Source organism: Prosopis cineraria, unplaced genomic scaffold (genome assembly GCF_029017545.1).
Source record: "Prosopis cineraria cultivar Desert tree isolate PC_DT_omini unplaced genomic scaffold, ASM2901754v1 PC2, whole genome shotgun sequence".
Lineage (NCBI taxonomy): Eukaryota > Viridiplantae > Streptophyta > Magnoliopsida > Fabales > Fabaceae > Prosopis > Prosopis cineraria.
In genome coordinates, this window is record NW_026555333.1 from 47,480,744 (window position 1) to 47,607,505 (window position 126,762).

Genomic DNA, 126,762 nt, shown 5'->3' on the forward strand with positions numbered 1-126,762 from the left:
TGCTTATAAGATTTTTTAAAAATAAATTATAAATATTGATATATAAATAAAAATATAAATTACAAGTTAAGAGTTATATTTAAAATTTAATATTTTATTTATAATTAAAATTTTTAAATATATATTTAAATTAATATTTTAAATTAATTTTTATTAATTTTATTGAAGAGCTAACAGTTATATATTTATTGTTTTGTGATTTTAAAGTCATTTTTTCTATAATCAAACTTTTTAAAATATAATAACTCCCAGCCTTGTTTTTCTTTTATTATGGCTGCCAGGCTGCTTGATGACAGAGAAAGACTGAGAAAGTGTCTTTCTCTCACTTCACATCAGTTGTGGGTCCTACATGTTAAAAAAATATAATAAAACCTGTTCGTGTTCTGGTTGGATTCTACTTGTTACAGTTTTGAAATCCAAATCGAATATCAAACTGAAAAGAGTAATGGGTTATAATTTTTAAAGTCTAGCCTGTTCAATGCCGGTCGAACTGATGCCATGAAAATTAAATAAAAAAATAATATTTATATGTATAATTATATAAATAAAACATTAATTTATCAATGATAATTAGAATCTCAACTCTAAAAGCTAGATGCTTAAACCGTTAGAGTTAAAGGTAGAGATATGTCAGTATAAGCTTGTGATTTTGAAGGAAATGCTGGAGTTGGAGGCATGCAATCATGTCATGACTCACAAACTTTCAATCTCGATGTCAAAGACTGGATCTCTAGAGCTGGAGGCAGAGGTTAGAGGAGAAGCTAGAGATTGAGCTTGGGCCATGAAAGAGAGATTAAAGATTAAAGAGGAGAAGAAAAGAGAGAATTAGTGATTAGAGAAGAGAAATTATGAATCTAAACAACTTAGCCTAAATTTCTTTTTTTTTTAATTTTCTAGCTTTGAATTGGGTTGACCTAGGTTGACCCAACTTTGATTTTCGGGTCAAAGCTGATTCTTTTAAAATCGACCGGTTCAATTCGGGTCAACTCGGATCAAATACCAGATTAGTTTAATTGGTTGAACCAAACCATTTTGTTCAGCAGGTGGCAGTTGGACTGGTCAGACCACCGGTTCGGTCTAGTTTCAACAACACTCACTGTTGACTAAAGTAATTAACATACGTTTGTTCAACCCGGCTCTCCCCATTTTTCCTCCTCTTCATTTTTTTCCTACTTTCTATTTCAATCATTAAATTTATTTTTCAATGATTAAAATTTAATATCTTAAAAAATGTAAATTTTTATAAAAAATAAATATAATAATGAAATGTGAAATATCAAGTCTCAATTATTTAAAAATCTCAATCACTTAAAAATAAATTCAATAGTTGAGATGAGAAGTAAAGAGGAAATGAAAAGGGAAGGAAATGAAGAAGCCAAAGTCCGTTTTGGCATTGTCAAAAAAAAAATGTTTAGATTATTAAAGTATTATAGGTTTTTGATACACACAATTTTTAATGCACTCATTAATATTAAGGACAATATAATTATATGATACTCTACTTTAAAATATAAGGCACTTTATGAAGAGTTAGATATTCAAAATATAAAAAGCTTTTTAGTATTTTAAGGTGTAATCATTATCTTTTTTAAAAGTGCCCCTATTGATGAATAACTTCATATTTATTGTAGGATATTTAATAAAAGTAAATATAAAAAGATAGGGTTAGTTTGAAAGTAGGTAATTACTTTATTGAGAGTGAAATTTAAGTAGAGGGAGTATCGTAATAACACTGTGGTTGAGTATGACTTGTTGAGCTTTATATATAAAATTGATCTAATAATTAGAGGGTGACTGAACTTTTTATAAATTCAGAGGCATCAAAATTTGAACAAAATAAGTTAATTTTTATTTCAAATTTTTTAATATTACTTAACATTTTAATTCTATTTTGTCCTTTAACTAGTATGAGCCAGCTTAATCATTTAATATTAATAATATTTTTGGATCACTATATCCAGCTCAACAATAGCAATTCGTCATATTCTTGGACGATAATGCTTTGAACTTTGAAATGAAAAACAATCTTGTCCCATTTTTCTCAATAAGAAATGGATAAATTAGTGGTGTCAAAATCGATTTCTCTATGAGAGAGAACTTATCCTTTTTTTTTTTTCCCTCCCCCTTCTGTTCTCACGTTGAGATGCCTCCTCATGTCCAGAAGAGTCCTAAATAAGACAGCCGGCCAAATGGGTTATTTAAGAGAAATAATACGGCCAATTGTATGTTAATAACAACAAAATTAAAAACGTATTAAATTTTTATAAAATAATTTATAAATATGATTGGACAGACTATATATCTGAAAGAATCACATGTGAGAACTTGTAAAGAAAGTTATTGATAGACAAAATAATAATAAATTTTATTTGAAAAATATAAGTTCATATTTTCATTTTAATAATAACAATTCATTTTCTATTGATCTTTGTTTATATTTTTTACTTTGTCAATTTTTTATTTTTTTCAGATATTATATGATTATATGCAATTGATTTTCTATTAAAAATTTTTAGCCTCCCTTGACGTTCACGTTGGTTCTGGCCAGCACTTCCAAAACTTAAGTTAACAATAATGTTTGTAAATGATAATTCAACTTTTTTTTTATATACTTAAAAAAGATAAAGGCAATGAATTAAAATGTTATGAATGATTGATGATAACTATGACGAGGAGTATTAATTTCTAAGTTTATCATCGTAAACTTTGAATATCCTCTATTGTAAAATGTTTATTGTTGCATTATTCCTCTTTACGTATCATTATTTTGTGTCGGCTTTCGTTGTCCTTCGGATATATTTTCACTACAAAATTAATATTCAAACGCTGCCATTCAACTAGTGACCAAATTGAAGGTGGGTCTGCTTGGCATGGGCCATATATATTATTGCAGACTTCTCCATATATATATATATATATATTTGTGTGTGTATGTGTGTCTGCGTTTCTGGGAGTCAATAATGATTGAAACAATGTGAAGAGGCACATGCATTTAACAAATTTCACTACTAAAAAAACTGTATTTAGGGAGGGACCAATTCCTCATTAAATGTCATATATCTCTTACTAATTACATTTTAACAAGAGATTATGATCATCACTAATGATGTGCTTGACTAGTGGAGAAAAATAAAAAGAGAAAATGGAAGAAGAGAAAAATGAGAAGGATGCAATTTTCTCTCATTATCCTTGACTGAATGAGAGAAAGTTAAGGTCCCATTTAGTATATTAAAATTTTGGCTTTGGAATTGAAAATAGAAATGGAATTCAACAAATTATTAGTTTGGTATGTTAGAATCTAATTCCATGTGAAATCTCAATTCCACCAAAATTGGTGGAATTGACTTCCATCAACAAAACTTCAAATTTTAAATTTTACATTATTTTTTTCATTTTTCACCCCTTCCTTTCTCCTCTCTCGTTCAGTCCTCTCACCCTTCCTAGTGTTGATGACCTCAACAATGAGCACTAGCTGTAACAGCCCTCTGGGTCACCACTGCCTCTCCAGGGTCTTTTCCCCCAGCACTGGACAACACACATGTCACCACATGATTGCCGGCTTTCCCACTGGTGGACAGTGGTTATTCCTCACCCCACCCTCACGGGGGTCTTTTGGAACCTCCCCAGACTCGAACCTCCAACCTCTACCACCTTAACGAAGTTGAGGCGAAGTCTGGTACCAAATTGTAACGGGTGTCCTAAATTAGGACTTAATCATCATACTAACCATGGTTAATCAAGGACTAACCCAAATGGATTATACAATACGAGATTAACCTAAATAAATTCTTAATATGTATTTTTTTTTTCAAACTATTTAATATAAAGGAATCCTAAGTCTTTAAATATTTTAAGAATTCATATCATTCGATTAAACATATGCGGAAGCATGATAATAACTATTTTTACTTGCACAAATATTTTGACCCATTAATATAATACAAGCATCAAAACACAATCTCAAGAGCCCAAAATACCTTTCCATCCTACACAAAACCCATAGTGCAAATGGATCAAGAATATATTATCCTAATTGGCAATATCATAAACTAAATACACATATCAACATAAAAGGAGAGAGGCCTATAGAAGTGATTATTATCACTTGGCCTAATGCTCCTTTCCTCTGTTCTTCTCAGATGAGCTAGTTTCTGCAATATGTTAAAAGAGAGGGGTGAGTACAACCACTCAGTAACCAAAGTATATCTAAGTTATACAAATACATGATAATTAATCATGAATGCAAGTGACCAATAAATTTTATCAAGATGACCATTCAAACAATCACATTAATAACAGTTAATCACATTAACATTGAACTCATATGATAATTTCAAGAATAAAGTCAAGTATAAAATTTGCACAAATAGCCACATATACATTATTCGCATAATTACTACATTTCTCATTTCTACAATTATAATCATATTCTCAACATAGCCATCACTCAAATGGCATGATAATAATAATATGGCATGATCATCTCTTCCTTATACCCCCACCCCCCCTATTTCCTCTGACATGAAATCCGTGGGCCAACAACCGGAAGGGATCATCCATGTGGTGAGACTACCCAAAGCCTAATCATATCATGAGGGGCTACCGGGCCAGGGTTACCTTACTCACTTATGAACACGTTTCCTCCAAATCACACACTATGGGGTGTCATACCCAAAACTAGCTCTACCCAAAACTCCAGGTAGCCAGTAGGGTCAAGTCCCTTAATAGGAACAATGCTACAGTACCTTACAAGGTAAGTAGCGGCTATAACCCTAGGATTATTGGTTAATAGCCAAATACCATATGAATTTTGTGTAATTGCTAATTCCTTCACTAAGGCGAACGCCCGCCATATTCATACTAATAAAAAATATATTTTAAAAACTCATATATATAATTCATAATTTATAGTCAAGATTGTGCACATCATCATCAACATCAATCTCATTATTTATACCAGTCACAATTAACTTGGTCACAAATCATAAGGTCTCAACAAAACCACATGCATTAAAACAACGATTTCAAATTTAAATATATATATATATATATATATTCTTTTGTTTCACACCAACATAATTAATTAATTAACATACAAATGCATAAAGATAGATTTCCCCCGGTTACCTCAACCTTTGAGAGGTCAAAGGTTACCCCTCAAGTTACAACACTTCCAAAGCTTTCCAAAGCTTGAATGGTGTCAAGAAAATTAATCTACAATTGATCATATCCCAATATGTCAATATATTATTAACACAATTTTCACTCATACGCTAACACCTAAGTATTTTTTTAAAAATTAGTCTTAGTCTCTTGAATTCTAAAATTTAATTTCAATGTATTTGAACGTATCTACTTGGTTTAATAGTCTCCTTCACAATATTTCATTCAAATATTTTTCTAATATCAAAATTTCTATTTTTATTCCAAAAATTCGCACATAAAATACCAAAAAATTGCAAACTTAATTTCAAGCCTAGAATCATTATTCTATAGCCATAATAATTTATTTCTCATCTCAAATAATCATCTAAATATCAACAAATCAATTTAATATTTTAGATTTAACTAAAAATCTACCCATAGAAAGCTAGGGATAAACTCAAATGCCTCAAATTCCAATTCTATCAACAAAATAATACTCTAGAATATTTATTACACTACTAACAACCTCAAAACCATATTTAATTCAACATAAAATTCATCCCTCTTCCAATCTTAAATTTTCTACCACCACCAAAAAATCAGAAACCAAAGAGAAATATGACTAAGAAAAATGTTTAAACACTTACCCTAGTTTTAGAATACTTAAAATCTCATATGAAGTATCCCATTATGGAGCTTCACCTTCTAAATCAGTCAGCCTCTCCATCAATGTCGCGCGCTCTCTCGCTCTCGCTCGCTCTCTGCCTCAGCTCACGCAGGGATGAAATGAAGAAATGAAGGAAGGAGGGTGATTTATAAAAAAAATACCGCGGGTCCCACATATTTTTTTGTCTCCTCGTTCCTCTCTCTTCTTTTTTTTTATATTATTATATATATATTGTCATGATTGCGTGGGAGAGCACCGAAAGCAATTTCTCTTCTCCCTTCTTCTTCTTTCTTTCTTTAGACATGTTCTCTTTTGTTTAATAATAATAATAATAATAATTTAATATTTTTTTTAATTAATTAATTAATTATTTTTTTAATTTTAATTTATATATCTGGATTAGATTTAAAACATCATCTCCTTTCTAATTTACTTACCTCTAAATATTTTTTTTAAAAAAAATTTCTATTAACCCAAATTAACTATTAAAATTTAAATTGGGATGTTACACTAGCGACCCTCCGCAGCCAGCGCCGATGACCTTTAACAACTAGCATCGATGACTTATAAAACTAGAACATTCTTGTGATGACTCCAAGACTATCTCAGATGACAAGTTTATCATCAATGAGTTGGCAACAACCTTCATCATGGACAATGGCGAGTCGGCGAGAGCCTCCGCCGTTAATAGTGGTGAGTCGGAGAGTTCCTCAATGCTGACAATCTCCTCTGTCTCCTTTAATCTCTGTGGCAAGGTTCGACCTTCCTCATTATCACTGACGACAAGATCGACAAATCCTTGAAGGTGCAGGTAATGGTTTGATCTTCTCTCTCTCTTCCATGTCCTAAATCTGGATCTGATTTCAAGAAGGCACAGGTAGTTGTTCAAAGTTGATTTCATCTAGGTTTTGTTTCTTATTTAGTTTTGATTACTTGCGATTCATGGAAGGTTGATTGTTTTGATAATAAAGTTAGTTGGAGATTGTTGTTTTGATTTCTACGTACTAATGGAAGGTTGCTGGCTAGAGATTTTGAACATTGTTGTTTCGATTTCTTTGGTTCAACTTACATGGTCAAGCTTCAATTAACTAGGCAAAAGCAATTTTTTTTTTGGGACGAGGACATTTTATTCATTCTATATTTTAAATACCAACATTAAATAAAAATAATTTTTAAATTTTATGAACATACCAAATATTTTTTTAAACTTCATTTTCATATCCATTTCTATTTCTCATTCATTTCTAATTTTATCAAAATCATTTCCATATAACAAACGGGGCATATGAGAAAAGAAAAGTTGTTAATTTTACATGGACAATAAGAACCTTATTATTTATAAAAATATTTATATAAATATATTTTTATAATATTATTGATTGAACAAAAATATAATTAAAAATTATTTTATCCAATATTGACAACAAATTGTTTTATCTAATTTAAAATTTTATTTATTAATTATTAAATATATAATAATTTTAAAAATTGAAACTACAACTAAATAGATAGCATTTAAAAAATTAAAAATACATAAATACATACATTTATATTGTATGTGTTCATGTTTGCGTTCCTAGGAGTCAATAATGGCCCTTACTAATGCTACTATTGACATTTTAATAATAACAAGAAATTATAGCTCCCGTTAAATTTATAGCTAAAAGTAGTTTGCTAAATTTAGTAACAAACTCATACTTCCTTACTATTTAACAAGAGATTTAACAACAACTATAGTGCATCGCTAGTTTTAACAAGGAATTTGATCACTTGCTAAACATATTTATATTTAAAAATGGTTATTTAATGTCATGTCACTACATCATCTCATATATTGTCACCTGCCACGTGTCTTTTGTGTTGGCTCATGTCATATTACCCATCACATGTCCAATAAATAATGTCATGTCACCCCTTTGCGATTATGTCACATGTTTATTATCTTTATAAAAGGTCAAGACTTAAACTTTAGACTTCTAACTTTTTAAAGCTTATATTCTCCTTATTTGTTAGTTGAATTGAAATACATCTAGTCATTATATAAAGAATTAAACATACGCTATTTAACTACACACATATAACAAATAACATATCATTAAAAATACACACACATATATATTATATTTTATTTTTAATTATTAATATAATAAAATGACTTATATTTATATGGATCTTTATACTATATTTTTTAAATAAAATATCATTTTTATTAAGAAAATGAATTCAAAATCAAACAAATATTTAATATTAATAATTACATTATAAATATGTTAGTTAATTTTTAATTTTAAATGAAAATAAATAATTATATAATTAAAATTCATTATCAAAATTTTTTTTTGTAGTGATTAGATAGGGATAACATTTCTTGCTAAATTTCTCACTAATTATTTATTTTTAAAGAGGTATAAAAATGAATCGTTAATTTTCTTGCAAATTATTTCATTTTAAATAGAAATAAAAAATTCCTTGCTAATTAATTTTGTCATTCTATAGAGGTATCGAAATGTCTTGATATTTTTTTTACTACTTATTTTATTTTAAAGAAGAATTGATAGTCTTTAACTATTTTTTTCATTAATTTTAAGTTATATATGAAATTAATATTCTTTATTAATTTTTTTATTAATTTAGTATTTTGAAAAGGGATAAATGATACATTGCTACTTTGCATTTGTCTAGTGGTGTGTATAGAAAGTCATTCATAACTGTAAAAAGTTTGACTGATCATTAAAAGTTTTTATCGATTTTTTTTCAGAACAAGTTTTCATCGGTTCTTTAAGTTGGGGAGGAGGAAATCTAAAAGCTCTTTAGGTCAGTTTGCCAGCTCTAATATATGCCTCTTTCATTTTTGTTTTCTTTTTTCTGTTTTTATGAAACTAATTGAAGCTGATGAAAAAATCGACATGCTGGGGACATCCTAGAACCACCCATTCCTACAACGGGTAATTTTGAAATTTTAAAAGTGTTAACTAATTTGATCTAAATTATTTAATTTATGTTGTTAATATCTTCCTAATAATAAAGATCATAGAAATATGTTTTATTTATAGTTTTGTTTCAACCCTTTTACCTGTCTTTAACATAATATATATAATAATGTATTACGGTGACAGTTTACTTTGCGTAATTGTATTTTTTTAAAAAATATTTTTTATAATTTATTCTTTATTTATAACCCTGTATATAAAATTTTGTTTGGATTGAAGGTTATTTAAATGACCCCACTAAAAAAGGTACTCAATTTCTTTCATTTTATATATTTATATAATACAAAATACAATAAATTTCATTATATCAACAAAGAAGAGAGTTATTTTAACATTAACATACATATGCTTTTCGTTTAAAAATGTAAGATATTTTTAACCGAATCTCACCCCAATAAAGTAATTACTTGCCTTTAAACTAATCTCATCTTTTCATATTTATCCTTATTTAATAGGGTATTTTATCATAAAATAAACATAAAGTAATTTATTTAATAAAGATATTTTTGAAAAAATAATAATTACACCTTAAAAGACTAAAAATATCTTATCTTTCTAAACATTCAATCTCTCAAAAAATGCTTTATATTTTTTAACGGAGGGAATAATTATTTTCCTATTTTCAAACTTAAAAAAACATTGATAGGATTCTCAAAATTATAATCAACAACACACAAAAAGACTTCATAAGAAGGTTAATACTCAATCAAAATTTTTAAAAATATTTTTAGTTTTGAAATTTGGGAAAATGAGTATTGAATTTAATATCTTAAGTTATAATAGGATCTTGATTTGATATTCACTTGTTTATGAAGCTTTTGGTATCTTCTCCCAACTTCTTTCTCATGGTTCTTAATATGGGACTTTTTGTTTAAACAATTAATTTTTTCCCTAAATATATTAAGGTATGTTTGATTGAAAGGGAGGGGAGATTATAATTACTTTGATTTAAAAGTCAAAAGTTGGGTTAGAAAATTTTAATCAAATTTCCTACCTCTCATAATTTACATCTTGTTTTTTTAAGAAAAAAATTTCATAACCTCATTTATCCATTTTTTTTAATAAATGAATTCATTAAAAACTCATCTTCAATATCCTCCTCACCAAACCCTCCAACTAAACAGGGATTTAGGCTTAGATATTCTTTAACTAATTACAACCTCCTAGTTAATTAACTGGACAAACATATTCTAATTATTCCAGAGGGTAATTTTTAATTTTTAAAAGAAATAACTAATAAGTATCGGAAGGAGAATTTCAATGAGATAAATACACGCATAAGTTTAATTTGTCTTAGTTATTTTGTTTTGTTATAATTAATTTCTCATTTCGTCTCGCTGCATATGGATTGTATTAGTGTACTGTGGAAAGGAATCATAGGACACACATTTTGAATGGGATTAGTCAGACAATTAACACCTTTAATTTATATATAATTAAACTTTAATTTTGTTTGTTGGTGGATGTCATTTCTCATTGCTGTTAAAGTTTTCAGCATGTTAGTTATCAACTTACATATAGTGTCCGTTGGATACGTCTTTAATTGATTTTACTTTCAAAAAAATCGATTATTTGGTTTATTAGCCAAACACCTGAAAAAGCAAAAAATTGATTTCAACCCTTAAAATCGATTTTTTTTAAAAGCTAATATTGTGAGCTTTTCCAGGAACGCTGATAAAAAAATACTGGAGAAATTACATAAAAAGGTTCAAAAAAATTATAAAAAAGCACAAAATTTTATTAAAAAAATCAAACTCCCTTCTCTTCTCTTTTTTTTTTCTTAGTAAAATTCAAATTTTAAATCTTTAAAAAAGTTACTAACATATATTAAGTTAAAATCAATTTAAAAAACAATATCCAAATAAATTACATTATAACATAATCAATTATGATTAAAATCTACCATTTAATCAATTATTTTTATAATCTATTATACCCAACTGAAATCCAAACGGATCCATAGTTGTTCAAAGCTAATGCAATAAATTTTTGGATTTTAAAGCTAAACCAGTTTAACCTTTTTTATTTATTCCGGAAATCTGGGGTTGTTGCGTGCGTAAACAGAAAAATAATGAGAGTCAATATTGTTTGGCACTAACAAATAGTTATATACTTATTTAAATACTGTATTATTAAAATATTCTTCAAATCATGACAATATAAAAGTGAAAGAAAAAAGTCACCTTCACGATAATGTTAATTTGTGATGAGTATCTATCTAATCTAGCTATATCTATAGCTTGTCCAGAAGTTAAACCCTTTTATATGTTTTATTGTTTAATGTTTAATGTTTAGAGTAAATTATACACCTTAAAAAATAAAACAAGTAGAGTTTAAAGTAATTTAGAAACCGTAGGCGGGGACTCTCAAGTCTAGCATGTTAGATTTCATTAATTTTTTTTTTTTGGGGTGAAAAATTCCCAGAAAAACGATTCACTTAAGTGAAATTAAGAAGAAAATGTCACATTAATCGAGCTGTCTCATCATACGACAGTCCTTAATTTTTATGTTAGTATATATAATTAAAAAAATGATAAACATAATTTTAAAATAATAAATTTGTGATAGTTAAGTTCCTCACAATTTTTTTTTTAAAAATTATAAATATTAATCTAAATAATTGTAAATAAAAATTTAAATTACAATTTAATAGTTATATTTAAAATTTAAATATTTTATTTATAATTAAAATTTTTAAATTTATATATATTTAAAATAATATTTATAATTTAATTTTTTATAAATTTTATTGAGGAGCTAATAGTTGTATATTTATTGTTTTGTGATTTTAAAGTCATTCTCCCTGCAATCAAACTTTTTAAAATATAACAACTCCAGTCTTTTTTTTTTTTTTTTCCTTTAATTATGGCTGCCAGGCGGCTTGACGACAGAGAAAGACTGAGAAAGTGTCTTTCTCTTACTTCACATCAGTTGTGGGTCCTACATGTTAAAAATATATAATAAAACCTCTTCGCGTTCTTCTTGGACTGTACATGTTGACTAAAGTAATTAACATATGTTTGGCCAAAAAAAACAATAATACTCCCTCTAATAATATATTTTTAATCAAATTTTATTTTAATAAAATAATTATTTACTTTTAAATTAATTTTATTTTTTTATATTTACTTTTATTAAATATTTTATAATAAATATAAAGTTATTATCAATAAAAGCATTTTAAAAAAAGTAATAATTACATCTCAAAAAATTAAAAATATTTTATATTTTTGAACATTCAATTCTTTAAAAAATGTCTTATATTTTTAAATAGAGAGAGTAATTAACATATTTTTGTTGGATCCGCTTCCTCTCCATTTTTTCTCTATTTCCCATTTCAATCATTAGATTTATTCATCAGTGGTTAAAATTTAATGTTTCAAAAAATTATTATTAAAATATAAAATTTTATAAAAAATAAATATAATAATAATTTTGTAAAATATTAAATTCTAACTATTTAAAAATAGATTCAACAATTAAGATGAAAAGTGAAGATGAAATAGAAAGGAAAGGAAATGGAAAGATTAGTAAAGTATTATAGGTTTTTGATACGCACAATTTTTAATGCACTCGTTAATATTAGGGACAATATAATTATATGATATCATAATAAGCTAGGTAACAACACTGGTTGAGCGTGAGTTGTTAAGCTTTATATATAAAATTGATCAAATAAATCAGAGGGTGACTGAACTTTTTATAGATTCAGAGGCATCAAAATTTGAAATAAAATAAGTTAATTTTTATTTCAATTTTTTAATATTACTTAACATTTTAATTCTCTTGGATTCAACTTATGTAATTTCTCTTTTTAAAAAAAATTAGAAAGAAAAGAGAAGAAGGAAAAGAAAGAATGCAATATATACTCTGCTTCAATTCTTGTTAATTATTATAACACATTTTCAATCGTTTTATATATTTTAAAAAAATTATATATTTTTCTTAAGAAAAATTATGTTAAGAAATCTTAACATCATAAACTAATGAAATATATTTTTGTTTTTATTTTTAACTTTAAACAATGATACAACTATCTTAAATATATTCATGTTAAAAAAAGGTAAAATTTAAAAAAAGTGATTTAATTATTATAAAATATTTTATATTTTGGATGATGTTTTTTATAAATAGGACAGGGAGAGTATTATTTTTCTCTAAGTACTTCTGCAAATTGCATAGTTCATTTGACCAGATAAATTTAATATTAACTACAATACAAAAAAAAAGATGTATTATATATAAATGTGAGTCTGTGGTTTAATTTTTGTAGACCATATGTGTACATTGAAAAAATGGAATGAAATGACCACTCATAAAAAGAAATTACTCTAAATATTAGTTTATTATATTTATAATAAACTAATTCATGATTTATTAATAACATTAATTAAAATTTTAAATTTTTAAAAATATTTTTTTATTTATACACTTATAAAAGCCTTAATAATAATAATTAATATTTTAATGTATGATTTTTTTAAAAAATAATAAATAAAATAAAAGTATAATTGAAAAAATGGCTAATACCCTATATTTTAAATTAGATGATATTTTTTAAAAAATATCTTATATATCTTAGATTAAATAATATTTTTAAAAACTGTCTTATATTATAATAAATAGAAAGTAATATTAAATTCCAAAGGCCACCAACCTAGTTACGATGAAACAGAAAATAACAACTTTTCAAACCAGGACAGTATTTCACAACACGCGACGATCGCAAGAGCCCAACTATAAAAAGGACATGCATGAACTCTCTCACCCACACTACTCACCAGAAGCATAAAGCTTACTAGCGAGCCATAGCTTACCTTCAAATTTCTGCCATCTTCATAAAACTTTTAGGGTTTAGCAGCTAAGTATGGCAGTTTCTGAGATTCCTTCAGTGGTTTTAGGATCGTCCTCTGGGGAAGTGAAGATGCCGGTGATAGGAATGGGGTCTGCACCAGACTTCACCTGCAAGGCCGACACAAAGGAAGCCATCATCGAAGCCATAAGGCAGGGCTATCGCCACTTCGATACTGCCTCTGCTTATGGCTCTGAAGCTGCTCTCGGAGAAGCCATTAAAGAGGCTCTGCAGCTCGGCCTCGTCCCCTCCCGACAACACCTCTTCGTCACCTCCAAGCTCTGGTGCACCAACAACCACCCTCACCTCGTTCTTCCTGCCCTCCACAACTCTCTCAGGTCTGAATTCAGGATTACTCTATTAACTATAGTATTGAAAACCTGGTCAGGACAAGTTGAATCATAAATTACTTAACCAGTGTCCTAAATGGTTCAATGAAATATTTTGTTTACGAGAGTTGGACTGTTGATGATCATGTTTGGTGGTTATGTGGTGCAGGACTCTTCAGCTGGAGTACTTGGACCTGTATCTGATTCACTGGCCCATCGCTGCGAAGCCCGGCAAGTTCGCGTTCCCCATAGAGGCAGAAGACGTGGTGCCTCTGGATTTGAAGGGCGTGTGGGCCGCCATCGAAGAGTGCCAGAGACTCGGCCTTGCCAGGGCCATCGGAGTCAGCAACTTCTCCGTCAAGAAGCTCCAAGATCTGCTGTCGTTCGCCACCATTCCTCCCGCAGTGAATCAGGTGGAGATGAACCTGGCGTGGCAGCAGAAGAAGCTTCTGGGATACTGCAGGGAGAAAGGGATAGTGATGACGGCGTTTTCGCCGCTGAGGAAGGGAGCGAGCAGGGGACCGAACGAGGCGATGGAGAGCGATGTGGTGAAGGAGATAGCAGAAGAGAGGGGCAAGTCCAGCGCTCAGGTTTGCCTGAGATGGCTCTGCGAGCAAGGAGTGACGTTCGTGCCAAAGAGCTACAACAAAGATAGAATGAAGCAGAACCTCCACATCTTCGACTGGTCCTTGACTGAAGATGATCATCGCAAGATCAGTCAAATAAAGCAGCAGCGTTTGATCCAGGGACCAACCAAGCCCCAGCTTCCAGATCTCTACGATGACGAAATATAAACAACAAATAATATTTGATTTATCGGGACGTCGTCCGCGATGCTGGACCCAAAAATAAAAATGATCACTATTATTTTTGCATTCAGTTTATCTCTTCCTTTTTTCCCCCCCTTCTTTGCAGTGGGTTGGGGTGATTGGTTCTGTGTGTATCATGCATATATTCATCTTGACAATGTGTGATGATACACGCGCTCGCACACAATCTTCAGTTTATCGATTCTTTCTTTCTGGTCTGGGTGGGTAATTTGTTCAGTTTATCACACTAATCATGCTTATTTTAAGCTGTGTTGTTTCGGAAATCTGAGATATAAATAGTAAACTTTGAATATTACATACAGTTTATTTATTATTCTCATAAGAACTTTCAAAGTCCATTCCAGCCCCTTTCAGGATTTGGATTCCATGCCCGGAGCAAATCCACCCACCCAATGCGTGGCGATACGTAGAAAATTTATAAGCGTGTGATTAAGTTAACGGTCAGAGGCAAATGCACATGAGAGGGAGTAGGCACTATTTTCATTTATGAGCTTGAACGATCTGATTCCACAACAAATTGAAATTTGGATCCTACTTCCTTATCCTTTAAATTTTTGAGAGATTCCATGAGAATGAGAAAGCTAATTTCGATTCCGTGATTTATTGATGCACATGCTTCTGAATTTTTCGATTTCAAATTGAAACCTACATAATCTCTAGTATAATACAAACTCTGCAGAATGGGATGCATTCTTGAAAATACTATGCCATTATAATTCAAAATACTTGATTTCTCATTATCTTTAATGCAATCTAAGAAATAAGGTCTATTATTAAACAACATGATAACACAACTGGTTTCTAAAAGATAGAAATTGCGATGGAACAGAAAGAGTTCGAAGCCTAATAATAACAAATTGCTTGAAAGATCTTATAAGCGTGGAAATTTCAATTTGTTAACGGTCAGAGGCAAATGCACATGAGAGTTCGAAGCCTAGCTAACAAACCTACAAATATAACCATCCGAGCTCCTTCCGTAATGATTTTTAAAAGAGGGGAAAACAAAAAGAAAAGATCAACACACGCAGTTACTTTAAAACTAGCAACATAATATTTATAAAAAGCTGAGTCTAGAGAAATTCAGACCCTTCAGATGTTGATGAGCAACATCAAGTGATCTATGACAAAAATCCGCGGTATTTTCGCCATCCTAACTCACTAACCACGAGAGTACTCACGACCACAAGTTCAATGCAGATGCTCTTGACCCATGATTCTGCACAAAAATACCACCAACAATTTACATGCTTCAGTTTCTTGTGGATAAAATGATAATAACTAAATACTACTCTGTTAAAATATGTTGCATCATCATCCATCAGTGCACATTTTGACATGGATTCAACAGTTTCATCACAGTAAACCTACTTTTCTTTTTCGTCTTTCACGTTATTAAGGTACTCTTCATCGCAACTTTCAACATAATATTCTTCATCGCTAGTATAGCAACTCTCAACAAAATATTCTTCATCACTGTCATCCCCTCCTTCATAATAATACTCTTCACCATCATCAGCAAAACAAAACTCTTCACCATAATCATCATAATAACACTCTTCACCGTCCTCATCATCAGTTTTCCCACTTTGCTGCAGAGGTGAGCTGTCCCGTGGTTGTTGACCACTTAACCTCTCTTGAATTTGATCCCTGATTGCTGTGCCCTGATATGGACCCAATTCATAACAAAAAATAAGAAAAAGAAAAAGGAGTGAAAGGTTACCCTTTAGCCTGCGCATGCATATCAAGAGTAACATAACATTCTTTGTTTGCGTAAATTAACTCACCATCTTGTAGCAACCTTCTTCAAACCTCTCCAGAAATCCAGCAACCCAGCGATCAGCATCTTCCAACCACTCATATCTATGCATCGTCGCAGTCTTCGCAACACTTTGGATCTATAAGACGTTGTAGTTTGTATTTATATCAGTCCAGCAATGCTGAACATGCTACAGAGATTCCTATAATGCTCAATTTCGAAGACCACTATAGATGGCAAAATCCAGAGTACTCAGTTTTCAGTAATCTTCATCACATGCAGGCATAAGATTTATTACTTATTGCCTTTCATCTCACAATCATTCCATCTCATTAATTCCACATGACCATGCTTTAAAGTACTATTTCAACTCATTAGTTGATTTGATGCCATGGGTTAATGATTGAATTGATATATATACCTTTTCACCAACTTTTTCTTGCTGTTCCTTTACTTTCTCTTGAAGGTTCTTAAGCCTCCTATTCACCCTCAATCGCTTTTCCTGTTGAAATGAACACAAGCACAACAATTAAGATCCTTCAATAGATGTGAGAATGATTTAAATAAAAATAATTAATTTTTTACCAGAAAAAAGGACAATCAATTCATTTATACAACAATAATAACAAAATAAGCATTTGACAAAAAAAATTATGCCCGTCCATGCCTTCACATAGCTCACACCGAGGTCCTTCCTTGAGTACCCACGATCCAAGTTACGCAAAACATAGTTGTTATAATCTTTGACAATTCTCATTATAATATCTGATGTAGATATTCCCTCCGTACGTTTTGTTTCTTTAAATTTCCCGATGGATTTAACCTGCAAACAAAAATTGATTCACATAAATTATACCTGTAAACAGAAACTTATATCAAAATAAACAGACAAGGCAGAAATAACTTTTTCTTGCACATACATATTCATAAACATCGTTCCCAGCCCCACTGACATCAGCATAGCTGTGAACAATTCATCAGCAAGTGCAAAAGATTATGCCATGCATTCAAAAGCTTCAAACATTAATCCACCAATGCACATAAAAGTTAAATATTATGATCATTGCAAATCCAATATACGCATAAGAATTAAAGAGAATAGGCAGGGAATTTTCTTACGGAAGAGCATCATGAGCCACATAGTCGATTTTGTGCTTGTCAATAAATTCTTGGGTCATAACCCATGGTGCATCTGGAATGACTTCATCCACCCACCTGCTCAAAGTTAATTCTAAAAGTTATGGTAAGTCATAACTCCTATATATAACTCTGCATGCATGATTGGAAACAACAAAAATTAAACCACAATGCAATATTCTCACCAAAAATATTTCCAAAGAGCTCTTTATTCAAATAAACATCCTATACATCAATGATTAATGTAAAAAAAAGTGTCTTTTAACAAAAGAAAAAAAAAACTGTTTAGAAAGTTGACATAAGTGTCATACTTGCAGTGCCGAAGCGATTCATAACGTTCAGCCTCTGTCATAACAGTTTTTCCCTTGTATTTATGGGTGACTTCATCGTTGCAACATCCAACAAGCAAGTAGGTATTTGGAAACCTAAAATTTGTGTTAAAGATCCATGAGTTAGCCAAACAATGAAGACGAATTTCATGATTCCGAACTTATTTATTGGCAAAATCATGAACTGACAGTTAAAGACGAAAAGAACATCATAAGGATAATTTTACTTAATCTTGGAGAAAATATTCCCTTTTCAGAAGCACTTCAACTTTCTCAGCCATCTAAATAAATATATTATCAGTACTGTATCAATTCATCTCTAATTTGTTTATATTGTCTTGGACTTGCTCTGAATACCAGTAATATCATTTTAATTTTAACCAATCACATGAGAAAATTCATCATTAACTTTTCTCACGAAGGATGTGTCAATAGTTTTGCGCTCATTACTGAAGCTACACGTTTAAGATAGATGTGTACGATATCTTGGCTTGCTCGAGGGAACGGGCATGGCCGAAGTGGAAAAGGTCGTAGATGCCATCGGCGTACACGCGAACGGGACGGTCTTGTGAAGGAGAAGACGATGGATTGCAATCGATTGGTTTCTCGGTCGCCATAGCAAATCACACATACACCGATGTCATTCTTGTGCGTCTCCATCGGCACGCCCCTGTTCAAGTTTTATTTAGCATCGTTCTTCTTCAGCCACGAGCCTTTAGCAAGTGTCGTCGTTTGAATCGCTCAAATATAACGGTACGCTAGCGCACTTTTAGTCTTAAACAGTCCTTTTCTAAAGAAATATTCTCGGCCGAAACATATGCATTTTCTGTTTCTTTTCTTCTCACCGTTCATTTTTATCTTTCAAATTTATTTGATGCGAATTTAGTATTTTAATATTTTTAAAATTTACTTTCAAATATCAAACTTTATATTTAAAAAATATTGAAATATTTACATTTTTATTTAGTGTATGCCCCTCTCTCCCAACACGTTACACGTTTATCTTTTAAAATAAATAAAAATTAATTAATTATAATTATTACTAGCTTAAAAATATACCCAAATAATAGTTCATTTAAAAAAAAATATCATTGATGACACTTTCAGGATAATATAAAAAAAAATTTATACTAAAATAATATATTGAATTTATTCATGGAAAATATGCAAAACACAAAAGAAATGAGAAGGACCTAGATTAAAAAAAAATTACACACTCAAAATATAATATACTTCTTCACTCGGGAGACTTTTTTATTCTTCTACACACTTCCTCACTCTTCACCACTCCTTTCTATTTGTTAGGACACGTTTGATTTTTAAAAACACTTTTGGTTTTAAAAATTTGTTTGTCAAAAGTAAAAGTTATCTTGTGGAAGGAAGAAATTTTTGCTTTTGCATTTTGCAAATGTAGTATACAAATAAGTCTGTGTTCTTGCTATTTCTGATTACACGCTTAAAGCTAATGATATCTCGTGTTGCATCGATCACTAATTCAGTGATTCTTCCCTTATTTCATTGTTTATTTAGCATTTTAGCTCTTAGCACCGTTGGTTTGATTACCTTTTATAAGAAAGTCGTCTAAAATTGCATTGCATTTACACATAGAGAGAGATTCAGAGCGGTTTGTTCCGCGTTTCAATGCACACTGATCCATCAGCCTTCCCTTTTACTCCAAATTAAACACAGTCACGAATCTAACAGCAGAAGCCTTATAAGAAAAGTAAGATTTATAAGTTCAGGAGATTCATTTACTTCCAACACAGTTATGTTTTGTGTGCATTTTTTTAATTAAAAATATTTATATGTTTTTGTATTTTGTTTTTTTGTTTTTAAAAAAAAAAAACATTTAAACGCATGCATGTAGGCCATTGTACAAAGAAAACGAAGTTGTCCTTCTCGTTCACGCGGAAAGTATTTCCCTGACACTCGCATTTTTCTTTCTTTCTCAGGTTCGCTTCGTTGCCTCTTTCACTCTGAAGTCTCAATAAATTCACAGATACGGAGTGAGGAAGAGACTGTGTGTGTGGGGTTCTGTTGTGCCGTTTTGTTCCGTGACTGTGAGTGAATTAGTTAAAAAGCTCAATCAAAATGTACAAGACGAAGCTGCAGGAGCTTTGCCACCAGAAACGGTGGGTTTTGCCCAGGTACTCCGCCATGAAAGACGGTCCTGATCACATCCCTAGCTTCAAAGCTTCAGTCTCTGTCAATGGCCTTACCTTTGACTCTCTCGTACCCCGCTCTTCTTCCAAACTTGCTCAAAACGAAGCTGCCATGCTCGCTTTTCTCCATTTCACTTCTTCTGATCCGCCATCGCCTTCACCTGCTACAGGTACTCCCTATATCTTTTAGTCAAATGCCGTCCCTGCAATGAAGATTTTCTTCTTGCGATGCAATGGAACCTCTGTTGATTTCTTGTATGGATTTCACTTTCAATTCTGATTATATTTTTGTTTCCTAATTGTTTGATTGGTATAGTTCGTTTACTCTGTTATTATTGTATCTTTCTGTTTCTCAAGGCATTAACTTTTGAGGTCTCACTTCTACATATATAGTACTAAATAACATGTATGCAAATTAACCAAGTAATTTTTTACATTCTTGTACAGCCAGCAGAATTGATCATTTTATTCAAAACACATTCTAGATCGTCCAAGTTTTTGGCAGGGCTGCTTTAAAATTTTCATTGGCCTTTCCCCCGGTTTCTAAGCGATTATTTTCCATTTCAACATTTATATATATGTATCAACCTAATCATTCTTACAGATTTGAATCAACTGCGTAAAAGCCAGCTGCGGAACTATGATCAAAGGAAAAGTTTTGATTCAACTGCTTTTACCATTGAAAGTAGCGGCCTCCCTCATATTCCTTGCATGAACGCTACAAGCTCAGTTGATGATCAACGTTATGAGAGGCCAGCAATTTTCAGCACTTCGAAGGAGGCAGAGCAGGCTGCTGAAAAGGTTTCTTTGATGTCGCTGTCACTTGACAGCCCTCAGAAGGCAAGAATTGTTATAATTTCTGCCATGGCTCTAATCAAACTCATTTTGGGTGCTTTGTGAACATCAAATAGTTATATAGATGTAAGATGTTGGGGGACAGTATTGTCACTTTTTGGAGGGCTTCAAAGTATTAGAGAAAAAGGAATCAAATGTAAGGCCATCAATACGTTTATTGAATAAATAAACTTCTATCATTATTAATACAAATAAAGCATAGCTTGAAGGTCAAGCAGAAAGGCCAAACTAAGATCATGGGACTATATACTGTCCTTCAAAAAATGTCTTTGTGTACAACTTTTTCTGCATGGAAATTTAAAATAGTATTCTCTCTTGATAGATTTATAGCAATCCATTGTAAGAAGTTCAATTCGAAATAAATTTTGTTTTTTTTACATGGTTAACTAATTTACCTGTAGTAATAATATATGAACGTCCAAAAAGTTTAGGTGGTTGATCTGTAATCAAAGTTCATTATGATTGAATCTGGATTTGTATCCTTATCCAGGGTGACTCTGGTCTCTACAAGAATTTACTGCAAGAGTTAGCTCTGAGGGCAGGCTTTTGCATACCAACATATAAAACCATAAAGTCTGGCACAGTTCGCATGCCAACTTTCATCTCTATTGTAGAGGTAGAAGGTAAGGACTTTCATGGTGAGGCGAGGAAATCCAAGAAACAGGCAGAACAGGATGCTGCCAAGGTTGCTTACACTGCGCTTAAAGAAAGTAGGTCGATTCTGCTTCAGTGTTGCATATCTTTTATTTTACAGTAAGGCATGAGATAAGAACCCTTTTGAGATCTAATGCTCAAAATCACAATCGGATTGACTGGATTCCTATCTTTGTGGACTTGGATTTTATGTGCCTTCTGTTTCCCTTTGCCATTTACTCTTTTGTCCAATTCTTCCATATAATGATGTGACGTATGCTTTGTTCTCTTACAAAATCCTTTAGATTCCTCCAATACCAAATTGTTCAGCACTAACAGCAGATGCACAAGAAATTTACAACCCCAACTTCCAGTTTTTCTATAAAAATTGTGGATTTTGTGGTCAGATCATTGGATCTGTTCAATAAAGACATTTGATCCTTAGAGATTTTATCCTATAGCAGTTCCTAGCTTGTTAGTATCAACATTTCTTATATCAGTTGCCTTAGGGATATAGTTTCTTTAAAGAAATGGTTACCCGTCATCACTGATAAATTTAATACTCGGAGAATTTGTGATTCTTCTTTCATTTTCCAGCCAGTCGCATATCACTAACCGCTTATGCATGCTGCATGCATGGCAATCTGTCTCAACAGAAGAGGCTCAAGAACAGAACTTGGATGAGATGCTACCCAGTATGGTTAAAGTCAGCAATGAGATTTCCAATCCATCATTTCTACAGCCATCTGAGGAAGACATGATGAAGAGCATCAAGAGCTTACCATCTTCTGAATCAGTGCATGAATCCCCAGAGAAAGAGTGTCCATCCTCCCCAGAATCCTCACAGCTTGACCTCTCTGCCCTTTCGATTCCAGAGCTCAACAACGCAAAGACTCCTGAAACAAGTAGTTATCTGATTCATGACAGAATCAGGGTTTATACAAGCTTCCCGGATCTTTCACTCCCCGAGGGAATAACTCTTCTGCCAATTAGGGAGAACAGGTGGATTGCTGTGAGTCTGGAATTCCCAGATGAAAAAGATAATTGATGAATGGTGGCAAGAGCTCATTATGCGACCATTTTCTACTCAGCTACCGGTTTGTGGATTAGAATCCCCAGTACTACCTGGGAGGGCCTCACTCCCATTTATTAGAGTTGACGCAGTTGGTTTTTTAACTCTCTTTCTGTTTGGACAATAGTGGTGTTAAGTATCCCTGAGTGCAACTCTTACAGACTTTAAAGCATTTTAGTATATATAGATATTTGTTGGTAAATAATTTAGGAGTCATTTTCACAATATATTGCCTTTGGTCTTACCGAAGAGACATCACGTTTGAGCACGCTTATAATAAATTTTGTCTTTAGGTTTTAAGGAGGTCAAGTCAAGTATAAAAAACAAAGGCGCAGAAACATATTTGTTATATTTGGGAGATGAACCATTAGAACACCCATGTGCTCAACAATGCAAGGTCATAAATGTAAGGTCCATCTCCATTCAAAGTGACAGAGAACCTCAATGCTCTCCTCCTTCTGATATATGTGTGACTGTGTGGAGGCTTGAAGGCAAAATAGTAAATTGACAGAGCTTTGCTCATGGTCATGGGGTTTCCTCCCTTCTGCCAAAAAGTAAATATGTTTTCTGCATGTTATCCTGATTCTGGTCTCACATCTCAGGACATAAACTGGGCCTTCACTAACGGGTTCATCTCCCGTATATGAACGATTTGGGCACATCTCACTGGAAGGAAGATTCTGTTTCGATGTCTTTCTGCAAAGCAATTAAATTTAAAACTATAGACAAGAAGCCGATTGCACTTCCTTGATTTTATATAATGTTCCTTCCAATTCTATTTATAAAACACATTTTAAAAATAATTTTTAATTTAAAATATAGGATACTTTGTAATAATTAAACAACTTTTTTAATTTTACCCTTTTTTGATTAGCGTAAAAGTATTTAATGTAGTTGTATTATTATTTAAAGTCAAGTGTAAAAATGAAACTATATCTCACTTTTTTATGATATCAAAAAAAAATAATTTTTTTTAATATGTGTGAAATGATTGAAAGTATCATATAATAAGAATAAGAGGAAGTCTAAGGTTACAAATTTGGGGAAGAGAAGTAAAAGTGAGCTGAGATGCAACTGTCAAAAGTTTTTAATGCTGAATAATTAAAGCTGTTTAATAATCATCTTATTCTTTTACTGGTTTTATTCATTTTTGTATGCCTACGAGTTTGGCTGTGTGTACGTTGAAAATGAAATACATACGCATGATCAGGAAGGGGTTCACAACTCTTGTTCTTCTGATAATCCTTCAAGAGATGGCTTGTATGCATTCTTAACATATAGCACAAACGCCACAACCAAGAATGCAACCACCAAGTTCATCAGATTCTTCATTTTCTTCAACCTGGCCACCAAATCAGCAACTGCTTTCTTATAATAATCCTCCTGTTCAGCAGCTGATGATGGTGGCCTTAAACTGAGAGTGAAATCTAGAAGCCGAGTCTTCAATCTCGGGACATTATTGGTTCTTCGTGATGGTGTTTTCCCAGAAACTTCATCACCACTCTTTGCTTTTTCTTGACCCTCTTGATGAACAACACTTTTCTCATGAACCCCATTATTTATTTTTCCCTTTTCCTTTGCAAAACCATCACTTGCTGCTGCAGCTTCCTTTTCTTTCTGCTTGGTTTTCCCAGAAACTTCATCAGCACTCGTGAAATCCTCTTGACGACGAACAGTGTTTTTCTCACTACCCCCATCATCAGTTTTTCCCTTTTCCTTTGTAAGATCATCATCTCTTGCTGGTTCATCCACTTTCTGGGTTGCGTCAGAGACTTGACCATCACTCTTTAGTTTTGCTGGATCCTCTAATTTAGCGCCATTTTTCTCAGCATCGTCATCTCTTTCCGGGGACTTAGACGATGGAGAAATGAGTCTGGGAAAATTGATCTTGAGAGTGCCAGCTTCAAACTTGGCGGCGATTTCGTCTGAGTTACAATCAGAAGGAATTGAGAATTCTTTATAAACACGACGCCATCTGTTCCCGCCGATCTGTCGTTGAGCACTTATCTTTAGGATCGGAGCCGAAGTCACTTGAATCTTCAATTGATCCCTTCTAAATCCTATTCAAGTGTTCAAATTATTTTGATCAAACTTCAAGCTTTTCCAAATCAGCAAATGTCAATTTAATTGGTTTCAAAGAAAATATGTTAAACGCATAAAGTAATTCAAGATTTTCTGGGGTCCTCGTGTTTAGTAAATAATCCAGAGTAAAGATGTATTTTTAGGCCTAGACTATTCTCCGAAGCATTCGATGTGCGAAATAATTTAAATATACTATATTTATTCTTGACATTAAATGCCTGAACATTTGAGAATTAAAAATTTTGTGACTTAAATTTCATTAAAAATATCACATATCATGCTAGTTGAATTTGAATTAAAGTATATTTTTATTTTCAAACTTTCACCTTAAACTATTTATTATATAATAATTTTATCTTCAAAATAATTAAAATATAATATATTTTTGAACCCATATGTCATGGTAGGTTGGATTTTTTTTTATCAAAATTAAGTCTTAATCAGTATTTTTAATGTTTAACATTGATGTATTTAATATTCAAAATAAATATGTTACATTTTAATTATTTTAAGGATGAAATTATTATAATAAATAATTTAAAATATTAGATGTTCTTAACGAAAAATTCAAGAATAAAAGTGCGAATCAATTAGTATAAAAAAAGAAATTAAAAGAAAAATTAATTACTTTATCTTAATTTTTTTAGATTTATCCTTATTATTAATTTTGATTTAATTAATTTTTTTCTTGAACTTTAATCATAATTTTGATATAGTATAATGTAATTTTTATAATTCTAACTAATTAACATATTGGTTCATATGTTTTGAAAAATAAAATTATAAGTGTGGAAGTTATTTTGAAAAAATTAAAGGATTAATATTTTAAATTATTAAAATTATAAAAACTGAATTGTAATTGAGTTAAACCTATAAGACTTGATAATTGAATTAAAATTAAAAGGATTAAATGATTAATTTTTATTAAAATAGAAAATATAATAAGACAAAATAATTTGAAAAATGAAATATATTTATTACACTCTTATTTTCTAAAATAAGAAAAGAAATAGAAAATGCTGAAAAAATAATTATAATAATGTGATAAATAAATTTTAAATATATCAACTTAATTCATTCCGACAAAAATCAAGATTTGTTATAAAAAATTTACTCTAGTAAGCCAAAAAGAAAGGTAACAAATAATTAAAAAAAAAACATATGTATTATTTGTAGGTACCTGGCAGCAAAAGAACGAGGACGTGAGAATCATGGTTTGAATGCCATTCAAAAAATGGTTCAATATCTTCATACACAACATTATATGCTCCTGATTCAGCCTTGGCATCCATGGACTATCTTCTTCTTCTTCTTCTTCTTCTTCCTCCTCCTCCTTTTTAGGGTTTGATTGGTTTGATATATGGATGTGGAAATGATCAGATTGAAAGAATGAATATATATAATTTAGTGTGTTTCTTTTGGTGCAAAACAACTCTTGAGATCTGAGGGTGCAAGAAAAACAATATGCCTTAATTGGAGAAACAATATACTTAACATGTACACCATCATCATCATCATCTTGCTGGTGGCCTTTGACAAAAGCCAAATCAATACTCATTCAATTTCTCAATTAATTCTTGCATGTCCATGCTACTTTACGTATGAAATCAATCATTACCTTTTCTATCCCTCACGGAGCTAAGATCCTAAGTCAGAAAACGCAGAACAATATAATTTAAAAATTAATAATTAAAAAAAATATTCTAATTTTTAAATTTAATTACATTAGATAAAAAATACAATAACATAAATAAAATTATACATATTTTATTTGGGCAAAATATATTAAATTTTTTTTTGCCAAAAATATGTTGAGAATGTTGATATAAAGTTTAATTTGAGACCCTCAAATATTTTTTATTGAGTCTAAAGAGTTTAAAATACTAAAAATATAGGATATAAAATTATAAATTTTTCATACTATATATGTAATTTTCCTCATGTGAGGGGGTGCATTTGCTCCCGTCACATCAACATGGCTCCGCCAGTGCTATCCTTCTTTTTTCTATCTTTTCTTAAAAAAATAAGTTAATTAAATTAGACATGTGCCTATTTTTTTAATTAAAATCAAGTGCTCATCTATTCAATATTATAAGATATTTTTAATTAATATAATTTATTAGTAATTAACATGTAAAATTATACATTTTTTTCATATTTATTCACTTTTATTTATCAAGTTTTCTCAATTTAAAATTTATATTATAATTACATCTCAAAAGACTAACCATATCTTATATGTATCTTTAAATGTGATATTTCAGGGGGGAAAAAGCCTTATGATATTAAAAAGGAGGGTAAGAAGTTTTTTCCTCCTACTGCACACAAACATTCAAAATGAACTTTATTTTTGATCCAATTAGTGATGATTTAGACCATAACTCATAAAGTTAGGAGTTTAAATTTCATTGTCAATGTAAAGATTTTATTGACGGACAATTTATAAATACTTTTATAAGTATTATTTGAGTTTGTAGGCATGCACTCGCCTTGATGAGTTTTTGAACTAAATTTATCTAAACTTTATTTTACATAAAAAAGTCACTTTTTAAAAAATGTAACACCATCATTATAAACATATAGTCTTTCTGATTTTAATTATAGGAACTTTTTATCTAATTTGCAAATATTAAAAAAAGAAACTAAGTCCATTATTTGCAAATAACGTGTCATCCATTTGTGATTTTTCTTGAATATTGTCCATTTAATTGGACTGTTGAGACAAAAGTGGGAAGCTTTGCTACCTCTCTATTACCAAATGAAGCACCCATTTTAGTTAAGTAAAAATAAAATATAAGATGCTGGATTTTTCATTTAATCTTAAATGCTCTTTAAACTCTCAAAGCCATATTCCTCATCTCTAGATGATGCTATCTTTTTTAATAGATTTGAATTCAGTGATTGTACTTAATACAGGCATTGAATACCTGTATCATCTCAACCATTAAAATTCAGATCAATAGTTATGAATTTATACTCCATTTAATATTAATAAATGAGTAAATTTATCCTAATCGTTGATCTGAATTTTAATGATTCAGATGGTACAAGCATTCAATGTCTGTATTAAGTGCAGTCACTGAATCTAAATCCCTTGTTTAATAGTAGTTTAACTAGTAATACGCCCGTACATCTTGATTTTTATATAAATTAATATTAAATAAACATTTAGATATTGTACAATATTTTCTATATACGTATAATCATTAAATAATGAATTTTATGAAAATATATTAAATAATTGGGATATTAAAATTTGTTAGTTAGTCAATAATTGGTCCAAGTGAAATGGGTTATATTGCCACTTAAGTACAAGTTTTGAATTCAAATTTATATGAATGTAGAAAACTTTTTATGAGAGTTACCCTTAATTAGGCCTGACAATGCTCAAATGACCTAATCAAATAGTCATATAAAAAAAATTATCAATTGTCATTTACCATTATCTAATCTATTTATAGTATAACATATAAACACATTAAAATGTAATCATGTTTACTTTTTTCCTTTTAAATTAAAGGTCAAAGTTAAGTATGATACCTACTTAATATAAAGTGATGTGGATAGTACGAAATGAGATTATGACAACTGTATTCATATCCAATCATAAAAATAGATAAGGATTGAATTGAGAATAAGCTTCCTCTTTTAAAATTGGTAATATGGGTTGAGCTTGTCAACTCATCAAAAAAGTGGTAGATTAAGTTGGGTATAATAAGAGCTCAATTATAAGTGGGTCATTTTCAACCCGTCATGACTAACCTGCTAGCTTGTAGGGTGGCCCATTTTTCTTTATTTTTTTAAATTACAATCTACTCACACGAATCCTCCTTTCTTCTGTCACTTATCCCAAAATTCATAAAATTAAATACCTTATCCTTCTTCCCTCTTTCAAATGCGCTTTTTATAAATAATCACTATGTATTTTTTTAATACAATCTACTATTTTCTAAATTATAATAACAATGAGAAAATTACTGTTATTTGAAACTTTGAATGAAAACCATATTTTTTTTAACATGATAAAATGTTTTTAAGTCACTAGCATAATATTTTTAACCAACACTGTCTTCCTTATAAATAATGATTAACTTTATTTAAAAATCCTACATTGTTCAAGTTAAAAACAAGAAAAATAATTTTATTGAATAAAATTAATTTAAAAAGTGTTTTTGTGATTTAGAAAATATTTTATTAATATTTGGATGATTAATTTATAGAGAAAAATTAAATTTCATTTATTTAAAAAAATGAATTAAAAAAATAAAAATAAAGAAATCAAAAAAGGGCAGGCTAGTAGGTAGGCCCACCAACTCACCTCTGGCAATATGAGGTAAAAAAATTCTAGTCCCTTGCCACAAGCTAACTAGCAACTAGTAAGTTAGCCTATTTCTTTAACTCTATCTTTTTTTAGTGTTGGAATGTCACGTCCCTTCCTAAACAAAAAAAAAAAAATTATTGTCCTAATCTTTTTTAAAAAAAATATATGATTTAAAATTTTAAAATCATTATTAAAATACATTTTCAATATTATTTCAATATATTTACATATTAAAAATAATAGAAATATAATAATATGAGTCTTCTTAATATTTAGGAATATATATATATATATAACAATGCATTAAAATGTGTGTGTGTAGTTTCTTAGTAAAAAATTTGGATCCAATCTTATCAAAATTTATTTTTAAAAATATTGATGTAACTTAAAATCAATAGGATTGTTCTTTATGTATTGATTATTTTTCTGTCCTTGTAAAATAAGGATAAATCAATAAAATTTATTTTCATTATATTCACAAAAAAATCATTAAATTTATTAAAATTTAAATCTATGTCTAATCTTATTAATATTTACTTAAAAATATTGATATAATTTAAAATCAATTAATACATGCATTATGGTTGATTATTTTTGGAATCTTGCAAATTGAGGGAGAAATCAATAAAAAGAAATTAAAGGACCAATCAACGAAGGAATAATCAATGGTGTCCCTGAAATTCGCTATTTTAGAAATGTAATTATATACTACTGAATACATTAATAATGAGTTGGGAGGAAAAGGTGCCACCAATAATCATTAAATAGTAAATTTTGCACAAAGATATCATACAATTGGATGACAATTGGGGTTTTGGGGATAACATTCTTAACACAATTTCATATGCAAAATAAAAATTAAAGGCCAAGGTTAATTATGATATTTAATTGATATGAATAGTTAAGTGGATAGTAGGAATGATTATGGGATGGATTGAAACAACCCTATTTTGTGTTCCATTATGAAAAAGAATTTTTAAATTTTCATCATGCGTTCCATCCTATCTCGCTCAGAAAGTCGTCCCATCTTATTTGGAATTAGGATAGGACAGGATGAGACTAAGAAATTTCATAAAAAATTATCATTATCATTTTTGAAGACATAGTGGAAATACTCAAGGTATGGTTAATTTGTTTTGCAGTGCATATGATTTTTGTTAACTCATTTCCTAGATCAACAAACTTTTTTATCAAATAAAGTTAGAGTTTATACATCATTGTTAATCAATAGCAGACTCCCTTTTTCCTATTTTTTACATAGCCCTTTACTAATAAAAATTCAATTTTTATTTCTATTTTCCTTCAAAAGTTGTCTTCTAAACTTAATATAATGGATAGTAGTAAAAAATCATATCAATATTTTAAAGAGGTAGACGTGTTTAAAAATCTCAATATATTCTATAACTCTATTTTTATACTCAATGAAAATGAAATTATATACTCCCTCCATTGAAAAATGTAAGGTATTTTTAATTGAATCTTACCCCCAATAAAGTAGTTACATGTCTTTAAATTAATCATATCTTTTCTTATTTATGCCTATTTAATAGGGTGTTTCAACTTAAAATAAATATAAAGTGATTTATTTAATAGGAATACTTTTTAAAAAAAAGGCAATGATTATACTTTAAAAGATCAAAAATTTCTTACATTTTTTAACATCCAACCTCTAAAAAAATGTTTTATATTTTTAAATGGATGGAATATATAATAACAAAAGAAAATTAAAATTGATATATTTTTAAAATAATTGAAAATCTCTCACACACACACATATTGAAAATTAATTATGAATATTTGAACCTAAATTTTAATGATAGAAGACCCATGATGCACGTAATGGCTACTAAGACAGAGTCATCATTGAACCTAAATTTTAAATATGGAAACCAAACTTTTTGTAAAAATTAGTCAATTGCAGCCATGATACGGTAAAGTGTATGCATAACAATATAAATGTTTGGCATCCTTAAACTATATAGTTTCACCTAACCTATATAGTTGCATATCAATTGTAAACAAATGTAAATAGGCAAAAATACACCATCACAACACATACAATGAACTTGAATACAGAGTAATGCACTGTGGCAGACGTACTCTGTGCCGTGGCGTGTTACTCTTTGTGCCACGCGCCATGTGCTGAGGCGTGTTGCATGAATTTTCACTGATTCTGCTGTCAAAATGACAGTAGAATTAGACTTTCGACCCGCCCCGATTCTCCATTTAACGTTCGAATGATATGATCTAGGTGTCTACAGAAAACTCTTTTCCTATATTAACTAATGGCATGGGTTTTACTTCCAAAACACATCACACAAAGAAGTTGGACATCCAAACGCAATTTAACCACTTTTTAATACTTTTATATAAAATAGGTGTCCAAAACCCTCAATAAATGTCAAAAGCTTTTCCTAACACCTGAATCAAATCCAATGGACTTAGGACTACTAATACAACATGTCACAAGCATTGAAACATCATTATAATTGAAATTCACTCCTTAAACCCAATTTACCAAAAACAAAGGGGGAGGTAAAATAGCATTTTATTAAACTCAAATCATTCAAAGCATGCTCAAATCTTTATTTATACACTTGCACTAGTATTTTGGCCTTATATATATATATATATGTGAAAAAAAATACCCAAAGGCTGAGGGTCCAAAATATAATTCTAACATTTTTAACAACCAAAATAGTATAAGTGAGGTAATATGCATCCTAGAATTGGCAATTTATATTCTATTACACAAATACATCAAAACTAGAGGCATATTAGAATGAATGTACTAATTTCCCACCTCTTTAGTCTTCTCCCTCTCAACACCAGAGCTAGAGCTTGAAAAGTATTAAATAAGAGAGGTGAGTCTAATTACTCAGTAACCAAGATTAAACCTACCCTATGCAATTATATATTAATTATAAAATAATTGCATGCACAACAAGATCAAATTTATAAAACATTTCCCCATATATCACATTTTATCATTTATCACTCTATAGCTTCTTTACTCACACATCTATGTGCATTGTCGTCATATTCTCAGATATGTGATAAGACCCATACTCTTGCAACTTGCTAACACTTAGCTTTGTGACACATCATATATTTATTTAGGCAATGATCAACCAGCCTTATATCCTCTTTATTTCCTCAGACTGAAACATTAGGCTAGAATATGGATTAGGGCTTCGTTCGTGTGACTGGACTACCTAAGCTCACCAATTGTGAGATGTGACTCGGTCAAAGATCACAGAACTCACTTTCAGACCATGACTTCCTCCATTCTCAAATCCCTAGGGTGTCTCATACTCTAGGCTATTCTCCTTATTGAACCGTTGGAGATAGCTAGGTTCTAATCCTTCGACAAATTATAGAACAATCCCTCGACAAACAGTAAGACAAGGCTATAGCCCCCGTGCATTGGAGGGCAGCCTAATTACCATATGAATTTTCTCTACTCCTAAATCCTTAAGCGAACTCCTGCTACTGATCATGCCATAATTATTACTCACTTGAGTTTACTTTTTCGCTTTCATTTACTCACTATACCACAACCACGTTAGGCTCACGACCTTGCCTTATCCAAGTGTGTATCCCCATCCTTTTCTCAAATTCATTTCATGACTAACACACAAATATCTCGACTCATCTTTGCATAAATTTTCAAAACATAAGCATTTTCATAATAAAATCCTTTTGACTTTGCATTTTGCATTTCAAGCCAAAATAACATTGTGTTCAATCAAATGTTCATACACTCAATGAAAACTAATGTATAATATTACATAAAAATCAATCTCATGCATGTAATATTCACCATTAGCATTCAAACAATTAATTAACATACAACTATCCAAAGTAGAGTTTTCCCCCGGTTGCTTCAAATCTTTGAGAGGTTAAAGGTTTACCTCTCAATCAATTAGCTTCCAAGTTTGGATTTTCACTCCAATAGGTGACCAAGAGTCAAAATTACAATCAGCCAAGTTGAATTCCATCAACACAGCAAACTTAAACAATTGAACCCTCAATTTCTACTTCTAAATTGCCCAACCTTTACCTTACAAGAGGTGGAGCCTAATCATTGGGTTTAATAATTACCTTTAGCTTTCAATAGTATTAATGAGCTATTAAATTCTTATTAATGGCATCATAAACTTCCAACCATCCATAATAAATGAGATTTTTGGACATTTATGGTGCCTAATAACCCAAAACACCAAAACTCATCATACCAAAGTTTGAATACTCTAATCTACCCCCATTAACTCCATTCGAGTTAACAAATTTGAATCCATAACCTATGTGGATCGAATTCCCACTTCCACTATCAAACCCTAACCATAAACTCATAAATGTGGAAGAAAAAGGGAGATTAATGGGTATGATACTTACCTTGGGTATTTGTAGCCTTCAAAATACTCTCAAAGTGATCCCCAAGCAAACCCTAGTAGAGCATTAGCACACCTCTCCTTTCTCTCCTTTCTTTTCTTTCTTTTTCTATCTCATTTCACGTCTGATAAAGTGTAGAAAATGGCCATGCGTTGCAGCGGACGCACAACGTATCGTGACGCATGGCACAAAGAGGTCCTCCCTCACTCAGAGATGGCTATGTGCCACAGTGGATGATTTATGCGCCGCGGCATGTGGCACAGCAACTTTAACTCTTTCTTTTCTTCTCGTTTCGATGCCTGAGTGGACTGCCTCGATGCCGGACTCATAACTAGGGCTAAAATAGCATCAAACATGATTGTTAGACCTCTCTGGCCACACACCATTTCAATTTACTTAATTACCCTAATTAAGTTTAATTAATAAGGTAATTAAAACTCGAGATGTTACAGATAGAGCCCTATCTAATGTTATAGCCCATGGTTTCAATCAGAGGAAATCAGAAGGGTATAAAGTTGGTTAATCATTGCCCATGTAGACTTATGATGTGTCACATGATTGTGATGTGGCAAGTTGCATGGATAATGGGTCATGATCACATGTCTAAATGTATTATGACAATATACCTAATGTATGTGAGATGTAAATGGGTTAAAGGTATATTGATAAATTTTGATATGTGGTTGAACATGGTTTAAGAATTTATTTTCATATGCATATGTTTAATTTACAATTGATATATAACTGTATAAGGTAGGTTTTACCTTGGTTACTGAGTAGCAAGACTTACCCTTTTTCTTTAACATTTTGAAGCTTTAGCTCTGGTACTAAGAGGGACATAGCTACTAAGGCCTAGGAATCTGTGTATTCCTTTAGTATGCCTCTTGTATCTATTTATTTTATATAGTAAAATATGATTGCTAATTCTAGGTTGCATAGCGTTGTACTTGTACCATTTTATTGTTGCAAATATTTGAATTGTATTTTGGCCCTTGAGTAATTGTGTATGATGACATATATATATATATATATATGTTGATAAGGCAAAGATACTAGTGCAAGTGTATAAATAATGTTTTGAATATGTTTAGATTGGTTTTAATGCAATGAAATGAAAATTTGCTCCCTTTTTGTTTTTGGCGAAAAAGGGGTTAAGGAGTGATTTTGTGTTTTAATGGTAATTAAGTGCGTGTGACGTGTTGTATTGATAGTCCTAGGTTTAATGGATATGATTTGCTTGTTAGGAATAGCTTTTGACACTTGTTTATGAGTTTTGGACACCATTTTTGTGTGAAAGTTGTAAAAGGTGGTAAAAATGTATTTGAGTATCTAACTTCTTGGTGTGACTTATTTTAAAAATGAAACCCATGCCATTAATTAGTTTATAGAAAGAGATTTTCATAGATACCTATATCAAGTCATTCAGACGTCAGATAGAGAATTAGGTTACATTGAAAGTTCCTTGATTCTACTATCTGCTATCATTTGCATCCAACATACTATGGTGTAGAGTGCTTGAGTCATGGCGCATGGCATAGAGAGTAACACACCGCGGTGCAGCGTGTACGAGCCACGACACATTATCCTATATCATAGCAAACTTATTGATTTTCAACTATTTTCATTCTTTTTCACTCCTCTGATATATCCTATGCTTCCATAACTTATTTTCACTATAATATAAGAAATTATGATTGATTTAGACTCTTTTTTATTAAGAAAAATTAGTATTCCTTGATTTTGAATTAAAATTTGGTAATCACCTTTATGGGTTAATCCTTTGATTACCATAAGTTTATTTAATTAATTGTGTTTAGTAGTGAGGGATTTTACATTCCCAATTCCAATGGTCACTACCAATATCACGTGGATTTAAACAATTACTTCCTCCTTATGCGAACTCTCACTAATGATCATGCCATGCACAACTCACATGTTTATGCATCCACTCAACTAATTCATGTCATATTAATTTTGCAAACCCAAACTCATGTATTCCACAAATCGCATATCAATTAGCCATTTTTACAACACGCTATCAATTGAAAATAACAATCATTCATAGATAGCATGCATAAGGGTTTCATTTTTAAAATAATTCCACAACTTCACAAGTTCAACATTTGCCACAAATTGCATCAATAGTTTCAAAATATAATTCATAATTCAAATCAACCCCTTTTTAACAAATAATTAATTAATATTCAACTATATAAATTAGGTTTTTCTCGGTTACTTTAAACCTTTGAGAGGTCAAAGGTTTACCCCTCTAAATATCAACTTCCAAAGTTTCTCATAAGTTTGAATGATGCCAATAACAATGATCTACAATTAAAACATAAGGATATTGTCATTATCCTATTTTATGGGTTTACTAACATTAATCTTCACATTCTTTATTCTATCAATCTCATAATTTACCATGTATTCATACCCAATGGATTCACTAGGTTTCATTGACTCACCTTACTACCATTGAGTATTTAAACAACCATTAATGAGCCTTAAACACTCCCAACAATCATATTAATTACAAAATTTGCATAAAAATAACTTACCCTAACTAACTCTTAATAAAATCATTAATGTAGGGTTTATCTACCATAAACAATTCTCATTGTATTCATTTTAACAAATAGGTTCAGATCCATAGCTCTTATGGACCAAAAATTAATTTTGCAGCTCAACTTTAACTCAAATCTTTACAAATATGGGGGAGAAATGAAGAGAGATGCATAAACTACCTACCTTAGGTATTGAAAAGCTTCAAACTATCATCAACAATCATTAAGGTCACACCTCAGTAGAGTATTGGGCGTGTTCTTTGTTTTCTCCCTTCACTCTTCTTTGATTCACATGCAAAAGGCAACTAATAAAGTTAAGATTTTGGCTATGTGCCGTAGCACACGCAGCCTCCCATTGTGATACATGGCACAAAAAAGCTTGTTACATTTAAATCTGCCTATGTGCACCACGGTGGATTGATCACATGCCATGGCATCTGGCATAAAGGGCTTCCTCTTACTTCTTCTTTCTCTTTTCTTGCCCGGGTGGCCTGACTTCATTTCAGATTCACTTTTAGGGCTGTAATCATAATTAATTACACCAATTAGGCCCATTTGGCCACACATCTCATTAATGCACTAATTACACTTATTAGGTTAATAAATCATGCTTAATTTTCTCAGATGTTCCACTTTAGCCTCTTGATTTAATGTGTGTGTATATATATACATGAAGTAATCTTCAATGTCTAACTTGCTACCAATGACTCAAATCTTAGTTGTAACCAGTAAAGATAAAGAGGTAGCACCGCTTTTGGAAATAGACAAGTAGGTCTCCAAAAGTGGATGCGATCTTATATTAAAGGCCAGATCAAAGTCTTTGTTGGGCTTTTGGATTAGATTTGGAGAGTGTAGTTTTTAGTAGCAAAATAAAGTTTAAATGAAACTATGGTAAAATTGCCCACAAATCTTTCTTAGAAATTTTGTTTATAAATCAAGTCCAGCTTAAAAAAAATCAATGACTGCCTTGTTTGGATTGATTAAAATAGACTAAAAAATGACAAGTTCTTTTTTGTCATTATTTTGTTCATAAGTCAAGTACAACTACTTAAAGCTTAGGCACCATTTGGGTATTGCACTTTTCACATCCTAAAAGTATTTTCTCACTTTTGAGATGTGAAAAGTTGTTTGGGTATAATTTAAAAAGATTAAATGTGCTTTCTGAAAGCTCTTCTGGGATGAGCTAAATGTGCTTTTTTAAAAGCTACATTTTGTTACTTTTAAAAAGTATGATCTTATTTGACTATACTATCCTAAATTTAATCTCTTATTTTTTATTTAAAAAATAGTTAATTCATTAAAAAATATAATTATCATTTAAATAATAATAATAATAATAATAATTAAATATCAAGTTTTTAGCATTATAAATTAAATAATTAATTATGTTAATTTTTAGCATTAATGTATAATAAAAATAATAAATCTTTATCACATTTTTTTAAAATTACAAATTTTAAAAGTACAAATAATTAAAGATCAAGTTTTTAACATTATAAATCAAATTTTATATTATTTAAAATATTTATCATATTTTTTAAATATTTTAAATATATTACATTTGTATACCAAAAATTACAAATTATCGTAAGTTAATATTCTTTTTGGTAATTGTACATTCAAAACCACATTTCACCATCATAATTCAAACAACTTTTAGTGTTTTAAACTGGCTTTTGAAAAAATATATTCAAATATAAATTAAATTTTGTCACAATAACTGACTTTCATTATACTAACTTTTGTCAAATGAATTTTTACTAAATGAATTTTTGACAAATTAAAAAACAAACACACACTTAGTGACATTGAAAAATGATTACTTTGTTTAAAGAAATGACTACAGTTGAATAGTAAATGATAAGTACTTCTCTGCAAAATAATTTGTTTATCAATCAAGTCCAACTAAAAGAAATCAATAACCACTTTGTTTGAGCTATTAACTAAAAGAAAACAAATTAAAAATGAGAAGTTGTTTTCTTCCATTTTTATTTATAATGCAAATATGAAAAATCAGTTATTAGTTATGATTTGAACATGGGTTAATGTACATTTTTGCCTGATATATTTCTCAAGGAGTATTCAATACCGTAAAGTTTTTTTGGAACAAATTTACCCTTAAAGTTATTAAAATGTAACATTTTTATTTCCATTGAAATTTTAACGTTGATCTCAAACGTTGATTGTTAGAAAATTTGATGGAAATGGCAAAAATGCTCAAAATTAATAACTTTAGGGGCAAAATTGTTCCAACAAAAATTTTAAGATATTGGGTGTTTCTCGAAAAATATATCAAGAGCAAAAATACATCTTTATCCTTTGAAAATTACTATTTTGTTTAAAGGAGTGATTACAATTGAATAGAAAATGACAAGCATCTTTTTGCACATTTTTAATTGGAGGCAAATAATTATTACATTTTGCAGTATCTATTTGTCATTTGCATATCTCGACGTATTTTTTTTCCATTCTCCCTAATTAAAATTCTGTTGTTAAGAAATCTTTATAATAAGAACTAAGAAGTAATTGACTTTTTTTCTTTCAAATATTATATCGTTGTAAAGTTTTTAAATATGTTGCACAGGAATAAATTAAAACTAGTTTACCAATAATAACATGGTAAAAGATCTACATCTACTATCTAGAATAGAAAACACAATTGAGAAAGTAGGTACGTATTGATGCTAGCAGAAGACATGCGTCTTTTGTTTGCCAATGTAAATTGTTAATTAATGTCACATTTTCACCGTCAACAACAAATATAAAGAAAGCATAAGATCAAAGTGATCAATTTAATTCCACATCCATGAACAGGTCTTAGATATCAGATCTTCCAAGACATGATGATAGTCATTATTATTTCGAACCCTAATCCCAATAATCACCAAAACTAACAACAAGAAGGCCACCATGAATGCAATCAAGCTCCGCCCTAGTAGGTTCTTATGCTTTGCAAGCAGATCACCAGATGAAACTTTTTGAGCTTTTGTCATGGCTTTCGGAAGCTTGATATATAGCTTCCCATCCTCAAACTTAGCACCTATCTGATTGATGTCTATATCCCTTGGTACTGAGAATTCTTTGTGAAACCGACGTAGAACTGATCCCTTGTCTTCGGCCACCTGCTGTTCACCACTCACCTTCAGCACATGGTTTGATGTTATTTGAACCTTCATTTCCTCTTTACTAAATCCTGCATATTTACAAATGTATAATAATTTTTTTTTGATAATGAAACTGTTCACCCTTTGAATTTGCTTTTATTATTAAATTTAATTTTTATCAATTTAATTCTTTATGTAATTGTTTTAGTTATCAATTTGATCCTTATTATTTAAAGAGGAAGGATGTATTGATGTTAGCTAGATTACATATTAATGAAAAGAACTACTTTCTCTATTAAAAAATTTAAGATATTTTTAATCAAATTTTACCTTCTAATAGAGTAGTTGTTCGTGGTAGTTATATATTTTCAAACTAATCCCATCTTTATATATTTACCCCTATTAAACATCTTATAATAAATATAAAATCATTCATCACTAGGGGCACTTTTAAAAAAAGATAATAATTATACCTCGAAAGATTAAAAATATCTTATGTTTTTAAACATCCAACTCCTAAAAAAAAATGGCTTACATTTTTGAATAGAGGGAGTAATTTTTTTCAATAAAAGAACAAAGCAGAACATAAGTGGATTGGATTAATAAAACTTAAATTGATTTAAAAGCTAATTTATTTTCATTTAACCACATATATATATCAAGTCATTAATATAATTTATACATTAGATTAATGGTCAATTTTTGTTTTGAAATTTAAAGGATTAAAATGATAATTTAAAAATAAAAATATGAGAAACCAAATTGTTATGAGAGGCCAAATTTATAATGGAAGGAAACTGAAGTTTCCATATCCTATAATGGGGACAATTACAATTTCAATTTTTTTTTTCCAAGTTAGTATCTTGTTTGGACTTCATATGGTGCAAAATTATTCTTTGGAAAATGTAATATTCTTAATTTTATTACTTAAAGTTTCAAGACGTTTTCTCTTCTTTCTGGCTCCCACGAGTCAGATTTCTCATATGGCTGCATTAACATAACTCATTAAAAGAACTCAAAAAACCCTGGTTTTAAATTAAAAAAGAAAAAGAAAAAGAGGGAAAAAAAAAAAAGAGAGAGAGAGAGAGTATGGAAAGGATGGAACCTGAAAGCAGAAAAACAAGCGTGTCACTTTGTTCTCCATGAATCCAATTAATAGTTGGTTCCAAATCCTCATATACGCTCTCTCTCATTGCCTTCGAACTCATGATTTGTGCCTCTTCCTTGATTATACGTTGCTATTGGAAATTGAAAGCTCCATATATATATGAAGTTATACTTGTGTTTGTGTTTTCTTTGAACTTGAGTCTTATCTTCCTTTTCGTACAGACATGGTTTCAGGTTTTTACGCATTCCGGTAGCATCAAACGCTAGAAAACTTTGTATGATTGGAAACACAGATTCTATCTTTCTCCCTTCTCTGTCGATGAATTCCCCCTCAAGACTTATGTGATTCTTTTTTTTAATATAAAATGTATTTTTTTAAAAATAATATATGAAAAGCATAGGAAAAACAAAAGATGTACACATAGTTAAAAAAATATAAAACATTTTTTAGGAATTTGATATTAAAAAAATGTAAGATATTTTTAATGTTTGAATCTATAATTAATGTATTTTTTAAAAATACCTTTAATATTAGATTTATTTATAAATGAAATATTATGCTAAATAAAGATAAATATAAAAATATAATATTAGTTTAAAGATAATTAATTAATTTATTGGAGGTGAGACTTTATTAAAAATATTTTATATTTTTGAATAGAGGAAGTTCTTTTCCTTTTATTGTTGTTATATATTAATCTATTTATTTACATCTCTACATAAATAATACTTTTTTTGGTCTAAAATATAAGTATTTTTTTAACTAATATTAATTTAAAATATAAAAAATTTAGTATATGTAAAAAAATTATTTTATTTCTTATATTTATTAATTTAGATATTTATTTTTATAAATATATTTTTCACTCATTGCATTAGAGGTAAAAAGAATTTAACGTTATCTTATTTGATTTTGTTAGAGGAGAGAAATTTTTAATAATTCTTTATTTGATTTAAGAGGAAAGGGGAGGAAAGATAATAATTAATTTACTATTATATCCTTATATTCTAGTTTAAAAATTTTTTAATTTTTTTAATAGAAAATAATTTTATATTTCAATTTAAATTGCATAATTTTTTAAAAATTCACTCTCATCCTATCATATTATCAACATGTAAAAAAATAAATTAATAATTATAATGATAATAATTTTTTATAAAAAATAACTAAATATATAATAAAATATGATGAAATGTAACTTATTTTTTAAAAAATCTAATGAGATTAATTGAGGTTTGAGAGTGAAAGAGAATTCTTTTAATTATGAGTATATTTATAATATTAAAAATTAAATAAAGATAAAATAGTAAAAAAAATTAACTCCATTTTAAAAAACTTCAATTTAGAGAGGGGCAATGGAGGGCCTTCCTAAATTTCTTAATCAAGTAAGCCCCTTTCCTTCCCTGTAAAAACCCCAACCAAACACACTAAAGTTAAAACGCTTTCAAGCGAGGGAGATGACACCTTACAGTTACAGCTAGCTCTTAACTAGATCTATCGGTGCAGGCTATTTTTGAGTCTGAAGTTATTTTAAAACACGAGGGATCTGGATCCTATAAAAAGAAATGTCTAGTAAAGAAAAGAGTGAAAACTGAGAATCTGAAGAATTCAGGTCCCGAATCCATGGACTCTGGAGGAGTTGAGGGGACCATGTGATGTGACGTTGGGGCAAGTGCAATGACGAAGCCAATCCAAAAGATGTCGCACGTGGCTTTCAAAGCTTGCATTGTTATTGAATGCTCTGTTGTAGCAACTCGCAAGAATCCACGCCGTTGGCAAAATAAAAGAAAAAGAAAAAGAAGAAAAGAATCCCAGCATGGATGGGAATTGGTTGACGGTGACATGATCTATCCTTACACTGTGTGCACCATTCGGTGCCTCCAGAGGAATGGCGGCGATCAACCGAGAAACAACGGCGAATCTGGTTTTCGCTGTTAATGGAGTGAGGTTTGAGCTCTCTGAGCTCGACCCCTCAACTACTTTGCTTGAGTTCCTCCGCAGTCGGACTCGCTTCAAGAGTGTCAAGCTTGGCTGTGGTGAAGGTCAGTTTGTTTTAACCCTCTCTGAGTATTTTGTGTTTATAGTTTATAGTTGAATTAGTTAGCTTCTATGGTGGTCACTCTCGCCGGAAGATTCCTTCTGCTTTCAATTTTGGGATTTTCTTGTCTTCCTCTTGTAATCTGTTGTTTGATCATGTTTTTTGGGATTTTTTTTTTTTACTCTTTTTAGGTGCACGGGGTGAAATCCTATCAGAGTATGATAGTTTTCTTAAAGCTGTGAGTTTAGCCAGCACTCATTTGTTTTTTAACGTACTCGAGTGCTTGCACTCAGTGTAATATGTTCCTGATATGAATGATAGCAGAAGATTGCTTCTTGCACTTGAAATTTTTTTCTTCCTTCTTTTTTAACGGATGTTATCACAAACCCTTGATAACTTTTGTGATTTCTAATGGTTTGTCCATGCCATAAAATAAATTATTTGAAATTTGGCTTGCCTCTAAAAACTTTTTTTGTTCTCCATTTAACCAGTAAAATGTTCCTGGCCCAATGTACAGTGATATTCAATTTTTCTTTTTCGAAATAAAAACATGGCCTGAAAAGATATACAATATGTGCGTATTTAAAAATATCATTTTAATGAATAGTAAATGAATACTGATAGATACTCTGGTTTAACGGTGATGTCAAATAAATGAATATTAAATACTTAGTGATGGATGATTTTGATCTTATCCAGTATATGGATATTGATTGTATGAGCTTTTATTAATTGGACATCACTCTTATTGAAACATGTTTCATTGCGATCATTGTTCGGGAAACTAGGATACAACTGCACCACTGATTCAATGCTTTTATTATTTCGCTATACGAAGACTTTCTTGTAAAATAGATGTTATTTATCTCATACTTTAAAAGGAAAAAGAAACAAGAAATCATCCTATTATGTTTTCAGGTTCTTTTTTTTTTTTTAAGTTTAATGAGCACTAAGGACAAAGGTGGTCTCTTGTAGTATTTTGATGTTTCTTCCATCAATGTGTTGATTTTGTTTAACTTGCAATTGTTCTTCTTGTTACTTCATTTCTGACCATAATTGGTTTCAGGTGGTTGTGGCGCTTGTGTTGTTTTAATCTCCAAATATGATCCTGTGCTTGACCAAGTAATTGATTTTACGGCAAGTTCTTGTCTCACTCTACTTTGTAGCGTACACGGGTGTTCAATAACAACAAGTGAAGGCATTGGAAATAGTAAAGAGGGATTCCATCCAATTCATGAAAGATTTGCAGGATTCCATTCCACTCAATGTGGCTTTTGTACTCCTGGGATGTGTGTTTCTCTCTTTGGGGCTCTGGTCAATGCTGAAAAGACCAATCGCCCAGATTCTCCTTCTGGGTTCTCAAAAGTGACAGTTAATGAGGCTGAAAAGGCTATTTCAGGGAACCTTTGTCGTTGTACAGGCTATCGATCCATTGCTGATGCCTGCAAAAGCTTTGCAGCTGATGTTGATATGGAGGATTTGGGGCTGAACTCATTTTGGAAAATGGGAGAGACCAAGGATGTAATGCTTAGTAGGTTGCCGCACTATGACCATAATCATAAAAATAAAACATTTCCAATGTTTTTGAAGAATGAAATCAAGCCTGATGTATTCTCATTTTCTAAAAGACAAAGTTGGCATAATCCTACTAATCTAGAGGAACTTCAGACTTTATTATTAGACACAAACCAGGTTGTTGGAACCAAGATAAAACTAGTGGTTGGTAATACTGGTACGGGTTACTACAGAGACATACAAGACTTTGATATGTACATTGATTTAAGTGGCATTTTTGAGCTCTCGAAGATCAGAAAGGATGCATCAGGGATTGAAATTGGAGCAGCAGTCACAATATCTAAAGCCATTGAAGCTCTAAAGCAAGAGGGAAGAAGTGGATTTCTTGAGGAGTTTGGGATGGTACTTGACAAAATTGCTGATCATATGAGTAAAATTGCATCAGGGTTTATTCGGAATACAGCCAGTGTAGGTGGTAATTTAGTAATGGCACAAAAGAGCAATTTTCCTTCAGATATGGCTGCAATACTTCTTTCTGTGGATGCAGTGGTGCACGTATGGACCAGTGGACACTTCGAATGGCTTTCATTAGAGGAGTTCCTGGAAAGACCACCATTAGGTTTGGGGAGTGTGCTTTTAAGTGTTAAAATCCCAAGTTGGGATTCCATTAAAAATGATTCTTCAGAACACACAACTAAATTCTTCTTTGAAACATTCCGAGCTGCTCCTCGACCCCTTGGAAATGCCTTGCCCTATTTAAGTGCTGCTTTCTTGGCTGAGGTTTCTCCATGCAATGAATCTGGTGGGACCAGGATTGATTTTTGTAGGCTGTCTTTTGGCACCTATGGAACTATGCATGCAGTTAGAGCGAAAATGGTTGAGGAACTACTAGTAGGGAAGCTGCTAGATGTTGGGATTTTATATGAAGCTGTCAACTTGCTTAAGGCCACTGTAGTACCTGAAGATGCAACCTCAGGGGCTGCTTATCGAGAAAGCTTGGCGGCTGGTTTTCTTTATGATTTCTTTAATCCCTTGATTGAAAGTTCTGCTGAAATCTTCAAAAGACACTTTAATGGATATTCTTGTTCTTCTTTTGCAAGAGCATCTGAAATGAAAGAGAACCAGATGCTTGTTCATCATGATACAATTCCAACTTTACTGTCATCTGGAAAGCAAGTCCTTCAATTAGGTAGTGAGTATTCTCCCATTGGCGAGCCAGTTATGAAATCTGGAGCTGCATTACAAGCTTCAGGTTTGTTTTCTGCTAGAAACTAGTAGTTTAACTTACTGAAGGCTGCCTTTCCTTAGAATGTTCAAAGTAGTGAACCACTTCAAATTTTAATTATCACAATAAAAAATTCAAAATTTTAATTTATACAAGGTACAATTTTACAGCAAAGAAACTTCATCATTTTCTTTGTTATGATAACTTGTTGCCTAAAAATCATACCTGTCTGTCTCTTCCTTTCTGTTGGCTTGAAGTAGACTGTGAGTCATATTTTGGTATCCTATCACTGATTACCATCTTTGTCAGATTCACCAAAATTGAAAAATCTCCTTCCAGTTCTCTAATTAATCTTGGATTCATAGTTTGCATATTATTGATGCCAATATCATGTTTTCACTGTTCTGTCTAGTTAACTATATTTCCCCCCCTCTCTCTGTTTTTTATTTTTTATTTTGCCTCCTGTCCTCTATTTATACTTAGTGTTGTCATCTCTGTTCAGTAAGAGGTATTTATTTTACAAATAAGTCGTATAGGTGAGGCTGTGTTTGTGGATGACATTCCTTCACCAACAAATTGCCTACATGGAGCATATATATATAGCACAAAGCCTTTGGCACGAGTAAAGAGTATAAAGCTGAAGCCTGAATTGCAACTTGATGGAGTGAGGTCAATGATTTCAAGACAAGACATCCCTGAAAGTGGGGAGAACATTGGTTCGAAGACTATATTTGGCATTGAACCTTTATTTGCAGATGAGATCACTAGATGTGCTGGTGAACGTCTTGCTGTTGTGGTGAGTTCTTGAATTCCTCATTTTAGTCCATTACTGTATGAGCTTTCCGCTCAGTCATAGTGAAAATAAAGTATGACATGAATGCCTTCCATTTTAGTTACTGAATGACTTCTTTAGGTTGCAGATACACAGAAACTTGCAGATATTGTTGCAAACACTGCAGTTGTTGATTATGAATGTGAGGATCTTGGGTCACCTATTCTATGTGTAGAAGAAGCCGTAGAAAGATCTAGCCTTTTTGAAGTTCCACCTTTCTTATATCCACAACATGTTGGTGAGCTATCAAAAGGAATGGCTGAAGCAGATCACAAGATTCTTTCTGCTGAGGTACATGGAATGTCATGTATTACATAGTATAGCTCTTTGTTCTCACTCCACTTCTCCTTTGCCATCCTTGTGGTCTCTTCTATTTCTGATTGATTTTGAGACTACTGATGAATGATGGGTGCTGAGAAGCTCATATTGACTAATCTTATTCATTATCATCTATCAAATAAAAAAAAAGAGAGCTTTTTTTGTGAATATTTTGGTATTTCTGGATCCCTTTTGATATCTGAATAATGTGAAAACCAGATCAAACTTGGATCACAGTACTATTTCTATATGGAGACCCAAACTGCTCTTGCTGTACCTGATGAAGACAACTGTATGGTGGTGTACAGTTCTTCTCAGTGCCCTGAGTTTATGCATTCTACTATAGCAAGATGCCTTGGTGTTTCTGAGCATAATGTTCGTGTAATTACAAGAAGGGTTGGGGGAGGTTTTGGTGGAAAGGCCATAAAATCTATACCTGTAAGTATCCAGTGGCACTTTGTTGTTTGACATTCTTACTGCTTTATTGTTACATCTAGTTCAGTTTTCTAGTCTGAAAGTAACTAAAAATACTTAAGAGTTTAGAATGAACAAATGCTTCTGCATTTTAGAGTCACTAATAAATTTAGAAGACAAGATTCTTTGGTTCTAATTTTCTAAGGGTTGGATTCTCTAGGTGCCTGTGGAAATACGTCCTGATACTTGCTTATTTTACTGTGTAGAGGTTATCCAAGAAATCTCTTTTCTTTACTTTGTTGTGCTTTTTAAGTAGAATCAATTAGAAATTTGAACATCAGAGCTGTTTGAAGTAACATTACTTAAAAGCAGCGTAGGTACTGTGTTTGGAAAAGCCTCCAATGAATCTGTTGGTGAGGAGGAATGGCAAGGATGATACGAACAAGTGAATTAGTTGCATACCTTTTTTTTTCTTTTAATTATATTCTCTTTTTTATTTTGTTGAGTGTAATCTCTTTCATAGATAATGTTGCTATGAGATGACAGAGTGATGGTTGTTACCAGATTGGCCTAAAAGAAAAAGAGTCCTATTACAAGCTGACATTTGTTGAAAGCTTCTAGCAAATGTGAATAGTTAAGATTGGGATGCAAAATATCTTTTTTTCTGTGACATTATATGTTTTTCAGTTGTTAATGATGTTCTATATCACGCCATGTTGTGTAATCCAGTGATCTCCTGTAGACATAGCATAATAAGTGGTTCATGCTAGATGCTGAAATATCAGATCAGTATAAGATATTGACTCTCATGTATAGTTCCTTTTGGGGTATATTCGGGTTGGGATAATGGAGGAGAAAGGAAGTTTTCATTGAAACCTCTCCCTTGCTTTGTAGTTTATTATAGATAGGGGAGTAGATCCAAGGATTTTCAACTAAACTTCCAAAATCCTTAAGGTAGCATTTGGATTGATAAATTTGGATTTTTTATTTAAAATTCATGTATTTAAAATCCTTTGTTTGGATAGTTTAAAAAATTTCAAATGAAGAAGAGAGATAAGTTGAGATTCGAAACGAAAATAAAAATTAGGAATGATGAATTTATCTTTAGTTTTCAATAGACAAGAGACAATAAATTATGAAAATTTTTTGAAGTTCCTGCGATTTTTGGAGATTTTGGAGGAGAAATTATGAACCAATTAAATATCATGTTATACATTATTTTTTCCCCCAATGAATTGTTATACATTTTTTTCTTCTTATTGCTTATTATACTGTTAATCATTTCAATGAATGATAAACTTGTAAAAATACTGGACTGAAAGGAGAAATTTGTCAACACGTGTTAACAGTGTTTTGAATTTTTTTAGTTCTATTATCCTGTTAATTTTAAACATTCACACAATGAGAAGGGGTATTATCATTCAACCCTCCTTTCCCCCCTCTTCTGTCCTTCCTTATGTTCAGACTCCTCCCCAACTCCCAAAATACTGTGTATATATGTTAAGAAATTTGACATTATACATGTATATGGTGTTTCCACAATAATCTAGCGCAAGTACTCATGCTCAGATATTTCAGGTTGCTACAACATGTGCGCTTGCAGCACAGAAACTAAATCGCCCTGTCAGGATGTATCTGAACCGCAAGACAGATATGATGATGGCTGGAGGAAGGCATCCTATGAAGATAACGTATAGTGTTGGATTCAAGAATAATGGGAAAATTACTGCATTAGAACTCAAGATATTGGTAGATGCAGGGATATATACAGATATAAGTCCAATAATGCCACATAACGTAGTTGGGGCACTTAAAAAGTATGACTGGGGTGCTCTGTCTTTTGATATTAAGGTATGTAAAACAAATTGTCCTAGTAGATCTGCAATGCGAGGCCCTGGGGACGTCCAGGGATCTTTTATTGCTGAAGCTGTTATAGAACATGTGGCATCTACACTTTCAATGGATGTTGACCTTGTTCGAAGCATTAATCTCCATACATACAAAAGTCTTTGTGCATTCTATGAGGGATCTTCAGGTGAACTTGTCGAGTATGCCTTGCCTTCTATATGGAATAAGTTATCTGTTTCTGCATCGTTTGATCAGAGGACTGAAAGGGTAAAAGAGTTTAACAAAATTAACGTTTGGAGGAAAAGGGGCATATCTCGGGTACCTATTGTTTATCCAGTGAGTCAAAGGCCAACTCCTGGAAAGGCAAGTATTTTAAGCGATGGATCTGTGGTTGTAGAAGTTGGAGGAATTGAACTGGGTCAAGGCCTCTGGACGAAAGTAAAACAAATGGCTGCTTTTGCTCTCAATGCAATTCAATGTGATAACACTGGGAACCTTGTAGATAAAGTACGGGTTGTACAATCTGATACCTTAAGCATGATTCAAGGGGGATTTACTTCTGGGAGCACTACGTCAGAGTCAAGTTGTGAGGCAGTTCGGCTTTGCTGCAATGTCTTGGTTGAGAGATTAAGGCCTCTCAAGGAAAAGCTGCAAAAGGAAATGGATTCCATCAAATGGGAGACGCTTATTTTTCAGGTAGCCTTATTTTGAAAATATTTTTTTATTGGAGATGCACCTATATTTGCGGATTGCCCTTTTCATAAGGATTTCAGAAAATACTATGTATTTGCAATTGTAAAACACAGAGAAAGACACACATTTCTTGACTTATTGACTCGTTTGTGTGGTTGCCTCTGTATTTATTTATATAAAGAAGGGCGTGCACTATACCTAGCACAATTTAGTACGCTAAAGAACTTTATTAAAATCATATAACCCCAATGTCTAATTTCTTCAGTCCATAGTCCATATTATACTGTGATGGATAAATAAACAAAATTTTATTCCATGATAGAGGTAGGCATCTTTGTGGGTCAAGGTTCTGTTGGAGAAATTGTCTTTGACGTCATGATTAACGGAATTCATTATTCCATTTAGTACGCTAAAGAACTTTATTAAAATCATATAACCCCAATGTCTAATTTCTTCAGTCCATAGTCCATATTATACTGTGATGGATAAATAAACAAAATTTTATTCCATGATAGAGGTAGGCATCTTTGTGGGTCAAGGTTCTGTTGGAGAAATTGTCTTTGACGTCATGATTAACGGAATTCATTATTGGTTTAAATGGAATAATTTTTCATTGGCTACTGTTGTCCTCAGCGTGACAGCATCATTCTGACAATAAGAATTCCTTGCTTCAGATTCAGACATTTTTAACTCTGATATTTCTCATTTGAAATTGTCTGGAGAACATTTAATTGTTAGGTGAGTGCATTGGTTTTGTACGCTTTATAGGAATGCTTGTGAATGTAATTTTTTTATGGTTGGAGCCCAATAGAAATTGATAACAATAATATATTGTTGAGGCTTAATTCCTTCTCTGAACAGGGGAAAGAGACAGGAATTAACAAAAGCTACTGTTTACAGTAAAATGCTGCAACAAGGCAAAAAGAAAGATTGAAAGGGAAAAGATAGAAACCCTTCAAGGAGGCTAGAGCCTCTCCCAAAACTTGCCAAAACCTTGCTTACCCCCGCACTCCCCTAACCCTGTCACAATATACCCCCTTTCAAATTCTACCCCGGGCTCTCTCTCTCTCTCTAGTGGGCCACGGCCCAAGGGGTGTGGCTCCAAGATATATCATCCGTCTTTCTTGACGTCTTCATGTAGATTGGTGGCTATATTGAGGCTATTATATTGTGTCCTGAACATAGAAGAATCAAATGTAAGCACAGCTACTAAGGGAGCCTAGACCTCCTAAAGTGGTTTTTTCTCCTGGAGATACCTGATCTGATAATCTTCAGCTTGTAGAAGAAACCTTAACAGAATCCCATTACATTAATCACTGAGTTCGATGGAGCTTACATATATATATATAAAGAAAAGAGTTTAATTATGATTCATAGAACACAAAATCACTTTCTTTATTAGCAACTATATTAACACTTATTTAACAGACTTATTCAAGTAATAATTGTACAATTCCATTTCATGCTCGTTCTATTGCCATGAAGTTCCTTAAATTGCCTTCTTTCCGGACTATTCATATTGATAAACCATTTATGTTGATTGTGGCAATTGTGCATTTGTCTCTTTCAAATGCCAAGTTGAACGGTTTGTGTAGTTGTGTTGTCCAATTCATGTTGATACATACATCTTAGTATTATAAATGTGAACAAAATATGTCCTGTCTGGCGTTTCATTTTTTGTCCTCATTATATGCAATAAATGGCAATTTTAGATGCTAGTAATTCATGAGAACCCAGGTAGCCCCATTTAATTAGGTTTATCTTCTACTAGAAAACCATGCAATACCCTCTTGGTTTCCTATCTCACCATGAAGAATGTACTTACCACATGTTACCATCAATTTATTAATATGCAGGCACACTTGCAAGCTGTGAACTTATCAACAACCTCTTTTTATGTCCCTGGTATCACTTCCATGAATTACTTAAATTATGGCGCTGCTGTAAGTGAGGTAAGCCATATTATGATATTTTTCCTTACCAGCAAGTCATGTTATACAAACCATATTACTTGACCAAATTAATTATAACGCTGAGCTAAATGTTGGAGAACGTTTTCCAGGTGGAAATAAATCTCCTGACTGGAGCAACAACAGTTTTACAAACAGATATCCTCTATGATTGTGGAAAGAGTCTCAACCCAGCTGTGGATTTAGGACAGGTGATCTAATTCTCAATTCCAACTATAGTGTCCAATTATTCTGCTATTATCCTTTATGCTGTATTTAGTTGCATTTTTATTCCAAGTTTCTTGTGCGGAGTGCACAAGGGATAGAGCTAGTTGTTTATCTAGAGTTATCAGATCATTAAATTGTCATATCTAACACACTCTTAAAAAAATTATAATTTCTGCTTTCAGATTGAAGGAGCCTTTGTCCAGGGGCTAGGGTTTTTTATGCTAGAAGAATATGAAACAAATCCTGATGGATTAGTATTGGCAGATGGAACTTGGAACTACAAAATACCAACAATAGACACGATACCTAAACAGTTCAATGTGGAAATTCTCAACAGCGGTCATCACAAAGAACGTATTCTCTCTTCGAAGGGTATGGTCCACAGGTTCTCTGTGTTTCTCACATTTTGAAAATAGTAACTGTATTTTATCCTCTCGTTGCCAATACTATTCTGGCTCTTATCTTCGTTGATGCTGTTATTTGAAATTACTACTGTTTTGCAGTTGGAAAATAATAGATGGTATGATTAGGATAATATTTAAAAAGAGCAGGACAAAATTGAGTGGTTGATGACTTGAAACTCATTACTCATTGATATAACTTGCGTCAGGGGTAAAAGAAATTTGGTAACTTGAATCTGTTTTGGAGGCTTTTTTGGCTTGTCTCTTCACATAATCCTGCATAAGCTTTGCGTATGAATGCAAATACATCCTGGTATGGGAGCTGATACATAAACTAAAAGCTGTCCATTTTCGTTCAGTCTCTGTGCTTTTGCAGGGTAAAGATGATAAAGTGTAATTAAAAGACAGGCGAAGGCTGTTAGGCATAAAGGGAAAGTAGTAAGGGGTTATTTTCTGCTAGTAGTTAGTAATAAACATAATAGTTGTTATACTCAGTTATCGTGTTTAGTTAATTAGAATCATAACTAACCAACCTATGCAACTTGCATCAGACTATGGAAAGAGTTTGTTGATTGAAGATTCCAAAGCATGCTCTCTCATTCTCATTCTTCCTGCTTCCTATCAAAGGCAAAAATGCTTCTTTATTTATTTATTTATTAGTTGTTGTGATTTGATTTCTCAATTCGAGCTTTTAATCCAGGGATTAGGTTTTCGATTGATACTTTTATTAAGCTAGTCTAGAGTTTTGCAGCCTATTAATATGAACTGCCTAATTAAGAATATGCCTAGGAATCATCCAAAGCTTCAAGTCCTTAGGTAAGGAGGTACTGAGAAAAGAAATAGTCATTTTATATTTTTTAAAAGTATTTTTATTCTGCCTTTTTATTTCATTCATTTCTATTCTGTATGCTAAATGGGGCGCTTTTTTTTTTCTTTTCTTTTTTTTTTCCTTTTCCTGCTGCAGCTTCTGGTGAACCACCATTGCTTCTAGCAGCTTCGGTCCACTGTGCTACTAGAGCGGCCATTAAAGAGGCCAGAAAACAGCTGCTTTCATGGAGCAACTCAGATGCTTCTGATTTTGTTACATTCCAGTTGGAGGTCCCTGCAACCATGCCTGTGGTAAAGCAACTCTGTGGACTTGACAATGTGGAAAGATACTTGAAGTGGAAATTGAGCAACAAGTGAAAAGAAGCTCTCTCCTGGAACAACAAATAATCTGATTTTGCTGCTATAATTTTAAAATAATAGAATACTACATCCTATATATTGCATCCCCAGATTGATAGAGATAAAAAAGGTGGATGTTTAAGAATAACGCAATTTTTATTTGTTATTTTGATATTTTTGTACACATTTGAAAAAAAAAATTAGAATAAGCTGAAACCATGTTTCAACTTATAATAGAAGTTATGAGATAAAAAAGCAAATTGACTCTTAATCTATTTGTTCAAAAACATTAGGGATTTTAAAATTATTTTTGGTATGATATTTTTCTTTTAATTTTTGAAAATGATGCAGTTTAGCTTTTGTCATTAATAAAAATCAACTTTAATAATGAGTTGAATAGAAAATGATAGAAATGAATATAAAAAAAATTTTAACAGTTTTCTTAATCATTTTCTATAATTTTTTTTGTTCTCCTTTATTGTAATTTTTTTAGGTTATTTTTTTTTTGCACTTTTTGATTCTTGTATTAACTAACAATTAAACTTAATATTTGTTAAAAATAAATGTTAAATTGCCTCATTTTTTAAAGTTTAAGGGAGATTTTGCATTAAAAAAATAAGTTTAAGAATCAAGATGTTTTTTGACCTAATGATTTAAGGGTCAATTTATCATTTAATTTAAAGAAATGTGTATTGTTTGGAGATTGATCTTTGATCTCTTCTTTTGGCATCCTTAAATCCCACCCTTTTAAGTAATCTATAGGATCATAATGTGCCATGTCACAAAATTTTAAAGAAAAGAAAAGAAAAATATCAGTTAAGTCCTGGAAAAGTAAATTAATGATAATTAAATTTTTAAAAAATTTCTTCAAATTGTAAAAATTATCCAATCAATTGTAAACAAAAATTTCAATTGTAGTTGAAATTTTAAAATTTGCAATTATTTAAATAAATACTTGCATCTAACTTTACAAAAAAAGAAAATAAAAAATTCAACATTCATTAAATATTTTTTTAAGACTTAAGGATCATTTTCCCTTTAAAATATGTTTGAATAGTGAACAATTTATTTTTAAATTTTCAGTGCTATCATTTTTCTTTTTAAAAAAATTTTAAGATATTTAAATTTTAAATATAACTTTTAATTTGTAATTGAAATGTCTGTTTGTAATTGTTTGAATTAATTTTTACAACTTATTTTCTCAAAAAATTTTGTCCAACGTCTAATTATTATTAACTTCTTTTTTCCAGAATTAATACTATTCTCCTTTTTTCAAAAAAAAGAAAAGCCTTGTAATGTGGTGCATTATGAGCCTACAGATTATTTAAACGGATAGGATTTAAGCATAATTTGAGATGCCGAGTAAAGGGATGTTGAGACGATCCGAACCCATATTGCATCGCAATATGGTTTTAGCATGGTATGAAAGCTTAGACCGGATCGGCTGGGTCAACCCATAAATTAATGACTCGGTCTCTTTATTGGTATGAGTTTCCACCTAACACAGTCAGTGGTTGACCCAATCAACTTGATATAACTCGACTAACTCAATGAGTTGACTAGGTTATTATTTTTTTCATGAAACCCCTAAAATGACATCATTTTGGGGGGATTTTTTTAAGTTTTCAAATTCTGAAATTGAATAAAGAAATGAACAATGAAATTAGAGGTAGAGTAAAGTGCATCAATGTAGACATTCGTCTCTCGCCCTAACTTAATCAGCCAATTACTCTCGTCTCCATCTCTTCTTCTTTGCTCACTATAAATCTCTGATTGCCGTAAACCTAATTAGATGCTGTAGTTCTTCTCGTCGTTGATAGCATACAACCTAACTCGACAACTTCACTCTATAACTCATGCTCAAGTTTCACATCCCAGCTCATGCTTGAGTGATGTTGTAATCAATGCATCCCAATATTTGTCTTTGTGAGTCTTGTCCCGCCATCAATGTTCTTTCTCTTCTCACCTTCACTGTTGAAGTGTTCTACATCCTAGCTCGTGCTCGCATTCTCTTTGCATTAGGTCAGTCTCTATAACTCGTGTGTCATCTTCTCTTCCCTCTCCTCCTTGCATTTTTTATTTTACTTTGGCTGATTGTTACTTTAAACTTGAAAATTTGAATGAATTTAATGATAACTTTAGTGTTGATGAATATTAGTTTTAGACTTTTTAATGAATGAAGGGTTGTAATTGTAATGATAAATATTTAAAATATTATATTTTATTATTGTTAGACTTTTTAGTGGTTGGATTTAGTTGAATATTTTTATAATCAATATCTTTTTATTTAAATTGTATTATTTTAATCATAATCAGTTTGCCAACAGTTTAATCCCCGATTCAATCCTAATTAAACCACTAACCAGTGACTGGTCCGATTTTACGTACCTTGGGTTTTAGCTTGTTCCAATTTTTATTGGAAGAATTTCAATGAGGGCCCTCAGAATCAAATTAATAGCATATAGGGCCCAAAATCTAAAATTCTTTTGTAGGCTTAAGAGCTTCAATGACAATTAATTTTTTTAGTCCAATTACAAAAATACCCTTAATTTTATATTAAAACAAAAAAACCATCATTATCGAACCTCTAACGATGGTAAATAGTCAATAATGAATCAACTCAAGAAAGGGGTCAAGGGGTGATTTGATTCAAAAAAAAAATATTTTTAATCTAAGGGGTGTCCCAAAAAAAAAAATTGCCACTGAACCATTGAATACTTTTAATTATATATAACAATATATATATATATATATATATATTGTAACTTGTATTCCGGTCTAAAGTGATTTTTCAAAATTTTAGAGGTCATTTTTTTCATTAAGTGTAGTTAAGGGTCTTGAATCAAATTTTCTCATATAAATGTATAATACTTATGAACTGCGACGTTTCCGTTTTGAACGTTCCCGACAAGTGACAACTCATTACCAAAAGCGGACTTACCTTTATAGATTGATAGAAAGGTTGATTAAATTTAATTTTCATTATTTGAATATTTTTTGGTCAAAAAAAAAATATTTGAATATTTCTATTTAAAAATAACAAAGCATATATAAAAATAATATTTTAATTATTAACTTCCATATGTTGGAGTTGATATTAAAAAAATGTAGATATAAAATAATAGCTTTTTTCAATCAAAGCATCGCTAGCTAGTGCCCATGTTAGATCCTCACTAATGCAGATGAAGCTGAAAATAATCACAAGGGCAGCAAAATTTTCTTGACGAATATTTAACGTACAACATTGGACCTAATGTAAATATAAAATAATAGTTCCAATTTAACTTAAGTCTATTTGTTTTTCTTGTATATTCATAGAATCATTTAATGCTTATATATACTCGTTGCTAAGACTACCACCATCTCTGCTATCATTATAGTAATAAAAAAAAAATCTGAGAATAGAAAGATTATGATAAAAACTACTATTGATATTAATCTAGAAAATGAGACGTGCAAAAATTTTTTTTTTGGGGGAGGGGGGGTGTTTTGCCAAGGGCATACGATTATCCAAGTCGCGAATCTTGAAGTGCTTCTATGCACGGCAATAACGGTGGAATGGAATGAATAAATACGTAGGACAAGCATAAGATCTCGCAGGATTCATGTCAAAATGTTTAGTACTTTGTAGGTTGTGTAGTCAAACCAAACCCAAATGGGAAGAGAGGATCATAATGCTTGTCACCAACATTCATAGGAAGTTGGTCCACTGTCTTGAACCAGGTCCTAGCCAGCTTTCCAGTGAAGCCATAATCACCGAACAGAAGGTCTGCAACGCCTTGGCCTTCAGTCCCAGGAAGCCATGCTGCCACAAGTGCGTCTATTTTTGACAGATGAGGCTTTATCACAACTGGGCGCCCAGTGATGAGAACAACTATGCATTTGACAGACTCACAAACGTTGTTGATGGTGCTTGGACCTGGCTCTGCTATTGTCAGATTCAAGCTGTCACCATATGTTTCTGCATAAGGATGTTCCCCAACTACCACGATGGCATGCGAAAACTTGTTGGACTTGACAAAGTTCTCGTCAGGATTCTCATTGTACACAACTTCTGTCTCAGAATCAACTGTTTGTTTCACTGCATCAAGAATTGTGGTACCTGTGTAGCAAAAGCAGTTTTTAGTCAGTGATCATACTGTAAGAGTTTTAATCAGATATTCTGAATGAAATCTGAATGCTCTTCGTGTCAACCTTCACCAGTTAATGACAATGTTAAGAATTCTAATAAATAACACTATTTAGGGGCCTTCGCTTACCAACTCGAACTTTTGAATTGAAATGACCATTAACATGGTATTAGAACTTTCGTGGCCAAGTTGTTAGAAGTTTTATTCTTGTTGGTTCCCATCCCTTAAGATTAACCCTCCTTTTGGAACAGAAAGAAAATAGGGAAGAGAAAAAACTAAGGGAGAAAAGTAAGAGAGGGGGGGACATTAGGGAAATTAGGAGAAAACAAGGGTTAAAAAACGTCTTTTTCCTCTAATTTTTTCCCCTAATTTTCTTTTCCATTCCAAACATAGCCTAAATTTCGATGGAAATCCTCGTATGTTTGCCTGAAACTTGAGATGACTGTAGCAGTTTTGCGTATTTGAATGTCGTGATTACGTGATCCATTACGTATTTCTTGGATCTTAGCTTTTAAGACTCATTACAATAAAGACAACAAAAATAAAAAAAAATAGGTTGACTTACCTGAAGTGAGATTATTGCCACCAACCCCCTGCCAGGTGATTGTCCATCCTCCACATTGATAGCCCAAGTTGTCAGCATGGCTTCCAGCAACCAGTATTTTTCCAGATTTCTTGGGAAGGGGAAGAACAGGCTTATCAGCATATTTGCCATTCTTTAGCAACACAAGTGATTTCCTCACAGCTTCCCTTGCTAGCTCTCTATGTTCCTGTTAGGGACACAATAAATGTCAACCAATAAGCTCTTAGCCATTTAAATCAGTTGGAGCACCCACCATATGTTGAAATGGCATCCTTAAGAAAATTATACCTTCCTCCCCAGTTGGTTGGCCAGGCTTGGATCAGCATGAGGATTCTCAAATAGGCCCATGATAAATTTTACTCTCAAGATTCTACTTACGGCATCATCAATCCTACTCATGGGGATGACCTTGTTCTTCACTAGATAGGTGAGGTCATCAATGAACCCAGTGAAGTCGTACGGAACCATGATCTGTAGAATATTAAACATGTCAAATAAATTGAAGTATCTTCCTAACCAAAAGGGGGGGGAGTCGCTTCCTTTTTTTTTTTTTTTTGTTTGGTCCTTCTAAAATGATGATAATATTTACCATATCAATCCCGGCACTGACACCAGCTACAACAGAGTATGTATAATTGGCATGAGGAGGTGAGGTAATCCTGTCAATACCTTGCCAATCTGATATGACAAATCCCTGAAATATGACGATAACAAAGCACATGTTATCATGCGTCTTCACTGATTGACTTACAAGTGTACTTAATCCACGTTACTCTGTCCCGTTTTTACCAAAAAATTTTAATGGATAATAATTACTTACAAATGTAAAAGTGAACATGGCCCAGAAAACTGGACACTTGTAAGTTTTGTTTCGCCATGTATAACATTTTCAATTGTTAGGTAACAATTACCAAAATAATTAAATTCAGACATCCCCGAAGTTGGGAACTACTCAAACTACTATACTGATTTCCATTACCCTGAACCGCATTTTGTTCTTGAGTAAACCAGTGACAAGATCCTCATTAGCATGCATCTTCTTCCCATTCCAGCTAGAATAGGAAACCATTACTGTTGAAACACCCTTGATGATGGCGTCATTGTAAGCTGGCATATGAATGCTGAGCAATCCATTGAAACTTATAATAGTATTGTTCTCATTAATACCCTTGTTCGTTCCACCATCTCCCAAAAAGTGCTTGGCACAGGCCGCAACCTTGTTCCTGATCAAAATTATAAGGGGAATTATTAGACCAGCTTTCCTCTCTATGGTATAGAGTATTTAAACTCTGAATGGATCAACTAACTAGAGATTTCTACAGAAGTTGGGAACTCCAAAAAAAAATTAAAAAAAAAAATCTTGTCATGCAAACATGACCCTTATTGATTCATATTCAACTCAATTAAAATTTACGTGTTACGCCAATGAGCTCATTGCCTACCAGGCTCACTCATTGCCTATTACCAAGGACTTAAAATCCTCCTTTGAAACTTTTTTTTTCTTTTGAAAAAAAAAAATCCCTGTGATGTTAGCAAGCAACAAGAGTCTTACTTTCCAGCAACATAGGGTACTCCCTTTCTGGAATTGCCAGGACTGTCGCCTTGCAAGCCAGGTATAATTTCGGTCATTGTTCTAACAATGCTAGGGTCCTCGCTGTAACTTTCATAGCATCGTCCCCATCTTGGATCTCTGCAAACCTGTCAATGAATGAACAAATAACATGAGAGTATGCACTTGATTGATACTTTATGAGATCTGAATAACGGAAGGCTTAAGTGCTGCATGCTTACCGCAATGCATGGAGCAAAAGCATATTGTATTCCAGTAGCTCTAACTTCAAGGGCAGTTGCTTCTCCAATCTTTTTTATGAGGACGGGATCCCTGTTAAACAGTAGAATTCTAGTTATAAGCGTTAATTCTGTCAAGCTGGATGAATTTGTTTTTAGATGAAGCCAACGGAAAGTTCATTCTGAAGGGCCCAAAAAACCCCTCAGCCATAGCATAATTAAGGTATGTTGAAAAGTCCTTGGGTTTTGTCCAAAACAAAATCATCTCTTTGATCAATTTTAAAAGTGAATTATCTGACGTTAAACTTGTTGCATTAGAAATTTTACTCCCAGAGTACGCGTCAGGCATAACCAGAAGTATAACTGTTGTGTTTGAATTTTCCACTTATATATTGTCCTAGTGCCAACTTTATTTTTTCAAAGTTGACTATTCTCATTTCAGAAGATGTATAGCTTCAATGAGATTGGAAAAGTTAGTTCTTGTAATGATCAATAATTTTACAAAAATATCTAACTGTATTATGCTTACTCTCGCTTCTAAAATGAATACTTGCCTGGTAACTCCAAGTCCGACATTGTGAGGAAAAATGGTGGCATTGTAGACATTGTTGTGGCCATGAACTGCATCTATTCCATAAATCATTGGAATCCCAAGGCGGGTAGACAAAGCGCCATTTTGGATGTCATTCACCATTTGGACCCATGTCTCAGGGGATGCCTGTGGGGCTGGAACACTCCCTCCTCCGCTCAGCACACTCCCTGCAATCCACATACATTAATAACGCGATCATCAGTAGGAAAATAATATTCCCACTAACCAAATTGATGCAATACTTCATATTAGGGAGATCTTTTCTTCCCAGTCATCTTGATGTCCATCGAGATTCAAAATTTATGGTATCTCATGCCATTCCAAAGTTATGGAACTCTCACATGAACATCACACCCCTTTTAGCCATATGAAATTGTATAAGATACCACCTGTATTATTTCTAAGAAAATGTTGAACCATCACGCCAAACATGGGAATCTGAAATAACATTCTGTCTTATACCACGAGAACTAAGATATCATATGACGTGAGATTAGATAAGAAATCGGAGGATGGCTTACCAATGAAGTACTTCTTCATCACTTCAGCTGTAGCATTAAGCCGTTCAATCTGAGTCATCTGTCCAATTTTTTCCTCTAGAGTCATTCGCTTCAGCAAATCTTTGACTCTAGCATTTAATGGCTGCTTTGGGTCTTTATACTTCAAGTATTCTGCTTCTGATATAGAAAACACACAGAATAGTAGCAGAATACCCAGAACGCGTATCCAAGATCTCCCCATTATAGGATAGTTAAATCTGTACGGAAGATAAAGATCGGAGATTATAACAAGTGAGAACAGAAAAAAAAGGAAGATTTTGGAGAAATTTCGCAATGAATGAACGAATTGTTGAGCGTATAAATGAGAGTATTTATAATGTGAGCAGAGCAGGTAAACAGAAAGTTCAATAACTAAACACCACAAAACTGAAGCGTGATGTGTCTATAACAATATAAACAACTCTTAGTTGCCCTTATCCGCTACTTCCGAATTCTCATATCTCATGGTTAAGAAAGACCAAAGTTAGTAAACTTGTTACAATCAGAACAGGCTTATCTAACAAACAGGGTAAGGTAAATCATGAATCAAAATATCTAATAGATGGAAGGCAACAATAGGTTCATTATAAATAATGTACGAGACACACGGGTACCGAAATCCTTTCACAACACGAATAACATGCGAATCTCATCCTATACCAAGAATCAGCATTAAAAATGAAAGAGAAAAAGCTTGAAAGGCAGTAATGTGCCCAATCTTAAAGAATGACGAGACCAAAACTCCAAAATCTGTTCACAACACGAATAACTTGTGAATTCAGTTCACATGAAAGAAAGAGATGAAAAAACACGAGCGAGAATGGAATGAAACCCACTTACAGGATTGAGTAGCTCAAACTCAAAACAGTTACTTTGGAGAACAAATACAGCAGGGCTGGGGTGGAGAAGTGCTACGAGTCGGTGAAGCTTTACGGGGGCCAAGTGATGAACTAATATATATATATATATAGAGAGAGAGAGAGAGAGGCAGCGGAGTTATTTCGTCGTGGGTTGCAGTGTGCAGAGTCTGGTTCCAGCTGCGCAACGCAAACCACAGCAAATTTTTATGTATTGTATATTGTTTTTTGTACAATAATTTTGTGAAAAATTTTGATTAAATAAGGTATATTTTATTTAGATAATCTAAGATTTAGATTCTCTATTTAGATAATCTATGATTCATGCATATGGACTATGGTACGTGAATCGATTCGATATATATTTAAAAAATATAAGATACATACGTATAGGATAGGCACGTAAGTACATATTCATAAAAAAATTATAAAAAGATGTTAAGAATTTAATTTCAATTCAAAATATATTGAAACTAACATATTTATATATTTATATAGACTATTAATAATAATACTAAACTTAATTATTGGCTATATTTTTCTTCTATTTATATTTAATTATCAATTATTTGCTAATAAGAATAGTATCAATTTTTTTTAAATTATCATTTATAAAAAAGATAGCTTTTAGATTTGATTCATCCTCTAGCTTAAAAAAATTATATAATTTATTAAAAGATAAGTTTGCTAACTCCAAAAATTCAACACCATCAAAGTTATGCTATTCATTAAATTTAATCTTTTATTTTAAAAGCAAATTATAAGAAGTTATTAAGAATAAAAATGAATATCACAATCAAATTATTAATAAAATTTAGTTTTTAAAAATGCTTTGAAAACCTAATATTGTTACAATATTCTTAAAAAGTATTACATACTTATTAAAAATTTCAAAAAAAATAATTAAAAAATATTGTTGCAATATTTTACATGTATTTATCGAATTAGTATCACTGTGATCAATATCAAATAAATTAAGTAATTTGAAATATCAGGTCTACTCTCTTACTTTAGATAAATAGTAAGGATTCAATGCAAAATATTTATTTATTTAATAGTAAAATAAAATGTATTAACACGTAGAATTTAACAGTTGTTTTATTTTTTTTCTATGTTTTTGGGTTGCAATACATAAATCTCCACTGCACTCTAAGGTAATTGTATAGTACTCCTATTACCTTTAAATATTTAAAATTAAACCCTTTAATTTTAATTTTGTTTTTTAAAGCCTCCTACTGTTAATTACCATATTATATTATTAATAGAGTTTGCCACATTAGATTAAGAAAAACATAAAAGCTTACGTGGCATAATATGTAAGCTTACATGGCATCTTAGATTTAAGAATGATTGCAACCCTAAACTTATTTTTTATGGAATGATCCCTCTCAACTTTTGAAAATAATATAATATGACTCATGTTGTTAACAATACTTAACTTTAACAATTAGTTAATTAAAAAATGATAGAAAAAAATTTAAAAAAATTATAGAAAAAGACCAATATATTTTTCTTGGTCCTTTTATATAATTTTTAGATTATTGTTTGTAATATATGAGTCCTTTATTGTAATTTTTTATTTTTTTTAAAAATTTTGATGTGCTTTTTTGTTATTTTCTAGGTAACCAATATTTAAAATTAAATTTTTTTAACAGTTGGGTCAAATTGCAACGTTATCAAAAGTTAAGAAAAAATATTATATAAAAAATGAGTTTAAAATTCTAGATATTTTGGGACCTATAATTTAGAGGGTCAATTTGCTCTCTTTTTTTATAGAACAGAAAATGATCAATTTGCTCCTTTATCCAATAATAAAATTATAGTTTTTCTTTTAAATTATGTTAACAGTGAATAATAAAAATAATATCGTTCAACTAAAAAAGTGAGAGCATGTTCACCAAAAAATTAAAAAAATGAGAGGATCATGTGTGTTAACAATGAAAATTATAATTTTCTCCCTCCTTAAATTGTGTTGAAACTCAATAAAAATATTTTTTACAATCAGGAATCATGTATATTTCATTAATTTGATATACCAAACTCTGTTAATAATATAATAGAGTTAATTAACAGTACAGGGCTCTAAAAATAAAATTAACTATTAAAAAATTAATTTAAATATTTAAAATAAAAAAAATGATGTGCAATTGCTTTAAAATTTTAGTCCTTTTATCAAAAAGTAAATTGCATTGGGAAAAGATGACGTGGCCGTTTGGTCATGAGCGTTTAGAAAAAGTCAAAATCGAACCGTTGCCCGTTTGAATTGGCTTCCTTTCTCTCAAGATCTGCTCTGATCTCTTCCCTTTTTTTATTATTATTATTTCTTTACTTCGTACCGTATTGTATCGTCGCAATCAACAAATACCACATCACAAAAAAAATAAAAAAGGTATCAACAAATTCAAGCACGTCCTCGCTACAAAAGAACTTGACAATATATTATCACAGTCAAAGTGGACTCCATATTTTCTACATATTTTGGATTAATAGGATTAATAGCATTTTTGTAAAAAAATTCAAAATCAAACCTTTAATGTTACATTAAATCATATGGTTTTTGTATTCAAAATTTATTTTAAAAAAAGAAATTAAATATAATAAAACAAAATTGAAGGAGGCAAGACCAAGCGAAATGCGAAACTAAGCCGATGATCATGTGGCCTCACTGGCCCTGCAAATTCATTTTGTCTCCACGAAACTTCATGTGGCCAAACCCAAGGCTGAATGAAGACCATGTGATGTTCGGTTCTCTCATAAAATGCAAGAAAATTATTATATAAATGGCAAAGCAGCCCTCCAACTTACATGGCTCACTTAAAAGTTTCCTGATATGAAACTCATAATAACATATTTCTATTTGAGAGTCTACTCACTGTTGTTAAACCCGAAGAAAAAATTCATTCTGAAAAATTAACATATTGGATGGAAAAAATCATTGTTCATTGAGTTCATAAGCCTCACTTTCTAATGTAAGTCTCATACATGTACTAGTTAGAATACTTGCCTATCTAAAAATACAATGAAAATTAATAATCAAACCGCACATGTTAAAGTTTTTTATATAAACTCAATTATAGATTAATTTTATTTTTTAATTTTAAAAATTTCCTTCATCATCACCCTAATATTAAAAACACTTGATATTTATTAGTGAGTCTCACTATTTTAAAATATTTTTTTATTAAATTAAGAGTCATTTTTATTTCTTAACTTTTATTTAAATGATTATTTTTACCCTTCGATTAAAATATTTTATAATAAAAAAATTTAAAAAATGAAGAGCCTATTAACAGTCAACTAATAATAAAAAAATAATAGTGTGATGAAGAAAAAAAATATTTAAAACTAAAGAATAAAATTAATTTATAATTAAATTTAAAAATATTTATGATTTTTTACAAAAAATAAAAATGATGCTTATCCTAATAATTAATATCTATCAGAGATTGTTTCAAAAGAATGCCCATATTGAATGAGTCTGATAACTTGAGGGCCCGTGTCCGTGGAAATTGATTCAAAAGTAGCTCCTTTTTTTGCTGTAACGTAAAGTACGACTCTGTTCATTTCATACTGTCCTTTCAACGTGCCTGCATGATTGAAAAATAATATATATATATATATATACACACACGCACGCACGCACGCACGTTGCGTTTATTCCATGCCTAGGTGCCTAACAATAAATATGAATTATTGGAGTTGCCCACGCCCACCAACGTTAGTTCATTTCATAATGAGGGGACAAAATTCCACACCTCACAAACTCAAAAGATGCATGTGAATTTGTCTCCTCCTACAATTAATATTATAACTTCATTTGTAAACCAATAAAAATTAATTTAATTAATAAAAATTTAATTCATAACTTATAAAGTCATATGTCTTAATCCTAATAAATCTTCAAGATCCAACTCGCTAGGCACCACTGAGATCTAACTTTTTTTAAAAAAGGAAAGTTAGGAATCATGTTTTTATTTTGACCACTTAATAACTTGTGTCATTGACATTGTGTACGCTTTTAGGTGGAATATAAATTGCGATCGCGTCCTGATTCAATTTAATAGCATTTTTTTTTTATTGTTATCATTTTCTATTTAGTTTGGACAGAATTGGGACAGAAAACTGTAGATAGTTCTATGGACTCGAACACGTGGTCGTGGAAAAGTTCTGTAAGAATAGGGACACCGCCAGGAACATGGCAAGCGAAAATATAATTGGAAAATCAGCCATATTTTAGCTGGTTTACACATCTCTTAGCTTCATTAATTGTTTTAAATGAATACTTTATGAATAGCTTCATTCATTGTGTTAAGCCAGTTCGCACACCCATTAGCTTCATACTTTATCCAACTTTTTCCAGTGCTTAAAAATGAGAAGATCATGTTTGTTGATGATAAGTTTTGTATCCCAAACCGGAACAAGGAGAGCTAGGGACTAGGGAGGTTTTGATGAAATCATTTGTGTCACTAATTTTGGTGAGAAGCCACTTCTAATGCTGACAATTTGGGCTATCAATTTGGATGGAAGATCATCACCTTGCAGGGGCTTGGAGGCAATAAACTCGATGGGTAAGAGCAAGGCTTCTAATTATGCGATCACAAAGACTTGGTATCATGATGAGGATAATATGAGAAACGTAAGCAATTAAATGAACAATTGTCAATAATTGGACACATTTTTCTTCTGTTAGATTTCTAATTGGCACGGCAATCTTTGATCCTGTGAAAAACGGTAGATTCTGATAAACAAGTTGTCTTCAAGGATGTTGGTCATATTATGAGCTTCTTTCGTTAGCCACTCTGTACAATCATTTACATTTCTACTGATATAATTATAGTTTATTTCCCAATCACGCATGATTAAACTTCCATGTCTTCAGAAGTTTTGAAAGCCAGGTGACCCCTGATATAAAGATTGGATTTATCATGAATGGCTTCAACAGAGCCAGAGAACACATAAACCTGCCCGAACCCTTTAGCCAAGCAAATCTCCAATCGAGTCAAGACTGATTAATGTTCAAAACGCTTGGGTCTCATGTGATTACTAAAAAAAATGAAAATGAAATGGATTAAAAAATCAAAACAAAAAGTTAACTAAAACACCCTTTCTCTCCATGACAAGCATAATAAAACTTAATACTATATGACACAAATGTAAGAATTATTATACTCTCTAAAAACTTTATGAATTATAATTCCTAACCACATGAACTAAATTATCCTTTTTCCTTATAAATATGGTCGACTTTACATCTTAATCATTTTATTTTTACTTTTATTTTTTCACTTCATTCCTTTTTAACAACCACCAAACAGAACCTTGAACTCTTCATATGGTAAGCCAAGGCATTTAGTGGTGACTTTTCTTTATCACCACCTAATCGTTATTAAAACATGTCTCTGATTTTACAACTTTGCTCAATACACGAGTGTAGCTAAAAGAATTTTACTTGCAGCTTTTCATCATCGAAGTACACCACGACACCCTCACTTCTGACGCCTAGAAGCCGACAGCTTAAGATAAGAGTAAATTGGAAATAATTTATCCCATGCATTTCCCTCAAAAATTCAGTTTATTCTGCATTGATTGTTACCTGTACATGACTGCTATCTGTACACTGGGAATAATGATGCTATACAAATCATGGCTAACTAAGATAGTGGTTTTATCATACATAACCTGGCAGCTTGCTGAGATAGGAGCGTCTTAAGAAGGAAATATCACTACATATTGCAAACCATGGAGCATTATAAAAGGTATGAGCATTCTGGAGTGCAAAACCATGGAGGTAAGGCAATGGAAATCCTCCCCTTAATAGCAAGTTCACAAATGGTAACAAGGCGGTTCTAAGTATAGTTGACATTACTACCTGCATAAATTTTAGAAAATTGAAGTCAGGGTGAAAATTATCTGCCCAAAAGTAAATAATTAATGATCATGAATTTAAAACCAGAAATCTGAAAGACTAATCTCTACACATCCTCACAAGTATATATGCAGAAGCATAAATCAATTGTTTTGTAGACATGAAGGGGCATGCATGCTTGACAAGATAATCTTGCACGTGAATCATCTGCTCAATGGATGTTGTGAATAGTAGATTACATCAGCATTGTTCATGGACCTTTACTCAATAATGTAAACTTTTCAGTTTGATTGATTCTTGAATGATGCTTGATAGCTAGTAGGGCAAGGTTCTATGCGGCTGTTGGTTACGATCAATACTAAAGCTTGATCCTTGCGCCCTATTGAAAGCCCAAAGGACGCTCGTATATGCAGGCATTCCAAATGTTACATTAAAACTGTTCATGGGCATTCTTCCTACTTCCTGATATGTTGAAGCAATGATAGTAAAGGCTCGGAAGGGTGAATGAATTAAATTTGAAGCATGGACTAGTTTGATTGGTGTCCCGCAATAGTTCCAAAACTACAAAAATATTGTTTCATAAAAGTTCATTGTCACCTTGCTTTCTGTACAAATATAAAGCTGTAAGCTGAAAAGATACTGGAAAAATGAAGATGACGTTTATTCAGATTTACCTGGATCAGATGCATGTGCAAAGGACCTATCTTGCTCCATTTTAAGTATGTGGAAAAATCATTCAATCTGAGACTACCAGCAATGTTGTTTCGGAGGATTTCTGCAGAACATGAGGCACTAACCTCCTGTATCAATAAGAAAAAACACGTAGACTGAGAACACCTCAATGATGGTGATAATAGATTCACGATAAAAATTTAGCCAACAAAAAAATAATTCAACATTAACCAAAGGATCCTGGGCATGCAGAGATGGAAAAGAACGCAAGCAGTTTTGAAAATTCAGCATAAGTCTATAAAGTAGTCATGCATATAAGAATATAAAGACAAAATGAGTGAAAAGAATCAATGCCGTATAGCTGCTTAAAGAGCATAAGCTTCCCATACTTTAACATTCTAGCTAAGAATCTTGGCTCCCATTTCTGAACTTCAATTCATAGAAGATATTGTTCTTGAGCCTTCACTTTAATTGTATCTTTCAGTTTCAACACAAGGCGTAGTAGATCTGAGCTTTAGTATGCACTTCAAGGCTCAAGTCCAATAGATTTTATGGGCACGGGAGTGTGTTAGATGTTATAATAAATTCATTTAATAGTCCTCACTGTATAGCTTAATTTTTTTAGTCAAGGCGTTTTTGACACTTCAGTCAAGCATACCATTGAGATACATGCAACTTCACCAGCATTCTCAACATTGACAATTATATCTACAAAAATGGTAGCGCTGATATCTTGGTTGGTCACTTTTATAGTTGGTGGAGATGATACTGAGATATTAAGCTCCATGTCCTTATTTGGATATTTCTCGTATAGTTGAGGAACTAAGAATCTCCATGCAGCTGTGTTCAAAAGGGCTTGATCTGGTAGTTTATCAACCATCCATTGCATATAACCTGCCTGTGGGTAACAAGACCATCAGTGAACTATCAAACTATAATACAGTCCATAACAACGTAGAAGCATCCAGTGATCAAATGTAGAAGCCCCAATGTAAATGTGAGTCGATTAATTGGAATAATTTAACTAGTATCTAACAACAGATTAGCTCTATCCTTGTTGTTGCTATAAAGAACTCTATCGATGATATAGGGAAGTTCTAAAGTCCAAGGTTGATTTCAACAACAACAAAGCAATTAAGGGTTATGGAATTATGGTCAAGTCCAAGTCATGATCTGCCACTTAATTCCATTCAATTACATTCTGAACTCCCAAGCACTTCTTAAGTGCTTGTTCAGGAGGTTGGGGTGGGAAATTACCCAAACAATTGCTTGGATTCTAAAACGTAACAAGGCTTTCACAAGTTGTGACTGACCTTCATGAGAAAAAGAACAGTAACATATGTATGAAAATGATAGGGCCATGTAAATGGTCAGGTTAAATGGTTGTTTTGGTTGATTCAAATCAAGCATATATAAAAATGTTCTTTTGAATTCTTCAGATGAAGTCAAAGGCTTAGCAAAAACAAGCTAATGCATCGCAAGCAATCTTTCTTCATATGATAAGCAACAGTTAATCAGAAGCTATTATAAATAAACTAGATCTTAGTCCTAAATATTGCATGAAGCCTGAGGCTAGTAACCCAATTATTCACAGCTCTATGAACAGTGCAACTTCCAATAGTTTAGGTACATTGATATTGATGAGAGCTGAAAAAGACCCAAAAGGCCAAAACAACAACACACTGGAATAATTGGACTAGGACATGAAAGTATAAGAATATAAGCTTTCTGAAACTTACATTGAAGTAAACCAAGGAAGCAGAATTTAACACATTTTCATGCACTGAAATCTTGATCATCTTAGACAAACCCCCGCAGGAAAAGGAAGTCTCTGGTTCCCTGTGGCAACCTTGAGGAATTAAAATTTCATTTTCCTTTGTGAATAGACCATTGATTTCAAACTCAATAGAAGAATTAGTCAACACAGGATTGTTCACGTAAGAAACATTTAGTACAGCAGTTTTGCCCAGTGATATTTCTTTTGGCAGGGACTGCAATGAACTGCTAAGCTTTGATATTCCTTCCCTTATTTTTCCAGAAATGGCATCTTCAACAGCAGATGCTATTTTCCCTTCAAAAAGATCAGCTATCCTGGGGGAAAAAATATAAAGAAATTAATGGCATGTTATTCTCAAGTTGTTGATTATATTGAGAGCAGCACGCGAACCACATTCATACTAGCATAGAAGGAAAATCATAGTACGATGTGAACATTGTCTGAAAGGAAGAACTTGTTCAATAATAACAAATAACAATCTACTTGAAAGAAGTCAATAAAGGAAATTAATGGTGACCATATGCTTATAGGAACAGATGAAATCCAAATTTCAATGAAGCCTTTGTCAACAAATGCATTTTCTGTTTTATGCTTTAAAAGCAATGCAGAGTTCCTTCAACTTTGTTCCATTTAATATTTTGTTTCATTTGATTGAAAAGTCAAGTGACATGCATCTAGCAAATATAGCTCCGCATTTTCACAACATATGAAGTTAGCAAACACATTTTTCATGCCAGTGGCCATGTGCCACAACGGTAAAAACAGCCCACTCGAAATAGGGAAGTTGCAAGTTCTACCTTGAATGGGCACACCCCTTGTGGGTTGTCGTGTTTCCTCCCCTATGGAGGAGGGGTGCTTTCAAATTGTCCCCTTAAAAAAAAAGAAAAAGAAAAAAAGCGAACACATTTTTCACAGTAACATGGGAAAGACCAATTCCCAATAAATGAGGCATTTAGAAGGAATATGTTAAGATAATATGGCTTAAGAAGCCTGCTTACCTTTGGTAAAGCCAAGATGCTCCACCATGCAACCTTATGGACAAGTCTCCCACAAAACATCCATAATCTAATAGAATCAGCTTCAGACTACCTTCTTGGTTCTCAAAATTCAAAGTCATCCCCGCTTGCATTCCTTTAACCTTCAAAACATTGCACAACTCAGTGAGAAATATCTTCAGTTTACCTAAAAAGACGAAAATAAAGCACAAACACACCAACTGTTCACAGGTTTTTGCCAGTCAGATGCTGACAAGCATCAGTTTTATGGTTTTTGGACTAAGAACCACATTTGTTTTTCTGCTCCCCTTTATCAATTTATTGAATCACCACTTAAAAGGTTCAAATGTGTTTCAACAAAACCCATCCTGAATTCACGTGCTATGTATCAATGGTTTCCAATCCACATCTTTCATACATGAAACGGTTAAAACATATGAAGTGGCTTTGTATTATCAATATAACCAACTTTCGCAAAACATTTGTTATTTTTTTCAGGTTCAACCCTGATGGACGCTAAACGATGAAGTCAGATGAGAACCCTCAGCAACTGTCCAGGTAGAAGGGGGGTAAAAACATAATATATGTAGTTTTGATTTTCAAAACACAACACACATACACACATCACAAACCAAACTTTTTACCTCCACAAAGGCGTCACCACTATCAGAAACAGAAACAGGCAATAACCAAGTGCTGCAAGAATAACTCCAGTTCATACTCAAATTAGCTGTTCCACCAGAAGCAATTAGAACTATTCCCTTCTCTCCAGTCCTAACGTATGAAGAAGTTATGTTGACATCAACAAAAGTGATATTGGAAAGAACTATTTTACATTCACCAACGAGTCTGACTGTGGCCGACTTCTCAATTTGCGGCAGTTGAAGTGCAACAATAGAGGACATAGCTTCATGGATCAGCAAATCTTTGGCATAATCAAGACCCTTTTCAGATATGGCCCCAAAGATTAAACCCTCTTCTTCATTAAGTTGAAGAGAAACACTTGCTGGAATCAATAGAAGAAGTAAAGAAACGACGAATACGTTTGGTGCCATCATGCCGGAAACTTTTGAAGAATCTTTAGAAGTAACAACAGAGCCGCATGAAATTAGGAACTGGTGAAAGCACGGTTTTGTGATGCAATTATTCAACGAAAGATAGAAACTTTGAGACACCCATATAGTGAACTACCAACGGAAGCTGTCGAATTTCAGCGGAGGTTTCTTCTGCCTACTAGTCTCTCTAGGAGCAGAGATATTTTGGGTTTTTAACAGTTAACTGTGGATTGTCAAGAGTAGAGATTGAGCACAGGGCCCTCGAGGTCTTAATATTCATTTACGGTTCAGACTTTCAGTATCTTCTTTCTCCCTCTTTGCATTAGGATCGCATGATTTCAGAATATTCGCATCCCTCGACTGATTAGTCGCTGGATTGGACTCTTGACAGTAAACCTGCTCCTAATTCGTCATGTCACTTCAACCAGCAAGGCTGCAACCATAACACTTGGTTGCAGCGCATGTTATGGTTGCAGCGCATTGCGGTACAACTTGGCCATAAGTTTATATTTTTTTTAATAGATTAAATGATAAATTTAACACAAAACTATATGTACAAGAACTTCCAACAACTGAACTCCTTTTTTGGTGTAAAAATGGAAGTTCTTTTGATAGGAATAAAGGTTGCAACGAAATGCAGACTTGGTTGTGAAGCCAAAAAGGCAACAACTGAACTCTAAAGTTGATTTTTTGCAATATCCTCTTTCAAACATTTCAAGATAATATAATATTAATGCATCATTAATAAATGTTAGCCCTAACTATTTGTTGTTAAAAAAATACATAAAATATTAAAAATTATTTTAAAAAATAAAAAATTACAGCAGATGATTAAAAAAATTATATTTATTAACTAACAGTCCTTTTCTTTAATTTCATTAGTCATTTTTTGTCATTTTTAATATCATTTTTTGAAATTTTTTATTAACTAACCATTAAAGTTAATATTTGTTAATGATAATAGTGATATTATATTGCTTTGAAATGTTGAGGGAGAATATTGTATAAAAAATATTGTATTATATGTTGTTTTAGGGATGCAAATAAAATATTCAAAATCCTAATGGAGAGTTATCGTTCAGCATTTGCCTCTTGCTAGCTAGCCACGGATAGCTACTATGTGATTTTGTGTAGTTCATTTTTGAGAAAAGAAGAGTACCGTTCGCTATAGTCGCCAATCACTAATGTTGTCATTTTATTATATTTTTTTCCCAAATCTGTCAACAAATTACATATATAAATGTCTACTGATTTCAATTTAGTCGTCAATCGCTAATGTGGTCTTTTCATTCTAATTTCCTCCAAAATATGTCACCAAATTATATATTACGGTCTATTGACCATTAAGTTTGGCTTTAAATTTGGATGGAATGAAAAGAAAGGTATTATTGGAAATTTTGATGATTAAAGGAATAAATAAATGGGGAAGGTCTACAGAGGACCTAATTGAAAGCCCACGTGTTACTCAAGACTTCAAAAGCATTTTTTTCCTCCTGAATAGTACATTCAAGATTCATTCCCCTTGATATTTACAATTGAGAACCTTGAAAATGAAATTATGCTCTAAGAGTCATAGAAGTAAGTTACCATTAATATTTAAAAAATAATAATAAAATTTTTTTAAATTATATAAATGACAATCTGATATTTTAAAATATTATAATTTTATTAAAATTTTTAAAGACTTTTGCTCAATAAATTTTAAAGTGAAAAGATTATTTTATCCTTGTTAAAAATAACAAACTCCAATCATAACTTTTGCATAAAAAATGATAATTTTTGTTCTGTAAATCATAAGCAATTACAACTTATCAAATGTAACTTCTATTATTAAAAAACAAGTTTTGAAAATAACATGTAACAATTACAACTTTTATTTAAGGAATAACTTTTATTCAAAGAATTTCAAGAATTGAATAAAAAAATCACAATTTGTCAAAGGGTAAAATATTTTTTTAAATTTAAATTTATTGATACAAAAGTGCCCAGAGACTTTAATAAAATTATGATATTTTGAAGAATCGAATTATCATTTATATAATTTGGGATATTTTATTATCATTTTTCTTTAATATTTCCTCCAGTCATATTCTCTAGCATCTTTGCTTTCCTTACGTCAAAATGGTGTGGCCATGTAGGGGTCATAATAAATACTCTCTTCAGTTTCAAATGTATGAGCCAGTTAACTAATTCATATAGATTTAAAAATGAGTTAAGTTAATGTGTGCCGATTTTCTTAAAATGACCTTCCTTTTTAATCATTTGCATTGGGTATTATTAAAAAAGCAAAAGCTTATATATCATACACGAATTGGGGGACAGAGATTGCTATCTTACATTTATTTGGTTCATATATTTAGAACATGGGGGAGTATAACACTCTTGTAATATTGAGAAACATGAATATGTAAAGCATGAATGTTAAATTTTTGAGAGTATGAGATGAGCCCTCAAGTGCCATTTTTCCAGAAAGTTCACATCCTCTCCGTTTCTATCCTTTTTTTTTTTTTTTTAATGAATGCAAATGGCAGGTGGAAATCTCCAAGGCACCAATGGTTATTCAAGCAGCAGACGTCCTAGGTGATATCAATGATTTTTGAACAATACTATGAGTCTTGGATCTCTAATCTCTTAAATTGATCAATGAATAATTTCGGTGTTGCCTGCGTGCTATGGTATCAGAAACCAGAATCATGTTGTCTCAATTCTGCTAAGATTGATGGAAAGTTGTCGTGATTGACTGGGGATTCATTTAGGTCTTGAGAGGACTGGCTTGTTGGCTTTAGTTCGGACCCATATCGTGGCTGATCAATTTGGCCTTAGGGCTGTGCGACATCGTGAAATTTGAAAATTAACTTAACAAATTAAAGAAAAAAATGATAATAAAATCTCTTCAAAATATATAAATAATAATTTGATTCCTTAACATGTTATAATTTTTTTAAAATTTTTATGAACTTTTTTTATCATTAATAAATTTATATAAATTACCAAATTATCTTATTAAAAATAAATAATTCACAACTTTCCTTCTTAAATTCATAATGATGCAACAGAAAATCATAACTTCGCATGTTAAGTTTTTTATTTGTTGTTGCATTGTTACAAATATAAGAAAAAAAAGTTGTGAATCATTTATTTTTAACAAGGGTAATTTGATAATTTACATAAGTTCATTAATGACAAAAAAGTTTTCAAAGACTTTAAAAAAATTATGACATTTTGAGAGATTAAATTGTCATTTATATATTTCAGAAAGATTTTACTGTCATTTTTCCATCAAAAAACCTACTACGATTGACATTTATCATAGACATGCACTCTCTTGTGGAGGTTCTTACATGGCCCTCAGATCCTCCTGTAAGGGTGTTCAACTTGTACCTGTTTCGATTGGTCCAGTATCATTTCAATTATATTGGGACGAATCTCATCCCGTCCTGAAGACAATTATGATAGGACTTTGCGGAACTGGACAGAAAAGGGGTTCGGGACAAGACAAGATATGGAATTACCATTGGGACATCTCATCCTGTCCCAAATATTATATATATTATTTTTATTTTAAAAATATACATTAAATATATATAATTTATACTTATATTAATTATATCAATTATAATTTCAATACTAGTAATTTTTATTTAAAATTAAATTTTTTATATTGATAATTTTAATGACATAAAGGAAACATGGTAATACTTTTTTTTATAATATATTAATTATATTGATACAATTTATTCTTATATCTATCTATTTAATAACTTTTATTTATATCATATTTCTTGTTTTATTTTTGAAAGAGTAATTAGGTTAGCACATTTCAACTAAAATAGAAGAATAATGATTTGATGTTGTGCTTAGCTTGCTTGTTATTGTTGCTCTTACAACTTAAAGATTACTTGTAATTGCTATTATAATGTATAGTTGTGATTAATATAATTCAATAATTTGACTTAAAATTAATATAATTTATGTTATTTTAATTTTAAACTTAATAAATTATATAATTTAAAATTTTAATAAATATTATTATTCATATCTTTCTTCGACATTATTTGATTTATCGAGATAGCAGGACGTCCCGATCACATCTCAATCCCGTCCCGATTTCTAAAGGAATAGGATGATTTTTGGGACGGAATGAGATATAGGATAAAAATTCAATCTCGATCTTTTACTCGAGATAGAACACGAGACAGGAGTGTCTCGATTTCATCTCGTCCTGTGAATATCTCTACCCTTCCCTCATCCCTTTTTTCCTTTTCTTTTTACCATCCTCATCTCCACCCTTGAATAATAAAATAAATGGTTCAGATTTTTTATTTTATAAAATAATTATCATGTTATCATATAAAAGTAAAAATAAATTTAAATTGTTGAAATTTAACCTGCACATTTTATGATTGTATAGTGTTATTAATTTTTTTATAAATTAAAATTTTTTATTTATTTTATTCCAGTTATAAACTATGTAGAATAAATTTTAATAGTTTAAAATTATTTATTTTTTTTAATATAATATTATGATGATTATTTTATAAAATAATTGAATTTGAGCCATTTATTTTTTTTTTAATCAAAGGTGAAGATGGGGTGAGAAGAAGAAAAGGAGGGAAAGGATGAGAAGAGGATCTCCTTCCCTTCTTACAGAACTATGAAAGGAGAGGCATGTCCGTCTTCGCAACACGGTTTTGACAACATGTCGTGTCACGTTTCAGTACGAAAGGGTTGAAGAGATCTGGGACGTGTTCATTTTCTATTTTTAAAAAATTGTTTCATGTTTTCAAAAAAAAAATGGAAAAAACGCAACTTTTATCCTTGCATTTCATACATGATTTGTTACTAATTTTTATATTTTATTTTTAGTGTTCTAAGTTTTTATAGTTTTTTTCGTCTACATTTTAAGTCCCGACACTTTAAGAGGTGTTAACATGATATTAATGGTGTTAATTATACTGATATGAATAATAATATCATTAATTATATAATGATGTGTCAGTTAGTGACTGATGTGCATTTTTTTTTTTAGAAAAAGAAAGAAAGAAAAGCTTATGTGTATTTCCTCTGATTCTTATTATAAAATATTTTTAATCGTTTCATACATTTAAAAAAAAATTATCTTTTCTCGATATCATAAAAAAATTATATATACTTTTATTTTTATCCATGACTTTAAATAATGATACAACTATATTAAATACATTCATGTTAACCAACATAGTGTAAAATTGAAAAAAAGTATTTTAATTATTACAAAGTGTTTCATATTTTAGACCAAAAATTTCTTTTAAAATATGCTCTATAAATAGGACTTGAGAGACTATTTTTTCTAATAATCAGAAAGTGAAAAAAATTTGTTGTAACTCTAAACCTGAATAATATATTTTATATACATTAAAAAATAATAAACTATCCCAAACCTGACTTTGGAGCACAAAATAATAGGAAAAATACCCTAAAGGCCTGAAGCATATAATTGCAGCAAATCTAAAAAATGGACATGCGATGTTTTCTTGTAGCCTTAAATCCTACTTTTATATATATAATAATTATTAAAAATATACATAAGTTTTTTTTTTCTTTTTTCCCCCAAAAAAATATACATTAACCACTAACCGACACGTCATTATATAATTAATAGTGTTATTATACACATCAACATAATTAATATCATCAATGCCACGTCAGCACCTCTTTGAAAGTATAGGGACCTAAAGTGTAAACAAAAAAAAAATGTAAGGACTTCAAACATTAAAAATAAAGTGTACAATTAATAACAAATCATGTATAACAGAGACTGAAAGTTATGATTTTTAAAAAAAATATTAAAAAAAATCATTTCACCGAGTGTTTTAAATTTAAATGTTTTTTTAAAATCATTCTCACTTTTTATTTTCAATAATAAAAAAAAATGGAAACAACTTAAGAGTGATTTTTTTTAATTTTTTAAAACACATTACATTTAACAATTATAAATCACTTATAATTATGGCCAACCATTACCATAAACTATTATTATTAATTCCCATCAACCACTACTGGTGGTCTTTTTTCAACGCTAAAATTATTTTTAAATTAACAAAACCAAATGTGTTTTTATTTTTTATTTTTGAAAAACAATTTTCAAAAATTGGTTTGCAAAACACTTTTTGAAAACCAAAAAAAGATAACAAAACCAAACAACTAAAAAACTCAAATTCTTAGAGCCAGAATACTAAATAAAAGATTACTTAAGCTTTTTCATTTGCCAAGACCTATACAAAATACACGACCCTTGAGGTCAACTCACTCACTCAGATAAATTTCAAATTAGGAGTGCTGTAATCAAATGTTCAGAAAGGATAACACCAGAAGGTAGAACTATATATAGAGAGCTCACTTTCCCTCTTAATACTTATCTGTTTTTCTCTCTCTCTGGTTGCATTTTACGCAGCCAATTTGTGATCGCAGGAGATCCAAATTCCCCCCAAAAAAATCCTGATGAAAATGTTAACGTTTGAAAAGCACAACTACCCTTGAATGTCGTGAAACATCCTCTGCTATAATGGTTGATATTCCAAAAACCTTTACAAGCTATACAAAATTTGACAGGTAAACAAATAACTTCAGTTAGAAGATGACTAGATAGTTCCTCTGATCTTTTGTGCCTTGTGGGGTAATTATCCGTGTCTATTAACATCATTTCACTTCTTTGAGTAGGTAAGATATGGATCTTGAGCAATGGTCAATACATCTGGTCTCTCAGCCTGGTTATATGTCAGACATCGCCGAATAAAATCCTGACAAAAATATAAATCATACACGTTATTGCAAGTTTTGGTTACTGAAGAATGGAACTGAATTTAACACGGTTATCACTTATCAGATGCTGAATCACACTATTGTTCTATACCTAAAACTAGGAAACTGAATGTAAACGAAATGTCAGGAGAGAAAGCATTACTGAAATTTTGTAATTTACAATCGAACAGGTTTGAAATTGGAGCAATGTGACTTTTTTACACTAGAAGAAAATTAGAACAAAGTCCCAAGATACTTTGTTATAGTTTTGCAGATTCGCAAGGACTTATTTATAGATAAGTCTTTTATTTGCAACTTATGCATAATTCTTCCCGAAGATTAAATAAATAAATGGCGGTAATAACAAGAGAATTACCAGAAAGGTAGTTATTAAATATGGAAACACTCACCTTTGCCTCAGTAGAAACTGTAGGTCTAGAAGGGAATTCAACCTTGCGAGCCTTTATAATTGTATCTTCACGTAGGATACGCTCTTGAGTTTGGTCATGGCCAAATGGACGTCTTCCAAAGAGCATTTGATAGAACAAAACACCAGCCGACCACACATCAACCTGCTTTCAAAAAGAGAAAAGTCAGGGTGGCATAAAACCAGTTTTTTTTTTTTTTGGAGGGGCTTATGTAGCTGCAATTTCTAAGATGTATTGACCTTCGACGATATAAGAGGTGTCCTACTGAGCTCAAAGCATTCAGGAGGCAAATACCTGCAAGTTTAAATAAATAAAAAGAAAAACAGTAAGAGACTCATCCCAAGCCTGGATACCATTTTAAAAAAAAGAGCCAGCAAATTTCAATGCATTATGGAAATGGGTATAGATGCATTGTTTTATTTTATTTAATAAAAAATTAAAAAACGGATTGAAATTACAGATGCATTGTTTTACAAATACATACACTAGATCACAATAAGTGACACATGCACACAAGATAAATGATCCTCCGTCTATCTTTGCATAAAGACAACCGTGCGTTCAAAGTTCTTTACATGATTGATGCAGCTGAATACACTGAAAACATTCATCAACTTCTCCAACGATAGCAATGGCAAAGTCTGCTTCATAACAGACTTTACAACAAAACTTTCAGCCATTTCACGCATTTGAGGGTGTGGGTGCGTGGGTGGGTGAGTGTTTTTTTTTTTTTTTGGTTGGGGGGCTATATATAGGGAGAATGAGCACACGTGTAACTGTCAAGGAGATCTAGCTCGCCAAGTTATAAAGTTTGTGCAAGACAACGTAGATACCGTATAAGCTTGCCCAAATAGACCGCAAGGCAAAAAGGCTTAAACTAGAAGATTAGACCCCCCCCTCCTTCTTCTGTTACCAGGATAGAGGCTAGAACTGGTCGGCCAGGAATGTTATCAACAACTTTGATACTAATCCAACAGATCTAAAACTTTGTGAAACAAAAACCAATCACTGCTATCCCCAAAGTTAGATTCTCACAAAGAAAGTGCCTCTGATTAGTTCCAACAACCAAGTAAATTGCTGAATTTAACACGACTCGCACAAGGTGGGTGACAAGAGTTATGCACGCAGAAGGGTGTAACCATCGAATTTGTATACCAATAACAATGATCTCTCCATCACTTACCAGTAAGTTCCAGCACCCTGAGATGTTAGTTCCATACCCTGAGATCCCACATCATCCTCCACTATTTTGCTGAGACCAAAATCAGTCACTTTGGCAATGCCAAGCTCATCAAACAAAACATTTCCAGGCTTCAAATCATAATGAATAATCTTCTGCGTTCTTTTATTCAAGTAAACGAGGCCTTGAAAAACCTGAACTAGAATTACCCTTGCCTCTCTCTCAGGCAATATAGGTGTTGCCTTAAGGACAGCATCAAGATCCTTCCCTGAGTCAAAAGAAGCAATATATTAATGAAACTTATCAGGTCAGAAGTGGTATATATGTTCTGTAGCTTCGCCTCAAAATGAATAAAATAATGCACAATGGTTAAGTGTACATACCACTACAGTACTCTAAAACGGTGCAGAATGTATTGTGATCTATCTCAAAGATGTCCCACAAACGAACAATGTGATGATGCACCAGGGTTTTGTGGATATTGTACTCCCTAATTGCATGCCGAATGTAACTCTGCTTCTTCTCTTCACTCCATTGAGCATTTAAACCATGAAGCTTACATGCAACATATCTATGCTCCACCAAGTCAAAAGCCTGCTGGAAATTTCTTATTTCAAATCACTCCAAAAAGTTATAAATTTAGAACTGCCAGTGCAGGCAGAGAACGGGTCTATATTTTTGCTTTACAAGCTTGAAACCTCGTTCAGGATATGCTGAAAATAATATAATTAAATGATATTGTAGAAATTCAGAGTTTCATTTTTCTCTGACCTTGTGTTATTACATGGAAGCAACACTACATCAGTATAAACATACAAGTAGCAGGGAGCCAGTATTATAGTTAAGGAGCCAGCTCACGGCATCTTGGCTGCTGGTTTTTTATTTTTTATTTTTTCAAAAATCTGTAGCCTGCAGGGTCTTCTCACCCGGACCAACAACCACCCCCCTTTCAATTCGTTGGGGGGGGTATAGCTATTTCAAATTAATGTATTGATATAGCAGTTTGAATATCAATAAATTAATAAATTTAAATTTATATATAAACATTTATTCATCTTTAACTTAATATATTAAATATATTAGTATATATTATTTTTAAATTTGTTTATTTAGTGAATATATAATTTTTTATTAATTTTTGTTACAACATTTTTTTCATTATTGATTTAATAGCTAGTAAATTTTATGCAGATATTATTTTTTAAATTTGAACTTCCACTTTTTATAATTATTTTGGTTTTGGGAAGCCCCATGCATGGCACGCCGGGGTCTTTTCTAGTTTATAGACATCTATTGACAATAAAAGCGAGAGCTGACTCTAACTAAAATAACTTCACTGATCATGATTAAAAAAAAAAAACACTTCATCTAACCTTATTCTAATTAAAACAGATTAACAGAATTACAGAACACTAAAGATAATCATAAATTCATAAAATTCTAATTATAACAGAACACTAATCATAAATTCATAAAATTGCTGTCTAAAACTAGCTAAAAGTAAATAAGCCTCAAATAATATTTTTTAACAAAGTTAACTGAAATTTTCAACAGTCTCCCTCAAGGTCAATATTTCGGCTTGGAGCTTTTCTTCAAGCATCCCCAATCATATTCTTCAAGACCAAGTCATGCTTGAGCTGCAATAGTTTCCTTGTTGATACCATTGACTCCTTTGTTGGTAGTCAGTTAGGTTGTAAGCACCACAGGCCACCATAGCATATGGCTCAGCTGTTTAGATAGGTGATTCTTTTCCTACTTCCCCCATACCTCACTTTTGCGAGATACATTGAATGACGCGAGAGTTTTGTTTCAGCCAATTCTGCTCATTGGCTGGGCAATTTCACAGGCTATCTGCCCCTTTTTGGTGTCAAGTGTCCACACTTGCCCATATTTTGTCACTTAGACCTAGAAAGTTTTGATGTTATCTATCAATTCAGGGTTTAATTTTCCTTTGAACTCGTTTTATTATAATGAAGTAATGTTACACTTGTAGATAAAGGCAGGGCTAACTCCAACACTAACTAAAAGACATAACTCCCATAAATAAGATAACTTTGTCTTAATCCAAATGGGATAACTCCTGATCAAAACAAAACACCTTAGCTAATTCTAAGCACATAGGAGTTATTAAAAAAAAAAACTAAAAATCAGATCAGCCTTAGTTAAAACAAAGCAAATAGCAAAGCTTAATTAAATTCAACATTAACTTCCAACAAATATGATATATATTATTTTACTTGATAATACTTCTGACCTTGTAAACCTCACTGAATCCCCCCTTTCCAAGAAGATTTAACAGAGCATATCGATGGCTCAGAATCTGAAAGTTGTTAAATCGTGAACCATCCTCATCTCGTATGCGCTTCATCTCACGTATTAGCCTTCCCTTTTCTAGTTCATAACGATCCCTCTCCCGCATAATAACTTCTTCTTCCTGAAAATATTTAGGCTATTAGAAATATTAGAGAGAAGGAAACAATCAGAAAATAAGTAGCAACATACACGTTTAATGCTAGCTAGTCGAGACTTGTAGATTTCATCCTGAATGATAACTTCATCTTCTTGTAATCCAGTATCTGCATCTGTTCCCTCACCTTTATCTACATCATATAATATAATCATCACAATCCAGAAAAATAAGGCCAACAAGTGCAATTATAATTCAGAAAATGAACAAGGTGAGAAAACAAATATTGCATGATATCTAGCATCAACAAGATTGAAACATATATTTGCAAGTTCCAAAAAGCCACCTTAAGGAGCAGATGGCTATCAAGGTTTGCTTACAATCAGTAGAGTTCAATTAATCAAGGCATTCAAAAGTAAAAATAAACCAGGCAGAGAAACAAGCAGAGGTAATCAATGTCCAAATTTATAAATATACATGAATGTCCTTACTGAAAACTGGAGTAAAACAAGAGCTAGAAACAAGTTGTGGGGACAAGGAAAAAAGAAACAAAATGTCCCCAAAGACATTGCAATGTTGGCTCATTCAACCCTGATATTTTAGGGATGTAAATGTTAGAATTAAAAAGGAAATATAATGGAAATAAGATATCTAAAATTTGTATTGATGTTATTACCAGATTGTTTTTTCTTCAACAACTTGCGCTGCCGCTCAATAGCCTCTTTCGTTTCTATCAATTGTTTCTGGCAGGGGGGAATAAAGAATCAGATTTATAAATATTACCTACAAATGCAACAGCAGCAAAAATGTACGAGCTTCCTGAGCTTTATAACATATGGCAAGATCATCAAAGAAAGGTGTACAATCCTGCTTATATATAAATGAAACAGAGAACACATTATCACATATTCACAGTTAAACCAAAAACAGGAGTAAGAGCTGCATCATAAAACAGTCAAGAGCCACTCATCCTATTGCTTTGGTAGATTTTGTAGAATATTCTCAAGAGTCAGAAGTCATAACTCAGAACACTAAGGATGATTTTTTTTCAAATATAGTGCTGTATTAAGAAATTTTACATACGTGATGATCCTAGACAAAGAAAACCCCTTTTTTGGCCAAAAGACAAAGATAAACCCTAAATCCCTAATAACTAATTCAAATTGGAATGTTCCCCCTTCGGGGAAAAGGGAGCAGCATCCTTGGCAAAACTGTTCAAAATTGACATGGTGTAGGAGAACTGAGACACTTCCTTAAGATACAAAAAGGAACTTTGCGGTTACCAGCCAGTGTTGTCATCATATGTAAACATCTGATGAGAGTTAGTTATCCTCTCCTTCATTACCAGGTGGCTGGTATCAAGGAATAGCTGTGGGATAAGGATACCTGTTGTTTGACATGATTTCTTTGGCTTAGTATGATCTTCACGTTCCAAAATCAGAATTGTTTGATGAAGTTAAAGATTTCTCATGCAAGTAACCTCTTGGATGTCTCCAAGTTAGTTTATTCCTCGGGCAAGATTAAAGGACATTGTAGGTGTGTTGTAAGTTTCGGCTCCTAGCCGTCTGAGACTTTTCATTTCCACACCATCATCTGTAGGAGATATTTATCGCAGAAATATCTAACATACCCCATGGATTCAGTAATCCAGGTAATCTTAATTCTTAATCCTGGCATTACCAATGAAAATATCAAGTAACGCACTTGATGGGTTACTGGAAGTACACCATTTCCCAGCATGCAAGGAGCACGAATCCATTTTTCCAAGCCCAAGTACCGCTTATTCATTTTTTCTCTCAACTACCTCTCAACAATAACTAGCATGCAAAATTATATTTATCTTTCAACAAGTTCATTTAGAACCTCAGCAATATAGAAGTTGTCCATATATTGATTGGAAATTTTACCACAGTGCTCATGCTGAGACAGACATGGGATGCTTGACCCTGGCATAAATATCAATAGAATGGACCCCATTTTTTTCCATAAAATGTCATATTTATTTGAAAGGAATGCCATAGATTATTTCAGAAATGGTTGAAAGCCACCTCACAGAATACATAAGATGGTGCCCACAGTTGACCCATTGAGTCTGTTTATAATCGAGCCATGCTCATTCAAATATGGCATAGCTGTACTTGTAAGGTTAGGACATCTATGCCCACATGAAATGAGAAATGGAACTGTGCCTCCTCTTGTCATAATATGCAACATATCTTTTAATATAAACCATATCAATAAATGATAACTACATGACACACTTAAAAGAGGAAATATAATCGCAATAATGAAATGACATGAGGAGAGATTGAGGGGTAAATAATTAGACATACAAGTTGGGCATTAAGATCCTTCAATGCTTGGCCATCTTCCCAGGTCTCGGATATGACAGTTCCAGCTCTACAATTCAAAATCAAACCTTAAGAAAACCAATAACTAAAAAGATTATCAAACTCTTTTGTATTTCCATGATCCACCTTTACCTGATTACACCAACATTTCCCAGTCTCAATGAGTCTTGTCGTACTTTCAACCTTGCTTCTTGCCTCTCAGACTTTGAAACTGATATCAGCAAATCAGATATTATTCTTGTCCTCTGCAAAATAAAGGATCCAAAATAAAATGACAGGTTTCACTGAGTCATTGGAGCTTAGTGGAAAACAACATCAACCAAATTTATATGATGCGGGTGGGTTGCAGAGGGGTGGTCAGCAGTAAGGACTTTTCTTTTTAGTTCATTCCAACTATAATCAACTTAACAACCTCAGAGTCCTTTTACATTGCTTCATGCTATTGATGAATCAATGGAATATTTTCAGTCCAAAGTTGAAGCATTTAACATTTAGAGGCTAATGGAATTCTCCTTATAACCTGCATTCAAAATATATCAAGTCTCCATGTTAATTATCATCTGATGACTGGAATCTGTTTTGGCTGTTGTACTGCTGAAACATTAGGATAGTTATGGTGTGCGTTAGCTCAATTAGGATAGTTGTACGTAATATGCTCCCAACTTCATTAAACAACAATCACTTTGATAGATCCAAGAACTATTTTAAATGAAACAACGATACTGTGCAATCAAATGCTATAGTAGTCCCACGATTCATACCTTAGGCTTCATTTGCTGTTCATGATCTTTCAGGTCCTTTAGCTCCTGTACAAGCCAAAATTAAGCAGCAAAGTAACAGAAAATAATTACATCAAATTCAAGGAATGAAGTTTCATAAATTTTCAAAGATTTTTCACCTATCCATATATATATCAATGTATTTCATTATCTAAGGCCGCTCATTCATGTACCTTTTCTAACTGGCAAGAAAGATTCTGATAATCAGACATCTCTTGTTTTGATTTCCGCAGGTCCTCCTCCAATGCAACAACTTTTTCACGTAAAGATGCATTTTCCTCCTAATTTAAAATAACAAAAAGGAAAAGAAGGAAAAAAGATTTTAAATCTGAAATCGTAAAGGTCCTAGTGCATCCAATAAAACTTAAGGTGAAAATCTAATTGGTGAAAATCTAAAGGTGTTTTCTATCAGGTTTTCCAATCATAATATGTGGAAGGATTTATAAAATCATCATTAAAAAAGGTCCATTATGAAGTGTTGAATTGATTGTATGCACATATTTATGCTTTTACTCGAAAAACTTAACAGAAGTTAATTATAAAACTGCAATTAGCAGCAAAGCATAAAACTAACATATAAGAATTTTAAGAATATGGCAAAGGAGACAAATGAAATAGGCCTAGCAAGCATCAATTACTTTGTATGCAAAGACATGTCTGCTTTTACTTCTCAGAAAATTTACAAATGGCAACTCAAAATTTTAGCAGAAATCAGACCTCTAATGAAGTGCAATTGTCATTGCGAATCTGATCTTTGAGTCTTCCCTCCTACAATAAACATGAGTTCAGAGAAAACAGTCAGCCTAGTGTACAGAACAGCAACAAATGACCATTATGTTTATGAATTACTTAAGTGACATGTCTCCAAAAATTTATGAGACCATGATGCTAAATGAAGCAACCCAAATGTCAAACCATCCTCATCAAAGGGGGGAAACAAAAGGGCAAAAATAGAACTAGACTTATTAAACATAACAATCCCCTACTTCATCTTTCTCCATAGATCTATCACTAGAATTCACTGGAGGAGTAACAAGTTGTTTTCTTAGGAATCAAGTTATATCTTTGTGAAGTTAGTTCCAATTTTGCCCACATACCACCAAGTACCCACCATGTTGTCATCTGTTCTGTTAAATAAAAATGATGAAATTTGTTATATAGTATATACTATTCAGAAACACTGCAGAGATGGAACCACCAAAGAGACCCAGAAAAAGTTGGTTATTAAAATTCCATTTTCAATACATGCTATCAGTTTATAATAACATTACCAATAACCTGACCTCGTTTGCAGTCATATTAATCCTGCTGGAAAACAAATGATCAAACAAGCAACTTCTTGTACTTGATTATGATTACTTTTAGATCCTATATGGCTACATTCAAAATGATTTTTAAATCTTAAGAAAGGAAGAAAAGGACTGAGCAAATAATTGGCACCCAATATCAATGCAATTAAATTTCCTTTCATCTCCAGCATACACATTATATATATATATAGAGAGAGAGAGAGATCATTGGTCCAAAAATATAGAAGTTTCAACCTCAGACCAAAAATATGAACATGTAAGAGATGCCAATTCCTATAATGCAAGCAATTATGTGTGTTCAAGTGATATAGATGAAGAAATACTGCATGATAAACAATATTTTTAGGAAAAAATCAGAGCAAGTGATGTACTCTATGGCTTGCATTGTCAAGCTGACCATTCGGGGCCAAAACTGCTGGAGAAGAAATTTGTGCTCTGGTCTGATCAGTAACTCGGGAACCACGTCCCCTGCCCGAACCAGAACCCCCTCTTCCACGAACATTTTTTTTCCTATTCACATCAGCACTAACTTTTGCATCCATAACATCTAAACTAGCTAGCCTTCCATCAGTAACTACCTGGTATGCAAACTTCTTGGTCAGAAAACAGTCAAAAAGTCATTTCTGAGGTAAAGAGTATATCCAACAAATTGCCAAAGCCCCCATAATACAGGTACCACTAGATGTAAGCAGAATAAAATCGAGAAGTTGGCCAAAAAGAAAGCAAAATACCCTGTGAGTTCCATACTTTTATAAGAGATGCAGCTATTCCATAACTAAAGCATGCTGAGTCTTCAAATAAAAACTAACCTCAACATGTTCAAAAATCTTGGAGTGGTCACCTTCTTGAAGTTTTTGGCGCTTCTGTGTGTTAGCTTGTATAAGGAATTCCCCACCATTCTGGAATAGAATATGAAGACAATTTTTGCATTCAATTTATCTAACACAAATACAGATATTTACAAATTTCCAGATTGTTAACACGTTCATCAGCAATCAGTCTTCTTTCTAACATAATAAAAGCAACTAAGCACAAATATACCCTATGAGTTGAAGTCAATTGTCTAGACAGATAAAAAACAATATTTTTGGGGGGGGGAATAAGTAAAATGCTCTATATTTAGTGCCAAATGTCCTCGTTTGAATAATTAGAGCACACTTATTATTAGATCCCTCATAGATGCCAATAATTTGGTAACATAAAAAACAAAGGATTCGAATTTGCCATATGCAAGCTGTCACATGCATAAATGTATTCAGTCATAGAATTTCTTTTGGCCTTTTCTTAATATGACAATAAAATCTCATATCCAGTATCATAAGTAACTCCACACCAGATTCTTCTATAAAGCATGATTTGTCAGACCATTCATCATCTACCTCACGTATTTAAAAGTACAATTACCCAGCAAACATAGGTATGAAATTTTATCCAACACAAAACCCTCCCTTGCCCCTTCTTTGTTTCTACACAATCATCTCCGAATATTGTTTCTATCTTCAAAGCAGATTAATCACTGGAAATCAGTAATGAAATGATAAATCAAAGCAACATTATTTAAAGTTTAAGCTACAATGAACTCAACCAACTAACTAAAAGTATCAGCAACATGTCCTAAAGAACCATATATCATTTAATCATATTTCAATTTCTGAAAATCATTCTTATTCTTAATAAAGTTAAATCAAGTTACCTTTTACCTTCATTCTAATTTGTGAGAGTCAAAAAGACCTGTCAATTCAATTCCACAACTAAAGCAATGAAAGCTACATAGACAACTGACCCCCAGATCAAATCTAATATAGCTGAGAAGAATTTACAGCTAGTGATTTATCAAGATGCATTCCAAAAAAGTATCAACAATTTTTTAAATACCACAGTGAAGATAAAAATGAGAACTTGAACAGGTCACAGCACCATACAATGTTACATGATAAGTAAAGCAAATCGCCACTTCCCCATCAATTAGCAGCACAGGCAAATGTGACAGCAAGGAAAAATCACTTTTCAACCATATATTGCAGAATGTCAATCTCAGAAAGCCTAATGCATATGCATTATAACGTTTGGGAGGTGTCTGTGACCAATATCTATTGATACGATATCTTACAATATCCTATTTTTTTGTCATTATAACCTTGGACTTTACCCAACCTTTTCCTCTCTAAAAAATCTCAGGTCCGATCTCCCATAGGTCCATTGAGAATTTTAACGGAAGAGTGCTCCAAAGAGGAATTAAACACGGATTGTTAAATAAAGATGCTTTCTGTAGCAACCAACAAAGCTTACTTCATTGTGTACCACAACCACACATCATAGACTGCAATGTAAACATCAATCCATTGCATTGAATTGGATTAAGGTAGCCTTACATCATCATCGGAATCACTCGAAGTGGAGGGTCCAGCCAGATCATCGGAAGGTCCCCCGAATTTTGCAGCTGAAGGAACTGAAGACCAAGTTGACTGCTGGGCAGACGAAAGAGTGGCGGCAACTGCGGACGAAGCCTTGCCCACCATTCGAGCTTCAAGCTTTGCAATCTTAGTAGGTAATGACTGATCCGATTGGTTGGAAGAGTTGGACGAGAAATGCACTAGCATGTCATCCGACATTGTTGCTGCAAAAAATGCCGAGTCAATGATGTTCCTCGGATCATTCTAGGCAAAATAGAATATCTAAAGAAAACTCAACCCCTTTGAATTAAGTGTCAAGCCATAATAAAATGTCCCATACACGTTCATAGTCAGAAAGCAAAAGTTGCCGATTGCAGGAGAAGCCCCATAGAAATTTAAGCAAAGGAAAATCAGAGAAGCAAAAATCAGAATGTCAGAGGTAACGGGTAAGAAAACAAAAGGAGAGATAGGGGATGAGATAGAAAGCTGGGGGCAAGGGGGGGAGATGATTGAACGGAGAAAATCTAGGGTTTTGGTGTTTGGTAAAGAGGAAGAAAGAATCCAGACAAAAAGATTTATTGGGAAAATTATTGAAGTAAGATGAACACCAGAGAACCAGAGGTACGAAAAAGGCTGCCCCCCCCCCCCCCTCTCTCTCTCTCACAGTTGGATTTTGAATTTGTCGTGGGCACTTTGGGACAGAAGAGAGAAGTTTCTATGGGATATGGGACTGTGGCAAAAGTCTACATGAGGACTCAGGAAAGAAAATGGAAAGACTTGAATTGCGGGGGTTGAAGAAGAAAGTGCTTACCTAGTGAGTGAGAAGGTACTGTGAATGTGATGATGACTGCCCTTCCATAATTTTTCCTTCAAAAACCACTCCATGGTATCAAAGGACCTCAAAGAAATAGGCATAATTGAGGGCCACATGAATTACACTTGACTGCCAAAAAAAAAAAAAGTTTGAGGATTCTCCAAAATCAAATCTACACAAGCAAGGAAGGTCTCCGAAAAAAGTAATACTTTAGCCCAAAAACCAGAGAGAGAGACAAATTGGTTAGATTTGCATTAATGCACCAAATACAAAATTAATGTGGGAAGTCATTTTTTTAATTAATGCATCTAATAAAGTTATTAATTATTAATACATAAATATAGTTTGACTCAACTGATGTTGATCTAAACTCACAAACTCTAGGGGACTTGGGTAGTTAAAAATCTCATCATTTTTAAATAAATGGTTGAGAATTTGAATTTAAATACATGATTGAATTTGGATCAAATTTTAATATGTGTAACAATTTATTATCCAATGAAGAGTGGACTATATTTTCACTAGAATATACCTCTTGTGCCTCACCAAAAACATTAACCCAAGTGCTATTTGAATGAAGGAAAAAAAAAACAAAAGAAAAGGCGTTCAAAAAAAAGTTCGTTCATCAAAGACCATTTTTTAATCAAAAGTTTGATAAAAGTTAGTTAAGGAAGAAATGGGAGGGGAACCAAAAATAAATTAGCAATTTTATTCCTATCAAATTTTAGTAGTTGGTGATGAACATGAGGGATAGGAATATAAAAGCTTAAAAATGATGTGTTTATGTGATATAAGTAGAAATAAAACTTGATACTTACTTGGGTAGCATGGAATCGTGAACCCAACATGTGATTGTGTTAATCAGTCTATTGAGGGACTATTCTATAGTTTGTTAAGGGACTAGAACCTAGCTATCTTCACTAATTTATCGAGGAGATTAGTTTAGGACATATGACACCCCAGAGATTCAAGAGTGGAGGAAGACATGGTCCAAAAGTGAGTCATGTGATCTTTAGCCAGGTCACACCTCACAATTGGTGAGCTTAGGTAGTCTAATCATGCGAACAGAATCCTATTTAGTTTTATAGCCACGATTTTAGTTAGAGGAAATAAGGAGGGTATAAGGTCAGTTGATCATTGTCTATGTAAATTTTTAACATGTCACATGATTGTGATACGATAAGTCAGGTGGATATTGGGTCATGGTCTCGAGCCTGAGTGTCTTATGACAATGTACCTAGTGTATGTGAAATAAAGGTGATTTAAATAAGTAATAGTAAGTTATGATGTATGTGTAAGCATGTTTTAAGAATTTGGTTTTATATGCATGTGTTTTTATTGCAATTAATATAAGGTAAGTTTTATTTTGGTTACTGAGTAGCTAGACTCACCCTTTTCATTTAACACTTTACAAGCTCTAGCTCTAGTGCAGAGAGGTAGAGAACTCAAGAGGCTAGGAATTAGTTCATTCCTACTGTATGCCTTTAGTTTATGTTATTTTGTGTAATAGAATATTATTGCCAATCATAGGTTGCATATTGTTGCACTTGCACTATTTTATTGTTGCAATTATCCAAATTGTATTTTGAGCCATAAGTAATTGTGCACGAAGAGAGATATATGTTAATAGTGTCAAAATACTAGTGTAAGTGTAGAAATGATGTTTTAAATATGTTACAATAGCTTTTGATGTAATGCAAAGCAATTTTACCCATTTTTGCTTTTGGTGAAAAAGGGGGTTACAGAGTGATTTGTGTTATATTGATATTTAAGTATATGTGATGTGTTGTATTGATAATTCTAGGTCTAATGGATATGATTTGGGTATTATAAATAGCTTTTGGCTCATGTTATCGGTTTTAGACACCCTTTTTATGTGAAAGTTATAAAAAGTGGTAAAAATGTGTTTGGATGTCCAACTACTTAGTGTGACTTATTTTAAAGTAAAACTCATGTTATTAGCTACTTTATGAAAAGAACTTTTTATAAACGCCTAAATCATGTCATTTGAATGTCAGATGAAGAATCGGGACGTGTCGAAAGTTTCTCAATTTTGCTACCAAATGATAGCAAAATGCGTGCAACACGTCGTGGCGCATGGGCGCCTAAGCCACGGTGCGTGGCACAGAGAGCAACACTCTGCAGTATAGCATGCACTAGCTATGGCGCATTGCCCTGTTAGATAATAAATATGTTGTTTTTCAACTAGTTTCATTCTTCTTTACTCCTTTAAGGTATCACATGTTTCTGTAACTTATTTTTACTCTGATATAGGAGTTTATGATTGAGTTAAACTCATTTCAATTATAAAAACTTGGGATTCCTTATTTTGAAATTAAAACTTGGTGATCTCCTAAATGGTTAATCATTTAATTACCTTGAGTTTGTTTGGTCAATTATGTTTAGTAGTGAGGTTATTACATTAGAATATTTAGAAACTCGCTGCAACTATGCCTTTCATGGTGCAACTCCTAATAAATCAAACTTACTTTACATCTAGCAACATAGCTTGATTGAGGATAAAGAAGTTAGGAATTGCTATTAAAAATTTTTTTTCCTAAAACCTAAGAGGGATGAATTTTAGAAACCATCATCATTGAACTTTTTAAGAATGGACATTGATGGGCTAGTTAACTTTAGGGGACACATGGCATGTGTAGGCATGTTGAGAAACCATTGAGGTGAATGGCATTTAGGCTTGCAAAAAAACCTGGGAGCTAGATCCACTAAGAAAGCTGAATTTGAAGCTATTCTAGCTGTACTTTGATTATGCAAAGACCATCAATATATCAATAAGGTCAAGTTATATACTAATTCACTTGAAGGTTTAAATTTAATTATGCATACTTGTGACCCTCATCACCCTTTGAAGTCTCTAGTTTATTATATATGAAGTAGCATTTGTCACTTAGAAGAGATTGATATCACCATCATTAGTCGGGCTATCTCGTACCCTAACAAAATAACATTAGAATTAACTTAAATGTATCATCTAGGTCAACCCTAAGTCTTTTCACAAGGAGGTGGCCTAAGCTTCTTAATCAAGAAAACTAAGTGTATAGATTAACATGACTGATTCAATTTGTGATCCACTAACATCGTGAATTAAACTTGTAACCTATACTAAAGTGTGTGAGATGGAAATTCCCTTATCAAGTAAGGACCTTAGGAAATTGCAAATGGAATAATCTTTGCTTTTAAATAGATTATGGCAGCTTACTCATTCTTGTCCCCTTGGACTAAAAAGTGATTAACCTAGACAACTTTCTTAAGTAACCTAACTTAACTAATTTAATTCCCTAAGATCTTAATATAAGTCCTTAGGTTATTTCATTTGCCTAGCGTAATAATTGACCAGGTGTTTTGTTGAATTCTCCCACTAATAGCCATGATTTCTAGATTTCCAAAGCATATCAAGTTAGCAATCTTGTCTTATTACAATTATTATCATTCAACTATGATTCTAAAGCCAAAATGAATAACAATTCAACTATAGTCATAGTACACCAATTTAAATGAAACAAAATGAAAATTAGAATGATCTTCAATATTCCTCTTCTATCAACTCCTTCTTAAGATTCCATTGTAAATTTAACTAGAAATCATCATCATCTTGCTCTCTAATAACTCCTACAAGCCAAGTTGAGCTTCCATGGAAATGATGAATCAAAGCTTTAATCCTCTATTAAAAATATTAGGGATATGGTGTGGAGGATGAGAGGAAGAGAATGGTGGAGTAGTTTTGTGAATTTGATGGTTAGAAGTGGGAAAATGGTGGCTACTATTTGGATTTATGTGAATGAGAAAACGAAGAACTATAAAGAATAAGTGAGAGAGATGGAATAAGTGTGAAGTGAATGAATGTTTGATCTCAAAATTATGTGTGTATTCAGGTGTAGATGGTTTTGGATCAGCCTCTAATTGAATAAAATAAAAGAAAATAAAATAAAAATGCAAGTAGATCCAAGTCACATGGAAGAGGCTTGTTTGGTGGCATACTCTTCTTAGCTTATAGATAATTTAAAAGTATGTCAACTTAATCCCACGCCTTATCCATAATTTAATTAGATCTACCCCATCCAATGAAAGCAAAACACGTCCAAAATGAATCAAATTTAATTCCTTAAAGCTTTGACCTCCTTGCCTAATTGATACGTATGTGCACATTTCATCTATGTCACAAAATACACATAATTCAATTTAATAAAATTTGACATCATAAAATTTAATTAAAGTGTAGCTTTGTATTCATATTTAGGAGGAAGAATTTACTAAAAATATCCAAGCATTAGGTGCACAAAATTATTCAAAATCCACACATATATGCAAACTCAAAACCAAGTAAAATGAACATACTTAAGATATTGCAACCTAGGATTTGCATTCTTTTATTATACTTATGTTATAAGCATGATTTAACTATTGTATTTTAGGTCCTAGAATTGTTTGTAAGTAAATTTGATTATTACTAATAGAGCTAAAATATTTGTGTAAGTGTAAAAATGTTGAAATGTTATAATTGTAAGATTATTTGATTTAATACAATGCTAAACCTCCCCCTTGCTGTTTGGTATTAAGGGGTCAATGATTGAAAATGAGATTTTATTATTATTATATGTATGTGGTATATGTAAAGGTTGTCCTAAGTCTATTGAGTAAAATTATTTACTTAGTTTTTGACTTAATAAATTCATTTTTGATTGGTTTTAGTAAAATTTAAACTTGGGATCCCAATTATTGAAAGAAATACTTTTAGTTTTCAAATTACTTTTAAATAGCCAACCATGACTGGGTAATCTACTTGAAGTAATGCCAATAATTATCGGTGATGTGTTTGATAACAAGTGGATTAGCAAGAATGACCTTACATTTATCATTAGAATCAAAAAATAGTCTGGCTATCCACTGTTGGAATCAAGAAGTAGCCACTATTTCACTATTTATTAAGGGATTGTCCTATTGTTTGTTGAGGGACTTAAACCTAACTTATTTTTACTATTTTTCTAAGGAGATTGGCTTAGGGTTTATGACACTTCGGGTATAAAACTTCACACTTAAACATGGTTAATTTTTAAAAAAATTAAGGTAATCAAGGAATAACACATAGATTACCCAACATAACAATTTTCAAAAGTAGGAATCCTAAGTTATCATGAATAAGAATATACCAAAACACTTTCTTTATATACTAATCAAAGTTTAGAACATATGTGGAAGCATAGAATCTTGAATAACTTGATGCATTTGCAAAATTGTCAAAAACAACTAAAATAATATAGCAAAGAGGTGTGTAGTTGCATGTTGTAGATATGCTGTGGCATGTTGCCTTTGTGCCATGCGTTGTAGTGCATTGCACGCTTCATAACAGTACTTAGGATGAACTTTTAATGCATACCATATCTATGTTTAATGTTCAATTGAGGTCATCTAAATATCTATAGAAAGCTTTCTAACTCTAGCTAATAGCATTAATTTCACAACCAAATAGTTTTTTTAATAATCGTTAGACACCCTTATTAACAGTCACTTCTTTATCACAAAAATACAGAACTAGGGTGTCCATTTTCTAACTCAAGTACTAAAAGCCTACACTAATTCTTAGACCACACACAATACGTAACATCCTAGCTTTCAAATCTTGAGATTTCAAGTATTTAGAAGGGTAATTTGGTAAATTTAAGTAAATTTTAAATTGATGATATTTTTGGGAGACAATGTAGTTATTAGATTATTAGACAGCCTTAGAAGAGGGCTAGGTTAGAGTTCGAGTGAATTGTGGTACGGAGAGAAGCCTAAGACATGTTTAAGCATCTCTGTGCTATCTGCCATGATGGATGTGCCATGCTTCAAGATGAATGTACAAAAATTTACACATACTACATTTGCGAACTGGACAGAAAAAAAGAGGAGGGAAAAAGGAAATGTGAGAAGGTGATGATGAACAACTTATAGCTGCTAGGGCTTGACATTAAGAGCTATTTGGAAGTATTTTGGGCAAGATTTATTCTTGGGTAAGCTTCATACGTCTCCCCCTCTCTCTTTATGGGAATTTTTTTATGATTGGGGTAATGTGGGACTTGATTTTGATCTTCTTAGGTTGTAACCGAGCCCATTACCTTAGTTAAGGTCTTAGGGAGTTAAATTAGGCCTCTAAACCTAGATTCATAGATTGTGTAGTGATTTAGAGTTTTTAAGTAAGATTTAGACGAACCTTAAGTGAAAATTGGGAGATTAAGAGACACGTGGGTAGAACTGTTGAATGAGATTAATGTGTTTAGATGTTAAATGAGATTAATGAAGTGTGTTGGGAGAGTTGGTGTTGTTAAGGTAAGATTTTTTGTATAGTTGGTACTTGAAATTATGCTAAAAAAGGGTTAATTATAGTATGAATTAATGATTAAATGTTTAATCTTGTAGATTAAATATTGATTATGTATTGTTACGCTAGTGGACACATGTGGGGCTATTATTAGATCATGACAACTCTTTTAGTGACAAAAGGGTTAAGGTAATCAGATTGTCTAAACTCTCTTTTTGTGTGTGTTTGGATAGTTGTATGATAATTATTAAAGTTAATACCTTTGTTTTGTATTATTATAATATTAATATGAAATGATTATGATTTAGAAATTTTATGTGAAGTGGAATGAAAAATTATATTTTGAACATTGTGGTTTTGAATACTAAATCCTATATTCAAGTATAAGAATTTGTAAAAGTATATGGTTTATATGGATATGACCATTATAGTGGAAATTATATGTTATGGTTATATATGGAATCATTGAATATATGTTTGGCATGATGATTATGAAAGGGTAGGAGTTCACCCTAGTGTAGTGTTGGAGGTATTGTTTGAAAATTCATATGGCATACTAGCATCCTGGAGGCCCAGGTGCACAGTTTTATATTTGTTTGGGAGTCTTAGTACCATGTGAGATAGATTATAAATTCACACCTCTAATATTCGTGGATAGGGAGAATTTGTGGTCCATAGTAGGCGAAGGCACTTTTGGTTACGGCTGTCTCTAATGATTGATGAGCTTGGGCTAGTCTAGTCGCATGGATTTGATTCTATTGAGTTGTTAGCCCACTAATTCAATCAAAAAATATAAGGAGGGTATAATGTGGTGTATTGATCATGCATATCATTTTAAAGCCATATGTATGTATATGTAACTTGTTATGTGTTTTAAGTGCCACTTCACATACTCACTATCAGTTTTTACACACGATTAGTTTGATTAGATAATTTGGTTATTGAGTCCTCAACTCACTCGTGGTTATATACTTTAAGTGAAAGCTCCAATAAGAGCAAAAGGAAGGAAGGTGCTGTGAGCATTAAGAGGAATTGTGTTTGTATAGTCCTTTCTCTTTCTTTTAGTTTGCAATGAATTATTTATGTTTATACCAACTTAGGATCATAAAGTCATTTTGTTATCACTTGCATAAATTTTGTTGTAAATGATGGGTATCTCAACATGGAATGTTGAACTTGTGATGTAATGGCTGTGAGAGGTTGAGATACTAGTGCAAGTGTTGTTTTATGTTGATTTATGTATTTAAATGGCCATATGAATTATTATTGATTTGTTTTCGCTCCATTTTAGATTTTTGCTTGGCCAAATTTTGTATGGAATGATATTGTTGTGATTTAATTGTGTAAACAGGTTATTTGTGATCTAGTTGAGTTAGTTCAAGTGGTTCCATGGTTATTGGCACTTGGTGTGTGACTTTAGACACCTTGGTTGTTATTTTGAAAAGAAAATGTACCGTTTTATTTTTCAGGTATCTAACTTTCAATTGGAATAATATTTAGCTGTGAGACTAGTGCCAATAGCTAGGTGGCTTAAAAAACTACATGTGGACGCTTGAATTGCTTAAATCAAACATCAGATAATAAAGTGGCATGCTCTAAAAATTATCTTGGAGTGTTATCATGATAGCAGGCATACAAGATAGTCACACCGCAATGGGTGAGGCCTGCACCATGGTGGATGGGGTAAATTTTTTATATTTTTTAGATTGCTTTATTACTATTTTTAAGAGTTGTTTTCGGTTTCCATGCTTCTATTATCCTGTATAATTTGCTTTAAACTATAGTTTGAGCTCAAATTGCTTTTAAAAAGGGTTTTCTTGGAATCCTAATTTCTTAAACTTCTTCCTAACTCTTATGTTATGATAACTATATATAAGGGAATTGATTAGTCCTGATTATCATAACGATGTTTCGTGTTCAGTGTTATGTATGTTTGGTAATGTCAAGGATGATGTTACACAGTGGACTATTATGAACTCATATAACAGACCACAAGTACCAATCACACATAAATCATAATTTTCATGCCCAACCCCTTAATTCACAAAAACAAAAGGGAGAGCCAATTTTACATAAATCTACGATACAATTATCAATGTCAACCAAGTACACAACACCCTATTTGTACTAGTATTTCAATCCTATTTAACTTTACATCCATATCACAAACAATCCAAGGCACGAAATACATTCAAATCATTAAAATAAGAGTGCAAATAGTAAAAAAGAATCACATGAGGTCCTAGTTGGCAAATAACATTTCAAAATACACATAAATACAATTAAGAGGCCTACTAGTAGTAAAAAAGAATCCTAAGCCTATAATCATTCTCCCTAATCATGATTCAATGAGCTAGGTCCTATAATATTGAGAAATAAGGGACGAATACAACCACTTAGTAACCAAGGTCAATTTAATCTATACAATTGTATATCAATTATTTATAAATACAAATGGTAATTAATATTCTTTTCACAATTAGTATATGCATAACTTCCAAAGGTTTCCTCGACCATAATACTAACAACTATATGGTAAGGCACAACACATATTATCACATAATTAGTAATACACATATTGAGGTCACAATAAAAACAACCATATGCCCCTAACAAAACATATTGAACCATAATAATAGCATCCATGTGATCGAAAATAAAAAGGCATGATCCATACCAACTTTATACCCTTGTTAATACCTTCAACATGAAACCAATAGTTATGGAGTGGCTATATTCATAACCTAGACTAATCAAGCCTTTCATTTGTAATGAGTTGCCCGGCTAAGGCTACCTTACTCACTTGTGATACATGATTTCTCCTAATACTAATAATTATAGGGTGTTGTACCTATAATCTAGTCTTCTCATGAATCGGTGGAGATTAGCTAGGTTTAAGTCTCTCAAAGAATGAGTGGGATAGTCCTTAATCAGCTATAGGACAATAATTACCTCTTGACTTCAAAGCTCCAATTCTAATGGGAAGTCACTAATACCACGTGAATTTGTCACATCAACTTCTCTCCTTATAACGAACTCCTGCCATCAATGATCATACCATGCATACATCAACACATAATGTGCACATATGTATATATTTTCATCATATCATATCTTACCCATCACAATTTGACTCTATCATACATGTCCCAGTATACATAATAAATCATGATATTCATTTTCAAATATTTGTATGCTCTACTTTATCATCAAACATATATATATATAAATATACATTTCATTCATATCAATCCATACATATACTTGCGCAACATATAATCTATCACATTGCCAAATATGCATTAAATACAAGTTTACAAATATCAATGAGTTTCAAATCAATCTTCCTAATATATAATTAATTAGTACACAAAAGCATAGACTAAATTTTTTTGGTTACCTTAAACCTTTGAAAAGTCAAACGTTTACCCACAAAACACAAACTTCCAAGGCTCTTTCATAAGTATGAGTAGTGCCAAATTTAGTTAATCTAAAATTCAATCACAAGGACAACCATCAATACCCTTATTCAAATAATTTATACCCCTTCAACTCAATAATCTTCTTTTACCAAAATTACAAATTCACTCCCAATCGTACCCAATGTGTCTACTAAATTTCTTGAACTTACATTGTCATTAATAAACCATTAACCCATTGTTAATGGTCATTGGACACTCCCAACAACTCTCATAAGTGCAAAATTTGTCCATTAATGATCCTCACTAACCAACAACTCATAAAACCATTAACATTAGGTTTAAATAACCTAAACAACTTTCATTAACTCTTTATAAGTCAATGAGTTCGGATCCATAACTCATATGGACCAAAAATCACTATTTAAACTCAAGCCTTAACTTAACTCTTCAAAAAAATGGAAGAGAAAGGGAGGAAGAAGCTTAATACACTTCCTTGAATATTCTCTAGCTCCAAAATATCCTTAAACGTCCTTAAACTTGTACCTTAGCAAAGCAAATGACATGCTCTTCATTTCCCCTTTTTCTCTTCTAATTTCGAATACTAACGCAAACTAGTTCAAGCAAAATTTTGACTATGCACCGTAACACATGCACCACGCTCCACAACGCATGGCATAAAGAGGCCTAGGCTCGTGTTGGCACAAATGCACCGCAGCAAAGGTGGTGCATGCTATGGTATGTGGCACGGAGCCTTTTTCTTCAGCTTTTTTCACCTTTTGATGCCTGGGTGGCCTAATTTCACTTAGGACTCATATCTAGGGCTGAAATCGCAACCAAACATGCTCATTAAACCTCTCTAGCCATACACCACATTAAATCACTTAATTATCCTACTTAAACTTAGTTAATTAGGGTTAAATTTTTTCAAGATGTTACACCAAGGATTTGAAAAGTGGGGAAGCCATGGTTTGAAAGTGAGAGTAGTAATCTTTAACCAAGTTGCTTCGCACAATTGGTGAATTTGGGTAATTCATTCACATATATGGAGCCCTATTTAATTTATAGCCCATATTTTTAATCATAAAGTATAAGAAAGATATAAGGTTGGTTCAATCATGTAAATTATTCGACGTATCATATGGTTGCTAAGTTTATGAAAAATTATGACATTTGATTTTGTCATTGTCACATAGTTGTTATTAATGTAGCAATGTATATTGTTATATTTATTTAGGCCATTGTCATATAAGGGTGTGCAATTTACCCACAAACCTATAAACCCATTGCTAAATGGGTCCACCTATACCCGTTTATAAAAGGAGAAAAATGGGTAAGGCCTTAAGTAGCATATACCCGCTCTTATAGTGTTATTATTTTTAAAAAAATTATGCTAGGTGCTTAAGCCATAGCATCACATAGCCACGCCCTCACCCTAACCTGACTAGCTCACCTCGCAAGCTCCTATTTAAGATATCACCTAGAATAGACTTTTAGGCCATAACCTACTCATCATTTAGAATCAATTCTCAAACAATAAAGTAGCAAACCCGAAGCCTTAGCTTTTGAGCTAATCAAGAGTGAGTGGCAAGCTGTCGAGCACCCATCGTAACCTCCCCTAATACCTAATTGGTAATATAAGAGATTATCACAATTACCATACTTAATATTAGACTCATCAAATAATAACAATTTTCAAAAGGTTTAGGATCCCAATAAAATCATTTAGAAATCAGTTACAATCATTCGTATATAAATTCGTGCACAATGGATGCTAAAAGATTGTATTCATATCCTCAACACACAATTAAAGATCAAACAAATAATTCCAAAAGGGGGGCTATATGCCGTGACATGTGGTATAGAGCCACAAGTACCCACTCTGTGCCATGTGTCGTAGTATGTGCTGCCATGTGCCATGGTGCATATGACAGGATTTTACTATCACACGATAGTTTATAGATGTAAACTTTTGACATGCGCTGTTTCTACGTACAATGTTTGATCGGATTGATTTAAGCATCCACGTAAAGCTTATCTTAATTAATGAGCAAAGTTTGGATATGATCTAACAGTCGAATGTAAAAAGTCATTTTTCTCAAAAAATTCATACACCAAAGTGTTTAAATCCCACATTTTATCTTATTAGACCACTTTGGGCCTAAAACTAAATCCAAAAAGACCATTTACACTTGATTGACCAATAATATTATCACAAACACACACATTCACATTTAGCCATTAATTCACCCTTTTCATATGAAATATGGCTTACTATCACAATTTCACATATACAATTTGTCAGCTATGTTCTTGAAAAAAAGTTTGTCGTTAACTTCCAAAATAGTACTAAATTTCACACTATATAGATAAAGGTCAACCTAGGTTGATTATTTTGAGGAGGCTTACTATGATTAATTAAAGCTAATCAATGTGAATTAAACTACTCAAAGGGTTGATTGATTTTGATTTTATTTTTTGAAACTTAAAAAGAAAGCTTTAAAATTAGATTAAAGTGTTTTTGTTGGTTTCTTAAAATGGTAGAATCTTAGAGTTGGAGGAATGAGTGAATCATAGGCTTAAAAATTAATTAAGTTGGCCTTAGATTACTTTACCCTCTTGGCCTAAAATGAGAAAAATGAGAAAAATTATCTCTAACCTCTTAACCTTAGTCGTAGGTTAAGGTTCTTATTTCAATTAATTAGGTTAGTTTTAAGCATTGACCAAGTGTGATATGAAATATGCATAAGTGATTTAGCCCTTCCTAAAAAGCATGCAAACTCTCAAGATTATAGTGAGAAAATAAGAAATCCAGCATGAAGCACTCAAGATTATGATATAGAAAATGCAAGATAAAACACTAATGGAAATCTCAAGATTTAACATCCATTATTGTAAGAAATAACCAAATATAAAAATATATTCAAATCACCAAGTTCTCAACAATACACACAAATGAACTAAGATTATGGCTCAAATATATGATGAAATAATCTAAAATTATGGCCTTACAACATCAAGACATTAAAGAAAATTAGGGTAGAGTAATTAAAAACTAAAGAGATGTTAAGTGTTTGGCCTCACCCTCTTCCTCTTCCTTTAAGATTCACAAGCCCCTTAGCCTTTAAACTCCATGAAATACCTCTTCTTCATGCCTTGGCTGAACTAAAACTCACTTGTAATTGGAGATGAAAACCTTAGATGGATGAATGGATAGAGATTAGGGTTGTGTGTGCATTATTTTTTTGGGTGTAATGTAGGTGATAGATGAAATCTATAAAGAAAGATGGAAGAGAAGAGATGAGAAAATGAGAGAAATAAGTGAATAAGTGAATGGAATGAGAGCTGGATGAAATTGCTTCACTCTTCATTACTATGGATGATTGTATGAGTGATGAGTGATGTGTGTGTAAGTTGGCCAAAATTTTGTGTGTGAATCAAGTTTAAAATGAACTTGGACACAAAGAGGGTTAGATTCATATTAGAAGAGAGGCACATGAATTGATTTTAAGGTGATTTTTTTTTGCTACAAATTTGATTTCCAAATCGCAACGTCAAAATAAGAATTAAAGAGAGAATATGAGTTTCGTAATTGGGAGATTTGAGTGATATGGCACTACAAGCTTGTCATTTTGAATTTGAATTTAAATTTTACAACTCCTTCTCCTCTTCTTGCACCCTGAAGCCTTCCTTGCTTGCCTTTAGCCCAATTGACACAAGCCCAAGTGCACTTGTTCACCTAAGTCATAAAATAACATTTGATTTAATCCAATAATATATGTGACAAAATAAATTATATTTTTGAACAAGGACTTAATTATTTAAATAGAAGAATATTTATAAATGAAATTAATGAGCAATGGCATATGGGAAGCACAATGTAAATACATGCACATACGAAGCCCAAATTAGGTTAACTAAGTCAATAACCTTAAAGTATGACTTTTATGCAATATCTCCTAAACCAAAATAAATTTTTGAAAATCAATTAGACCATTATGAATCTGTGCAAAGATGACATTTAATCCAACAAAAACTCAATTTTTCATAAAAAGTGCAAATTTGGACTAAAATACCGCTACTGCACAAATTCACCCCTTAAATGATTTTATCACTTCTAACACTAACAATGCATGTAGTTAGGGAATATATCATGCAAAATAGGTCCTAAATATATGGATAAAGTATGTAAATAATGTGTCCGATCAATTTTCCACAAAAATTCACTACTTTCATGCTTATACAAATTCACTCATAAAGTAATCTTAGCTCACAATCACATTTCACCACTTTTTCACACAAGTGGGCTAAGAATCATAAAATCCACATATCACAACCAAATATGCACATGCATCTTATGAAACTTAATCATTTACAATTTATAATATAAGCAATATTCATTATACAAACTCTTTGATCACATAGCAATAGAGCTACTATGCTCGTTCTGAGTCTTTCCCTTTGCCTAGCTCACTATCCAAACTTATAAAAAGGTAACTATAAGGTGAGATAGTAATCTCAATAATACAACAACTCGCTACTACTAATTGTCACAAATAACTGTAAATAAGTATCACTTAATTTAAAAGCAAGTAAAGCCATATAATATAATTTCATTTTATAAAACCATGTTCACATCAAATTATCATCACTAATATAATCATCTACCATTTGAACCTTTATATCACCCTGACCGAAACCATAGACTCCTTAAGGCCAATCATACACTTATTGATCTAAGCACACTTTTAGTGATAGAATCACCAGGTTAAAGATGTTCTATTCCACTTCCGGACCATAGTTTCTCCCTATCACATAATGATTGGGCGTCATTACTCTAACATCACATCACGCATATGTTAAGGAGCACATATCTCCAAAACTGTACCCACATGGGTACTAAGGAGATAATCATCTAACACTGTACCTCGTCGGGTACTAAGGAGAATAAATATCATATGTACTTCTCACTACTTCTCCCTATGGGTGAACTCCCACCCCTATTATGATCATACTCAAATACAAACCATTAGTTTGCATTCATATTCATTTATATAATTATATTATCACATAAATAAATATGCACAACTCATTTTTTTGAAATTATTTTCATGCAACAATCATGTGTTTTCTCAAAACATGCACATTCTAAATAGTTTTCATGCAATAACTATAATAGTCACAAACAGTTACAATAGATAATCAATTAGAACAAATAATTCAATTATCTCAACTCTTCTGTCATAAGAAAGGTTACCCATAAATTTCTTATGAGCTTAATGTCGCCACACTCTTCTTCTTCCTCAATACACACTCATAATACAGTAATCTACACATAATTAGCACTATTAGTCAATCAATCAAATTGACCACAAGTACTAATTATTACTATTGATTTTAACTAAATAATTATTTCCTTTCATCTAATCAATTTAGGTCACATGTACCCTACTCAGCCTTCTTAATCCTTCTACAATTCCCAATACATCCCATACACAAATCTCAACCCCTTTTGGTTACCAAATTAGAGCTATTTCAAGCTCACAGCTTTAAAGCTCTATCAATAACTTTTAAACTAGTCACAAAACCTTAGTTTGATTCCCAAGAGTCTTTTTATTACTAAACGATAAGAAACAAACTCCTTAAAACTTTCCAATTTAATTTCTCTATAACTTATACTAAGAGAAATTAGTGTAGAATCGGAGCTAAAGATGGTATGAAACTTACATGACAAGTTATGGGTCAAAAATGTCTCGAGGCTCCATGAATTGATGCCCTAGTAGACCAAACCTTCTTCTCCTTTATTCCTCAAGTTTCCTCCCCCTTTCTCTTTTAATTCATGAATTGGTCCATGTAAGTATTAATCAATTTTCTATGCAATGTGCTGTGGTGCATGGCACAGTACGGCGCATTGCATAATAGGGAAAATCCTTAACCTGTTCACACGCTTTACTTCACAGTGCAATCCTTCTACTCAAATTTGCTCACTTAACACTCCCAAGAGTCAAAACACCATACTTTCATCAAAAATTATAATCACACACTAATTTACTAATTTACCCCTAATTAACAATTAGTTTCAAAATTAACAAATTCAATATGTTACACCCATCGACCATTCACCTTTAAGTCATCCCATCATCCATCCCCCTTCAACCATTGGCCGTTTCTTGTCGAGACTCGAGAGATTTCACCTTCAACATTGCAGTTCACAGTCGCAGCTCACAGAGACACAAAGGCAATCATATAGAGCACATTCATCTATCGACTGTTCACTATTAATTTACCCTTGTAGCTTAAAATAGGGCATAAGCTGCAACTAGTTTCCTATCTTTTGCCTTAACTAGGTTACCCATCAAGCATAACAAATTTTTAATTGTGACATATTTTGTACAAATATGTTTTTGTGAACCCTATCTACTCTAAATCGATTGAAGAAAACTTCAAAATTATAGGTGAAAAATTTCAATACTAGGATTACTAAGTTTGGGGATGGACTAGCACCGACCAGGATTAATAAGAACATATATTTGATAATGAGTATACAAGTGTCTACTAAACCTTTCTACACCTTTCCTTTTTTTTCATTTTTACTCTTCTCTCATTCTCTATTTCTTCCATTGCCTCGCCCATTACAATCAATATTTGCAGTTTTTACACACACACACACACACACACAATAATTGATACTATTAAGTGTATGTTTCTATTGTTGGTAATATATATCAAGATTCGTGTAGTAAATGGGTGGCTTATACTCGCCTATACTCATTTGCACCCATTTTAAAATGGTTGCAAATAGGTGCATACGGGTACGAGTGGGTGGCCACCCATTTAGTAAAAAAGAAGCGAGTAATGAGTAAGGCCACGGGTAGCCCGTACTTTCTTGTAATGTCTGCATTGACATTACCAAGACAACACTTTAACACGCTGTTGTGATAACTAAGATTAATTAAAATTTGAAACAAAAGTCATCACAACGAAGAGTTTAAAAGTAAAAATTTAAAAATAAGTTAAACAAGGTAATAAAAGCATTGAAACCAAAATCAAAGCTTAAAAATAATATTATAATATGGCCTCTAATTAAACTTTACTACTATAGTAATTATGGCCGATATCCCTAATTAACCATTGTCATAGTAGAATAGGTTTAATTATAGTTGCCAAAAAACTATTTGAAAATGGGATCCCATTAAAAACAATTTTCAAAACCACTGAGCTAAAAAAATACACAGTAACTTGCAAACGGAAGCAAGATATGACCAATTAATGGGGGTTATGCAACAATAGAGGGATAAATTTGTTCTTTTGCAAAACCAAGCGTTCACACTATAGTTGACTTCCTAACCTAACAAATCAACCAAGCAATTTGTGAAAGTCAAAAGATACATTTCAAACCACAGTCTAATCAAGAACTTCATCACCAAAATCATGCATAAGTGTCGATCACAATTTTACTAGCCATATCACAAGCCCAAAAGACTTAGATTAACAAAAATGGCTAAACATCTCACGTTCAACAATATCCCAACACAATAATCAATCCATACTAATTTCACTAGCCTAGATACAAACTCTCATGAGTTTGCTTCACAGAAAGGCTAGGCAGACAACAATCATAGTCACAAAATCAATTACAATCATACATGCATAATGTATCCCTAAGTTGGCTATATATATATATATATATACCTATTACACAAAGACAAAAGAGGCTATACAAGATGCAATTTAGCTCTAAGCCTTTAGATCCTTCCTTTTGCCATTACTCAAAACGTTACCTACAAATATTAATCACGTGGTGAGATAAACATCTTAGTAACTAAAGAATCCTAACTTCTAACATATACAGGCAAAAGCATTAGGGCATATAAAGCAGTATCTAACAACATCAGATCAAGATAAAATATTTAAATGTGCATGATCAATTAATTTTCCTCCTTATCTCTTCTAATTGAATCCATAGGCTATAATTCATAACAAGACCAATCTGTGTGCTTAGACTAGCTCAAGCTCTCCAATGTTAGAGGGGTAATCCAGCCAAAGATCACTACTCCCTAACCTGACCCATGGACTCCCTTGCTAATCCAATTCCTATAAGGTGTCATAATTATTGTCGATAATATATACCCACTCTCAAAGTGAGTGTTATTGGCTAAGCTGGAAGCACATTAAACTCTCATTAGAGCCGGTTCCACATCTATCCAACACTAGAAGCTACCCAAGTATTGTCCATATCATGTGGACTTATAATATAATCAACTCCTAACTTAGATGAACTCCCACCCATTTCAAATCTCAATCATACCATAATGTATCACAATCTTAAGCATGCACCATAATGCAATTCCATATGTCAAGAAATCATAATTTCTAATCAACATACTCAATTCCATTCACATAAGCATATTTCACAATTTTTATCTAAAGAGTTCTCAACCATTCTTATAATTTACAATAAAGCACATCTTACTTCTTTCACTCATATTATTCAACAAATTAACTTATACTCACTTTACACATTTTCTAAAATCATCAAAATAACATCTACACATATAATAACCACTTTTCATAATTTTTATAATACCAAAGATACTTAAAACATGCATATAAGGGAATTTAAGTTCCCGGGTTACCTCCACCCCTTCAGTCACTCAAAAAGAGCACTTATAGGTTCAATCCAAATTCAATCTCCCAAATGCTCTAAGAGCCCAAAAGAGTTTAGTTTACAATTAGACAACTTAAAAATATCAATATAATATTCATTTCACCACTTTCCTAACTACTCATTTTTACTCAAAAATTTCAAATTTTAATTTATTACATAACCTTATTATCTACTAGTTTTATTAGCTTTATTAGACTCTAATAAGTCTAGCTAAACCCATTAATTACTAACATAATCTTCACATTACCCATTTCCAACTTAGGATTTGCTCAAATTAACAAAAATTTGGATAAAATATCCAAATAAATAATACCCATAGCAACAAAAACATACTCTTAACAACTCTATTTTATCCATCTATATCAATCAAAACTTCTCCCATAGTCAAAAATACTAGAAATTCAAAATTATGGGAAATTTTAAATTTTTCACTATCAAGAATTTGAAAATGAAGTGAAAAAATAAACTCAGAAAAATATTTAAGAAATTTATCTAATCTTAAAAAAGTCTCAAGTCATACTAAAATTATCTTATAATAGAACTAAGGCACAATACTTACTCCCTCTCGGGCAAACACTAGCGATGTTGTGTTTTCTCCTTTCTTTGTACGTGAAACTAAACAAAAGTAAGGAAGATAAAAAACCCACCACCTAATATATCTTAGGTGGGTCACATGGGTCACGTGACCCATGTTTAAAAAGTACTCCCTTCATTTAAAAATGTAAAATATTTTTTGAGAAGTTTGACGTTTAAAAATATAAGGCATTTTTAATCTTTCAAAGGTGTTATCATTGCCTTTTTTCAAAAGTGCCCCTATTGATGAATGATTTTATATTTATTATAAGGTATTTAATAGGGATAAATACGAAAAGATAGGGTTACTTTGAAAGTAGATAACTATTTTATTGGGAGTGAGATTTGGTTAAAAATGCCTTACATTTTTAATGGAGAGAGTAACAGATTTCTTTTTTTTAAAAAAAAAAACTTCTCATCTCCCTCTTATTATATATATATATAACCTATTTAATTATTTTAATTTTATTTTTTATTATTTCCTCCTAAAATGCAAAGGGTTAGACCAAATTTGTATATTTTTGTTCCAATAAAATTTTCATAATATTAAAATATTTATTATAAGTTAAGTTGTAACAATATCTTAAATAATTTAATTTAATTCTTTATAACTTCATTTATTTTCTTCCTTTTTCTTAAAATATGACTAAGAATAAAGTCCCTAAAATTTAACCCCACATTAATCTTAATTAATTTTTAATTTATTTTAATGTGTTAGTTTAAATTTTTGGGATGTTATAAAACTCATACCATTAGCTAATGTATTAAAAAAAAGCTTTTTGTAGATATCTAAATCACCTTGATCAATATATCAGACAAAGAAATGGAACAAAATGAAAGTTGCCCTTGTTCTATCAAAATGACAATACAATTGCTGTCAAACTATGTAACGTGCCTTGAGGCACAACATGTAATATTCTCACTCTACTAAACACCATTTAACTAATAAAACTCATGGTAATCAAAGGATTAACTCAAAGAGTGATTACCAAAGTTTAATTCAAAAGCAAGGGATCTCAAGTTTTCAAAATAACAATGAGTTTAAATAAATCAAAATCCTTTATATCAGAGTAAAAATAAGTTTTGAAAGCATGGGATACATCAGAGGAGTGAAAGGAGTCAAAAATAATTGAAAAACAAGACACATACTGTGATACTGGGCAATGCACCACAGCATGTTGCATAAAAATTTAGCAAATTCTACTATCATTTGACAGTAGAATCGGGAAACTTTCAATACACCCCGATTCTCCATCCGACATCTGAATGATGTGATCTAGGTGTCTACAGAAAGCTCTTTATATGAGCTAACTAATGGCACAGGTTTTACTTCTAAAAGTAGTTACACTAGAAAGTTGGATACCCAAATGTATTTTAACCACTTTTCACAACTTTCACACAAAATGAGTGTCTAAAACCCTCAACATGTGCCAAAAGCCCTTCTTAACACCTGGACCATATCTATTGAACTCAGGACTACTAGTACAACAAGTCACAAACACTAAAACCTCAATATAACAAAAATTCATTCCTCAACCCCTTTTTACCAAAAATAGAGGCGGAGGCAAATTAGCATTACATTTTACCCAAATCAATCAAAACATGTTCAAATCATTATTCCTATACTTGCACTAGTATTTTAGCCCTATAAACATATATACATATATAAATATCAACATATATAAATATTCAGGGCCCAAAATACAAATCAAATAGTTTAATAATGAAATAGTGCAAGTGAGATGGCATGTAACCTAGAATTGGCAAATATATATTATTACACCAAATAAACTAAGCTAAAGGCATATAGAAAGGAATATGCTAATTTCTAGCCTTTTTAGCCTTCTCCCTCTTAGCACCAGAGCTAGAGCCTAAAAAACATTAAATGGAAAGGGTGAGTCTAGCCACTCAGTAATCAAGGTAGAATCTACCCTATATAGTTATATATCAATCATAAACCAAGTACATGTATAAGAAATCCAGTAAGTAAAACATGCTTATGCACATCATAACTCATCATTTCATATTTAGTAATCTCTTTATCTCTCATATATTAGGTACATTGTTGCCATATTCTCAGATATGTGACCATGGCCTATTATTCACACGACTTGCCACAACTCAGTATGTGCGACACATCATATATTTACTTAGGTAATAATCAATCAACCTTATACCCTCCTTATTTTCTCAGACTAAAACTATAGGCTATAACACTGATTAGGGCTCCATTTGTGTGATTGGACTATCTAAGCTCACTAATTGTGAGGTATAATCGGGCCAAAAATCACATGACTCACTCTCGGACCACGACTTCCTCCATTCTTGAATCTCTGGAGTGTCTCATATCCTAAACTATTCTCCTCATTGAACTAGTAGAGATAGCTACGTTCGAATCCCTCGACAAACTATGAGACAGTCCCTTGATAAATTGTGGGACAAGGCTATACCCCCGTGCACCGGAGAGCAGCCTAAATACCATATGAATTTTTCTCAACCCCTATAACTGATCATGCCATAATACTCACCCATTTTCACATTTTTATTTTCATTTACTCATTATCTCAACAATCACATTGGGCTCACGACTATGTGTTACCTAAGTATGTATTCTCATTATTTTCTCAAAATTCATTTCTCATTAACACACATCTACCTCATACAATCATCACATTCATTTTTCTAAAGACATATGCATGTTCATATTCAAAAACATCTTAATTAGGCATTTGCATTTCAAGCTACAATAACCTTATGCATATTCAATTTTTCATATACTCATCAAAACTAACACATGCTTTTCACATTAAAAATCAACCTGTGCATACCATATTCACAATTGAAATCAATTTACAATCAATTAATATATAACTATTTAAAGTAGAGTTTTCCTTGATTACCTCAAGTCTTTAAGACGTTAAAGGTTTACCCCTCAATATAAGAGCTTCTAAACTTGAATCCCAAGCCAAATGGGTTACCAAGAGCTAAAAACTACAATCAACTAAGTTGAATTTCATCAACATTACCATCTCAAGCATTAAATCCTCAATCTCTACTTCTAAATTGTCCAAAGTCCATTCTATAAGAGTTTGAACCTATCTATTAAGTTTATTATCTATCTTTAGCCCCCAATAGCATTAATAAACCATTAAATTTTCATTAACAGCATCACATTCTTCTAACCACCCATATTAAATATAAATTTCAAATATTTATGGTGCTCAACAATCCAAGACATGAAAACTCATTATATCTAGGTTTAGATACTCTAATCTACTCCCATTAACTTCATTTGAGTTAATAAATTCAGACCCATAACCTATATAGATCGAAAAACCCACTTTCACCATCAAACCCTAATCATAAACTCATAAATGTGAAAGAGGTGAAGAGATTACGGAGTGTGATACTTACCTTGGGTGTTTGTAGCCTCTAAAATACTCTTAATGTCATCTATTAGTAAACCCTAGTAGAGCTTGGTATATCCTCTTCGTTCTCTTATCTCTTTTTTATCTCAGGTTCGCGTCTAATAAATTATAAAAAATGACCATGCGCTGTATAGAGAGGTCCTCCTTTGCATCTAAAGTGTCTGTGCATTGAGGTAGATGATCTCCACGTTGTGGTGTGTGGCACAGTAACATCACTTTTCATTTTTCTTCTCCTTTTGATGCCCAAGTGGCCCATCTTGATACCGAACCCTCAATTAGGGCTAAAATACAATCAAATATGATTATTAGACCTCCTTGGTCACACACCACCTGAATTTACTTAATTATCCTAATTAGGTTTAATTGATTAGGGGATTAAAATTGGGATGTTACACAGTGAGGGACATGTTGCGATGCATCTCTCTTTATAGTCCCACTTATTGTTTTTTAACTAATTTTTGAGTCTTTTTTACTACCAAATGATATCTCATTCTTTTGCAGTTATCTTAAATTTTAGTTTGGATTTATTGATATTGTTGAAATAATTTTAAATGAATTTAAACTTGGGATCTTAATTTTATTATAGAAAGCAACTTTTTCTAAAAATGTATTCAAAATGGTTAATTATGGTTAAGCAATTTATTTGGGTTAGTTTCAAGATTACCGAGTGAGTTATGATTAAGTTATGCATTGGTAAGCGTAACCTTAAAAGGGTTAGGAGGGGCTCCCTTTCTCTCCTTTTTTTAGATACCAACCAAACTTCCCTCCCTCCAAAAACTTATAACAAAACACACCCTAAATCTAACCCTTTTTAATAACAACGAAAACTAAAAAATCTAACCCCTTTTAAATTATGATATTGTTGGATTATGCAAAATTTAATATATGCAGTGTATTAATGAGGTTAATTTTTCTAGTAACATTTTTCATTTGTATTGTATGAAATAAAATTATCAATAATTGTCTGTATAAATATAATGTAAGTCAATTATCTAAATGCAAGTGACATCATAAAAAAAATTAACATCTGTTACTGCAAGAATATAGTTGAGTTAGTAGATGATGTTAACTTAATGTATGGTATTGGGTATGAACTCTCTCTCCATATAATCATGTGAAAAACTCATTTGTAAGACTTCACCACTTTAACTTGTCTCAATTGCCTAAAATCTAATCTCAAATTCTATTATAAGACACATTCTAAAAGCATTTTTTGGTCATTGATATAAGGCATGCTATAGAATATGAATTATATTTTTAATATTATTTTTATTTAAACTCATTAATTAGACTAAGAGAGAAAATGTAATGCAAATTTAAAATTGTTTTCATTTGAAGAAGGGCAAAATTGAAAGTTTATTTTATTTTTAGACAACGTTAATAACTTAACTATCTCTCCTTGATTTAGTGACTTAGTTGAAGGGATTTTATATTAGAGATGTGCATATGGAGTAATTTTTTAAATATACATTAGGAAATTTGTCATTTATATAGACTTAGACTATATACTTGAGTATAAATTTGTCCATGGTATTGGATGCCAGATTCATCTTTTGTGTATAATAAAAAAGCAAAAGTAAAATCATGGGTTAACACATAATATCCTATAGCTAATCCAAATTAAAAATTTATCACACCCAATAATTTTAAAATTATTTTGAACTTTTTACATAGGTTATTTTAAATACTCGATATAAAAAATCAATAATTTTTTTAAATTTGTTTAAGAAATTAAAAAAAACATTTGACATTGTTTCTTTAAAATAACCAATATAAAAAGTCCACCAATTTAATTAAAAAAATAACATCAAAGAGACAATTTGTATAGGAAGTAATTTGTACACCAATTATCTATAAAATTGATGCAGAAAGTTCATAATTTTTTATTTTTTTTTCTTAAAAAATTGAAAACTTTCTAGGGTGGTTATTTTAAATAATCAGTGTAAAAAGTCAAAATGTTTTAAAAATGGAAAACATTTTACATAAGTTTTTTAAAAATAACCCACATAGAAAGTCCATCAATTTTATTTCACTTTTTAAATAATGTCAAACTTTCTATACCACTAAATAAGATATATAGTGTAAAAATTAATTTTTACACCAGTTATCAATATAACTAATGTAAAAAGTCAATAATTTTTTTGTCTTTCATTTTGTTTTTTTAAAAAACTCAAAAATATTTTGTGCCAATTATTTAAGATAATTGGTGTAGAAAGTAATAACAAACTTTTTGCATTGGTTCATGAGTCAATCGGTGTGAAAAGTAGTTTGCACTGGTTATTTATATAATTGATGTGGAAAATTAGAAAAAAGTCTATTTATGTACAAAATATTATTGCATATACTTTTTATACTATTTTTTTATCTGGTGTAAAAAAGAAGTGTAAAAAATGTTTCTTTCCATCGTGACATTAATCTATAATAAGTTCAAATTTTATAAATTGATTAAATATATAAGTAGAAGATTTCTTATGTCATGGCTATAATTAATCATAAGACTACAATAAATAATCCTTTGCAAACTTACCTATAAAAAAAAAAATAAAATTTAATTAAGAGGATAGTTTTGTGCTTAATATTAAAAATATTATATTTACCCAACCGAAAAAATATAATATTCATTTAAAAATAATTTAAACTTTCAGATATGAAAAGGAAACAAAACAATCAAATATAAACTTTCTAAAAACTAAACTCCCCAAAATATGCGTTGCTATGTGTTTCAATTCAATTTTTTGAAACAAAGGGGGTTAAGTCCTAGAAGAAAATATATCTTTTTATTAAATATCGAGTTATATAAAAATTATTAAAAAGTTTCACCATTTATAACGTTATCTAAAGTATTGAATATATTATTCCCAATATTGATGTGAAAATCTTATTGTTAGGTGTGTTAATACATCTACAAATATTCTTTGAGCTTGAAAACATATCCTGATCTTGATAAGTCCTTAGCTCACCTAAATTTTTTTACCAAAAAAATATTGAATATATCATTCGTAGATAATAAATAACTAGATTAGCTCACATGAGTTGTACATATTTTATGTGACGTAATTGACTAAAGAATATAAGACATCAAAATTAGAACATGGACTAGATCTATATAATTGTCCTCTTCTTCATATCTTTTGATAAAATTTAAATTTAAATGTCAATACTTTCACTTTAATGTCTACAATATTTATCATGGTGAAGTTACCTTTATAAACAGATCAAAGAATTTTTGGAATACATTTTTAATTTAAAGAAGAAACAAGTGAGATTACCAACTATATCAAACTATGGATATAATACCATGGATAAAGGTTAATAGAGTATTATTAAACTTTTTTATATTTATTATGGTAAATTGTACATTATTGAAATGTTTTGAAACAAATTGAATTTATAAAAGGGTTAATAAGTATCCTAAATCTAAAATTATGTGAATAGTATTTTAGACTCTAAACTCTTGAAATGTGCAAAAATTTTCCTCAACTTCAAAATTTTTAGTGCCCAAAACCTTATCATTAAGTTAAAGAAAATGGTTGTTATTTTTAAGGGTTTAAAATAAGTGCCATATTAGGGTCTACACTTTATTCAAGTTTCGCTATAGGTCCTTTCACTTTTTTTCTATGTTTTAGGTCTCTACGCTTTTATTTTTTAGTGTTCTATAATGTAGGGATTTAGAACACTAAAAAAAAGCATAAGAATTTGTAGTAAAATTGGATTAAACTGCAGGAATTAAAAGTTATGTTTTTCCTATAAATTATTCAATTCACACACTATTCATCTCAAATTCCACATAATCAGAGAGACGATAGTTTAGCATTAATATTATATTTATGTTGTCACACTTTTATTATTAAACAAGACATAATAGAATTCTTGTAAAATAAACCACAAATAGAAGTCAATATGATGATTGTAAAAGTTTCAAACTTATTATTAAAATTAAAATAATGTCATCAAAGTTGATTAAAAATGTTATAAAAACTTACTATTATAAATATCAATGCCATAAATATCGACATTGCTATTCATCAACACTTAAAAATTTATGGTTAACCAAAAAATAAATGAAACAGTTATTATAAATATTATGTTATAAATATCCATAATTTATAGCTTTTGGATTATTTTATCCTTAATGTGGCGATGAATGGCATGGAAGGAGTTTTTTGTTGTTAATAACTTATAATCTTCAAAGATTATATAATGTACCATTAGATGCCTCTTTATATCTTTGTAATATTATGATAAGACTTGAACAGTTAGAGATCTATAAATAGAGGTCATGTCCAAAGCATATGCAAATAAATGAATAAGAATTCTCCTCTATTATTTTCTCTCCATTTCTTGTATTGTCTTATTCTTCATTACTCTTTATATTAACTATATTTTATAACATGTTATTAGTACAAGTTGGCTTTAAAAATAAGGTATGAGCTTTTAGCTAGATTCATGTGTTCTTATATTATATATATATAATTATATTTTATATTATTGTTCTATTAACATTCATGATTATGTTGTTTATATATTATTGTATTATATTTTATTGTTTTATTTTTCTATCATTTCCTTTTCTTAGTTACAAAGTAATTTTATATTTTTCTATTTTTTATTTAAAAATAATCATGTGATTAGTGATTTAATTTAATCAAGTCTCATTTACTATCCATTGCTTTATTTTTATTATTTGTTGTTCTATATTTTTATGAAGATTGATATGCTTATTTTTCTTTCTTTATGTTTAAGTATGTAATATCATCTTTATTTTTTTGTCCTCCATTAAATTAATAATACACACACATATTATACATTTTGTGTTTCTTTATATGTGTGTGTGAGTGTGTTGACCAATTTATATTGTTAATATATTTTATTTCAATTGTCAATATCATATGAATTGCTTACTTTGTTGATCAATTAATTTGCTTTATTTTGTTTCTTTATCTTCATTATGCTTTACTTGTTTAGTAGGTTTAGTTGTTTATATTTGCAATTCTTTATATTACAATTTATTTTGAATTATGTTTTATAATCTATTTATGGTTATTTATCATTTTATATAGTGTGTGTTTGTGTGTGAAGGATTGTTTTTACTAAAACTATTTATATTTTACTCATGTATGTATGTTTTATCATAATCAGAGGTTGTCATAGTATATCTTTCTTCAAACTGTAAATTCGAGGATGTTGGTCTCAGACAATAATTTTTTATATTCTTATTTTTTCTAAAATTATTTCTTTTAATTTTATTTATTGTTAAATATTCTGTGTGTGTGTTTAGACAACCATGTTAATCAATTTTTTGAAGAAAAAAATTGATTTTTGCCTCAATTATCCAAACACCAAGTTTTTAGTTAATCAATTTTCGGGCAAAAAATTAATTTTTTCTAAAAGTTGCGAATCCAAGCTTTTGCGAAAAAGCTTACCAAAAAGTTTTGGAAAAAATTAAAAAGAAACACCTAAAAAAAATTACAAAGAAATCACATAATTTAATAAAAATAAAACCAAACTCTTTTTTTCTCTTTTTTTCCTTAATAAAATTCAAACTTTGTATCCTAAAAAAGGTTGCTAGTATAAATTCCTATCAACCATTACCCTTCACTCAGTACTTACTATAAAAATAATTCAAATAAAATATTAATTAGTAGAAAAAAATTAATTTAAAATTTAGAGTCATGATAAAGATTGTTGCAAAGGTCAAGAGAGAGAGAGAGATTTTACATCATTTGTGACATTGCTACATTTTTGATATTTTTAAAATTTTAAGGCAATGCTTAACATCTTTGTTAGATATAACTTATATCTATAATGTCATTAAAGATCAATTTATATATTATCATCTTCATTAGTTATTGTAAAATTGATGTTTGGTATTTAAAAATTAAATCTTTCTCTTTTATTAAATTTATTTGAATTAAGATATATTGAGTTATTTATTTACGTAAATTAAATTCTTAATATTAATATAATTTAAATTTTATTATTAATTAGATATGTAATTTAAATAATATATTTTACTTCTTAAATAAAATTGAACAAATTTAATAATATTAGATAAAAATATATTAATAATTTAATTTTGCTAAGTAATGTCCTTTATAGTAATTTATATAGCTAAGATTGATTCTGATTAAATTATTTAGACATCTTCAGTTCTGTTAAAATTAATTTTAGAAAAATGGTATCCAAATAGATTACATTATAACATAATTAATTATGATTAAAATCTACTATTTAATCAATTATTTTTATAATTTATTATACCAAACGAGCACTATGTCTTTTGTCAAAACATTAACTCTGTCTTTTCTTTTATCTTTTATATTTAATATTTCTAATTTTCTACTTATTTCTGTCAATAAATTTTTTGTTTTATATTTTTGATTCTTATATCTCATTTTCCTAGATTTATTGTTCTAGCTTGTTCAATGAGTATGACTTTGTATTGTGCTTTATTATGAATTTTATTTTATAATCTATTTATGGTTATTTATCATTTTAGTGTGTGTGTGTATGTTTGAAGGATTGTTTTTACTATAATATTTATTTATTATGCTTTATTTATTAATTTTGTCATAATTCTAATTGTTATTATTATATTAGTTTAAGTCATAGCAAATCTTACCAAGCTTGAATTTACGGCTCTTGATATTATGAGAAAAAATTATCTACCATGGGTGCTAGATGCTAAAATTTACTTAAACACTAAAGGCCTAGGAAATGCAATTTTATATGGAAATGAAGCAAGTAGTCAAGATAAGGATAAGGCAATGATATTTCTTCGTTATCATCTTTATGAAGGGCTAAAAGCTAAATATGTAATGATAAAAGATCTACTAGAATTTTATAGTAATCTGAAAAAAAGGTATGACCACTAGAAAATGATAATTTTACTTGAAGCTTGATATGAATGAATACATTTGAGATTGCAAGATTTTAAAACTTTAAATGAATATGATTCAGTAATTTTTAAAATAAGTTCTCAATTGAAATTTTGTGGTGAGAATATAAATGATTAGAACTTATTAGAAAAGATATTTTCAACTTTTAATGCTTCAAATGTGCTTTTGAAACAATAATATTGTGAAAAGAGTTTTAAAAAGTATTTTGAAATAATTTCATGTCTTCTTGTGGCTAAATAAAATAATGAGTTGTTGATGAAAAGTCATGAAATTTATCTTACTGGATCAACTCTATTTCTTGAAGTGAATGTGACTATACATAGTAATTACTATGGTTGTGGTCGTGGTAAGGAATGTGCTAATTATCGTTATCATGGTGGTGGTACTATGGAAGAAAATTTCACTTTTCAAAATAATGATATTAAGGCAAATTTTGCATACAAAAACTGACGATGTCAATGAATTTGATGATATTAAAAGCCTTGATGCCATGACATACTTGAAAGTAGCTGATTTCTTTGAAAATCAGGATTAGACAAGTTTGGTTAAAAAATAATTAGAATAATTTAAATTATGTGTTTAGATTATGTTTCCATTTAGCTTTCTTGTTTCCATGTAATAAAAGCATTATTTCTTGGAATAAATTTCATTTTATTAAGTATTTATTTTAATGCATTTTCTTTTTTTTTTTGTTGAAGAATATGGATATTCCCCTTTCTTTCATTGGATACAAGAATGAAGGTATAGGTCTCATGGATAGTGCTACAATGTACACTATATTTAAAGATAAAAAAAATATTTTACACATTTAACAATAAGAGATAAAAGTCTCAAGACCATAGTGGTTAATACTAAATTCAATGATAGCTTCAAAAGAGCAATTATAATATTAGTTACAGGAACAAAAATTATTATGGATGATGCATTATATTCATCTAAAGCTTAAAGTAATTTATTAAGTTTTAAAAATATCTAGTGAAATGGTATCATATTGATACTATAAACGATAAAGATGTTGAATATCTACATACTACAGATTTTAGATATGGAAAGAAATGTGTCTTAGAGAAATTATCCATGTTATCTTCTGGTTTGTACCATACAAATATTAGTACAATTAAAATAAATGTAATAATCAACCATAAGTTTACTGATCAATATATATTTATCGTTTGGCATGACCAGTTAAGCCATCCTGAGTCAATTATGATGTGAAGAATTATTGAAAATTCACATGGACATGCATTGAAGAATTGAAAGATTCTTCAATTTAAGGATTTTTCATGTGTTGTTTGTTCTCAAGGAAACTCAATTAAAAGACCTTCAATTACAAAAGTGGGAATTGAATGCCCTACTTTTCTTAAACATATCTAAGGGGATAAATGTGGACCTATCCATCTACCTTGTGGACTATTTAGATATTTTATGGTTTTAATGGATGCACATATAATATAGTCACATGTGTGTTTGTTATTAACAAGTAATTTAGCATTGACTGGATTACTTACTCAGATAATTCGATTAAGAGCATAGTCTCCTGATTATGCAATTAAGATAATTTGTCTTAATAATGTGAGTGAATTTTGTCACAAATTTTTTATGATTATTACATATCAACTTGAATAATAATTAAAAAATTTGTTGCTCATGTCCACACTCAAAATGTTCTACCAGAATCATCCATTAAACGCCTCCAATTGATAGCTAGACCAGCCTTCTTGAGCACAAACTTGCCATTTCAGCATGGGAACATGCAATTTTACATGCAACAACACTTGTGCATATCAAGCCAACAAGTTATCATAAACTTTTCCCGTTACAATTGGCTTTTGGTTAAGTGCCAAATATTTTTAACATGTGTGGTATTTGTTCCTATTACTCCAGCACAATGCATAAAGATAAAACCTTAAGGTTAAGGATATATGTTGGTTTTGAATCTCCCTCTATAATCAAGTATCTATAACCATTAACTGGAGATTTATACACGGCATATTTTGATGATTGTCATTTTGATGAAATCGTTTTCCCAATATTAGGGAGAGAAAATAAGCAGCTGGATAAAGAAATTACATGAAATATAGTATCATTATCTCATATAGCTCCTCATATAAAGCAATGTGAACTTAAAGTTAAAAAAATTATTCATTTGCAAAATATTACAAATGAATTGCCAGATACATTTACTGGCTTTAAAAGAATTACTAAGTCTCATATTCCAGCTGAAAAATGTTCCTATTAGAATTGATATCCTAATAAGACAATTAGAAAGTGTAAATGAATCTAAACTACGTTTAAAGCATGGTAGACTAATTGTTCCAAAAATAAAAATTCTAGAAAAAAGAAAGAAGCACAAGATAAAAATGGCATAGATAAAGATGTCATAGATGAGGAGGCTAGTATTTTAAAAGAGTATGAAGACATAACTAATTAGAGGACCTCAAAAGAGGTCTAGATACCTGAAGATAATGAAGAGATCTTCATAAGTTATGTCACTATAGAAAAAAGATGGAATTAAAAAATATAATCATTAACAACATATTTTTATATAATGTTGTTGTGGAAATAATGAATCAAAATGAGGATCTATAACCAAAATCAGTTGACGTAACATTCTAAAAATTTAAACTCGATTAACTAAGCTTAATGAGAGTAATTAAATGAATTAATGTGGTGTGTCACCAGAGAGGTCTAATTTGTATAATTGATTATCAGCCCTAAATGTGAGTCTGAAGTAAAGCAAGGCTACCCATTCATCAAAAGTAGAGAAAGAATTGAAGAAGGATTCTTTACATTGCATGTTACAGTGTGAGGAACATCTGCTACATTACACAAAGGCATCTAATGAAGGGTGGGCCTCTCTATGGTATGCATTACAGCACACAATCAAAATCCTACTTAAATCAGCTCATGTCTGTTAGAAAAATTAGAAGAAAAGAGAGGGAGGAATGAAGAGCACACATATTGTTTTGCTAGGGCACGAATTTGGGGACCATTGGAGACACTTTGGTGCTTCCTAACTCACAAGGTAAGTACATTATGTCTTCCTCTTCCCTTTTCCTTCCATTTTCATGAAGATTTAAGTTATGGTTTGAGTTTAGAGAATGATTTTTGATCAATATAAGTTATGATTATGGCCAAAACTTGAATAATGAGAGTGGTTTAGCGTATTTAAATCCTATATTAATGATTTTGAGAGTCGTTAGTTGTTAAGGGCTATTAATATCTAAAAATGGCAATAAATATGTTTGTTGGGAGTGTTTGGTGACCATTAATAACAGTTTAATAGTTCATTAATGACAATGTAAGTTGTTGGAACTTAGTAAACTCATTGAGTATGATTGGGAGTGAGCTTATGGCTTTGATGAAAGGGAGTATGTGAAGTTATGATAATGGAAATTGCTTGAAAATGGGGTAATAATATTATCCTTGTGATATGATTGTAGATTAATCTAATTGGTACCATTCAAGTTTAAGAAGAAACTTTAAAAGTTGGTATTTTGTGGGATAAACCTTTGATTTCTCAAAGGTTTGAGGTAATTAAGGGAAAACATTATTTGTATAGTTGTATGTCAATTACTTGTTAGATAAATAAAATTATTTAGAAATTATTGGGTGCTTGAGAACTATTTGATGCAAATTTGGCAACACGTGAAATTGGTTGAATTGTAAAGAATAATATGCATATTTTCTCATATGTAATTAATGATGAATATATGATGTTTAATATGAGAATGATGAATGTGATATTTGGTATATGTTGTATAGTAGAGAAAATATGGTTTTGGATGATATAATATGATTGTTAGTTGAATTGCATAATATGTGTAATATATGTATAGTGTGATCATTGGGGGGAGTTCACCTAAGGAAAGGAGTAAATTGGTGAATTCACATGGTAATTGTAGCTTATTGTTAGAATCAGAAGCTTGCTTTACCACCGATCGTTAGAATTGAGAGGTAGTCATTATCCTATATTTGATTTGGGAGTGTCTTACTTATTTTTTATGGGACTTAAACCTAATCGGTCTCCATTGGTTCACAAGAAAGCTAGATTAGGGGTATGACACCACATGATTATTAGTACTAGGGGAAACCACAGTGCATAAGTAAAAGAGTTAACCCTAGCTCAATAACTCCTCATAAGTGGAAGGCTAGGTTAGTTTGAGTTATAGATGTAACCATTGATAGTCATTGGTTTCATGTCGAAGGTAACATGAAGGTATAAGGCTAGCATTGATCATGCATGTAGTTTTGACCACATAGTTGTTATTATTGTTTAGCATGTTTTAAGGGCATATTATTGTTATTTTTGCGATCCCAAGATGTGCATAATTGTAATATCTAATGATATGAGTTGCATGCCCGGTCACATAGTTGTTATTATTGAGGCTGAGACTATTTTCTATATGTGTATGATATTTAAATTTATTGTCATTTGTGTCTACTTTTAATTAATATGCAATTGTATAAGCTAGTTTGACCATGGTTACTGAGTGGTTGTATTCGCCCCTCATTCTTCAATATTTTTAGGGCCAATTCATCGAATTAGGATTGGAAAAAATGACTAGAGGCCTAGGACTGAGTTAAACTTGTACTAGTAGGCCTCTAGTTTTACTTATATATATATATTTTGATGGTTAATTTGCCAACTAGGATTGGATTTCATTATGTTGTCTACTTGCATTATAACTAAAAATATTTTGCATATTTCGTTCCCTAAACTAGTGATATGTGGTTGTAAAGCTTATATAAGGGTGAAATACTAGTGCAAGTAAAGTAAAGTGTATTTTGATTAGTTTGGATAAATATTGATAATTTTATGCAAAATTGCCTCCCCTTTGTATTTTTGTGAATTGAGGGGTTGAGGGTGAATTTATGATATATGCATGTTGATTAGGTTATGATGTGTTGCATGAATCCTAAATGGTTTATTAAATGTAGTCTAAAGGTTGGTGTAGGCTTTTAGCACATGGGTGAGAGTTTAGGCACCCTAGTTGTGAGTTTATATGGAGAAGGAGTAAGTTATGTAAAGGGTATATAGCTTTTGATGGAAAAATAATTTGGTTGTAAAACTTGTGCCATTAGCTAGAGTTAGGAAAAAGCTCTCTATAAACACCAAGATCGTCTTAATTGGACGTCGAATGAAAAAAATGAGATGTGTTGAAAGTTCATCCTCAGTGCTATCATTTGATAGCAAAATGTTGTCAAATTTGTATAATGCACTATGGCGCATGACACCTCATGCCCCAGCATATGGCATAAAGGTAACATATTGCGACGCAAGAGTGATATGTCGTGATGCATGTGATGTTTTCTACACTGTTCACTATTTTGAGTTATATGTAAATGTTTTGATTCTTTCTTGATCGTCATGCTTTTGCAAATGTTTTAAACTCTAATTTGAAAATATAAAATGTGTATGGGAGTATTTTAAATATTAAAAAACTTGAGATCTTATTTGTAATTTGCTAAAATTTGTTTATCACATTGATGCTTTGGAGATTTGGGAGATTTAGTAAGGGTAACCTTACTTGTCTAGCTTGGAGTTTATAGTTGAAGAAGGTAAATATATAAATGATTAGCCAAAATGGAAAGACGCAATTCTAGCAGAGTTAAATTCACTTTTAAAACGTGAAGTATTTGAACTTATAGTCCAAATACATAATGATGTAGAGTTAATGAGATATAGATCGATATTCGTGCATAAACAAAATGAGAAAAATAAAATCGCTAGATATAAAACATGACTACTAGCATAAGGATTAAAGAGACATATTCTTCTATAATGGATGTAATTACTTCAAGATATTTAATTAGTCTGTTAGTACACAAAAACTTGATATGCATTTAATAGATGTTGTTACCATTTATTTATATGGCTCTTTAGATGTTGAAATTTATATGAAAATCCTTGAAAGATTCAAATTGCCAAAAGCATGTAAAGATTTTTTTAAACAATATGTAATTCATTTGCATAAATCTTTGTATGGACTGAAACAATATGGAAAAATGTAATGTAGCCACCTCAGTAAAGATTTGTTGAATGAAGGTTATGAAGATGATCCAATCTCTCTATGTGTTTTTATAAACAAAAATGGGTCAGAGTTTGTTATAACTACTGTCTATATGAATAATTTGAATATAATTGGAACTCCTGAAAAGCTCTAAAAGACAGTTGATTACTTAAAGAAAGAATTTGAAATGAAAAATCTTGGAAGAACAAAATTTTGCCTCGATTTACAAATCGAGTACTTATAAAATGGACTTTTTCTTTATCAATCAACTTACATTAAAAAAAATATTGAAGCGCTTTTACGCGGATAAAACACATCCATTAACTACTTCGATAGTTGTAAGATTCCTTGATGCGAAAAAAGATCTTTTTCGTCCTCAAGAGAAAGATAAATAACTTCTTGATCTTGAAGTAACATATCTTGGTGCTATAGATGTACTGATGTATCTTGCTAATTCAATAAGATTTGATATTGCATTTATTGTAAATTTATTAGCAAGATTTAATTCTTTCCCACTAAAAAGGCATTGGCATGGAGTTAAAAACTTATTTTGATATCTCTAAGGAACAATTGTATGAGATTATTTTATTATAATGAATTTGAATTACAACTTATTGGTTATACAGATGCAGGATTCCGATCAGATCCACGTAAAGGTAGATTACAAATTGAATGTTTGTTTACTTGTGGGGGTAAACAATATCTTGATGTTTAACGAAACAAACTTTAGCTGCTACTTCATCAAATCTTGCAGAAATAATTGCAATTCATGAGACAAGTAGAGAATGTGTTTGGTCAAGATTAGTGATCCATCATATCCAAAAGATGTGTGGTTTATTGTTGGGAAAAAAATTCTAACAATATTGTATGAAGTTAATATAGCATGCGTAGCTCAAATGAAAGGAGGATACATGAAATGAGATAGGACAAAACATATTTCTCCAAAATTCTTTTTCACTCATGACTTTTTACAGAGCAATAATATAGATGTTCTACAAATTCATTCATGTGACAATCTTATAGATTTGTTTACCAAGACACTACTAACTTTGATGTTTGAGAAGTTAGTTTATAGTATTGGAATGCACAGACTCAAACATAAAGTGATGATGTCACTAGGGGAAGTAAAGCAATATTGTTATCGGGAGAGACTATGGGGAGTAAATATCATGTTGTACTCTTTTTTT

At 31.4% G+C, this 126,762-nt stretch overlaps 9 protein-coding genes across 16 annotated transcripts; 3 read left to right on the forward strand and 6 right to left on the reverse strand.

Moving 5' to 3' along the window:
* Positions 1–13,565: 13,565 nt before the first annotated feature.
* Positions 13,566–14,990, forward strand: LOC129303630 (NAD(P)H-dependent 6'-deoxychalcone synthase-like). The gene is made up of 2 exons (XM_054943064.1): positions 13,566–13,992; positions 14,153–14,990. The coding sequence occupies exons 1-2, from the start codon at positions 13,670–13,672 to the stop codon at positions 14,775–14,777; spliced, it is 948 nt and encodes a 315-aa protein (XP_054799039.1). The 5' UTR covers positions 13,566–13,669; the 3' UTR covers positions 14,778–14,990.
* Positions 14,991–15,843: 853 nt separating this feature from the next.
* LOC129298477 (choline-phosphate cytidylyltransferase 2-like) lies at positions 15,844–18,729 on the reverse strand. The gene is made up of 8 exons (XM_054936900.1): positions 18,516–18,729; positions 18,018–18,131; positions 17,689–17,784; positions 17,490–17,532; positions 17,237–17,392; positions 16,991–17,071; positions 16,598–16,708; positions 15,844–16,474 (listed from the first exon to the last, which is right to left on the reverse strand). The coding sequence occupies exons 1-8, from the start codon at positions 18,650–18,652 to the stop codon at positions 16,178–16,180; spliced, it is 1,035 nt and encodes a 344-aa protein (XP_054792875.1). The 5' UTR covers positions 18,653–18,729; the 3' UTR covers positions 15,844–16,177.
* Positions 18,730–20,018: 1,289 nt separating this feature from the next.
* On the forward strand, positions 20,019–22,733 carry LOC129302836 (double-stranded RNA-binding protein 1-like). Its single transcript, XM_054941702.1, has 4 exons — positions 20,019–20,367; positions 20,802–21,037; positions 21,543–21,805; positions 22,214–22,733. The coding sequence occupies exons 1-4, from the start codon at positions 20,127–20,129 to the stop codon at positions 22,731–22,733; spliced, it is 1,260 nt and encodes a 419-aa protein (XP_054797677.1). The 5' UTR covers positions 20,019–20,126.
* A 323-nt stretch (positions 22,734–23,056) lies between these two features.
* On the reverse strand, positions 23,057–26,182 carry LOC129302272 (inactive protein RESTRICTED TEV MOVEMENT 2-like). Of its 2 annotated transcripts, XM_054941036.1 has the most exons (3): positions 26,020–26,182; positions 23,958–24,817; positions 23,057–23,453 (listed from the first exon to the last, which is right to left on the reverse strand). In XM_054941036.1, exons 1-2 carry the CDS (start codon positions 26,129–26,131, stop codon positions 23,976–23,978), a joined length of 954 nt encoding a protein of 317 aa, XP_054797011.1. In that variant the 5' UTR covers positions 26,132–26,182; the 3' UTR covers positions 23,057–23,453; positions 23,958–23,975. The 2 variants fall into 2 exon arrangements, with proteins under 2 accessions (XP_054797011.1, XP_054797010.1); XM_054941035.1 differs by lacking the exon at positions 23,057–23,453 and having other exon boundaries at positions 23,859–24,817.
* Positions 26,183–38,881: 12,699 nt separating this feature from the next.
* LOC129302273 (17.6 kDa class I heat shock protein 2-like) lies at positions 38,882–40,441 on the reverse strand. The gene is made up of 2 exons (XM_054941037.1): positions 40,329–40,441; positions 38,882–39,312 (listed from the first exon to the last, which is right to left on the reverse strand). Exons 1-2 carry the CDS (start codon positions 40,429–40,431, stop codon positions 38,912–38,914), a joined length of 504 nt encoding a protein of 167 aa, XP_054797012.1. The 5' UTR covers positions 40,432–40,441; the 3' UTR covers positions 38,882–38,911.
* Positions 40,442–41,935: 1,494 nt separating this feature from the next.
* On the forward strand, positions 41,936–53,230 carry LOC129302274 (abscisic-aldehyde oxidase-like). Of its 5 annotated transcripts, XR_008591233.1 has the most exons (12): positions 41,937–42,373; positions 43,436–45,136; positions 45,646–45,905; positions 46,023–46,232; positions 46,479–46,697; positions 48,252–49,217; positions 51,071–51,166; positions 51,277–51,375; positions 51,574–51,763; positions 52,152–52,230; positions 52,344–52,419; positions 52,757–52,806. XR_008591233.1 is itself a non-coding variant. In XM_054941039.1 (11 exons), the coding sequence occupies exons 1-11, from the start codon at positions 42,220–42,222 to the stop codon at positions 52,764–52,766; spliced, it is 3,981 nt and encodes a 1,326-aa protein (XP_054797014.1). In that variant the 5' UTR covers positions 41,936–42,219; the 3' UTR covers positions 52,767–52,900. The 5 variants fall into 5 exon arrangements, 4 of the variants coding, with proteins under 4 accessions (XP_054797014.1, XP_054797015.1, XP_054797013.1 ...); XM_054941039.1 differs by lacking the exon at positions 52,152–52,230 and having other exon boundaries at positions 41,936–42,373; positions 52,757–52,900; XM_054941041.1 differs by lacking the exons at positions 52,152–52,230; positions 52,344–52,419 and adding an exon at positions 42,561–42,607 and having other exon boundaries at positions 42,234–42,373; positions 52,757–53,230.
* Positions 53,231–56,297: 3,067 nt separating this feature from the next.
* Positions 56,298–61,578, reverse strand: LOC129301765 (uncharacterized). The gene is made up of 10 exons (XM_054940359.1): positions 61,432–61,578; positions 60,574–60,809; positions 60,015–60,219; positions 59,464–59,554; positions 59,225–59,370; positions 58,652–58,895; positions 58,262–58,366; positions 57,961–58,143; positions 57,655–57,859; positions 56,298–57,061 (listed from the first exon to the last, which is right to left on the reverse strand). The coding sequence occupies exons 2-10, from the start codon at positions 60,791–60,793 to the stop codon at positions 56,577–56,579; spliced, it is 1,884 nt and encodes a 627-aa protein (XP_054796334.1). The 5' UTR covers positions 60,794–60,809; positions 61,432–61,578; the 3' UTR covers positions 56,298–56,576.
* A 5,400-nt stretch (positions 61,579–66,978) lies between these two features.
* LOC129303294 (putative BPI/LBP family protein At1g04970) lies at positions 66,979–72,241 on the reverse strand. The gene is made up of 6 exons (XM_054942514.1): positions 71,403–72,241; positions 70,762–70,901; positions 69,726–70,077; positions 68,645–68,884; positions 67,989–68,114; positions 66,979–67,317 (listed from the first exon to the last, which is right to left on the reverse strand). Exons 1-6 carry the CDS (start codon positions 71,814–71,816, stop codon positions 67,117–67,119), a joined length of 1,473 nt encoding a protein of 490 aa, XP_054798489.1. The 5' UTR covers positions 71,817–72,241; the 3' UTR covers positions 66,979–67,116.
* A 5,787-nt stretch (positions 72,242–78,028) lies between these two features.
* Positions 78,029–90,380, reverse strand: LOC129302438 (serine/threonine-protein kinase TOUSLED). Of its 3 annotated transcripts, none has more exons than XM_054941324.1 (17): positions 90,253–90,380; positions 89,421–89,665; positions 87,858–87,947; positions 87,420–87,626; positions 86,456–86,506; positions 85,912–86,019; positions 85,721–85,765; positions 85,092–85,204; positions 84,942–85,008; positions 83,285–83,351; positions 82,704–82,801; positions 82,456–82,635; positions 80,585–80,798; positions 80,205–80,469; positions 79,261–79,315; positions 79,004–79,165; positions 78,029–78,592 (listed from the first exon to the last, which is right to left on the reverse strand). In XM_054941324.1, exons 2-17 carry the CDS (start codon positions 89,658–89,660, stop codon positions 78,497–78,499), a joined length of 2,058 nt encoding a protein of 685 aa, XP_054797299.1. In that variant the 5' UTR covers positions 89,661–89,665; positions 90,253–90,380; the 3' UTR covers positions 78,029–78,496. The 3 variants fall into 3 exon arrangements, with proteins under 3 accessions (XP_054797299.1, XP_054797298.1, XP_054797300.1); XM_054941323.1 differs by lacking the exon at positions 90,253–90,380 and adding an exon at positions 89,782–90,207; XM_054941325.1 differs by lacking the exon at positions 90,253–90,380 and adding an exon at positions 89,782–90,206 and having other exon boundaries at positions 80,585–80,795.
* Positions 90,381–126,762: the final 36,382 nt, after the last annotated feature.

Coding starts and splice junctions, on each gene's coding strand:
- LOC129303294 (XM_054942514.1), bottom strand. CDS start 71,816: ATGATGGCACCAAACGTATTCGTCGTTTCTTTACTTCTTCTATTGATT. Junction 70,078..70,761: donor GCATCTTGGCTTTACCAAAG/GTAAGCAGGCTT, acceptor TTTTTCCCCCAG/GATAGCTGATCTTTTTGAAG. Junction 67,318..67,988: donor TGCACATGCATCTGATCCAG/GTAAATCTGAAT, acceptor AAATTTATGCAG/GTAGTAATGTCAACTATACT.
- LOC129302836 (XM_054941702.1), top strand. CDS start 20,127: ATGTACAAGACGAAGCTGCAGGAGCTTTGCCACCAGAAACGGTGGGTT. Junction 20,368..20,801: donor ATCGCCTTCACCTGCTACAG/GTACTCCCTATA, acceptor TCATTCTTACAG/ATTTGAATCAACTGCGTAAA. Junction 21,038..21,542: donor CACTTGACAGCCCTCAGAAG/GCAAGAATTGTT, acceptor ATCCTTATCCAG/GGTGACTCTGGTCTCTACAA.
- LOC129302438 (XM_054941324.1), bottom strand. CDS start 89,660: ATGTCGGATGACATGCTAGTGCATTTCTCGTCCAACTCTTCCAACCAA. Junction 86,507..87,419: donor TTGACAATGCAAGCCATAGA/GTACATCACTTG, acceptor TGTTTATTGTAG/GAGGGAAGACTCAAAGATCA. Junction 78,593..79,003: donor CAGTTTCTACTGAGGCAAAG/GTGAGTGTTTCC, acceptor TATTTTTGTCAG/GATTTTATTCGGCGATGTCT.
- LOC129301765 (XM_054940359.1), bottom strand. CDS start 60,793: ATGGGGAGATCTTGGATACGCGTTCTGGGTATTCTGCTACTATTCTGT. Junction 60,220..60,573: donor GATGAAGAAGTACTTCATTG/GTAAGCCATCCT, acceptor TGTGGATTGCAG/GGAGTGTGCTGAGCGGAGGA. Junction 58,144..58,261: donor TCAGTGCCGGGATTGATATG/GTAAATATTATC, acceptor AATATTCTACAG/ATCATGGTTCCGTACGACTT.
- LOC129302274 (XM_054941038.1), top strand. CDS start 42,220: ATGGCGGCGATCAACCGAGAAACAACGGCGAATCTGGTTTTCGCTGTT. Junction 42,374..43,435: donor CAAGCTTGGCTGTGGTGAAG/GTCAGTTTGTTT, acceptor AATTGGTTTCAG/GTGGTTGTGGCGCTTGTGTT. Junction 51,764..52,756: donor ACGTATTCTCTCTTCGAAGG/GTATGGTCCACA, acceptor TTCCTGCTGCAG/CTTCTGGTGAACCACCATTG.
- LOC129302273 (XM_054941037.1), bottom strand. CDS start 40,431: ATGAGTTCGAAGGCAATGAGAGAGAGCGTATATGAGGATTTGGAACCA. Junction 39,313..40,328: donor GCTTGTTTTTCTGCTTTCAG/GTTCCATCCTTT, acceptor GTAAATATGCAG/GATTTAGTAAAGAGGAAATG.
- LOC129298477 (XM_054936900.1), bottom strand. CDS start 18,652: ATGGCGACCGAGAAACCAATCGATTGCAATCCATCGTCTTCTCCTTCA. Junction 17,533..17,688: donor GTGGCTCATGATGCTCTTCC/GTAAGAAAATTC, acceptor AATTGTTCACAG/CTATGCTGATGTCAGTGGGG. Junction 16,709..16,990: donor AAGAAAAAGTTGGTGAAAAG/GTATATATATCA, acceptor AACGTCTTATAG/ATCCAAAGTGTTGCGAAGAC.
- LOC129303630 (XM_054943064.1), top strand. CDS start 13,670: ATGGCAGTTTCTGAGATTCCTTCAGTGGTTTTAGGATCGTCCTCTGGG. Junction 13,993..14,152: donor GCCCTCCACAACTCTCTCAG/GTCTGAATTCAG, acceptor TATGTGGTGCAG/GACTCTTCAGCTGGAGTACT.
- LOC129302272 (XM_054941036.1), bottom strand. CDS start 26,131: ATGGATGCCAAGGCTGAATCAGGAGCATATAATGTTGTGTATGAAGAT. Junction 24,818..26,019: donor CCTCGTTCTTTTGCTGCCAG/GTACCTACAAAT, acceptor ACACTTGAATAG/GATTTAGAAGGGATCAATTG.